This window comes from Pteronotus mesoamericanus, unplaced genomic scaffold (genome assembly GCF_021234165.1).
Source record: "Pteronotus mesoamericanus isolate MK-2021 breed Mesoamerican mustached bat unplaced genomic scaffold, CSHL_Meso_final contig_169, whole genome shotgun sequence".
Taxonomy (NCBI): domain Eukaryota; kingdom Metazoa; phylum Chordata; class Mammalia; order Chiroptera; family Mormoopidae; genus Pteronotus; species Pteronotus mesoamericanus.
In genome coordinates, this window is record NW_026555068.1 from 4,480,363 (window position 1) to 4,624,541 (window position 144,179).

General features: G+C 42.3%; 5 protein-coding genes across 10 annotated transcripts in view; 2 read left to right on the forward strand and 3 right to left on the reverse strand.

Annotated features, from left to right (window-relative positions):
* Window positions 1–1,542: 1,542 nt before the first annotated feature.
* Window positions 1,543–24,932, reverse strand: POLB (DNA polymerase beta). The gene is made up of 14 exons (XM_054565953.1): window positions 24,702–24,932; window positions 24,305–24,362; window positions 21,891–21,957; window positions 18,490–18,564; window positions 18,094–18,152; window positions 16,591–16,640; window positions 14,655–14,706; window positions 13,036–13,090; window positions 12,866–12,938; window positions 9,987–10,057; window positions 9,212–9,298; window positions 4,216–4,280; window positions 3,586–3,725; window positions 1,543–2,573 (listed from the first exon to the last, which is right to left on the reverse strand). The coding sequence occupies exons 1-14, from the start codon at window positions 24,760–24,762 to the stop codon at window positions 2,479–2,481; spliced, it is 1,008 nt and encodes a 335-aa protein (XP_054421928.1). The 5' UTR covers window positions 24,763–24,932; the 3' UTR covers window positions 1,543–2,478.
* Window positions 24,933–25,013: 81 nt separating this feature from the next.
* On the forward strand, window positions 25,014–27,024 carry LOC129064677 (STING ER exit protein-like). Of its 2 annotated transcripts, none has more exons than XM_054565786.1 (2): window positions 25,014–25,073; window positions 26,170–27,024. In XM_054565786.1, the coding sequence occupies exon 2, from the start codon at window positions 26,261–26,263 to the stop codon at window positions 26,927–26,929; it is 669 nt and encodes a 222-aa protein (XP_054421761.1). In that variant the 5' UTR covers window positions 25,014–25,073; window positions 26,170–26,260; the 3' UTR covers window positions 26,930–27,024. The 2 variants fall into 2 exon arrangements, with proteins under 2 accessions (XP_054421761.1, XP_054421762.1); XM_054565787.1 differs by lacking the exon at window positions 25,014–25,073 and adding an exon at window positions 25,093–25,144.
* Window positions 27,025–30,298: 3,274 nt separating this feature from the next.
* IKBKB (inhibitor of nuclear factor kappa B kinase subunit beta) lies at window positions 30,299–79,990 on the reverse strand. Of its 5 annotated transcripts, none has more exons than XM_054565959.1 (22): window positions 79,848–79,990; window positions 79,045–79,167; window positions 68,398–68,492; window positions 67,090–67,207; window positions 64,185–64,254; window positions 54,515–54,603; window positions 53,359–53,448; window positions 50,973–51,097; window positions 47,384–47,491; window positions 46,049–46,178; window positions 45,492–45,686; window positions 44,702–44,816; window positions 43,001–43,124; window positions 42,308–42,435; window positions 42,058–42,119; window positions 40,876–40,985; window positions 39,102–39,151; window positions 38,893–38,992; window positions 38,533–38,680; window positions 35,538–35,665; window positions 33,180–33,270; window positions 30,299–31,276 (listed from the first exon to the last, which is right to left on the reverse strand). In XM_054565959.1, the coding sequence occupies exons 2-22, from the start codon at window positions 79,147–79,149 to the stop codon at window positions 31,211–31,213; spliced, it is 2,247 nt and encodes a 748-aa protein (XP_054421934.1). In that variant the 5' UTR covers window positions 79,150–79,167; window positions 79,848–79,990; the 3' UTR covers window positions 30,299–31,210. The 5 variants fall into 5 exon arrangements, with proteins under 5 accessions (XP_054421934.1, XP_054421933.1, XP_054421932.1 ...); XM_054565958.1 differs by having other exon boundaries at window positions 40,876–40,997; XM_054565957.1 differs by having other exon boundaries at window positions 42,284–42,435.
* Window positions 79,991–115,759: 35,769 nt separating this feature from the next.
* PLAT (plasminogen activator, tissue type) lies at window positions 115,760–137,514 on the forward strand. The gene is given in 15 exon segments (XM_054565788.1): window positions 115,760–115,820; window positions 126,670–126,776; window positions 127,406–127,437; window positions 128,813–128,950; window positions 129,346–129,456; window positions 129,820–129,994; window positions 130,613–130,704; window positions 131,897–132,007; window positions 132,010–132,085; window positions 132,601–132,686; window positions 133,591–133,786; window positions 133,892–134,028; window positions 134,204–134,344; window positions 135,231–135,397; window positions 136,700–137,514. Coding segments are annotated over 14 exon segments (1,707 nt in total). The 5' UTR covers window positions 115,760–115,820; window positions 126,670–126,690; the 3' UTR covers window positions 136,859–137,514.
* Window positions 137,515–140,896: 3,382 nt separating this feature from the next.
* Window positions 140,897–144,179, reverse strand: part of AP3M2 (adaptor related protein complex 3 subunit mu 2) — a 22,111-nt gene continuing 18,828 nt past the window's right edge. Inside the window, exons 8-9 of the mRNA XM_054565960.1 lie at window positions 144,125–144,179; window positions 140,897–143,012 (exon numbers count right to left, since the gene is read on the reverse strand). The exon at window positions 144,125–144,179 is cut by the window's right edge and continues 90 nt beyond it. Coding sequence (XP_054421935.1) covers window positions 142,912–143,012; window positions 144,125–144,179 — 156 coding nt within the window. The 3' untranslated portion in view covers window positions 140,897–142,911. The remainder of the gene's footprint in view (window positions 143,013–144,124) is intronic.

A 144,179-nucleotide genomic window follows, 5' to 3' on the forward strand; every position in this document is an offset into this window, starting at 1 on the left:
CAGTGGGACATGCAAACTCGGTATGGGAGAGGCAGGCTGCTGACCCTGAAGACATAGCTACTACAAAAGGAGCAACGGAGCGTCCGCTTCAGAAAACAAATCCAAAAGGAAGCCAAATATTAAGAAATCACAAGATGGTAAGGGTAAGCGCAGCATCTCAAGTTCTTTAAAAAAAACCAAAAACCTTAAAGATTGGTCGAAACTGACTTTACTCCTCTCTACCCCAGAAACACACAGGGCGCATGTCCTGTTTCTCTTTTCATAAGCAGCTACGTAGATCAGGTAGTAAGTAGCTTAAGGTAGTTGGCCGGCCAAGAGGACAGAGGAATAGCCATAATTATGGACTGGTTAGAAAGAAAACATTTCATTGTTGAACTGAACTTTATATACACATCTTTTCACAGTCTGTAATTTAACAAATGGCAGTTTCCCTTTTTAGATCCTCAGAATACAAAATAGAGCTGAATGTAGGTGCATTAACTTCGCATTCCCAAACTTCGCTAAGTTGCTTTTTAACAAACTGTAGCATTGAATTCCAATTTTCGACATGAAACAGCTGGAAAGTTTGTGGGTGGTGAACTGGCTGTTCTTATTTGTGTCCTCAGGTGAACTGGCCCCTTTTTAAGTAATGGTCTCTCCTTGTGTTAGTATAAATCTCATTTAATGAAACACGAATGAGTGATCATACTTCATTTTTCATGGAAATATCCCACCTTTGACAAATGTTTTAACTCTATAAAAATTTATTTCCGTCAGGTAGAGCTGAAATTTCCATTATTGCTTTCAGCATAAGATCAAGCTCCAGGAGACCTGCACACTGTTTCTATTTTTACTTTGTGGCTTTTAGTTGTGCATCCTCAAGCCCTTATCCCAGTAGTAATTTTCAAGCCCATATTAATCTTGTAACAAGAAAAGAGGGAGAGAGCTGTCTTAGAATTTTTTACTGCAGACATGGACTTTGCTGTGCTTGCCATTTTTGGACTAAAATTTGTAAAGTGGCCCTACTGGGGGGACGGGTCTGCTCCAGGAGAGAGCACAAGGCCTCTGCTGGAGTCCAGAAATCTTCCAGTGTTGTGACTGCGGTTCTGGACTGTAGTGTCAGTCACGTGACTGACAATCAACAACATGCAAAGAGTGCGCCAAAAAATCTAAAAAGCTGTAAACATTTCAAATAAAGATGACTCATTGTATTGAAGCAGAAATTGCAGGTATTAATTTTTGAATCTTTTCCATACAAATGTATCTTAAGATCAAATCTTGTAGCAATGGAATTAGACCAGGCTACAGAATGGTGAGATGCTGCCCTGTGATGAATGGAAACTAGCTTTGGCTTTTGTCTATTTTTGCAGAAAGGTGATGTGATCCTGTAACAAAAAAAAAATTTAATTCTGATCCAGTGATTCAATTACTTCAAATAATCTTAAATAATTTCTGGTAAGGTTCTGGTAACTGACGGTAGTTGGGGGCGGGGGGGAAGCTATGGCATCTACAGTTCAATTAATTCTTCTATCTTACCAGGGGAAATTATCACAGCAAATACTATTTTTTTCCTTAAAAGCATTATTGTTTATTTTCTTTCATTTCTTGGAAGGGAAATGCCATTTCACTACAAAATAATTTAGTTAATAAAGAAATAAGATTGAAAAGGTAGTATCTTATGTTTGTACAGTCCTTTGCAAGTTACAAAGCATTTTTACAGTTTGTTTTCAATAGCTTTACTTATCATTTGATAACTTTTTGTATTTTATATTTACATAATTTTTATATTCAAAGCTATGGCTTTAAAGGAGTGTTTTTAGTTATATAGTTTACCATTTAAACTCAAAAATTACCTTGGAGGAAAACTAGGGCATAAAAGTGAATTTTTTGTTAGAAGTTTAAGAGGCCATATTTTGTATGTATGGGTGCATTTAGAAGTGGTTTTGCTTAGGGAGTTTCTTTCTGATGGATCACAACCAGGTTCTACAGGTTTCATTTTGGAGTTAAACCACACACCTGTTCATCTATTTAAGTATGTATTACAAAACTGAATATGGCCCAACCAAAGAAAATTAAATTTATGAAGGTCCTTAGTTTTTAAAAAATAGTGAATTATCCTTAAGAAGATAGCCTCTGGGTGTATCTTAACTAATTTGTAATCAACAGAAGGAAAGGAAGTGGGGATATGCTGATTTATAGTATAAGGGCAGAAAAAGAGAAAATAAAAATTCCCATTAAAGATGTGCTACCATCTCATATCTTAATTCTTTCTAGTAAACCCTTAGTAAAGTGTGACCAAAAATGTAAATTTCAACATATTTTCTAATAAAATTGGAACAAGATCATCTGATAATAGTACAAGAGGTTTTATTAACTACGGTGTGGGCTCAAGCACGAAGAAGAAACCATCATTTAAAAACACCAAAGACCCTTACATAGCAAAGGTTAAGAAATAAATTAAGACTCCTGTTGGGCTGTGCCTGGGAGGAAGGATAGGGCTCATTCACTTCGATCCTTGGGTTCCCGGTATTTCCACTGGATGTAGTCAAAGATATCTTTCTCACTGTCCACTGGCAGGGGTTCTCCAGCAACTCCTGCAAGTAAAAGACAAAGGAAACTTACTTACAAAGCAGTTTTAGGACTGACAGTTGTATGGGATATACCTTCAGGAAAAGAAAAACATAACCAAGCCACTAAAAAAAAAAGATACTGACTGTGCCATCCTCCCACATGAGTTTATGTTTGAGGCGTGTCATACACGCCAGTACTCCAAAAGGAACCTGTGCATTCCAACTATGGCCTTTGAGGTGACCCTAATTCATGGTTTTCCTCTCTGCTGGATCTCCACTGTAGCCACCATTACATAAAACACGCTAGAGACTTCCTTTGCAACTCCAAATGTGGTTGCTACACTAGCAGCACCAGTGCCAGCTGGAAGCTTACTAGAAATGCAGAGTCAGCGCTGCCCTCCGAGGCCCACTGAGTCAGAACCTGCACTTAATGGGGTCTGTGCGTGGCGTGCACACACACTGACGCGTGAGGAGTGCTGCCCTGGTCTCCCAAGGATGAAAACCAGCTTTTTCAATTTTAGGACAAAATAACAAACTCTCAATTTTCCTAGTAGACAATAGTAAACCACACAGTATATTGTTAAATGTTAAGATCCACAAAGCAGAGATTAAGCAATTCTTACTCTTTACACTTTGAAAGCATGGGCCAGAGCTACTAGGCCTGGCTTGGCATGAAAAGCAATAGTCCCTGGGCTCATCAGGAGCCTTAAAGGCACATTTGAAAAAACAAAGTACTTAGATTAATACTCTTTTCTTTTTCTTTTTTTTTTTTTTACGGACCATCATAGGTAGAAAGAATTGAATCCACTGTGATAGAGCCAGAAATAATTCTTGCCATTGAGGGCCTGGGAGCACATATGGATTAAAGCCCCTTTTTCTGCCTGAGGGACTAACAATACAAAAAAACTACAATTAACTGGCATAGTTACTTAAAGGCTTTTTAGAGAACCAAAGTTGCTAAACCAAATATTGTCTCTTTGAATATAACTTTCTTCCCAGATGACTGGGGTTTTCTCTAGGGGACACAAATGCTCACCAGTGACTCCTAAGGGGCGGATTGAGTATTCGTTGATTGTGAAGCCCTTCTCTAGGGCATGAGCTCTCATATTCTTATTGAAAATATCACTCCCCGTGAAATAGAGAACACCACAGTAATATTGATCCTTGGGTATCAACCTAAAAAAGGAAAAAAGCTGTATATAAATTTTCTACTACACATTTCAAATTAGCAAAAATAAGACTCTTAAAATCAGTAAGGTACATAGCACCTAAAATAAGTGTGTGGCCAGATAACCTGAAGAGGAGGCTCATTAGGTGACCATTCCAATGACCCCAAGCTTGCAGTTTAGGTTTTAGTATACTATGCTCTGCAAGAGGTGTGGAGAAATGAAAAGCATTATCACTTATTACAACTAACTTTCCCTGGGCAGGAAACTACTCTTGAGCTGTGGAAGGTATCATGATGAGATACATAGCTAGCGAAAATAAATTAGATTCTATAGACAGTTATTATTTATGTATTTTCAGGCTAAATATTGTCTATAGCTGGAATATATGGCACTTTAGAATAAAAGGGATTCTAGACATTTACATGAATTCCAAGACATACACAGGGAGGAGGGAAAGGGGAGAAAAGAAAAAGTTAATAGGCCAGCAACAAAAATACCTGATATCAATTCTTCTGTGTGGATATTCTTTTCCATCATTTTTACTGGGAAGCTGGCAAACACCCTAAAATGGATATTTAAAAGAATGCTTAAAAATGTTTTTGAGAACAAGGCTTCATTTTAGTTAAATATCATTAAGTGTGAGATTGTACTTGTTTTAAATGGAGGCAATTTGCAAATTCGGAGTTTTTTTGGTTGTCAAATGACTCTGATTGAAATATTTTCCTTTGTGAGTAGCCGGGCACCGCTGCCCCGCTGATGATGGCATCAGCGACATGAGGTGAGGGGGCGGCCATCAACACTGCAGCCCGCAGCCTGGGCAGCCCCCAGGAGCTCCTTAATGGTTCCTGAGAGTTCTCTCGCTAAAAGTCAGTGCCGCATCTGTCAGGCAATGTTGACAATCTCATCAAACGCGATATTTCCAGTGTGCTTAATGTTTTTTTTGCTGCTTTTCTGTTTCATGGCAGTTCTTTGAGAGCTTTGATGATCAGGGCAGAGGCAGGAGGCACTCCCTCAGTTTGGGCCTGTCTATTCTGAACAGTTTCACTGTAACCCTCTGTCTGACCCATTAAATCACCGGTTGCTTTGGCGATGTCATCACCAACCTTTTTTTGGAGAACTAGGCCCAGGGGGCTGATCTTGGGAGCTGATCTTGGGTCCAAGGCAGACATGGCATCAACTTTCCCACTGGTGCACCTCAGGTATATGAATTTGATCTCATAAAGTTTGGGCCCAAACTTCAGCGGCATGGTGGAGGCAGCTGATGTCAAATAAACCCAGATTCGGGCAACCAAAGAAAGTTGTACCTTAGCCTCCTCCGAGCCAAAAGCCAAAAAAGCTGAATTTGGAGCACTTTTAACTTAGTTTTACTAAACACTATATATTATCACTACCTCCCTATTATACTTCGTAAGTAAAGAGCTCCATGACACAGCAAGCAAGGTAGGAGGGTTTGGCCTTTCTGTGATTCTAAACAAGCCAATCAAGGAAAGCATCAAACATGAAAGGCAGAGACCAAAACAAACAAACAAACAAACAAACAAAAAGCAACTTGGAAGAAAATGATTTTTCAGGAAGAAGAAAACAAAAAAGCTATAAGTAATGTTTTCAGGTAACAGAAGATATTCCATCCATGAAATAAGGGCAGAAAACTACAGAAAAAGAACACTGAGAGAAAAGACTTAAAGTAAAAAACATGACAGCAAAAGTAGGAAAGTTGGAAATTGTGGAAACCTCCCAGAAATTAGAAGACAAAGAGTTGAAAAGTAATAAAAATTTAAAAGATAAGAAAATCAGGGGAGGCCCTGGCCAGGTGCTCAGTTGGTTAGAGAGTCACCTCGATACGCCAAGGCTGTGGGTTCAATCTCCGGTCAGGGCACATACAAGAATCAGCCAATGAGTGCATAAATAATAAGTGCAACAACAAACCAATGACTCTCCCCCCAACCCTAAAATCAATACATTTTTAAAAAATCAGGGGATCATTTTCTTCCTTTTCTGTAAGTGAGTTTTCATTATACTTCTAGTTTTCAAACAGGTATTTTCGAGGTCTGTTTTGCTATCTTTTCCTTTTCCAGAAAATGGGCAAAAATTCTGGACTACTTAGCAACCCATAAATATGTAAAAAGAACTACAAACATCAACAAATTCCAAAATAAAAGTTTCAAACACTACATTCTAAGAAAAATATGCAAGGGGCAGGCTTCTCATTCTACAAAGTAGTCGAGCTGTTCATTAAAAGCCATAAATTTGCACTCAGCAACATAGAAAAATTAAAATCTAAAATCCAAAATGGGTATTTTCTTTAGCTGTTGCTATAGCTGAAAGACAAATGAAATCTGTTCATCTTCAAAATATGAAACTTGCCTCCTTAGGCATTAACCAGTTCCAACTCAACCTTCAAGTGGATCAGAAATGACTTCCATCTGGCATTCCCATGAGGCATTACCTGGTGGATATGGATGTTTAGATGTCACAGGAAATTGTCACATCAGTAATAGGATTTTATCTAAAGGCTTTGTTCCTTTCCTCAAGTAGCTAAGTTTATTTCCTGCACTTTTTCTGAAGTGCTAATGTTAAAAAATTCCTCTGTATTACTGTAAACTCTTTACTAGATAGAGTAGATTGGTTTTGTTTGGCATTTCAAATTCGATAGCTTCGTGCAAGTGTCTGAAATAAAGCCCCTCTGACTTCCTCCGGGTGGTCAAGATACCTTCTGTTTGTCCCTTGAATCCTTACTGTAGCAGATATTTCACAGAAAACCATCCAAGGCCAAACTTGCACAAAATGCTAAAATCTGAATGGTACTCATCTTACGTACATTCAGCAAACAGGCATCTAAATGCAGAGAAAATGGTTTTTTTCTTCCAAATGTTATATTTGCAGGAAGAATAGCTTAATTACCTAAAGACCATGGTTTTACAAGAAGATTTGGAATAACCCTGGCTTTCCTAAGGTTTACTCACTATTAAAGGAATTGTTTGGAGGATAACTTGAAAAACACACAAATCGTCACATCTTTACAACTATTTAGTCAGTGGTTATAGTAACAAGGGGTTTGAAATCAAGCGGACTTGGAATGAGAAGGGTTTATTTAACTTTATAAATTGAATTCATTTTGCACGCAACTTCCTTTCAGAAACCTTGAGACCCTAACTCCGTTAGACGTCTCTTCTAAGGCCCATGCGCTTCCAGTCACTGCTCTGACTCTCTCCCCCAGGAACCGGCCTGGCTAAATCCCTTACCGCAAGTCTTTCCCCAAGACTCATTGTCTCTGCCTCTGACGATCCTACGTAATACTGTCTCCTGCACACCCATCTCCCCACACCTGCTCTCCCCCTTTCTTTTTTAAAAAATACTTATTATCCAATTTTACAATTTACCTATTTATTATGTTCATGGTTAACAAGCAGTTCCTTCCCACACTCCCCAAATACAAGTTCCACTTTAATTCACTGATATATGCCAAGCTCCTAGAACAGCGCCTGGAATGTCATAGATGTTTAATATGGTTGCTGGATTGACTGAATAGACCTTCTCATTCTGTTGACACTCATTCTCACCATTCTGTTCTCTCACATCATGAACAGTGAGGTCTGAAGCGGCCTCCTCTGTAGCAATCACTGGGTCTGGCTGCCCATACACTTCCAGGCAAAGGTCCTCTCTTTTCTGATTGGGCAGTTAACTAGAATAACCCATTTCCACCACTTTTAGCAAATCTTTGTGTTCACATACACTTGGCTACCCACCTTTCCTTTGCAGGCTACATCTAGCCCACTGGCTTGTATTCTTGCTAGCTGGATTACTACAGCCTCTGTGGGTTCTTCCTCTAGATCTCTATTTGAGCACAAGCAGAATACTGTTCAGACTGTAAAAAAAAATGCTTCCGCGACAGGACTGCATAACGCCTTCCACACTAACTCTGAAAGCAGGCAGTGCGCCGCCCCCATGGGGAGTGGCAGCGCCTTTCACAGAGACGGCTACGGGGGCCGGAGGGGCAGGCTGGAGAGATGCCCAGAACATGCCCAGGCACACAAGGGCACTCCTATGAAACAAACAAAATCCAACTCGTCTAGCTCATACTGGTTTTAGGATTTTATCTTATTGAATGTACTTTAAATGTAAGATTTATGCACATTCATTTTGAGTGAATTAAAATCAATATAAATTTTAAAAGGATGTTCAAGGAGCATAAAATAAACCCTATTTTAAATAGGATCTCCTGTGTGTATAGACTTTTGGACATAGAGTAAAATCTAAAAATCTGACAGATTCAGGAAAACAGATGATATACTTAATTCCCAAAGACTGACTAGAATTTCTTTGACCTTTCTCAAAGTTCTTTTGAAAACACTGATACAGTATAACCAACATAAGTAATACACTTTCATAGCTCATTAGAATCACCACGCTGAATTTAATAACATGGTATTTTTATATGATTAAATAAATGTAACATAAAATTTACCATTTTAGCCATTTCTAAGCATGCAGTTCTGTGGCACTAAGTACATTCACCCTGCGGTGCAACTATCACCACTATCCGCCACCACCAGGGCTTCCTCATCTTCCCCAACTGAAATTCTGTCCCCATTACACAGTAACTCCCCATGTCCTGGTAACCCCCACTCTACTTTCTGGGTGACACATTTCAGTCATCCATCTCAACCACCGTCTTCCACTGTTGGTTGAAACTACTGTTGAATTTATGCATGAGACTTGCTAATTCTAGCATGTCTGTTCTCCAAAAGCAGTCTCTTTCCTTTCAGTCATACAACTTGGGAAAAGTGAAACACAGAGAAAAGGGATACAAATGATGTAGACTGAAGTGATCAGTAGAATAAAAGTAAGCCTTTATTACCTTAGTCCTAGATTTCTATTTGCCTTCCTGTTGGTTTCTACACAGGGCCATTTATTAATCTGTTTTTAATCCATTTGCCATTTGTCTTGAATCTTTACATTTTAATTCCCTAGGAAGATGACAGGATTTTGACAATTCATCATAATGGGTTTCACTATTAAAAATCTCTGCAAGTGTGTTCCCCTCTACGAACTCCCCTATTGTTCCATGTAACGTGTTTCTTCCCCTGTGTTCTATCACGTATCTTGATTCCTTTTCTTTCTTTGGTATTGTAATATATTAAGATTCTTCAGACAATTTTATTGGAGAATTATTGGAGAATTCTGAGCCAGAGAATATGAAAACAATTTGCTATTTTAGGGATCACCTTATATATCAAGGTCATTATGGGTCTTTTGAAAACAGAAGATTATGCCTAATGATCTATTCTCATGGCACAGATATTTACAAGTGGGGTATTTAAAATAAAATTCTTTACTAAAATATTCTGAGATTAGCATTCTGCTAATTCTTCTTCTCTAAGGTCTCAAGGATATTTATTGACTGTAATATTAAGCTACAATGAAGTCACATAAAACCATTACCAAACAATCTTTACGGATTTTTTTCCCAATGTGTTAACTCAGAGGACTTACCATGAATTTTGTTTCACCTTTAGATAGAGTATCTGTAATAAAACAGACCTTTTGTAACTGCTCCACAACACGATGTAACAACTTGGGCTGTAGAATCACAATTAGGGAATAAGAAAAAGAACAATTACTCTGTTATGGTAAGAAAACATTTTTAACATGAGTTTTCTGATTAACTATGGAAAAATGAATGCCTATTCCTATGTTCTGAGTAAATACTTTTTTCTTCTAACAGATAATTTATCCTATAAAATAAAACTTATTTTAGATACCATCATCTTTCACCAGTATCATAATACTCCTAAACAAACATCATTTGTGTTTATCTGTTTCATTAAACCAAAAAATTAGCTGCTTCATCTTTAAAAAGCATATATTCCAAAATCAAAAATGTTTTGCCTTCTCGGGCTTTCTAATAAAGGTAAAGTTTTTTAATCCAATATTTGTTAATACAAAAAAAGTTCCTTTAATGAAAACCTAAATATCATCCTGGGTATTTGTAAAATATCTGATAGACAATAATTCATTTCAGAAATATTTTACTACATTTCATCTCTTTCAAACGTTGGATTGTCCTCCCAATTCCTTGTGGAAAACCATGTATCCCTTTCAACAACTTACCTGGCCTTTCACGTAATTCAATCAGTACAAAACACTTCAATTGACTTTTCAGAAAGATTAAAACAAAAACTTATCCTGAAAATATTCAGCTATCATTTAGAAAATGATATTCATTGCGATGTAAGATTGGTAACATTGATTATAAATTCTGAGGTACCTGCTTATTTGATTCAGAAGTAAAACTCGGATGGGTCAGAAGAACATCCATGTCTCCACTGGACTCTGCACCTATGATAACAAAGAAAATGTATGGAAGTCTTCATGTAAGTTTATCTGTTAGACAAACAGGACCAAGGTATTGACACATATAGAAGGACCTTACTTCTCATAGCTTAACTTTCTATTTCACTGTGCTTCATATTCAGAATTAGTTAAAAGATTTCAATTGTCCAACTATTCAGGTATATTGATGAAAACAGCAGAATCTGGTATAACAACAGTAACTGGCATTAGAGATTGCACATAATCAGTTAATTTAATGTATTAAAAATGAACTTAAGTATTGAATAAAGAGTAAAAATAACATTTAAAAATAGCTTTAAAACACATCAATGAAAACTATATATCTAAAAATTTCAAATTAAACAATGAGCTCCACCTCAATAAAGGTTAATCAGAAAACTCATTTCAATTCTTATGATTGAACTTATTTAATGAGTATTGATAAAAATTACAATTTTAGCATCATGGATAGGAACACAGCACATGGTAACAACTTAAGCTTTCACTTTGGTCCCTACTTTAAAACCAAGTAACTTCAGGCAGGTGACATACAGTTGTTTAAACCTTTCTTTTACTACGGAATTTTGCCTCCATTTAGATTAAATATGTTTCACTTTAAATTTTTTTTTTTCAGTATTACAAATGAAGACTGCATATTTCTCTAGACCTCACTTTCCTCATCTACAAACTACTAAAAACTACTTTATAGGCTGTTGTGCAACCAAATAAGAACATACGTAAAAGCATTTAGAATAGTGCCTGGCACACAGCTGGCATAAAAGAATCCTGTTTATTTCCTTTTTTTTTCATTTTTATAGGTATAATATATGTAAAAAATACTCCTGGTCCCTGAAGATCTACCAGTGTCTGTGGATCATCATCTTACCCATCAGCAATTTTTAACCAGATATTGAAACATAAAGAAGACTACATTGAGTATGTGCTGATCCCAGGACATTCACAGTAGCTATTTTAACAATAAAAAAAAAAATTATTGTCTTTTCTTCTCATTTTTTTCTCCTGAAAGCTGACTGTCTTCCACCATCCACCTACATTTTTAAAGTAGTAAAAATTTACTACTTTTTCCATTTAAAAAACAAAAACAAACTACTTAAGCAAATAAACAGGAAGCAACCCTAGGGTCCATTAACAGAGGACTAGATAAAATAAGGAATATCCACACACGACTGAATGTTATGCAGCTATAAAAAAGAATAAGGAGCTGTCTAGGTACCAATGTGGAAAATCTCCTGGATGTATTTTTAAGTGAAAAAAGTAAGGTACAGAACATTATATTACCTTTGTGAAAGAAAGAGAGAGAAAGAAACCAAAATTGTGTATTCACATTTAGTTATATTTACATGTAGAAACACTGAAAGAGTAAACACTGAAAGAGAAACACTGAAAGGAAGTCGATATTAATGGGTCATTGGTGGAAGGGAATGAAAACAGTAAACAGGGATAGAGTAGAAGTGAGACTTCTTAGTATATATCTTTTTTATATTGAAGTACGTAACCATATAACCTACTGAATAATAAATAAAATCAAAAATAAAATGAAAATATATAAATCCAGAACAGCTGTCTTAGTCAAATGAGCATGCATGAGACTTGCTGTGTAGCAAAGTCTAGGTCTTGAAAATATTGATTCCAAGGCCCCATCCAAGGAGATTCTTATTTAGTAGGTTTGTAACAGGGTACCGCAATGTTTATATTTTTAAAAACTAGGTGTTTCTGATGCGCAGACTTCAAGAACTTACTTTTTTTTTTTTTAATATTTGTTTTTCAGAGAGAGGGTAAGGGAGGAAGAAAGAGAGGAAAAAAATATTGATAGATTGCCCCTCACACACACCCAGCCAGTGACCTGGCCTACAACCTAGTCATGTATTCCGACCGGGAATTGAACCAGTAACCTTTCACTTTGCAGGCCAGCAAACAACCCACTAAGTCACACCTACCAGGGCACAACTTGTTAACTTTAATCCTCTCATTCTGCAAATACAGAAATCAGGATGTGGAGAGACAAACTTACTTAAAATCATATAGTGATAGATTTAGCCTGAGAATCCAGGCATTTTGGCGCCAAACCAATATTCTTTTTATTTATCAGCGATTATGGATTTAGTCTTTTCCTCTTCCCAAATCTACATTCTTACAGCAGCTACTCAGAATTTCTTATAGCCCATCACCTACTTCCAAGCAAAACCCCAGATGGCCAGAGATTCAATTAGATATCTATTCTAAAAGTTTTAAATAAAGTTTCTCTATTCTAATTGCTGAAGTTTATATTTTTAAATTTATGTTATCCCTCCCAATTTTTGAGGCAGTTAGAGACCACGATTATGTGGTTCTTGCTTTGCTGGTATTCACATAGTAAATGGAGATCCGCAGAACCTTGTTGTGAGAACTGGTTTTCAACTGGTACTTCTGAGACATTATTCTTAGACCCATGATAGATAACAGAAAATACAAAAAGTAAAACAAAAACTGGATTCACTAGCATTTAGCCAAACAACAACTATTAGGATTTTAACATACTCAAAATTGTTTTATAAATTTTAATTAAAATTTGTCACTAAAATATCACTCTATAATAAATCAGTATGAATTTCCTCTAATTTTTCATATACACATTTCCATCAATAAATAAATAAACTTAGCTAATACATCCAGATATTTAATTTGTTAAGAATTAGTTAAATTTGGTAAATTTGTTAAGTAACACACATTACATCTTTTTAATTCATGTTTTTCATATACATTAGACAATTTTAGCAAGGCATGAATATAACCTGGGATTAAGAAGTATATTACCTCTTCTGAAACTGCCACAGACTGTAGCAATGTATTCAGAATCCACTTTTTTAACTTCATTTAGTACAATATCCTAATAGAAGAAAAATTAAGTCAGTATTCTAAAAATGGTTTTTCACCAAGTGGTACTGTCAATTTTAATCAAAGAATACAACTCAGCACACTCTTACTTGCATTTGTAACATCTCTTCACGAGGAATTCTTTTCTCAAAGTCCTCAAAATATCTACAAAGACAAAAAAGATAATATTTTTGTGACATTTATATCTTCTTAAAAATTACATTTCCTACAATATCCTTACAATCAGACCATTTAAAAATCAAGATTAAAATTCATTAAGACAAGAGTAAAACTGGGGTTGGGGAAGGTTTATTCCTTAGCTTGGATCAAAATCCTTAAATGTCATCCTTTCTGATATTCCAGATACTCCATCTAAGCCTATTTATGAGTAAACTTCACATTCATACGCCAAGAGTAAATAAACACATATTAGTACATTTGCAAATTAGACTGCTCCCTATTGACAAATCAAGGTTATAGCTTATTACCCTTAAATCATGTACAATTATTGTATTTTAAAATATCCTAGTAGGATCTTGCAACATGAATGAACCCACACATTAATTGAAAGAAGCCACTCACGAAAGACCACATGTCGCATTATTTTATATATAAGAAATGTCCAGAATAGGTACATCTATAGAGACAGGAAGTAGATTAGTGGTTGCCAGGAGCTGGTGGGGGGTGGCAAGTGGGAAAGTGGTAGAGGGTTGGGGAGAAATGGAGAGTGGCTGCTGACAGGTATGGGCCCTTTCTGAGAGAGCAGAGGACCCTACATGTGATTATAGTGATGGCTGTGCAACTCTGTGAATACACTAAAATCACTGAATTGTCTATTTTAAATGGGTGAATTGTATGGTATGTGAATTATACTTCAATAAGATTGTTATAAAAACATTCTCTAAGTATAAAATAACATCTAAGAATAAAGCACCTGGTCAAAACCAATTCTCAAAACAAGGTTCTTAAGACGATCTCTGTTTACTATGTAAATGCAAGGAAAGTGGGAACTATACTATTATGGGTCTCTTACTTGCTCAAAGTTTTGGAAGGGCAGTGTAAGTTTAATATATTATAGTAAGTCATCAACAGAAAAGTTCAGGTTATTAGGACTGAATTGCCAACAAGACTACCTCTAGTAGTCTTAAGATACGTGCCTTTCCATGTACACAGCTTATGAACTATGTATTTTAAATAAATAGAAAGGGGGTTCCTGATTATGTCTCGCACCCAAAATAATAGCTAATGCTGATATATAACATGCCTATTAGTTATTCCATTCCTGTTATATAGGTGTTCGAGTTTTTCTTTTTTAATTTAGTGTTTGAGGAAGTATCTTCTGAGGAAGACTCTAGACTTTGCAAAACCTACACTGAGCCTGATTATATCCTTACCCCAGACCTAGTGAAGTGCTCTGTATAATTTAAGCACAAAATAAACACGCACTGACTGCTTGATGCACTCAGTTCTATGTATTTTCAGAGGAAACTCCCTGCTAAAGTCAAGAGAATGAGGGAAATATTTAAAACAAGCAAACAAACTAGAAAGCAATAACAAAACATGTGAATATAGGCATATTCTCTACTGGAGTCTGCAACAAATCTTAGCATTTGTAAATAGAAAAATGGTTGTTTAGCTAACTTTGAAGAATTACTATGATGTATGGAGGAATGCTATAAAAATTTTTACTTTTACATCTCTAGTGTCAAAGTAAAATTTGCCACCTTACTTCAGTCCAATTCGCTGATGATGGTTCAATTTATCTTCATTTTTTCTGAGATCTGTTTTAAAAAAATGCTAAATTCAGTGATCCTTTTTATAAAAAACTACTGTGCTAAAAATCCTGTTGAAAGGAGAGGTGTTATCTTTATTTTTTAATTTAAAAAATTGTCATATCATAACATCATATCTGAAATCTAAAAGTGACTTTGTTCCACTTGGATGTTCCTTAATTGGGCATGAGTACAAGAATAAGTCTTATTAAAGAGAGAGCAAGATAAGTGTGCTTCAACAGCAACTCCTATAATCACCCTCATAGTCAAACAAACTTTCTTTGGAAATATAAAATGGAGAAAAATAAGCATCTTTATGATATACGGAACACTTAATATTTTTCATAGAGGTATTTACACAGAAAATACTAAAGTATATGACTGAAATGAAACAGAAATATAGAGTTTGTTTTAAAATACAATATAATATCAAGAGTCACATTACATATCTTTGAATTGTGAAATAACATAAAAGCCATTACGGTAGATCCTTCACACACCCAAGGGATGCAACTGAATACCTTTGAGAAACAAATTCTTGACTACTGTACTCAATATTTCACTCAGATAAACCATATATGCCACAGGCAGAAAAGCACAAACCCTCTGAGATGCAGTTGTAGTAGAGTTCATTATCTAGCCACGTGACACAAATTCTTGGTAATATTACTAATTAATCATGCCTCTTAAGAGTTGGTTACTATTTTTAAGTACTTTAGTGGGTACCAAGCATTCTGCTAAGTGCTTGACATGTTGAATACCTTATTTCATTAAATCATGAGACAGAAATTAAATACCATTTTGTACTCAGAAACTAATGAAGTGGAGACTAGATTCAAAGCCAGGTCAGTCTTTAAAACCTGTCCACCCAACCATCTGCATGGCTTACAGTTGGCTGAACACACAAATACTAAATCCCAAATGCCACAGTAATGAACTAAAATGCATCTACATATATATAGTATATAGAAATGTATGAAGAAATAAATTATATTTAAAGGATTGCTATATTAGGTTTAAAAAAAGTGTTTCACAATTACTTAAGACCTATTTTAATTACTTCTTTGAAAGCATAAATTCATTAAACATTATAAGCCGTCTTAACAGAATTTTTCTCAATATACATGACAACTTTTAAGCTGAATGTGTAGGACTTTATTGTCTAAAATTTTTATGAAGATACAAAGGTAATTTAAATCATCTAAAAATCTGCAAATGAAATCATTGCCTTAAAACCAAAAAGCTGTCCTAGCCAGGGAGCTCAGTTGGTTAGAGCATAGTCCCAATACACAAGTTTATGGGCTCAATCTCCAGTCAGGGCACATACAAGAAGCAACCAATGAATGCAAAAATAAGTGGAAAAAGAAATCAATGTCTCTCTCTAAAAATCAATGAAAAAAAGCCACTTCTTGATCTTGATTTTCTTCTGAGTTACAAACTTAAACATGTTTAAGATGGAAATATAAACTACTCTTTTCTTGTAAAATCATTGATGTTGGATTTTTTTAAAAAAGATTTTATTTACTTATTTTTAGAGAGAGGGGAAGGAAGGCAGAGAGAGGGAGAGAGAAACATCGATATGTGAGAGAAACATCAATTGGTTGCCTCTTGCCTCAGCCCCAACTGGCGACCAGGCCTGCAACCCAAGCATGTACCCTGGCTGGGAATCAAACCAGCGACTTTTCACTTGGTGGGATGACACCCCACCAACTGAGCCACGCCAGTCAGAGCTAAACTACTCTCTCTATTTACTCTCTTCTGTAGAGTTAAAAAGAAAACATGTTTGTCTACTAATTAGTATCTACTAATTGAGAAACAGTTTTTCAAGTTTTAGTTTGTTAGAGCATTTAACAGTCTATCAGGACCACATTTAACCTGGAATTACAAACTCACCTTCTAATGTTTTAATTCCTTCATCTACAAACTTCCTTGCAGCAGATGGACTAGAAAGAAAGAAACGTGTTATCTCAATAGCCAGGAAAACTCTGGATTCTTGGAACAAATAACCAATTTTGTCTTCTCTTGTCAAACATGAAGGGTTATTATTAAGCTGAACAAGACTTGCTAAAAATTGCATGGTTAATTTGGTAATGATCAATTTCATCCAAAGAGAAGAATTCTTAAAGCCTCAGTCTACGAATACAACGCAAACTTGTACATGAGAAACATGTCTAAATAGTTAGGTGTCGTAATGCCCATGCACTTTATTCATAAAAGACATATGGGTACTTGAAAACTGTTCATTTGTTCATGAGATTGACAGACAGGCTATTATGTACCAGATACACTGCTAGGTGCTAAAAATAGAGTAATACACAAATAAGGGCCCTAGTCTTACCTACTCACATTCCAGTGGGAAGAGACAATAAATACATATATAAACAAATAAGAAAATATGCAATAGGTGAATTAAAATAGGATAATATGACAGTGGCTGGGTACTACTTTAGGTTGGGTGGCGAAGGAAGGCCTCTGAGATGATATTTAAACTGACACTAGAAAGACAAAGGGCCTTTTTATAGAAACTGTGTGATACAGAAACTGACATTCATGTAAAGAAGGCAAGGTGACAGAAAAAACAGAACTGAAAAGGGAGTCAGGAGACGTGGGTTCTAACTCTGATTCTGCCACAGTTATCTCATTTTCTGTATTCAGTTTTCTTGCCTGGAAAAAGGGGACAATATAACAGATGCCCTTAAAACAACTTTTAACCAACATTTTTATGGCCTTGGGTCAAGCTCATTTTCAGTAGACTAGGTTTAAAAGTTTAATCCATTTTAGAGTAACTTTCATAAAAGTGTTGCCACTTAAAGTACTGTCATATATCTAAAAAATGTCTCATTCCACGAAGATGAGAGTTAAGTATTACAGACTTAATATTTCAATGTTCACCTTTACTTTGGTGTCAAAGAAGCCTCCTTTCATGCTAGTTCAAATTTTAACATAAAGATTCCTTCATTAAAAATGCCTGAGGACTAGTTTCGAATTCATAAGGTACTCTGCTAGGTGCTATGGAAGAAAGGCATTTATTTAATGCTTAAGATAAATATCATGCTCAGAGACAAGTGAGCTTGAATCTGGGGGAAGTAGTAAGAAGGAAGTACACGGGGCAAGCGTTAGTGGAGTTTAGAGGAGGAAGAGATTATTACTGGCTGGGGAGTCAAACTGGTTTGATGAAGGAGGAAACATTGGCCTTGGATGGGGCTCCCACACTAGTGGCACCATGTAGAGAACAGCCTCAGCCACGTGGGCCATGGAAGAGTAAACTGTATGGGCAAAGGCACAGAGGCGGAAAGGCACAGGTTCTGAAGGGAAGCAACATGCACTTTAGTTTGGCTGACATAAAAAAATTACACCAACCCTGCTATTGTGTCTGCTCAGAAAAATAGTTCATACCCAATGCCAGTAACTCGAGTCAGGAAATTGATGGATGAACTCGTATCATCCTGCCGAATCTTTAAGGAAAAAAGAAAAAGCGTAACAATGATTTAGGAATGATTTGAGGACTCAAGTGATCTTACTGGAAATATACCAGTCTGCTAAGAGACCTGAAGAACCACTTACATGTGCCTGGATAACCCCTATATATGAAGTATTCGTATATAACCTCAGTGGTTACAAGTGATAACAGAGCAGCTGAAGATGTCTCAGCGCTAATGTATCCAATATTCTTAAAAGGCTTATTCATATAGACTTATGCACTAGAGGGAGTGACTCTGCCAAAGGTGCTGCGTGACGGCTGCCACAAAGACAGACGTTAAAATCAAACAAGCAAATAAGTTAAAATTTTACCTTTTCCAGTTTTCGCAATTTTCCAGTCGCTAAAAATTCATCAATCTTTTCAGCAATTTTTGTTCCCACTCCGGGCTACATAAAAAATTAAAAATTTAAAAGTCATACAAATAGAAAGCTTACCAAATCACTAAAAAATAAAGTACAAAATGAGAAATGAAAAACCAGTGAGCATCACATGACCAATTTTGAAACAAAGGATTAAGATAATTGAGTCCTAGTAAAAATATTAAATATATAACGGGCAAAAGAAAACCCTAGCAAAAACAATTCTAAATGACTTATTTTTAAAAAATTAAATTTTATTGTAGAAAAATGAGAAAATATAAAGTTGCCTAAAGAAAAATATTTAAATCACTTGTTTATTTCATCACTCTGATAATTTAAACTGTAACCTTTTAACTTAATATCTGTTATATATTTACTTTTGTTTATATATGTAGATTTACTATATATACACATATTGTTTTCTTACAAAAACACAATCATACTGCTTCATAAAGTGTTTTTTCAACTTAAAAATATATTGTGAACAAATTTCCCTATGAATAAATACAACTACAATATCTTTAATGGCTCCATAAACATATCACTGTATAAATGTATCATAATTTACTAAACAAATACCCTACAGGTGAACATTTAGATGGTTTCCAATTTTTGATATATAACAATGTTGTCATAAACTTCCTCTACAACAGAAGTTCTCAAGCTTTTGCATACATCAGCCTCACCTGGAAAATACGTTAAAAACACAGATTGCCCAGTCCCACCTTAGAATTCCTGATTCAATAGGTTGCATTTCCAACCAGTTCTCAGATGATACTGAAGCTGCTGGTCTAGGTACTGCACTTTAAGAACCACTACTCAAGAACTGCACAGTCCAACATGGCAGCCAGTAGCCACACATAACAATTTTAAGCTTACATTAATTCAAAGTAAAAAATGTAATTCCTTAGTCACACTAGCCACATTTCATGAACTCACTAGCCAAATGTGGCTCATGGTTACCATTTTGGACAGCAATGCTCCAGAATAGAAGTTCCAAGAGAGCAGAAATCCTGTCTTTTCACTGCTTTCTCCCTAGTATGTGGATGAATACCTGACATACAGGCACTCAAAAATTAAGAATTAATTAAACCTTGTATACGTGTATCTCTACTGATTTCCTTAGTTTAAATTCCTCAAAGTGGAATTGCTGGGACATTTTCCAACATTCTGCCACATTATACTTCAGAAAGGCTATAAACAACCAACATTTTGATCAACAGTAAAGGAGTATCTTTTTTCCCACATCTTTAGTCATATAGCATATTAACTTGATAATCTAATAGGCATTATATACCACCTTGTTTTAATTTGCAACTCTGATTATTCATGAAGTTGAACTTTATTCATGCTTATAATTAAATATTCAACATGCATTACAACACATGTGCCAGGTATTACCTACTGTCTCTTAGCCCCAAGTTCACTCTGCTATATCTTTTTTTTGGTTTGTCTGTTTTGTTTCTTTCTTTTTTATATTTTTATTCCTTTTTTTAAAAATAAAAGACTTTATTTTTTGGCAGAGGAGAAGGGAGGGAGGGAGGGAGAGAAATCAATATGTGGCTGCCTCTCACACTGTCCACCTGGCCTCCAACCCAGGCATGTGCCCTGACTGGGAATCAAACCAGTGACCCTTTGCTTCACAGGCCTGCGTTCAATCCACTGAGTCACACCAGCCAGGGCTCTTCTTTTTTTTTACCCATTTTTTATTCTTGATTTATTTAATATTTAATAAGTATAAAGCTACTGAATACATATTTAAGTTCGGAAAATAGCAAATACCAGATAGAAATGAAAAATACTTAGTAAGAGTAGATCTGAAAAGGGAAACTGCTCAGGTTTCTTGTTTTGTGTGTCCGAAGATACATACTGACCTAAACCAATTTAGGCCCCGGCTATTTTCTATACCTAACATTAAGTAATACAAGGCAAAATACTCATTCTGGGAAGTTCAGACTCCTAGAATTATTGAGAAGCAGTCAAATGTACCAGAAAGTAGGTCTGTTTAAAAATAATGGTGAAATGGAATAAAGATGAGATGTTCATATTAAGTCTAATCTTATACAAAAAAAAAAATTGTGGGCATTTCTGTGTTCTTTTCAGGGATATACTGTAAGCTCAGATTTGGGATGAAGCGAATCAGAGCTTGACAAAGCTTTGCCTCTTATAAATGATCAGGCTATTCACAATTAAAAAAGGAAATTTAGTGATGCTTAAAGGGGAACAGAGTGGGATCAGAAGTAACTCCTACGGTTAACACTGGGCCAGTTCACAATAGAGAAACTTAGAATTAAAATCTAACATATTTATTAGACTTTAAATACATGTCTAGTCCATGTATTTGTCTAGTCCATTTGGGGAGGATATATTGATGCTGAGAACTATTATGGCACAAAGGATTTAAAACCTAGACACCAGAGCATGAGTTGTATTAAATGATAAATTCAAGATGAAGATGTGTGGTACAAGAATAATGTGGATAAACTGTCACTTAGTCATAAGAAGTACAAGATTTATGGTAATGTTAAGAGTCTGAAGGACACAAATATAAGGACAGTTATAGTTTATACTCTGAAGGCTCCCATGAGAAAATTAAGGACAATCAAATATTAATACCTAGAGGACTTCCATGAAACACAAATTGATAAAGAACAGAAAAAGATGATAACTATCAGGACCTTGACTAATCAAAAGCCATGTCAGTTTGACATCTTTAAGAAAAAATGAATAAGAAAAAGTCTTTAATTTTAAAGAACTTAGAATCTTTTAATGAAATTTAGATGAGAGGGAATCTGATTAACAACAGGTAAATTTTCCCAGGATTCTTAACTATTACAAATTACCAAGAGATGTAACTCTCTAGAAACTTACACTAGCATTCAGGGCTTTACGGAAATTACAGAGGACAGGGCTAAATGCCATAATATACAAAGGGATTTAATCGGGTGCTTATTAGTAGGTAAAATCTCTTTGGGAGCACTAAGTCTTGTAAGTTCTTGTACCTGGGGATCAGAAAAAGGAGGCTGAGGACCAGACATGCTGGTACCACTCTGTCACCATACTCTTCTTCAGGGCTGCACAAACTGAAAATGAGTAAGTGCATGCACATATGGAGAAAGCACAGAAACAAAATTGTAATTACCTATTTTTAAACCCATCCCGCCTCCATCAATACACTTCAGGCTTGAAAAAGTATGCTTGAAACAGAATAAATATTATTCCAAGAAATCAGTAACAGTGAAATCTGCCTGTGTGGGTCAAGGCAGCTTCAAAGAGGCAAATTTCGTTTTTATGGGAACCCACCAAATTTGTACAGATATGAACTCTTCAGTCAACCTGCTCACTCAACTTACCAATTTCTTTGCTTCCGCTCCACTCTTTATTTTGTGTGGGTACTTTGCTATCACAGATGCTGCTTTTCTATAAGAAAAAAAAAAGAAATTAGAAATCTAGCAAGGTCTTAATTTTTCTTAAACTGGAATACACACACAAGCAAACATGCAGTTTAACCTTTCATCGAGATAATTCTCCACATCGGTGTAAAACTTATTAAAAACACAAATGAGCTGAGAGGCCACCCATCTCTCTAGCTTTTAGAAATTATCTTGAAAATCTTCATGTAAGATAATAATATGATTTTAACGCATATGTAAAACTAGGGAGATTCAAGAAACAGTAGCATTTCCTTTTGGGGATTAAGTGGAAAATACAATTGGAACATTTTTAATAGCTAGTTTTTAGAAATTATTCATAACTCCCTTTTATAAAAATGTGCCACTCAGTAGTATTCTGACTTCTAGATACCCAACTGACTAATGGATGGCTATTTTTAAATTCGTGGTTTTAAACTACATTCCCCTTAATACCAATTCTTTTTTTTTTAATTGCTCCCATTTCAGTTCCATGTAAGTCAAAATGACCTGTGATTCCTGCCCATCTCTACACATACCCAGCTCAGTAGTCCGGTGACGGGTTGGGTATACCCTGGGAGCACACTGATGGTATCCTGTCCATAATTTCAATGATAAATATGGTTTATGTGATGCTGATAAATAGCCATAATACATCTAAGTCTAAAGCACAAATACTGGATAGTCTTTGGAGTCTTGGTTTTCATTCTACCTACCACATACTAATGTTTAGACTGGGATTTCAACTTATATATTAGCATAATACTAATGATGAGTCTGGAAAGGCAGGTTGAGGGCAGTTTGTGGAGGAAATTGTTGCAGTAAAGGCAAGTGGTTCTAGATAAATGGCACTATGGGGAAAAGCCTGAAAAGGAAGAATAGATTGTGAAAGGCCTTTTGTATGCCACAATGCATTTAGACTATCAAGGCAAAGAAGATATATTTAATTACTTGATATCGATGAATGACAAGATAACATAATTATTTTCAAAAGAATATTTTGGCTACAATCAAGAGAAATATGTATCAGGAAAGGGAGGCACATGCAGGAGTGTTGCCTGCTTTTCCAGACCATAACCCTTTAGCAAAATTACTGACTCACTAGAAAATGCCACACCCGCTTCATGTCTCAAAGCTTTGGCACACTTTGTTTCCTATCTATAGATTGTTCTTCCCCTCACTTATCCCTTGAAGGGTTTATTCAAGACTAAATATTTTCTCTCGGAAACTTGACGTGACTGAAATTATAGGGTTGGATATCTCTTTGATTTCTAGATCAAATGCATGGATAAAAGAACAACTACTCTACAGAGGAAATCATAGGAGGTAACAGAGAAAATGTAATCATTTTTGAATTATGCTGTCTGGTTGGGCAGGGAAGGAGGGAGCTGAGTTTGGTTAATTTTGAAAAGGTAAAGATAAAGGGAATAGAGACATAAAAATCTGGAGAAAAGCCCAGTGAGATTTGGAGTCACTGACATAACCTGTATCCAAAGCCACCAAGAACAGGAAGATTGCCAGGCAAAGTATGAAAGTGAGAGAAGACAGTGCAGGGCAGACCTCTGGGAAGTACCAACATTAAAAGGTAAGATAGGAGAGGTGAGCAGGAGGTGCACCATCACAGAAGTCAGGGGTAAGATGTGAATGGAATGAGCTAGCAGTGAATGCCACTGAGGGTCCAATAAGATGAGATGCAGGCGAGAGCATTTTCAGAGGAATGGGAGAAGGGAAATTTTACTGCAATGAGATTAGAAATGACTAAGAATTAGGAAGTCCAGGCAAGGAACACAGATTATTCAAGAAGGTTAACTGTATAGTGAAGGAAAGGGGAAGTTAAGAAAATTGCTTTGTTTTTGCTTTTAAGAGCTAAGGGATTTGGACATGTTTATAAGCTAAACATCAAAAGCAGATCGATGTAGGAATAACGCCTAGTTTAAGGCCCCTGGTGAGATGAACGAGGATGAGATCCAAAAAGGTGACAGGATAAGACACAGATGAACCAGATGGAAAAATGTGATTACCCGAACCACACCTATTTCACAGCACAGACCTCATTCACCTTCTTTCATTATGGCTTAAAATCAAACTGTATTTTCAGTAATTCATGTTTGATGAGAGATAATCAGCCTATTTTCAGTCAGAATTGGGGACTGATCAGAATTGATCCTACAGTGCTCTGCCCATATTCTCCCAGAAAGATTGCAGTAAAGCACTACCACAGAGTCAATACCCTCGGTTCTTGCTTTTTTTTTTTTTCCTCCTCCTGCAGGTGGTCCAAATATCCACTGGCCCGTCAGCCCTTTTAATTGCCACACATCCCAGAATGCATGCTCCCAGAGACTGCCGCAGCGTCCCACCTGTAAGCATTGTATTTGTGGATCGCCTGGTTCACGTTCTTCTCAAAGTTTGCGAGTTCTGAAAAGGCAACAAGAGACTCGGGTGAACAAGACCACGAGTAAGCAAACGAGAACTGAGTTTCCCGTAAGGACACGGAACAGCCTTTTACAGGATGGTGACCCCCGACTCATAAACGGGCCAGGCCAAAGGCAGCCCAAGAGGTGACAGAGAGTCCCCAGCAGTGCTGACAATCAGCCGCTGGCCACGGGCGCGGAAAGAAGATCCACACGGAAGACTACTCGCTGCGAGGGGCCAATCCCACTCACTGGGCTATCGGGACCGGAGAGAGGGTAGGGAAAGCAATTTGGGGTGGGGGCTGGGGAGAAGAAAGCCAGAGGCCCCCGGTCCGGTGCTAACCTGTGAGCATGTCGGTGATTCCCCCGTTGAGAGTCTCCTGTGGCGCCTTCCGTTTACTCATGGTGGCCTTCACCCGAGAACCTCAGAGTGCACAGACCCAGGGACTGGCCCCCCTCTCCCACCTTTAAGGAGGGGCAGGGACTTGGAGAGGGGAAGTAGGACCAGCCCAGTCCCCGAACAGCCGGCGCCAGCCGCTGAACAATGGCTGCCTCTGACAGGGGGCGCGGCGCACGGCGCAAGGCGCGCCTGGTGACGTCACGACAGGAGGCGGTGCCGGAGCTGGGCTACGGCGGCGCGACTTCCGGGTGTGAGACAAGGGAACCGAACCGGGAGGGTGCAGGAGACCTGCAACTTGGAGTTGGCAGGAAGAAGGTAGACACTTCAGAACTACATCCCCTTGGGGTTTCTTAGGAACACCTGGATTTCTAAGTTAAGACATATCTGTACGTTTTTCCCAGTACGTTTCTCTGAAATCCTCTAGCTAGAAGGGGAAAAATTGGAGCCCGGATTTTCACGCTGAAGTCAGAACTTAAGATGGCAGGGTCTATAAGGCGGTGGGATGGGAGATGAATACTGAAGACTGCGCACAGTTTGTGTGCACAATAGTTATTGAATTCATGATGTATTTTATATGTGATTTGAGGCAACACCAGGGTCATACGTACTGTCAAAACTTTATGTAAGAATATACTGCAGTCCACAGTGCACTGGCGTACTCCTGTACTGCCGGCAGCAGGAGCCCGGAATGAAATATGCCGGTAATAGGAAAGCCTCCTATATAAAACGTTTTTTATTCCCCTGGCTTTTGCGGTAGGGACCAAAGTGAAAAAGCCGCTGGAAAGGGAGAAGTGCTTAACCTAAACTCTCATTACAACACGATGACCTATACCTGAGAAACTTAGTTCTGCTTGAGAAATGAAAATGTGACATCAGCAATACTTTACAAGTGTTAACTCCTGGGGTTCATATTAAACTGCCACATTTCAGGCAACTACTTTGTAAATAAAATTAAAAGCTTATTACAAAGTGATACATGATTGGCTGTAGAAAAATCAGAAAAAAGTATAAAAGGAGAAAATTAAAATCAATATCTCACCATCTACCTTAATTACTATTAATATTTTGGAACATATATTTCCATCTTCTAATCCAGTTCTTCTAAAATTCCCATTATATTTTAATAAGGGAATAATGCTTTAGATATAGTTTCTTTGATTAGGTTGTGCTTGGTTATGTTTTTCATGTTTACAATGTCAGTGTATATCAAGTTATACTTATTGGACATTTGTATTCTTTTGTGAATTTCCTATTTATATACTTTGTCCATTTTTCTAATGGGGTATGTATCTATTAATTTGCTAGATTTTTAATATATTACTCCTAACCCTTTCTGTACACTGTATTTGAATGGTTTTTGTAAATATTTGTATTTGTTTCTTATCCATTGCCTTTTTCCTTTATTCTGAAGCTTCTTCACACTTTGATCCCCACCTTCAATTAGAAGTGAGTCATCTGGACCCTTCATTTAGCATTGAGTTTGTGGGCCTACTCTGTGAACTATGCCTAAAGTTGTGTCCAGGTCAGTTGTCTGCTCCTACACCCGGGACCGGGAGGAATATGAGGACAGCGAGAAACCCCTCCACATCTACTACTGTTTGTGTGGCCAGATGGTTCTGGTACTGGACTGTCAGTTGGAGAAATTGCCCATGAGACCCCGGGATCGGTCCCGGGTGATTGATGCTGCCAAACACGCCCACAAGTTTTGTAACACAGAAGACCAGGAGACTATGTATGTTCGCAGGCCTGAAGGCATTGAACGACAGTACAGGAAGAAGTGTGCAAAGTGTGGACTGCCACTCTTCTACCAGTCCCAGCCGAAGAATGCTCCCGTGACCTTCATTGTAGAGGGAGCAGTAGTCAAGTTTGGCCAGGGTTTAGGGAAAATGAATATATATACTCAGAAGCAAGAGCCTCCTAAGAAGGTGATGGTGACCAAACGGACTAAAGATATGGGCAAGTTCAGCTCTGTCACTGTGTCTACTATTGATGAAGAGGAAGAGGAGATTGAGGCTAGGGAAGTTGCTGACTCATATGCGCAGAATGCCAAAGTGATTGAAAAACAGCTGGAACGCAAAGGCATGAGCAAAAAGCAGCTGCAAGAGCTGGCTGAACTGGAAGCTAAGAAGGTGAAAATGAAGGGGACATTGATTGACAATCAGTTCAAATGATCAGGACCTTTCTCTGAACCCAGGATAGAAGCAAGCATTTAGACCAAGAGGCAAAAAACTGTTCCTTGACTGGATGGACTGGCTCCTACCTTTATGCCCCAACAGAAGGTTTTATATTACTTCCTATATTCAGGAGGTCTTTGAGTCCATCTGACCTGCTTTCTACAAATGGATTTTTAAAATCTATCGGTCTTTTGTACTATTTTTTGTCCATTTGATGTTAACTTCTTTGTTGTGTAGAAGCTATGAATAGATAGTGCTTGAATGTCTTTAGTTTCTAAAGTAGCTGTTCTTTAATAAGATGTTCTTTAATAAGATGTTTAAAGATTTTTTGGAACAAAAAGTGGATCTTAGTTTTTTTCTGTTCATTTTTTCTGTTCATTTTCTATCCATCTCTATTCCAGGCTATATTCATATTATTTTGTTCTGAAGAATGATCATTCTTCATTATTTATTCACCTCTGAATAATGAATGTTAAACTCTGGGGAATTGTGGGATCATTTTTTATATGAGTATCACGTCAACTTTAAAAAATAAAAACAGTGCCAGAAAACCCAAGGGAGATGATCAATTTTCTACCCTTTTCTTTTTGGACCAACCATTAACATCTGATCCACTTAACCACTCTCTTCTTGAGATAATGTTTTCAATTGGCTTCTAAAATAGAACATTCTCTGTGTTTTCCTTCTTACTCTTCTATAGTAACCACTCCTCAAGTTTGTTGGATTTTGTGTGTGTGTTGGTTCCCAGCTCCTCCTCCACTCTCCAGCCTCCATGGCAAAGTGCCTCTGGCCTTGATCTTCTAACCAGCTTTTCCACTTTGTTCAGTTTCACCTTCTTAGATACCATGTCTAGGTGGAAGGTTCCTAAATCTGTATTTCTAGCTTTGATCTCTTGTGAGCTCTTAAGTACCATATATCAAACTGCCTACTGGCTATCTCTAATTGTCCATAATAGGCACCTCAAACATAAAATGTCCCATAGAACTCGATTCTTGCTCCACTAGTTTCTCCTTAACTTCTCCCTATCTTAGTTAATGGCACCGTTTTTAGTTTATTGGGGGTGACACTGGTTTCAAGTGTCCATTTCTATGACACATGATTTGTATATTGTGTTGTATGCCCACACCCAAAGTCAAATCATATTCCATCACCATATATTTGACCCTCTTTACTCTTAACTACTCTCTACCTCTTTCACTCTGGTAACCACCATACTGTTATGAGTTTCAGTTTTATATCCCACATATGAGAGAAATTATACGGTTCTTAGCTTTTTCTGACTTATTTAGCATAATATTCTCAATGTCCATCCATGTTGTCACAAATGGCAGTATTTCATCTTATGGCTGAGTAGTATTTCATAGTATATATGTACCACATTTTTATCCAGTCATCTATCAAAGATTAATTTGGTTGTTTCCATGCCTTGGCCACTGTGAATAGTGCTGCAATGAACATAGGGGTGCATATATTTTTGAAGTAAATGTTTTCAAGTTTTTCGAATAGACAGAAAAGGGATTGCTGGACCATATGGTAGCTCTATTCTTAATTTTTTGAGGAACTGCCATACTGTTTTCCATAGTAGCTGTACCAGTTTACATTACTACCAGCAGTGAGTGAGGGTTCCTTTTTTGTCCACAATCTCTCCAACCCTTTTTACTTGTTCTGTTGATAGTAGCCACTCTTAACAGTTGTGAGGTGGTATCTCATTGTAGTTTTGATTTACATTTCCCTAATAGCTAGTGAAGTTGAGCATCTTTTCATATATCTGTTGGCCATTTGTATGTTTTCTTGGGAGAAGTCACTGATCAGGTTCTCTGCCCATTTTTTTAAATTGGATTGTTTGCTTGGTGTTGAGTTGTATGAGTTCTTTATTTATTAACACCGTGTGGGAGCTGTTGTTTGCAGATATCTCCCATTTGGCTGGTTGCTTTTTAGTTAATGATACTTGAATGTACCCTGCCATCAGACAAAAACCCTAGGAGTCATTCTTAATTGCTCTTTTCACCCTGCACACCAATCTGTCAGCAAGTCTTGTCTGATCTGTCTCCAAAAATATATATTCTCAACTGGATTACCCCTCACCACCTCCACTGCCACCACCCTAGGGCCTGCTCCATGATCTTGCCCCCCAATTACTGCCATAGCCTCTTCGATGGGATTCCTGCTTCTCCTCTTGTTCTCTCCAAGCAGGATAAGAGTGTTTTCCTTTTTTTGAAAAACGTGTATCAGAATGTGTCATTCACTTGCTTAAATATCCTCTCATTGCAGTTAGAATAAAATCCACACTCCTTTCCATGGCCTACAAGGCCTAATGTGACTTATCTTCTATGATCTCTCCTACTTCCTATTTTTCCCTTTGTTTAGTAAACAGAATTTACTGCTCACAGGTACCTGCTTCAGGGGTCTTCCCTCAGTTCAGGCCTTTGCCTGGGCTGCCTTCTTCCCACCATTCAAATCTCAACCCAGTAGTCACATTGTTGTCACCTCCCTGAGCAACACTTAGGCGCACTCTATCCATTATTATGTTTTGTTTTCTGCGTAGCATTGAAACTATTTGAAACTTACACATGTTATTTGCCTATTATCTACTCCTTGCCCTACCCCTCTTCCCACCAATGTAAGCCCCATGAAAGTAAGGAGTTAATTTTTGTTGGTCAGATAGAGGTGCTCAACAAGTGCTTGTTAAATATGGACACATCATGATATAGAAGGCTGATTGTACCAGGTTGGCAGGGACTGAGAAGTTTCCTGGGCTACAGAGCTTTTTGGGCTAAAACCAGGAAAGTTCTGGCAAACCAAAATAAATTGATGAACCCTAAGATATGTCACCATTTCAACAAATTGTGATAGTAACAAAATATTGTTAATAGGTTCTGCAGCTTCAAGCAAAAAGATACATAATGAAACCAATTTTACCATAGGATAATTGATATAAGTAAGAGCTAAGTTCCTATAGTATCTCATCAACATTATAGCGAAATGACATTGAATGAAATGTTACTCAAAAACCTGCTTACTTTAATATACCAGTGTACAGTGTGGCTCTAAGAGGCAATTAAAGCATGAAGCATTACCAAAACTTACTTGACCATGAAACCCTTCTGTAGTATTTTCATGGAAGCCATTTTGTGAAACTTCTGTTACAACTTGATTTTTCAACCAAACTCGTTTTTGTCATCTGAACTCATTCTGCTTTCCTGCTTTTATATAAAGGCGAAGTTTTATAAAATGTCAAAGAGGCAGTACTAGTGCTATAGCACTGTTTAATAAAGGCACTATCCCATCTTACAAAATTTCTTTTTAAGTTGGATTATGAGTTCATAAATCCTAACCAAAGGTACTGTAAAATGGATTGTGAAACCCAGTATAAGTGCTTGAGTCATATTAGAAGATATAGAAACAGGTTTTTTAAATAAAACAATTTAATACTGCTAGATGACATGAGATGCAGAGACGGACTCCCTGTCCCACCACCACCACACACACAGATGTGTCAGCAAGGACAGGAGGTGTGAGCATTGTGGTCAGCAGGCCAGTGGTTGACAGGTAACCTTTTCTTCTTTCCTTCTTCTGCATGAAAACACACTCCCAAGTTATCTTTGGGACCCAAAAGAAGGGCATTGCTCCTCCATCCTCGTTCTAGTGAGTCACTCTGTGGCTTAAAGAACTACAGACATGGGGAGCTTGCATTTGCAACCCTGCCAAAGTGAGAATAACCACCAAAGTGTAGGTAAAAAGAAAATTTTAGCAGCAGTGAAATGAAAAGAGGAAGAGAAAGGATGGGACCAGGCCAAATGCATGATATAAAAGTCTGTTCAGGAGAAGCCAAATCCAACTGTGAGGACATCGGGGTCAGGGGCTCTGGAGATCAGGAGGGCTCAGGAGATGACAGGCTGGCACCAAGTGCTGTTCATACCTTGTCCTGAAAAATTCATGTTAGACATTTGTCCAGTGGTCTTTGTGGCAACTGTACTTGAGCACTTTTTTCCAGAGCAGAGGAAGGAGCTGGTGGTTTGGTCTAGTCTCCCTAATGCTTGTGCCTGGCATCCATGTTTGCTGGCCTCTGGGATGGAGGACTTCCAGTGTACGGACAAGTTGTTGGCAGTGCTCACGTAGGGCCACACCCTTGGTCCACGGTCAATGCCACAACTGTGGAAGAAGTGCGAAGGTCTCCACCCCGGTGCTGACGATGCTGGGACATCTATGTAGCAGGGGCCAGTGTGGAAGAACCTCCGGCCAGGCAGCCCCATCAGGTGGTCAAGGCCACCCACACGGTCACGAGGCCTGCTCCAAGCTATTCTGCTCTTCTTCCTCCGTCTGTAACCAGCTCCAGTCTAGAGACTGAAAGTCAATAGGCAGGTTAAAAATACAGCAGCCACCAATACACCTCAGGCTTTTTCTTCTCTAGGAGGCAACCAGCACAATTTAGAAGGAAATTTAAACCCTCTCATTAGTAAGTCTTATTATTACAGGGTACCCTTGGGCTGAAGAGACATATTCAAAACCATACAGGATCTTTTCTTTGGACTTGCTTAGAGAGTCCCTGAGATTTCTGGACTATGGAAACTACACAGACAATTTTAGTATTACTTGTACTCGTGGCACTTATTTATGCCCACTGTGGGTAGGTAGTGCCAAGAACATTCCAGGTGTAGCAAAAGCACGTGCAAAGGCCCTGTGGCTATAGGAGTATATCATAATCTAGGAGCAGAGCAAACTGATTTTCAACCTCACCAGATGAAGTACTCTAATTAAAGACTTCCTCTTCCTCTGGCAGAAATGCAAATTAGCAGTGAAAGGATTAAATATACAGTCCCAGGAGGAGGAGGAGCAGCAAGGACAGGTATAGAAAGCTCCCAAACCAGAGAACGACACGAATAAATACTGTATCATTACAATTAACGGTATCTCCTCTGATTCTTCTGAAAACTAAGAAATTATGGGGCAGGCTAGCAGGTGATTGTACTGGCAAGGAAAGGCCATTTAAAGATCTGAGAGACTGGGCCCTGGCTGGTGTGGCTCAGTGGACTGAGCACCAGCCTGTGAACCAGAGGGTCACAGGTTCAATTCCCAATCAGGGCACATGCCTGGGTTGCAGGCCAGGTCCCAGGGAGGGGGCGCATGAGAGGCAACCGCACATTAATGTTTCCCTCTCGTTCTCCCTTCCTCTTTGTCTTAAAATAAATAAATAAAATCTTTTAAAAAAAAAAAAGCTCTGAGTGAATAATTTAGGATCCTCACAGCAATGTTAGTTTTATCTTTTTTTAATCCTCATCCAAGGATTTGTTTTATTGATTTTAGAGAGGGAAGAAGGAGAGAGAAAGAGAAACATCGATGTGAGAAACACCTACTGGCTGCCTCATGTACATGCTCTGATCAGGGATGGAACCCGCAATCTTTTTGGTGCATGAGACAATGCTCCAACCAACTGAACCACCAGGCCTGGGCAGTTCTGTCTTAATGTACCTATATCTTGACTAGTTTTTCTTTAGGTTAGTTTCCCTATAACTAGTACTACCTACTGCTAAACTCTGAGCCCCTGAGAAGTGGGGCCATGACAGGTTCTTGCTTTATCCCTGAAGCCCAGCACAACACCCACAACACACAAGCGCTCAACACTGGAACGAAAGTTGCCAGCGGGTAGATGGGCGGGGGGAAGTCTTCTCAAAATAATATTACCTTCTCCATAGCATTACCTTCTTCATTATAAATGTTGTAAGGATTAAATGAGATAATGCACATAAAGTACTTGTGCCCATTCTATAATTGTTAGCATTATTTCGATGATGAATAATAATAAATATGTACAGTTGACCCTTGAACAACATAGTTTGAACCACACAGGTATACTTGTATGTGAATTTTTCCCAATAAATACAGTAACTGTATTTTCTCTTCCTTATGATTTTCTTAATAACATTGTCTTTTCTCTAGCTTACTTTATTGTAAAGAATACAGTATATAATACATATACAAAATATGTGTTAATTGACTGTTTATGTTATTAGGAAGGTCAACAGTAGGCTATTCATAGTTAAGTATTTAGCAAGTTGAAAGTTACACATGGATTTTTGACGTGCAGGGCGTTAGTACCCCTAACCCCTGCATTGTTTAAGGGTCAACTGTCCCGGAAAATTGTAAGTGTACAGTAAGATTGAGGAAACAATGGGTTGCCTTTCCATTTTCTTTTTCTCATCTGCTGTAGAAAGGACATGGGATAGCTGAAGCTCGCACAGGCCATTACCCGCAAACTCTGGTCCTGCTCTTTCATGGTGTCTTGCATTGCGCTTTCCAGCTGGGTGCAGAGAGTATGTGCTTCGGCCACCAGTGCTTCACTAAAGAAAAGGATTGAGTTATTAGAAAGTGGTCAGTATTATTTTTTTCAGAGATATACTACTGTTTTAAAATATGCTAAAGAGGTTTTGACAAGAGTTTTAAAACTGAGAGAATTATTATGGTGCTGAGTATCTTAAAACACCATCATTAGCTAGCAATCTCATTCATCTAGTTAAGCACTTTCTGGAAGCCCAGATCCAGCCATGAGCATTACCTGTCATGGTGTGGAAAGCAAACAGATCCCTGCCTACTAAAAAAGTTAAAAGTAAAAGAGCTCTTTTGGACTCAACTAGATAGCTGAATGTATTAATTCTTTCCAAACTGCCAAAATCTAAAGATAACTCCCAAATCACCTGTTTTCCAATGTTTGAAATGGAAAAAAAAAACAAACCCAAAAACAAATAAACCAAGCAATTTCACCAGATTTCCACAGTTCCTTGAGAGCTGACGAAAAACAAGGTCTGGGAACTGAAATCATTTCCTCTGTGCTCTCTCTTCTCTGTGATAACAATGCACGTGTCCTATCAAGAACGGGCAACCGTGGTGACGTAGGGGAGAGTATAATCAGCCATCTGCCTTTTTCTAACCTCAGCTCTAAGGTGTGGAGAAACTATAGGCAACCTGTGCTCCCAGGACAACTTTTCTAGATCGTTCAGTATACAACTGGAGGGAAGAGGACAAATTCAGGAAAGCAGTGTCCTCTCACCTTGCAAAGTATGACAGTCTGATAGAAGGAACACAGGGCACCTTTTTGCTTAGCCTCGTCCATGGGACTACTAACTAGGTTAAAGGCTCAGTGCCAGCTCCAGAGGACAACGCAGGAGGAACAGGACCCGGTTATTATCCTCAAGGAACTCACAGTGGGTTGGGGTGAGAATGGAGAAACTAAGATCACACGTGATTAAGTGCCAAACCAGTATAGGCTATGAACTCCCCAAATATTGGAACAGGACTTTTTAAAACAACTTTATTAAGATAAATTTACATACTACAAAGTTTCCCCAGTTAAAGTGTATACTTTGACAGTTTCAGTATATGTACAGAGTTGTGCAACCATCACAACAATGTAGTCTTGGACCATTTTCATCACCCAAAAAGCAATCTTGTACCCATTAGCAACCACTTCCCAATCTCCCTCCCCACCTACCCTATGCAATCATTAATCTATTTTCTATGTCTATAGATTTGCCTACAGGAACTGATTCAAACCATCTCCAATGCTTAGGGCCTGGCACATAGAACTGATGAGTTAATGGGTGTGAGGCTGAATTAAACACACAAGAAAAACCTCATAGAAGGTCCAAGAAGAGAGCGATCCCTGTGTGCTTGTGTGGTCAGGGCTTTAGAGGAGGTCAGAGGCAGATGTGCCCTCCAGATGGGGGGCTGTTTCAGGAAGGTCTCAAACTGGAGTATGTATCAGAACCAGCCTGGGCTTATTAATCTCGACTGCTTTGCCCCACCTCTGAACTTCTGATTCAGAATCTGCATTTCTAACAAGATGCTGCTAATGCTGCGGTCTGGACCAGACTTTAAGAACCACTGGGCTAGAGCAGGGGTTGTGCGGGAACAGTGCATCTGCCTGAGCTGCTCTGAGGTGGCCGTGAACGCCTGAAAAGATTCAGGATGGATCCTCTAGGGGGTGGGACAGCATGACTAGTTACTGACCAAGGAGTAACTTGATCAAAATGGTACTTTGTGAGGGCTAATTTGACCAGAGAGGGCTTGGAGGGAGAACTAGGCAGGACGCAGGGAGGCCGAAAGCCTTGCCAGAAGGGGCTGAAGTGTTCTGTTCACCGCCTCTGTGGCCACGGTCCAGGTGACAGGAGGAGAAGGACGGGATGGGTGGGAGGTGATGAGAGGCCACGGGAGGAAAACAGCAGCTTGGTAACTCAGAGTGGTGGTGGCAGCGTAAGAGGGAGGAGGCCAGCTGACTCAGGTGGGGAATCTGGTTTTGAAGACCAGACAGTGACTGATGGACTATAAAGCAGCCTGTGGCTGACTAGCACTTGCAATATTCTCACTGAGCAATCAGTAAGCCAACTCTCACATAAGAAAATTTTAGTTAACAAGATATTCTGACTCTCAAGGGACTAGGAGACATTCGTCTCTGCAGTGCTACCATATGTAACAAACACAAAGGAAAACATGCACAAAATCATTAGACAGATGACACAATCTATCAGTGAGTGATAAACATCCATTTCTACCCCATGACCTCCTGTTGTGCCCTTGACTATTACACTTGGCACAGATAACAATGACGTACCTTTTGTTGACTGACTCAGGTAAGCAGTCAGGCGCAGTGGGAGGCTGAGACATCAGCTGACCAGAGTGACTGAGGCGAGAAGCATTCATGCTATCTGGGCTTCCACTAACGGGACCACGGACCTTGCTCTAAAACACAGGACCGAAAAGAAAGTCAACAAAGTTTTGGAGCAAAGGGATAAGTCAACTCTTGCATTCACACTGTGGTATTTTCTCCTGAGACAAGTGGCCACAAGACACATGTTATTCCTAGAGGATATCAGTCAATACCTCTCTCCATGACAACAATTGGTAGATTGTCTTTCGGTTTAAAAACGTTTCTGTAAGAGGTGTACTTTTTAATAAAAGATTCTAAATATAGGGAGATTTCAGTGCCTGTATTTGTAAACTTTATTTCATTAAATTTGGTTGCTAAATGAACTCTTATACAGAAATGAAAAGCAAGGTGTTTTCACTCTTCCAAGTAGAAGACTAAGACACACAAAAAAGTTATCAGTGACTTTCTGTGAATTGCACCCTCTGTGGGACACTGAGAAGAAAACCAGGATATTCTGACTTCCGGGCTGGGGCAGCCATTGCACCTCAAAGCCAAGATGCTAAACCAATGGCTCCCGCTCCACCTACCTGCACTTCCTCAAACCTGAGGCCTGCCAAAGTCTCCAGTGTGTTCTCCGGCTGCCATCAGAGTGAGTTTTCTAAGACCCTGAGGTGATCCTCCCATTTTCATACCTAACTTCCTTCAATATGAAAGGAAAAAACCTGCAGCCCACAGACATGACCTACAGTCAACCTTCTCAGCACCTCAAGCCACCTCTTCCTCCCGAGTCCCCACCACACTCCCATCTGTTGGCCTCACCCACTGCTCATTAACCCCTCTCCTAGCCCTCACTGCAGCCTGCAGCTTGTAATCCCTCTCAGCCGCTCAAACTGTGGGTCCCGCCCTGGCTCCCTTCCAGCTGAACGTCCAGGTCCAACCTCAACCAACCATTCAAGTATCCCATCCTGCCCTGCTCTTTGCCTTTCTGCTGCATCTTCCCTGGTGATTATCACCCTTGGAGAGACCCAGCCGTCTACCTCCTTCACTTCCGCCTGGGTCCGCAGGGGAGGAGGGAGATCCCTATTGCGCTGTTTGGTTCCTTACCCTTCTACCATCCTGTCCAGTGCACACAGGAACCACTCAACTCCAGTCACCACCGAGCGGCCCCTCACGCTCAGTGGCCAGGCCTGCCAAAGTCTCCAATCTGTTCTCCCACTGCCATCAGAGTGAGTGTTCTAAAACCCTGATGCGATCCTCCCGTGTCCATACTTAACTTCCTTCAATATAAAAGGAAAAAACAAATACTGCAATGTTTTCGCTGTCTTCAAAATAAAACATGGCCTGAGCGAGCTACCTGCTGATGCCTCCTCGCTCCAGGCTTTGACAAAGCGACGTTTTTGTCCTGGAATATCCTCATCTCCACCTGGCCACCCGCCTACCTCCTACTCATACTTCAGGTGAAGCACTGCCTCCTCGTGAATGTCTTCTGTGGTCCCTTCACCTCTAAGACTGAAGCTGCCGTTCCTCCTCTGCATTCATGCTATCGCTAGTTGTTTATTACAGCTGCTCTGTGGCACTTCCTGCCCTAAGCTGTCCTCATTCATTTCCCTGTCTGTGCCCCTCACCAGACCGTGAGCTCGTTGGGCCAGGCACCATGCTTATTTTTCTTCCTGCAGCTCCAGTTTCCAGCACCCTCCTGGGCACGTCTAGTCAGCACTCAATAAATGCTGAATGCATGCAGATGGCAGATCAGGCCATCACTTGTGAACACCTCAACTTCCCTCTTAAATATTCTCTGCCTCGTCAAATCTCCCCAGTTCTTTCTTTTCCCCCTCACTGATCGGAGAAAATGTCTCTCATCCCTTCCCAAGGCCAAGCTCATGATGCTGACTTCTCCACCGTTCTCAAGACTGGAGACTAAACTGTCCCCTCTCACTTTGATACTGTGAATCCCAGGAACACTGTCTCCTTCTGCATGGCCTAAAATATGTTCATGTTTCCATGATCCTAAAAAACACCATCCTTGTATCCTGCTTCCACGTTAAGCAATTATATTCCCATTCTCCTCTTTGCTCTTAAAGGCTGTCAATGACTACATGGCCCTCTTCTTCAACTTCTTCAGCCTTTGTGCAGCCTTCACCGTGGGGGTCACAGCTCCCCCCATCAGCTCTGGTTTCCACTGCTTTTGTCTGGCTCTTTTCACGTCCCCGTCCTGAGTTTTCTGTTTTGGGTTATGTTTTCTCTCTAAGCAACATTCAGAGGAATCAGAGCTACATTAAGATAGATGGTGCGTGCAGAAAGCAAGAATTATAACAGAAGCAGCATACATAGGTGAGGATCCACCACATCATGACACCATGCACTATAGAGGGCTAAATGGAGGACGGCAAAAGATCTATCCATTCCTAATTCCAGAAACCTGGAAATGTGACCTTTTGGGAAAAGGGTCTTTGCAGATACAGTTAAGCATCCTGAAATGAGTTCATCCTGGACAATTTGGTGGGACTGAAATCCAGTGACAAGTGTTCTTATAAGCGACACCAGAAGAGAGACACAGAGAAGGCCACGTGAATACAGAGGCAGAGATTGCAGTGATGCAGCCACAAGCTATCGAACACCTGGACCCACCAGAAACCAGAAGAGACAAGGAAGCATCCTCCCCAGGGCCTGCAGAGGGAGGCTAGCCCTGCCAGCACTTTGACTCAGACTTCTGATGGCATACTTTGTGGTACGTTATTACAATAGCCACAGGAAATAAAGATGTGCATAAATAAAAACGGGCCTAGGCCCTAACTCTGTCCCCCACTGCTCGCTCTAAGTCACAAAGAAACAAAAATGGAGCGGCAGCAGCTGAGAGGTTTGTCAGTGGCTTTGCGATCTCCCTTGCAAGGCAGTAGCAGCACACAGAGGTGGGAAGGCCCAGAGAGGGCTGCGGGCCTGGCTACAGGCGCTCACTCACACAAGCGATCTTCAGGAGGTTCCAGAGCTCCTTCTGCCGCTTTTCCTGAAGCCGAACAACAGTTTTCTCATCCTCATTCATTAAACTCACCACCTCTTCCACCTTGGGCAACAATTCCAGGGCCTTCTGCTTGCAAACCACAGTTTTACTGCAAAGAATAAATGAGACAAAGTCCAGTGGCATTTGGGGTAGAGAAAGCAGGAGAACATAATCTCTAGCAGTTAGGAATCCATTCAGCAGGTGCAGAACAATTTTCTTCAGGTGGGCAAGTGCGTGAATCAGAGTGGAGTGAAGACACGGTCGCACTAGGCTTGCCGCTCCTCCACATCCCGCCTCGAGTAGGAAAGTGGGGCTCTATACCTGAGCTGTGTATAAATCACTCGCACTTTCTTCTCAAAGGCTTGGATTGCCTGAAGCAGCAGCCGCACCATCTCCTGGCTGTCACCCTCCGTTCGCTGGTCTGGATAGAGGAAAGGAGGTGCACAGTTCCCCAGGTGGCCGGCAGAGAGTACCACTGCCTCCTGCCGGAGGTAACTAGGGACTCACGGCAGACATAAAACCCCACTTACCTCTCGGTTTTTCCCTGAGCCTCCTGTACAGCTCCCTTGCTTGCTCTTCTCTGAAATATACAAAGAAGCTCCGTCTAGATTTGATGCCAAATTAGCACATTGGAAGCATTAATAAGCTAATTCCTGCCAGTAGAATTGTTAATTTCTGGAAGTAAGACTGGCGTTATGTCTTGACTAGAGAAAATGACTATTCCTGGTGATATTATAGGTGGTACCTATAATATGGGAATGTTCCCCCTGATTAGTAAAAATCAAAGATCCCCAAGGTTTTGTGAGAGAGAGAATCTGAATAAAAGGAGTCTCCACTCTGTCCCTTGGAATTCCTGTCCACGTGGCTTCTGCAATAGTGACTCCGGGTGCCATCCCTGGATCCAAGCCCAGAGGCACATGGCTCCCCATTGAAAGTGCAAGCCCAGGGTGTACACAAACTCCTATCCCTTTTCCCCTTAACACAGTGAGACTGGCTGACATTTTCAGAGGTGATTTTCATTCGAAAACTAGAGGAGAATAGATGTGTACATGATTCAAGAAAACAGAGAATACAATCGGATTTCGGCTATTCTGGCTCCAGGTCCTGAGACTCTTAGTAAGAGCATCAGAGGGCACTGCTGAACCCCAATGAGATAGCTCCTGGGCGGCTGATGAGCTTGCCTGCCTCCCTCCCTCCTGCACCCCGGGGGGCTGTGTGCAATTTCCTTCAGGCGGGACAGCGCTACCTGTGAGCCAAGGCAAAAGTCCTGATAAAAACTCAAATGAACAGTTCTCAGGTCCAAACTTCTAAGAGCTGACAGTCTTCTCTTTGTCTGCTCTACTTTCTACTCTTCGAGCTACATGTGGGTCAGGGCAAGCTGGAGGAACAGTGATGCCTGATACCATGATAAAGGCTCCTTGCAGTACAGCTTTTTATAATTTACAAACCACTGCCCTATGCATTATCTGCACTGATCCTCACAACTTTGGGAGGTCAAAAAATTTTCCTGGCCACTAAATATAAGGGGTGGCCACCCCTAAAACAGGAATTATCTTCTGGAGGGCAGGCCCCTAGTTGGTGAATGTTCTAGAAACCCATCTGTATCAGTGTACCAGCTGGGGTTGTTGTGAGAGGCTGCATGAGGCTTCAGTGAATTTTTTTTTTTTTTGAGGACTCTTCCAATGTGTTTGCTCATTTCATGATGGGTGATTTACAAGCGCATCTGCCCACACCACGCTGTGTGTTCAGCAGTTTTTGACCAAAAATGGCATGGCCACCATGCTGCACCCTCCCTAGTCACTTGATCTCACCTCAGGCAATTTTTTTGTTTCCCAGATGAAAAAAACTCCTCAAAGGGAAACGTTTTGCTGATGAGGAAGAAGTGAAACAAAAAACAGAAGCACTAAAAGGCATCAAAATCGATGAGTTCAAAAACTGTTTTGAACAGTGGAAAAAACACCTTGATAGGTGTACTGGAGAGTGCTTTGAAGGTGACTGAAGTTTAAACATGTAAGAATAAATATACACTTTTTCATAAATAAATTCCAGGTTTTTTGCCCCTCCCCCCCCCCCCCCCCCCCGGTCGACATGGAAACAAAGGCTCAGAGTAACGATGATCTGTCCTTGCTCATCTCTGGAACACGCTGAGATGATTCACTGGGGGTGGGAGTGTGGATGCTCTCAAGAATAGTCTCTTGAGCTTCATAATAACCTCATCGGATTTCAACACACATATGGGAACTCCAGCTCAGGCACGGGCACGGGCGGAGGACGGCACGCAGCCCCCGCGCAGGTGGTACTCACAGGTCGTCCAGCGTTCCGCCCTGCTTCCGACCCATTGGGCTTCTCTGCAGGTCCACAATGTCTGTCTGCAGTGCCATCATCCGCTCCACCAGATGTTTCACTTCATTCTCCTGGTGAAAAAGCTATGCTAATGTCAACTGACATAATAAGAGCATTCTGAGATGCAAGATTTTGGGGGAAAACCCTCCACACTCATTGCAGACTCTCAATTGACTGGCTAGAAGGAACATAAACTTTGGAGTCCAAATGAGCTAGGTTTGCATCTCAGGTCTACCACTTTCTGTGTGACCCTTGGGCAAGTTACCCTTGGTGTGCTGTTTTCTCCGCCATAAAACGGACTTCTAATTGGGCCGCTTTAGGGGTCAGATAAGTATGTAAAGTATCTGGAATGGTGCCTGGCATATAGAAGATGCCCAATGTACATTCCTTTCTCTTCTCTTAATGTGTCTATCCAATGCCATCCCATGTGGGGGCCTGGACTTATTTCCCAGGGTATGCATATGAGTGCCAAGATGGGTGGAGCACTCACCCATCTCTATGGTTAAATAGGGTGATGTCTATATATGTTCACCATTAAGCAAGCATTTACTACTGATTTGCAGAAACAAACACTAAAACACAGAGGCGAAGGTCCTTGCCCAAGTTCACAGAAAATGGTGGAAAATCCCAAGAAAAAGCCTCAGAGCCCAAGGTCTTCAATTTGTGTGAGATTCACTAAGTAACACTTCCCCTACCTTCCTAATTAACATTTTCCAGTGGCATTTGAGTTACACTGTCCTAAGATCTCTACCTAGACCTTTTCTCTCCTATGGATTTAGTATCCCAACAAAATTAGGCAAAAACCTTTGACTAGATGGAGTATTGATCATTGGTCCAAGGCCCTTTCTAATAGGAAGAGGTGTAGGCTTCCCCCAAGGACACTTCATGTTTTGTTCCTTAATGAAATCTGCACCAGCTCCGTCCATCTGGGTAGCTCCTGAATCCGCCACCATGTGGCCCCTTTCAGTGGCTACTCTCCCAGCCTCTTTCCAACCAGCTCTAGGTAAAGTCAAAGAAGGTGGCAAAGAAAACTTGAGTTCTCACAATCAACGTGGACCCAGTGTTTGAAGAAAAAGTGGAAAATGATAGAAAAAAAGCCTCATCCTCCTCAGTAAGGATAAAATCCTAAAACGAGTCTCCTACCCGCCCACAGAGCTCCACGGCCTGTTCCATTTCCCTCCAGGCCAGCAGCAGTTTATCTGATGCTGGAAAATAAAATGTAGGGGGGAAAAAATGAAAAACAAAACAAAGACACCACAAAACCAAAACAGAAATAAGCAACTCAGTTATGAAGGGATAAAAGAAACCTCAGAAGGAGAAAATAAGAATGAAATGGTCTCTCCAAACTCATTGAAAAGAGTACACTCACTGATCCCAAACTCAGTTTGCTCACTATACTTCTCCAGGTCTATCTGGATGCTAGTCTTAAAGAAATCCAACTTGGCCTTGAGCTGCTGAGACATGGCGGCCATGGAATTCTTCATCTTGGAGAGGCAGCTGTTACTCCGCAGGAGATTCATCCTGCAGGACCACAAGAAACAGAGCCTTGGGGCGTCTTTGGGATCTGAACACCATTTCCTATACAATAACAAAACTGCCTCGAATGCCAAGGCAGATCCCTACTACAATTATTATAAAAGCAGCCACTTAAAACCATAAAGACTATTTCCCCATCAACAATGCATGAGGTCCTGCACCAAAACTGGAATCAGGCAGGGTGCTACACAAAGGGCCAATAACCCAAACTAGTCAGAACTAGGGAAAAAGGCAGTCGGTCCCTGGCATGATCAGGGGCGCGTTGCTGACCCAGATTGCAACCAGCTCCTCCATGCCCCACATTCTGCCCCAGGGTCGGTCAGCCCAAGCCTCAGTTTACACTCGTGCTCCATGCGCTGATGTCACTCAGCCTGCCAGGTCTAAAAGGGCCTCCCCTCTCCAGCCCCGCTGACCGCTTCCTGCCCACCCACACCAGTGTCTCCCTCTTGTTTCTCCTAACACTTGCTTCTGGGCCATTGCCTCCCCCACCTCCCTGTGGCAAAAGCCACCAAGCAATTTTAAATAAGTCCAAAACCGCCTGGCACAATACATGGCAGCTCGCTGTCCCTGCTGCAGCCGGTTACAGTCCTCCCTCAGGGTTTGGATGCTGTGCCAAACCTGGCCCCATACTTTCCGCAGCTGGAAGAAAGACAGGTTCCTCTTGGGCTCTTGAACTGGAACAGAGACATATACAATTGTCAGAGAATAACGCCCTGCAATTAACCACATCCTGCCTTGCAACATTACTGGCTCTTACAGTTTTAAAAGTTACATAACTACTGTGCTATTATATAACTCTTTGGGGTGCTATGCCTCCTTACTGCTTCATACACTTTTTTGTATCCCATTACAGAACAAGCATGTACCAGTGAATAAACAGCTGTTGATCTGATCTGAAGAAACACTTTGTGAATCATGTGGAGAGAGTCATATATATACAGGCTCATGTACAGGGTCCAGCAGAAGCAAGGCCTGCCTGAGTGTGGTCGGTAGGGTTATAATATGGGTATAATAAATTATAGTTTTAATTTGACCATTTCACCTAAAATGTCATATGGTGTGCTTGGGTGTAATATTGTTATATTACAGAATTACATGCTTATGATTCTGTAATAAAGAAGGGGCATTATTTGTGCTGGACCCTGTATTTTTATTTTTTTTAATTTTTTAAAAGATTTTATTTATTTACTTTTAGAGAGAGGGCAAGGGAGGGAGAAAGAGAAGGAGAGAAACAGCAGTGTGCAAGAGGTACCTCAGATCAGTTACCCCTCTCTCACACCCCCTACTGGGGACCTGACCCACCACACAGGCACGTCCCCTGACCAGGAATCAAACTGGTGACTTTTCAGATCACAGGCCAATGCTCAATCCACTGAGCCACACCAGCCAGGGCAGCTCATATATTTTTAATAGAAACTCTATGCTCACAATATTTAAGGTCATATGGAGCTTTCTAAAAATGCAACTTGAATCATCAGTATTGGAAGATGACTAAATAAGCAATAAGCCTGGAGATCTCTAAGCCTTTGGACATTTGATCTCTTTATTCCATGTGTGGCCCTGAGTGTGTCTGAGAACAGGACTGCGAGATACATTAAAACATCCATCAAACAATCATACAATGTAATGCTACATAGGCAGTTAAAAAAATAGGCAGTTCTATATGCACCAAAAGGGGAAAAGAAATCTCCAAAATATATTGTTAAGTGAAAAAGGCAGATACGGAAGAGTACATATCGTATGCTACCATTTGTTCAGGGGAAAAAAGAATAATAAATATATATAATTTATAAATGCATAGGTAGAATATCCCTGAAAGTTATACCCAAGAATTTGACAGCAGCAGTTTCTCTGGAAGAGGCTGAGAAACTGGGGAGAGAGGATGGCTTATTTTTCACTGTATATCCTCTTGTACCTTGTGATTTTTTTGTAGCATGTGTATGTATTATTTATTAAAATATAAGTAAACTCAAAAATAAATCAAATGGCCACCTGATTCAAGTTCAGTGGCTTGCAGGCAGTAGTCTCTGTCCTCTAATGTTCTAGCTCGGAGGTCGGAAGCATCCAAAGACTTCCTTTCCTCCTTTTTGCCTGGGTGGCTCCTCGCACGCCCCTAGTAAAGGAGGCTGCCCAGGGGACAGGGAAAGCTGACCTCCTTGGGGTGGACCCATCCCCCAGGTCCATGTCTTTCCCTCCTACCATGTCCCAAGCATGATAAGTGATTATTTTAAAAAAGAAATGATGTTCTTACGGATACAGCTGACACTTTCAGGTTGTGGCCGTGGAGAGATCTGAGTCTCATAAGTGACTTTACTGTTGTCAAAGAGAAAAACAAGGTCCATGTCCAATGTGCGGCCCTCATTTAGCTGCAAAGGGACAAGAACAAAATGAGATCTTGTGGCTCTAACCCCTCCTTTTTCTAAGTAATAACAAAGAGTTTTCAGAGTGTTCCCCACTGTTTACCAACAGCATCATCTTCAGCCAGCAAGTATTAAGCTCCTGCCTTGCCTCTACTTCCTTTTCCTGTTCCTTTTACACTTACTTATCCCAATGTGCCCCTTATTTACAACTTAGCACATTCTATTTTATCCTATGATTGTCTTTTGAGTGCAGTTTAGACATTTGCTATCACCTCTCCTCTCCAACAGTGGTTTCTTACATGTTTACTTCATCAGCTTTTGGTGGGGCAGGGACCGTGTCCTTCACTGCTGTGGTTGTCAGTACAGTTCTGTACACAAGGGGTGCATCGTGAATAGTTTGGCTTGACTTGGAGGAACAAAGCATCACTCTGACAACAAAGGTGAAACAAGGGGACTCTATGGGGTCTGGAAGGAACAAGTCAAGTGTGGAGTGACTGCTTTCTCCTATTAGGCCCCACAGGGGCTGTTGCATTCCCACTTTAAAAAAAAAAAAAAAACAGGCAAGTACCTGTGTGATGAACAGAAATGATAAAGTAGAGCTAAAATCTGAACACATGATTATTTTCCTCACCAGCAAAGTCAGGGAAAAACAGGGTGCTTGGCAAGAAGCCAGGGGCTCACCTTGCCCTCTGAAATACACTGAGTGGCAGGCTTGTCGGGGATCAACGCCAGACCCGCTTCCTGCAGCAGCTCCTGGTCCTCCTCGGGGATTCCCGTGTCCTGCTGGATTCTGGCCTTTAAGCTCTGTAGACTCTCGTCCTCCGACACTGGGTAGGTGTGAATGGTGCCTGTGACCATGTTCAAGATATGAACCAGCTGCAACACAATCCAGATGTTATTGGAAAATCCCAACTTTACAGAGATGCCTATCTCTTTGCCTGGACCCTCTGCTACCCCCAACACTTCCCAGCTACACAAAGCAAGGGCTTAGCTTGAGGACGGGAGCCCAGGTGCCATGGTATATATACCCTAGTCTTTAATATTCGTATTTGTCCATAGCTACAAACTTACAACCTATGTCTGTCAGCACAGGCCTCTTACTTATGTAGAGATACTCACACAGTAGCCTAAATTCCCTCACTGGTCAGACAGCTCATGACTTGTTTTTTAATGAGCATTTCTTTCTTGTAAGACCTGCTGTGTCCCACGGGGACCTGACCTGTTGCCTCCACGCTCACCTTTAAGTTTAAGATGTCATCCAGGGCCTTGAAGCAGCCGTTGGGCCCATACACAGGATCAGTGCCCCTTTGTCGGGGGTGCCACATCAGCATCAGCTGCAGCCACTTCTCCAGTCGCTGTGCCAGGACGCTGAGAAGAAGAGCACAGTGTAGGAGGTGACACCTCTAGCATGAATTTCAGGTGCCCTTAATGTGCGAACTGAAAAGCACACACCTCACAGGCATTTCACCATTATCCACACAGATAGCAGCCCAAAAATGATCACTGAAAATCAATTAATCTGAGAAAAAGGGAATATTTTCAACCAAATTAATTATTCACGTGTTTATCACCTCCCCTGATCTGCTAAAACACCTCCTCAAATCAGGGATTTCTCAACAGATGGGTCAATAAGTTCATCTCCAAACACCTGTACGAGAATGATCCGTGAAGCTTTTCAAAGGCACTTTATAGGCAAACCTGACCTCCACACACAATCTAGATCCCTTGCTGTGGATTTACTAATTTGTTCTTGTTGATCAGCCCCCTCAAAGGCCTTCTGGTGGGTCCCCATGCCTTCCCTTGGCCCTGCAGGCCCCCACAGCCTGCCTCCTGTAAGGTCTCAGCTGGCCTCGCCCCGCCCCTCCACAAAAGCCTGACATGAGGCCAACGGGGCTACTAGCTGCTCCCCTGAACGTGCCTTTGCTCCCCGCAATCTTTCCCCTTTGAACTTCCTCTTTATTTCTCCACGTCCTGCACATCTTTCCAGATCCTTCTACAAAGTTCTAGCTCATCTGAAGTCATTCCACATTAGCCCTAATCTACACATTAAGTCTCCCCATCCACTAAATACTCGAGGTAATTATTATCCATGCTACTAATAGACAGGAAATATGACTGCCCTGTAGCTTTTTTTTGTACTATTATTGTTCATATTCTGGCGCTAATCAAGATTGCAATGCTGTTCAAATTACATAGGTTTATTTGTTGGCTATGACACAGTATTAGGCTACACGAGGAGTGTGAAGAAAACTAACATATAATTCCCTACTCTTAAAAAACTTCCCGTTGAATAGGAGAGCAACTCAATGCAAAACCAAATGTAACACAAGGTCAAAGCTATTAAGGGTAGTAAGAGGTACAGACAAATTGTTATGAGAATTTAGGAAAGATAATTTCTAGACGGGGCAAGGAGTGGCAATCCATTCTAAGTTTAAGACTGAGATGGATTATGCCTAGTTCTTAGTCATTGGATGATGTCCAGATAACCTACTGAAAAGCCATCAGATGTCACCTCAGACATCTATTTCAAAAAGGAAAAAAATCTGCTGAAGAAAAATACCACCGTACCTTACCTGTTAAGATTGTTGGGGTAGGGTAAAGAGCTTGAAAACTTCACTGCTCCATTCAAGTCTTCAAAAACAACGATGTCCACCTCACTCTTCTGCCGGACTTTGGAATGCCTGCAGACATGTGTTCTTGTTCATGACAGCCCTTAAGTCACTTTGAGATAAAGAGCCATTTTACATTTGTAACACGTCCCTTTACAACCGTGCAGGATACCCCCAGGTCACTATTTTATCTCTTCACATAACAGCCAGTGCCTTTGTATCCCTGCAGGGAGGCTCCTTCCAGAGTTTAAGAATGGCCAGTACTGCCCGAATGGCTAGAGTCATTAACCATCCTGTGCCCAGAGCTCTGCAGAGAGAACTGCTGACTCCTTACTTCATCCTTGGCTTGTCATGATCATTTTCTCTACCTTCCATTTTATCTAATTAAAAACTCTCATGTTTTGATGGAGGATAAAATTAAGACTTCCGAACCATGACTACTGCACATTTCACGTGTACAGGAAATATGCACAACACATGCACTTCCCTCTAATAGTATGGCTAAATATTATTTCTAGGGGTAAATGAACTTTTACATTTCCTAACTTAGAGAACTTATAGATGCATCTGAAACAGTATTTAAAGGAAAAAAATTTTAAATCCAACTGGTTTAAAATCTCCTTGGTGACAAGGATAATAGTTGGAATTATGCTTCACAAGTAATAAAGTACTTTGACACTGAACATGCACTTCCTTTACTATGATATCCCCATGTGGTAGACATTGCTTTTAAACCCCCATTATGGTAAGGAAATAAAGATCAGGTGATTTGCCCAAGGCCCCACAACTACAGAGTGGAAGAACTGGGGACTCAAATCCAAAGTCTGGTGTTCTTTCTACTCTATTTGAATGTCTGAATCTTTCCTTTCCAAAACACCTAGGAAATTCAAGTCAAAAGTATTCTCCTGAACACTTTTTGTTGGGAAGGGGTGGACTGGCCTATCTGGAGCACCTGGGGAACCTAGAAGAGCTGGCAGGTGGCAGAGGCCGGTGGGTTACAGCTCTGGCTGAAACGAACTGTTGTAAATCAGGCGCACCAAGACTTCGTCATTACACTGAAGTGGGATGATCCTCTAATAGAACACTTAATCTGTCAATGGAAAATTATAAAAATAAAAGGACAAAGTAAATAAAATGCTTATTGCTTAGGTCCCTAAAATGTACTGTAAATTACCTTTACAATCCTATTATAAAGCTGACATTGCATTTGTCTTAAAATTACTATCTACCCGCCATCTGAGATGAGAGAGTGAAATTTTAGGATAGTTATCGGAGGCATTACAAAGCGGATGAGTGGGCACTTCTCACACACTAGTCCACTATACAGCTCCTTACTGGGCGCCAGAGAAATCCATTTGAAAGTGGTCACCTGGCCTTGCAGCACCGATGTGGGGGGGGGGGGGGGGGTTCTAGAAAGCCAATTCTGCCAACAACAGACTTACTATGAAGATGCCGAGCCATTAGGCATATATTTTCAAAGAGAACTATTCTTCTGGTTCTAATGGATTTTAACTAATTTTGTTATAAATAATAAAGAGGGTCAACATTTGAACTAAAGAAATGCAGTCATTCCTTGATTATTTAAAAAACTTCAGCTGTATAAAGTTTTTTTAAAATAATGGTTACAGTATAAGGTGCAACTATAAATTAATCAGCTAATTCCTCAATATTCAAAACCTATGCAGATTAACAAGCACTGCTTGATTTAAAATAAGCCACCACAGGAGGGCATTCTTTGCCATTTCACCAGACCCCTGAGGAGCAGGGGCCTGGCCTCATACATCTTTGCATCTCCAACATCTGTGTGTAAAGGCTGACTGAACTGGGCTGCCACCACACAACGGTACTCTCTGGAACCCATTTCAGAGGCTACATCTTATTCTCATCAATAAATATTCTCATGATGTAAATACCTGCTTTTGAAAAAGTTCATTGTTTTTACTACTTCCAGAAAGGTAGAAAAATGACGGCCGCCAGTGCTGCAATGGCGTGGTGAAAGGGACAGCTTTGTACGTTCCCGGAGCTATTGACACAACCTTCTGTTGAGCATTTTGTTAATACACATCAAAACCCTTTGAAAATATGCATAATATTTGATCTTTTGTTTCCATTTCTAGGAATTTATCCAAGGGAAAAGTAATTGTGGCTATATAAGGGTTTCCCTACAGGGATGTTACTCTTGGTGTTATTTTAAGAAGTAAAAATTATAAACCACCCATGTTTCCAACTATGAGCGATATGTTAAATGAGAGCTATAGTGTAGCTCTCAGTAGAATACCAAACACACATTACAGATAATATAGAACAACATAAAGCTTCTTCAATAATAAGTTTGCAAAGCAGGTTCTATACAAGCATATAATTTATTTGTGTTTTTGAAAAAGTATAACACACACTGAAGAGCCCAGAGACACACAGAAATATTCAGGGCGGCTGTGTCTGAGGTGTGAAGGAAATGCTCACAATGCAAAACTGCTTTAGGAGCACATACAGGACAGAGTTCATATTATCCTACCATTGATGTAAAAAAGAGGGAGAAACACATTAACGAACAAATAAACAAATACATGCCCATTTGCTTGTGCATGTACCACGCATCCTTGGAAGCATACCAAAAACCAATGCTGGCGGGCGTCTGAGGGGGAGGACCCCAGGTAGCTGGAAAACCAGTGTGAGATGACTTGTCACTGTATACTCTTTTACACTTTCTGAAGTTTGAACCATGTGAATTTATTACTGCTCCAAAACACTAAAGACTGAAAATAAAAAAAATAAAAAAAATTGAGCCACAGTATCATCGTTTAAATTAGTGTGTGGCCTTTCAAGGAACAATTCTGAATGGAACCTAACTGATTTAGGAGAATGTTAATTTTTAAATTATGCATTTCAGTAATGATTAACTTTGATAAATATATAACAATCAACATTTTTATAATCAAAATGTTAAAGAATATAGAGTAATTTTTTAAAACTTAATTGTATCCTTTGGTTTTTTACTAGAAAATCCTTCTTTGTAACTTATGTGGTTCACATTTTAAATAACTTGTCAACAGTAAATTTTTGTGCAAATATTTCTCATTTGTCTTGTGCACATATCCTTTATTTGTTTATTAATACACAGAATTTTTGAGGTAACTGCACACATTTACACAATGGTCTGTAAATTTATCCAAGGGAAAAGTAATTGTGTCGATATAAGGGTTTCCCTATGGGGATGTTACTCTTGGTATTATTTTAAGAAGTAAAAATTATAAACCACCCATGTTTATACTTGTTGCTACTGAACATAGGGCAAATATCATTCATATTGTACTATATTTAAAAATGTTAATAGCAACTGCTCTATTTTTCTAGGTTTTTGGAGCTTGAACTGCCCACAGACTGGATCCCAAAAGGACTTTCTCTCTGGAAGACAGATCACAGATGTCTCAGGCCAACCCTGGGAGCACCCAGGGAGATGGAAACAGGTAAAGCAACGTGACAAAGACAGAGGGACACAGCCCTTCAGGAGACTCTCCCAGCCCCTGTCTCAGGGCCGTCGTCTCTCACTCACCACTGCACAGGCTGCCAGTTGGGAAGGAACGGCCGAAAGCCCGTGATGCACTCGAAAGCCAAGGTACCAAAGCTCCAGTAGTCGACGGTCACGGTGTACTTTTGCTGCTCCAGCAGTTCTGGGGCCTGCAATGATGCAGGCGGAAACACACCTGAGCCACTACAAGGCGGGGCAACCAGCCCTTCTCACCACACCCCGCGCGTTTCCTAGCTCCATCCAGGAGGTACTGGCATGTCCACTCAAGGGTGAGGATGTGACCATGTTTAAGTGGTGGTATCTAGATTTCTCTGTACCTCATTGATTCCTGATGCTGACTCAAGGACCCCTAAGGGTATTTTTAGGTAGATCAGAGTACATCATATACCCTTCTCTATGGTACTGTGTAGAGATGGAAAGATAGACTACATACAACAAAGGAAAATGATACTGAGCTATACACACCAAATGCATAATACAAGTATTAAATGCTAACCAAGTCTCCTAAACTGATGTGATTTATGACATGTGGTGTAAAATGAAATGGGATATTTACAATCAGGCAAGAAAAAAGCCAGATGCATGACTGCTGCCCAAGTAGAGAGAGCTGCGGTGACCACGGAAAGCTTCCAAGCACAGGGGGGACCGCACCCAGGCTTGGGAGAAGGCTCCCAGAACGTGAATGTCTGAGAGCAGACATTCCAGAAGGACCATCACAAGCAAAGGCATGGAGACAGGACCGTGCATGGTCTGGCTGGATGTGTGACACTATGGAAGGGCCAAGGAGTCCAAGCCAAGAGGGCAAATTGGGGGGTGGTCAGGTCAAACTCTTTGGTTACAGGAAGTTTTGTCTCCTGCAAGTGAATGATGTCACTGAGCATCCTGGTCAGAGCACCGGAAGCCCGCTCCACTGAACTGCTGCTGAGGTGATGAGGATTCCAGGGGACAATCAGCAGGACCTGCGTAACGGCAGACACAGGGGCCTGAATCTTAGTGCCCGCGAGCCGCCACTCCGAAACGTCTCTTCCATAGAGCAGGTGATAAGGAACCCACACCCTAGCTGGTGGGATAAGTGAGAAGTATAAAGGCACCCAGAAAGACTTCAAAGAGTTTTCTTTTTCTTTTTTTAATTTAATAACTAAATGGAATATTTAAGCTCATCAAATCCAGTGGCTTTCAACATTCTCTTTCATTTTTGTTTTTTAACAAAAATAACAAAGACTCCTTTGTTATTTTTGAAGGCTCCTCTCTTCAGTCAACACTTTAGTGGTTGTTATCCTCCATAAGCAATCTATTGTATTATCAAGCCTTGTATGTTCCTTGGTAAGTATCGCTTCAATTGTTTCTACGTCCTCACTGCTGCCATCAGCTCTGAACTGCTGATCCCGACGTTCCCCTTACGACTTGTCCATAATTTTACTCTTGTTCAGTGAAATTCATTCTCCCCACCCTCTCAAGAGTGATCTTTTTCAAAAGGTAAACATGATCCCTCTCTAACTTAAAAGATGTCTCTCCAGAGGTTTTAGGAGAAAGTCTAAAATCTTGGACTCAGCCAGAAAGGCCCTGAATCATCTGTTCTCTGTCTCCAGCTTCAACCCAAGATACTCTCTTCCTTCCTCTCTAGGCTCCAGCCACATTTTCTAGTCTCCCAATGTACTACCCCTTTGCCTGGGATTTCATCTTCCTCCTCCCACCTCCTGCCCCTTTTCACGTCCTCCTCCTTCAGGTCCCAGACTAGGCTCAGTCTTCTTAATTTATGTTCTCATCACACCCTGCACTTTTCCTTGGCGGCACTTACCACAACTATAGTTTCTTAGTTATTGGTGAATATTTTAGGGTAATGCCTACTTTCTTGCTAAACTCTAAGCTCCTAAGGGTCAGCGAAATGTCTTCTTTCCCAATGTATCACCACCTCTATAGCACAGTGCCTGGCACAGAGGCTACACTCAATCACTATTTTTTGAATGAATGAATGACTCAAGTAGAACCGCAGCATTCAGACCAAATACAGTGAAGAAGGGGTAGGAGCTCAGAACTCTCAGCTCCTCCTCAATGGAACACCTCCTGGAAACTGCAGCCTCTACAGACCAGTATGAATCTCATTCAAATTCTTTATTTTCAGACAACACACCGAAGCACAGAGGTTATTGGATCTGTGTGAGGACGCACCAGCAGAGCCCTTCTGACATCAGAGAAGCTGACCATATCCTTCCCGAGGCTCGGCCTCTGCTGGCAAAGTGCTGACCTGACCAGGTTATGCCTCTGATCTCCTACAACAATTCCTATGCATCTAGGAAACAACCAAAGAGCTGGCAAGACTTAGATGCTAAAAGCAAGGACAGAGAAGAGCCCCACAGACATGGCCACCGGACAGAAACTGATCAGCAAACATGTAAATCCCATTTCTTACCAGGTACTGCAGGGTCCCCACAAAGGAAGTACAGAGACTGCCCTGATCCAGTTCCTTGGCATATCCTAGGTCAATAATTTTGTGTATTAACTGAAAAAAAAAAGGGAGGAGGAGAAATCTGAGGGTTATGAATACACATTGTCCTCCTATAAGGATTCTGACTGTTGCCAGAGCAAGGGATGAAGTCTAAGGTGTTACTGGATCCTAACCTCCTAAAAACCTCCAAATGCACAGTAGAATACCTTCAACATAGTACATTTAGGGCAGAAGGAACAAACATATGCTGTAAAAATGCTGGAGAAAGGCATATGTTCTTCCTTACTCTGTGACCAATCACCAGAGGAAGGCCAACAGTAACAGACCACCAGCCCTCAGCATTGCTAAACCTGGACTTTAGGACGTGAAAGACCAGGCCAGTCCCCTCTCAGAAGTAACTATCTTTAGTTCTCAACTCTTAAGAGCCAATGGCAAGAATGCATGTGAACTGAAGCAAAGGTGAGCACCGTGACAGTCGTGGGTCAGCCTAGAGTGCTGATGGAAGCTCTATCAGAGAGATTAGGTGACCCCATGTGAGCTACTACATTCCTCTCAGCTGAGCCCCTGCTCATCACCCCCAGCCAAATAAGCAGGGCTGTGAAGAAGCACAGCACCAAGCCCCATGGCGGGGGTTACCACCACACCTACGCAGCAGGGCCACCGGAAAGGGTCACTAAGAGCTCTGGGGGCGCTGCAGGCAGGACCGGGCTCCACGGGCAGCTCCAAATGCCTCCTCTCAACCACATCCAGAACCAGCTTAGAGCTCGTTTCCAAATTAGCATCAAGAGTGGATGCTTTCAAAAAAATGAAAACAAAGTCTATTTCAAAGAAGTGTTAGTCCTGAAGGCTGGGGCTGGAGAGGGGAAAAAACACTATTTTCCTTATCAGATCCCTGCAACTTGGTCAATTAACAATGTGATCCATTCAAACTTGCCTCAATCTGAAAGCAAGAACTTTCTGCCAAATTTTGTTTCAAATCAGAATTCCCAGAGAATCAAAGCACATATAAACTCAAGGGAATGCAAATATAAACAAACATGCAAAGCTTGTTCCTCCTCCACCAGAGCAGCCCCCCTGAACCGGTCCCCAGGGCTCCTCAGGTCCCAGAAGGGTCACTCACCCTTTGCTCGCCTTGCTGCAGGACGATGTTTTCTGGCTTTAGATCCCGATGGATGATTCTGTTTTCATGAAGATATCTAAGCGCAGAGGCTGAGAGAGTGGAAAGGGGAATGAGTTTTCATTAAGCCTAAAAAACACTTCTTATTTCAAAATCACCTACGCTGTGAAAGATGAATATTGCGTGCGCCTGACTCCCAGTGCACAGACTCTTGGTGGAGGACGGCACCTGGACAGATGCCCCTCAGGTGATGGAAAGGAGGCCTGGCTACATGAGCAGAACTGGGATCACAAGAATCCGGCTTTTTAATGCAAAGGATTCATAGCCTCGCATCCATGAGATCACCAACTATAGTCTAGAGCAGTGGTTCTCCAACTGCATTGCCTGGACCAGCAGCATCCAAACACATCAGAAATGCAAAGTTCTCGGGTCCCCCACCCCCTGCCCTACTGAATCAGAAACTTTGGGGTTAATCCTGCAGTCCATGTTTTAACAGGTGCCCCAGGTGATACTGATGCTGATCAAGTTTGAGAAGGGGGAATTCTCTGGTGTAGAGGCTCAAAAATCTAAATTCTACAGGGAGAAGCGCCCTCTGGGCAAAGAACACTTTGGTCAACTGATCTAGGGTCCAATAAGGTCAGAGCCAGACTCCAGGAAGAAGTGGGGAGCATGGAAGAAGAGAACAGGAGCACATTCAACACATCTGACAGTTCAATATTTTTATTATGCGCCCAGCTGTCTGCTAGGCTCTGTGAGGGACATAAGAAAAGGACATGACCCCCAACTTTAAGAATCTAGCTGGGAAGGAAGGAGCCTGCACAATACTGGCTTTGAAGTTATTTGATACTCACAAGTTTTGCTGTGAAGAGGAAATATGATAATGATACATAAGAGGGTCAGGCACATAGCGGGGGTGGGGGGAGTCAGTGGGGGGGTATCCATCTACAGCTCAGACTCCAAGCAGGATGTGATTTTTACTCATAAGGCAGGTTTTAATAACTCAACAGAAGTCCTAGCTAATTATTAAAAAAGAAAAAATGGAATAAGTGTCTGAAGGAGATAAAATTATCTTTATTTGGAGATGATATGACTAGATGCCTAGAAAACTCAACAGGCTAAAAACCAGGAAGAATTCAGTAAGTTATTTGGAAACAAAACAAGTATATGCAAGTCAATAGCTTTTCTCTATGTCAGTTATATATTGTTGAAAAACAAAAAGTCATCTCTCTCACATTAGCAACAGAAACTCTAAAATGCAAAGGGATAAATTTAGCAAAAAAAAAAAAAAAGTAGTAGCAGATGAAGAAGAGTATGTGGCATAGAGAAAAGCAATACAAATGACATAGAAAAGGTTTTAAAGTATATGGCAAAAAATACTATTCACAAAGTCAAGACAAAAGGGCTGGGGAAAAAAATATCTGCAACACATATGCCAAAGAGTAAACATACCTAACAGACAAAAGCTCTCATAAATCCATAAAAAAGCAACCCAGTAGAAAAAGGCAATTTATAGAAGAAAAAGGACAAATGGCGAGCAATACACAAAGCTGCTCAAAGTTACAGATAGTCCAAAAGGTGCAAATTAAAACAGCAAAACGCCCTTTTTCACGTCTTCAACTCGCAAAAATTTCAGATGAGAAATAAAAGGCACTTCCTTACATTGTTGGAAGGAGTAAAAATTTCTGTGCCTTTCTGGAAAAAAAAAAAGTATGGCAATATCTATTATAAAATATACATGTTGTTTGACCCATTATTTCCACCTGTGGTAGTCTAGTTTATAAAATCAAAAGCATCATAACATACAAATAAGGATGTTTATTTTATACCTTGCAGTGAAATAGCCAGAAACAAACTGCAAGTCATCAGTCAGGGAATGGTTGACCGAATTATGGTAGATCCACATTATACCAGGCAACTGTTTTAAAGTCATTTAGGTTTACAGATGATAGAACTCAGAGACAGATAGCATGATTCAGGAATGTTAATGATACACTTTCAAGTTAATGGTATGATCTGTGTTTTTGCTTAAAAAAAAAGTCAAAAGCAAATGCAATAACAACACTAACAGAGGTGTAACAATGATAAACAAACTTATCAAGCCAAACTAAGAATGCAGGCAGGCCAGGGAAGTGGGCAGCCCTCTGGCCCCATACAGTAGTTCCTGCCTGCTCTGCAAAGCAGGCGGAGAAAGGCCTTCCATAGGAACTAGCAATCAGACACGCTACATAAAGACTTTCATGCTCAATATTTCCTTAAAACACTTGAAAGTCAAACTGGGACAGCTGAACAACTGACTAATATCTGATTTGGACAGTGCCATCTCAGAACAATGTGATGTTACAAAACCTCTAAACATCTGCCCTTTTAAACCCAGCCTTTGACCACATAGTTCCAGCATTTCATACTTGCTCCTGATTTTTCTTTTCTTTCATAACTGAATAGATTGGCTTAGATCCACTGACTTTCCAAATGAAGTGAAAAACTTGTTATTGTCAATGCCTAAAAAATTCTACTCCATCTTATTCTCTATTGTATTAACTTTTAAAGACCAATGCTTCTTAATGCACTAATTTTTTTATTAAAGAATCAAAGCAAAGTATAATAAAACACTGTAATAACTGCATAAACACAACCTTACACACAGGGATGATGTAACTGTTGAAACTGAACTAGTGGCTGGTAGGGAGCACTGACATTCAGTGACTCAAAATGTTTAGATACCACAAAAGGCCTGTTTGGGTATATGACAAGAGTGTCAGGATATAATAGGTAAAAGTGTGAGTTGATGTGTTCAAAAGCAGAAAGGGTGAAAGTTGAGACTCGCCGTATTTTGAGCAAGCACATAAACTCAGACTAAAATAAGGCCTCTGAAGGTAGATGTGAAAATCTCATTGCAAATAACATGAGGCACGAGCAGGTGAGACGCGCCAAGCAGCCCCCCAGTGATGGAGAGGAACTTTCAGATCAGACTGAAAGCATCGTTCTCTACGCCATGCTGATTGAGCTGTCACCAAATCTTTAGTGAGGAGGGATGGCAAGGTAGTCACTGAATCTGCTGATTACTATTAATAGCTGTCCTTTTTTATGCTTAAGCAACAGTACATAACTAACTTTAATCCTTATTTTTGGGCAGTCATTTATTCTCAAACAGTTTTGTCAACTTAAAATTGGAAATTAAAGAATTCTACAGATGTTGTTATATGTAGTTTCTTGGATTGAATAAAACAGTCAAACTTTGATAGGCAAGACCTTTTAAATAGTTCCGTGTACCGAATCAGTCCTTAAAAAACTTAGTTTGGCCTGACTGCACTGCATTTCACAAAACTGTGCCTGAAGAGCATCATGAAATGAATCGAAACTGTCTCAAGCCAAGAAAACCTGATTTAAATTGGATGAAAAATAAGAATTTGGGGTTAAGAAAAATACTTTTGCATTTGAAAGTTTATTTAAACATCTAAACTTCTGGCAATAGTGATAATACACATGTATAAATATTAAAACCCACAGCTTTAAAGGCTAAAAATTCGTTTCTCATGCTTTAATTATAGAAAAGAATTCCTAGGACAGATACTACACACAGAGAGTCCAAGTTAAGGACCTGCCACAGGACAACCACCGCCACCTCCTATTACCCTTGTCGGGACTGGCATCCAGATAACATATCCCAGCTTTCCCTTAGCTCATGAGGTGGGCAAACATCTACATGAAGAACACGACGCTCTCGGTGCTCCTATTGATGCAGAGCTCCTGTATATTTTTTCAGATTACAGACCACAAATTGGGGAAGAGATTTCTTTGTAGAATACCAGTTTTAGAAGGGTTTTGTCCACGATTCCCTACTTACTACACTCCAAATTCAAAAGGATTACTAAGTTCCCTTAACATTTTTGTTTGGGATACGTTCCATAGAGAAGAAATGCAAAGATAAATGGACCAAAAGGCTGACAGAGATTAAGAGAGAGAAAATACAGTCACCAATTGATAATTTAAGTCACCAATGAGTAAGAAGGGCAACAGGATATTCGTTCACGCAGTAAAAATTGACCATGTGCCTACTATGTGCCAGCCACTTTGGTGACACTGAATTTTCCAAACAAAACAGATTGGAAGGCCAAGTGCAGACATGTGAAGAAAGATTTAGTCCAGCTAAAGGTTTCTCAGCTAAAACAGTCCCTATGACTAAGCAGCAAGGCAGCAAGGTAGTCACACCAAGTGCTAGGAGAAAAGTGAAAAATCATTCTCTCATCCTTTTGATTAGGGACTTATAAAGTGTCTTCTGTTTGCTAGGTGTTGTGGAAAATGTGCCAGTAGATCAAATGAAGGCTCACTGCACAAAGTCTGGACAATGGGCCCCAAGTGCAGAAGTCAGTCTTTATTGTCAACCATAGGCAGGGATCACATAACAACAACAGAGATGCCAAGTACTAAGTGAGCAGAGTAGGTAAAAAAGGGAAAAGCCATGAGAGCCATGACTGGTGTAGCTCAGCTGGTTGGATGACATCCCACAAAACGAAAGGGTGCTGGTTCGATTCCCCATCAGGGCACACGCCTGGGTTGCTGATTCAGTCCCTAGCCAGGAGTGTATGAGAGGCAGCTGATGGATATTTCTCTCTTACATCGATGTTTCTCTCCTCCTCTTTCTCTCTCCCTTCCCCTCTCTCTAAAAGTGAATAAATAAAATCTTTTGAAAGAAAGGAAAGAAGGGAGGGAGGGAAACATGAGAGAGAGATCCACTGTGAGTGAGTGAAGGGGTTAGGGCAGTTCCCATGGAAGGGACAAGTCTAACGCTGTAGCTGGAAGATAGATAGATAGACAGACAGACGTAGGATTGTTGGGGATGTGCAGGAGTAGCATTTTCAAAGGAGGAGCAGGCGCAAAGGCAAGCAGGAGGGCTGAGGAGTGGGTTTTCGAGCCATTTACATGTGAAGTTGGCTAGAATGGATCAAAAGAAATGCAGGTTAAGAGGTTTGGCCTTGATCTAATGATGGATCATGACAAAAGGGTCCTTTCAAATGAAAGGCAAATTAATAAAATGGAGGTGAGGAGGTGAGGTAAGAGGTCATTACAGTAATTTCCTATGACCAATTAGTGAAGGCAGCAGGAAAAGAAAGGGAAAATGAGAGATATACAACACAATGGAAGGTTGAAAGTATTTGGAGACTATTTATTTTTACTTTGTTTTTTTTATTTTAAATTGTTTTTAATTTATTGAAGAGAAACAGTAATTTCTTGTTCCACTTATTTATGCACTCATTGGTTGATTCTTGCACGTGCCCTGCCTGGGATTGAACCTGTAACATTGGTGTATGGGAATGATACTCTAACCAAATGAGCAACCCAGCCAGGGCATTCCTGGAGACTTTTTAAATAGAAGGGCATAGAGCAGGAAGAGGGGCAGATTCTAAGACATGAGATTCAAAATTGGCAGAAAAATGAAACAAGTGACACAAGAAAGAGATCAGAGTTGAACATACAACTTTTGGAGATGTGGTTGATACAGATGTTATGAGAATGGCCTGGCAGTGAGCAGTCTGGCCAGGGAAGAATAGGGAGGAGCAGAAATAAAAGAATGCATCCAGAAAGGCTCTGGGCAGGAGACGATGCATTGAGAGGAAGGGGAGAGAAAACTGTGAGAAGCAGTCAGGATGGGGAAATGAAGTGAACATCAAGACATTCTGGGGCAAACATTTTGAAAATCAGCTACTTGAATAATGAAAATGGAATATTTAGAGTTAGCAAGGACCTTCTCTAAAGTCACCTCGCTCAAATTCCTCATTTTAAAGTTGAGGACATGTAGGCCCAGAAAGTCCCCAGTGTTCTATAAAAAAGAAATGGAAAGATAAATAGACCAAAAAGGTCCTTGCACAAGAAGAAAGAGCAGGGAAAGGAGAGAAGCTGGAACTGAAAGATAGTTGTCTTCTCTTATTGCTATATTCATTAATCTGGTTATTTACGCTTTCCAAATGATCTAAATTTCTGAGGTCAGGTAATCCTTTTCGTTATAAATCCACAATTAGAGAAACACTAAAGAAAGAGCCCAATTTTCTGATTTTTAGAATGGAGCTCTTCCCAAAAGCCCTGCGTTCTCTTTGAAAGCCTCTCTGCTCTTTCGTGTTTAAGTGCTGGATCCTGCCAGGGGCAGCTCCCATAAGGACAGAGATGGCGACCCAAAGAAGGAAGCACAGATAAAAATAGGGAGCGGGGCTCCTGATGGCTCAGAGGACAGGATGGTCAGTCACAATAGTAAACCAACCACCTGAAGAATCAAGGAAAGCTGAGTCAGATCTCAGATCAGATAAGGCCCTGGCAAATGCACAGCCGGCCCACCCAGACAGCCCGGAGGTGGGGGCAGGTCCCCACCCCTCAGGGAGAGGAGACAAGGGATTTCAGACTGTGGCAACCTGTGCCTTATTCTTGAGTGCCCATGAGTCTGTTCCTCTCCTGGAAGAAGGAAACACGTGCCAATGTTTTCCAGAAGATAATGAGCAAGACTGTTTTAATAGAATCCACTTAAATACAACGTTCTTGAGCTATTTTAAGATCACATTAGGTGGAAGACAACTAATGTCCAGCCGCCACTGCCCCTGTCTCCAAATCTCTTCCCAGCATAAAAGCAATGGTCTGACAGAGGAAACAGGCTCATCCGTGTGCTTGCCAGGCATCTGTTCATTTTCCCACATGTGCATTGCAGTATCTCCTTAGGCAATTTAAGGTTCACTGGCAAACTCCTACCTGTGTTTATTATCTTGGCGCTGCTCTGAGTGGGCACCTCTGGGAGGTTAGTGGCACAGAAGATATGGGGGGTAAACAGGCTTAACCCAGAAGAGAAGGCAATGAATCCGGACGTAGCAGTCAAGGGTGTGGCTCTGCCACTTATCTGAAGTCAACCTGGCAGAAGACAGAAGTGGCAACTCCAACAAACGGAACGTGGCGCCAGCACTTGAAACAAACCGGAACAAAACATGCTCAGGAAATGTTTCAGAATACAAAAGGGTTATGTGAGATGCGCTCAAAAAAAAAAAGCTTTTGAGCTTTGGCTCAGTGACAAAACCCTTGCAAAAGAAATAAATTTGATGAATCATGTATACAAATCAGAAATGGCAATAGAAACAAAACACAAGTTTATCAGCCACCTCCAGCACAACCACAAAGTCTGGGGATGAAAGGGCATCCAAAAGGTGGCTGAGACAGGAATGGGTCTAAGGAAGGGAAGTCTCATAAGACAACCACCTGCTTGGCTCACTGGATCCCAAGCTCAAGTCAATACCCAAATTAACATTATGGAGGTTTTTCAAAAGGGGTGCTATAAATCCAAAGCCAGAAGGGGAAGGATGAAAGAGAGGAACTAAAACTTGCTGACTGCCCATTCTGCCAGGAGCAGAGCACTGCAAGGAACTCTATATACATCATCTCATTTTATCCTTGTAACAATTCTAATGAGATAAGTAATGGTCCCATTTTATAGCTAGCAAAACCAATGTCCTTAAAAACTAAGTAACATGCCTAAGACCACACTGCCAATAAGTGGAAGAGCTGGTATTTGCCCTGGGAGTGTTACATATATGTGGATATGTTCTTTTTAAATAGGCCTTTACTTATTTTAATTTCCCTTGGGATTGATTTCATTTGTTTGACAAGTATTTATAGAGAAGCTGCTATGTATGGTACTACTGTTCTACTTGCTGGAGATACAGCAATGACTAAAGCCTCTGCTTTCAAGAATTGAATTTTAGTGTCCTAATACTTCAAGACTCATTATTTCTAATTTGGGGTCACAAAGAGGAAAGACAGGAAATCACTGACCTAAAGAATTTTAATATTCATCCACCTATAAGAGAACTGAACAACGTAAGCCCTCGGGAGTTTGCCTGTCGGTTTTTCTGATTTATGTGTAACTTAAACACACACACACAACTTGAACAGGTAATAACTAACATGAAAGCTACCCTGCAAGTCAATGGTAACTGGATACACAATGTGCCCAGACCCAAGAATACACAGTGAGAAGGTCTATTAATGTCACTAGAGAATCATTTGAGAAAGTATAAAAGTTATATGGGCACATAAGCCAATAATTTAAGACTTTCTTAATAACTATCTACTGAAAGCACAGCTGAGTAAAAGAAAAAGATTTCAAAGAACAACATTTTAAACAATAACTTGAAGCTCTAACCAGAGAAAAACAAAATAAAAGTTGCCCATGAAGAGCAAAAGAATATTTCCCAACCTGTTAACCTGCTTTCAACCCAAATTAACAGAGAATAAATTAATGATCTGGCCACCGGGAAAAATACAATCAACTAAATGTCTGAGCAAAGTGTACATGGGCAAGCCATGCAGCAAGGTGCTGAGAAAACCGGTGAGATTCTTGACCTATGGATTAGACCCTGTAGGTAGATAGACAGGACCCTTCTGGTAGACCCACATGGGCCAATGCATGAATCGGTCTGGCCAGTGGTGGATGTCCAGCCAAATCAGATAAAATTGGTGCAATGTCAAATCGCCTTCACTGTGGACTCCATTCAAAAAACAAAGATATGGCATAGAGAGGGAGACAGAATTTTCTATGTCGGATTGTTTGGATCCAAACCTTAACTATGTCATTGCTTGACTTTGCCCCACTTCATTTTCTCCTTTCCCACCTCCCAACCAAAGTGAAAAAGAGTGAGGAAGAAGCTGACCCACAGCAGCAAGGCGAAGTGTCTTAGAGACTGGAGGCCCACCTATCCTTCCAGGCCAAGACTTAGAGAACAGCTTGTGGCAAAATGGTAACAACCGGTGAATCCAGGTGACAGGTACGTGCGTTTCACTACACTACACTTTTAACTTTTCTATATGTTTGAAGTTTTTCTAAAAATTTAAGTGTCAGCAAACAAAATGCAGCTTCAAAAGGTTACAATGAGAAAGGTATAAAAATGGATTGCATATCATTCCCCACATCTCAGGGCAAGACTCAGTGATAAACTCTGGATAACTCTAAACTTTAGATCTCAAGCAGTCAACTTTCACCAATAACCTTGGAGCTTAAAAAGAATTTTTCTTTCCAGAAGCCTGGGAAGCCCCTCTGTCACTTCTGAGGTCTATTTCGCCAGGCTGGCATCATGTGTGACTGACCTGCGGAGTTCCCCCTCCAAGTTCCCTCCTAGAGCAGGAGCCAGGCTTGAGGAAGTCACTTCTGACCTCTGCAGTCTCCCCAAAGCCAGCCTGGTCTTCCCAGAAGTGCCACAAATACCCTCATCTGAGGACACGGGCAGCACCAAAGGATTAAACAAGGGTAAGTTTTCCCAACGCCTGTGGTTGGCAAAAGAGCTGCCAATGTGGAAGTGGAAAAGTTTGTTGCCAAGGATGAAATTCATTCAAATGACAACCTACTCCATCACTGCTCATTCCAGGAAAGTGGGGCGTGGAAGTTTGTAATGGGAAAGGAAATCTGTTACTCTATATACATCATAATTCACTTCATGACTTAGTCCGGAAGGAAGGGAACTCTATTTGAGTTCAGTGCCTGCCTGACTAGCCCCTTGATGACCTCCCCACTCTGTCACTCCTCAACCAAACCCTCTGTACAGACCAGAGGACCAAAAGATCGCCCCTCTGTGCTCCACAAGGACTCACAGGGGCACCACACACTCTCTCTGGAGGGCTCGGCCCGACTTCCAGGGCTGGGATTTACCAATGTCACTCAGCAAAGTGAGGATGGCTCCTTCCCGTAGGCCACAGCAGTTCTCAAACTGGTTCAGGTACTGTCAAGAAGACGAAAAGAAGCGTCAGACTGAGTGGCAACCAACCACCAATAAGCCCCCAAGTGGCTTTTGCCAGCTGAAGTCATCTGAGTGCGGTCCGGCCCTGAGCTTTGGGGACATAAGCTGACAGCCAGCCCCGGGGAAGTAGGACTGGCAGAAACTGGTCCAAGGTGAAGGAGGAAGCTGGACTGAGAACTCCCGGAAGTGCTCACTTCCGCAACCTGAGGGTTTGACTCATTCTATAACGAGGGATTTTCAGGCTTACCTGTGCTGCCGTTCTGAGGGAGACAGGACAGAGTCTAAGCTCAGCCACAATCAGCCCACTGCTCCTGAGCATCCCGCAAAAGGCAGGGTGGAAGGCAGTCACTAAAACAACCCTCTGACATTTCCGGACATCACCTTGCCAGTGGCGTGATGATGATAGGAGGAGCACTTAAGGAGCACTTACTACGTGCCTGGCACCAGGCTAACCTCTGCACGAATCAGCTAGGTAAAGCTTTACCTGCAATGTCTCCCTCCTCCTCCTCCTCCTCACTGCCACTGAGGTAAGAACTGTAGGAATGTCCACTGCATAGGTGAGGAACCTGAGACTGGAGGGGTCAGCGGTCTGTCTGCTCACACAGCCATTCCAGGGCACAGCTGGAATATGAAGCCATGTGTTTCTGAGGCTCGAGCCCAAACACTTGGCCCATTTGCCCTCCTGGCCCTCTCAGCTTATGGAAGGGCTTGATATGCTGCTGGAAATTGGCCTCCAATGAAGGCAATGGATAAAAAACTTCCCAGCTGAGGTTTATAGTCACTAACTAACATTTATTACCATGAATGTCCAAGGGCCTGTTTCCTGAGCCAGGCATACAGACTTCACTCTTTCAGTCTGTTCTGGCTTTTACATTTGCTTATGTGCTGGCCAAGCTTGTCTCTATGACCAGGGTGTAGATTTCAAACTTTTCGGAGAAGGCAAAGACAGGCTGCCTAATCTGGAGAACAAAGAGAGCCCCTTCACTCTGGGCAGCAGCGCCCTCCTCCAATCCCCCCCCACCCCGCCGCCCCGATCCCACCCCATGGGTAACAACACGAACAGGGGCCTCCTAGGACGCAAACATTTCCTGCTTCCCCTGGTCGCCCTGCACCCACGCCAGGCCCGGCATGCCGAAATGCGTATCTTCTTCTCTGAGTAACTGGCTCTTTGTCGCCTACGAGGTCAAGTCTGAAGTCCTCTGCCCAGTTTCAGGCCCCTCCATAATCTGGTCACATCCCTCCTACTCCCTGCTCTGCCCTCTAAGAACCATTTGTTCAACTATGACCTGGCTTTCTCTCCTTAAATAACTGCAGTTAGTGATCAGATGATTGCCAAAGGTTAGGAAAATAAAGAGGAAACTTGAAGCTTTGTCACATTCCCCATTTCTCATCTGTTATCAGCGCCCTGCCTGTGGCCATGCCAGCGACTGTGTTCACATCCGGCTGTGACACACCCAGGATGAGCCCACCTCCCACAGCGGGAGAAAGCTACTGTGGCGGACCAACCCTTGTGGAGAGTTTCCTTGTCAAAAAGAAGGTGGAAGGGGCCAGAAGAGTAATGAGAATAGCATGTGATTCTGGGTCCAGGAAACTGCCACATGAAGGCAGAAGTGCCTACGTATGGCTCTTCTCAATATCATGAGCCTTCTTCTAGAGTGAACAGCTTAAGGAGATGTGCACTAACAGAGAAACCTCTTTTTCAATACAAAAACAACTCTTTTTTTTCCCTCAATCTTCATCCGAAAATATGTTTATTGATTTTAGAGGAGGAAGGGCGAGAGAGAGAGACATCAATGTGAGAGAGAAACACTGACTGCTGCCCTCGGTATGCACCCTGGCCAGGGATCCCACCCGCAGTCCGGGTGTGTGCCCTGACCGGGGATCGACCCTGCAATCTTTTGGGGTATGGAATAATGCCGCAACCAACTAAGCCACCCAGCCAGGGTGCAAAAACAGCTCTTTTGTCCAGAGCTTTTAATCTTCCTCACGCTCTGTGGCATTACTCAGTTCCACAGACAGAGAGGCGGCCTGCAGTGGGGTCCGTGCTGCCTGTGGCCTGAGCTCTGCCACTGCAGCCGTGTGAGGGCTGGCAAACACCTACCCTCTCTGGGCCATGATATTCACGCTTTACATGAGAATCACATCTGTTTTACCAACATCACAGGGTTGTTGAAAATCAGATGAGGCAACGGTTACGTGATACTGTTTTAAAGGACATCAGGGAGGTAGACGCACACCACTGTCCCTGAGCCAGGGGAGGACTGCCATCACCCACTACGGAGTGGATATTCTAGTAAAGAGAAGCCAATGTGATGAGAAGGAAGAAAGCAGAGCCCAGAAGGTGAGTCAACAGTGGCTATGGAACTGTACCTGGGTTCTCTGATTACTAAGCCACCCTGCTTCCTGCTGTCCCGTGACCCTGAAGGTACCACATCTGTGGGAGACAGTCCTTCCTAATAAGGACAGGAGTAACACTGACATGAAAGACTGAAGTGGCCCTGACATGCTGAGAGAGGAAAAGTTTGTTTTGGAATGTATCCAGTCTTTCCCCACACTCGAGACCTGGTGATTGTTTCCTTGTCATTTTAGTTAATCACTGTGCAGAACGTACAGCGCGCCCTTCCCTGACCTTCTCGTAAGGGCTTCTGATTCAGGCTCTCGATTCACACCCCATACTGGGCATGGACGGGAGATTTAGCAAGGACAAGCAACCCTGCTGAAGTCACCGTGGCTCCCTGGGCTTCCTGGTGATGAATGCGGTGAAAGGTCTCCCCACTGCCCCCACCCAGACAGGCTGCGCCACCCTGGGAGCCTCACCTTTCGGAGATCTCCTCCTTGGCAGTACTCCATGGCCAGCAGGGGCAGGTCATTGGGGGCCAAGTTCTGCATCCCCTCGGGGACATCCCGGGCGGCCACCACATTGGGATGGTTGAGCCTAAGAAGGAGGAGAAACCAATGAAGGAAGAACCCAAACTTTGGCTCAAATCCACTCCTCACTCTCCCCATGTCTCAGCGAAGCTCGCCTTACAACAAAGGCCTGGAAAAGCCAACGGCCCTCAGGAGTCAGTAGGAAGACAGAGGTCGGAAACCAGAGACTCTCTGTAGTGCCAGGTCATTTAGCTTCCCCCCAGCTCTACTTTCTGCACCGTGAACTCAAGGACTCTGCAAGAGCATCAAGTATAACTTAATTTTATTTTGAGTGCCCCATATCAAGTTCTTATTGTACTTGGAAACTGCTTCTAAAAGCAGAGAAAGTAGAAGGACTTCCGGTCTCATCATTCGAGTGGAGATGGTGTGTGTGTGCATGTGTAGACATGTGAGTGTGTGTATGCAGGCAAAGTGATGCCTCCCCTTTTTAAGAGGTTCGTGCAGGTAGCAATTATTTGAGGTCTTCCAAGCTGACACTGTTTTTGGGAGGACAGCATCCATCTAAGGATTAACAGGCTCTGTCTCCACATGGGAGGAACAAATACCAGCAAAAGTTAACAGCAGTAGATAGTCACATGTCACCCTGAAATTAGAAATATAGGGGGAAAATGATTTCTGTTAACCAGGGAAAATTGACTGGGGTGGCTATTTAAAATTCCTTAATATAGCCCTGACTGGTGTGGCTCAGTGGATTGAGCACTGTCCCACAAACAAGAGCGTCTCTAGTTCGATTCCCAGTCAGGGCACATGCCTGGCTTGCAAGCCAGGTCCCTGGTTGGAGGCATGCGAAAGGCAACCAATCAACATTTCTCTTGCACATCAATGTTTCTCTCCACTCTTCCTCCCACCCTTCCCCTCTCTCTAAAAGTAAATAAAATAAAAATTTTAAAAAGAAAATAAAATAAATAAAAATAAAATCCCTTAATACAACACAAGAAACTGACCAAAAGACCTTGACAAGGCCCAGTATTGGACACTAACCACCACTGCTCAGATGTCACCTACCTGGACAGTCTGGCTGGTATCCTGACTAAGGGACTGAGATCAGCAGCAGGAGGGAGCAGGTGAGACTTCCTCCAGGTTCCATTTCAATGTCCCGTGGCCCCTCGGCTACAGCAGCACCCTTGTCCCCTCCAAACCTCCCCCAGGGGTGGCTCTATCAAAGTGGCTCAGGGTCCCGGTGTGCCGAGGCCTCACCTTCTCATGATCTGGATCTCCAGACACCACCGCTCTCGATTCCGGGGACTGAGCTCCTGCCGGCACTGTTTGATAGCAATCTGCTCACCTGTTTCCTGCAGTGGGAGCACATGGGAAGCATTAGCACAACCAGCGACCAAACGCAGAGAAACCTATTGGCCAAATCTGAAACTGTCTCCCTAGGATCATGGGTCAAGGCTCCTGAGGCCAGCATATGCACCCACTGACAGACATCCCCACGTCACCTGCAGCCCATCAGACTAGTCTTCACCCTCCCCACCTCTCACCCTGCCTTTCTCTCTCCTTAGTTCTATCCATCCAGGATCTAGATCAAGGCCTTGCAGTTTCTACCTCTCCCTCGAGATCTCTGCTGAGCATTCCTGCTCACCAGATTTCTCATTCCTCTGAACCCCAACTGCTGTCATACCAGGTTGAACCATATGACATCAAGGATCTTGACCCTTCTGACCTACAAAACTGGCACTTCCATATGGTTCAACCTAATAGTTAATGCCACATTCTCTTCATGTTTCATGTTTCTCTTCTTCATCATGTTTCTCTCTTTCGAGGGAGTTTTATCTCTCCAGAGAGAATGAAAGTGGAAGACAGACCAATTCAAATTCCAGCTCAGCCATTTACTAGCTCTGTGACCTTGGGCAGACCACTTGGTCTGACTCAGTTTCTTCATCTCTAAAATGGGAGTACGGACGCCCAACTTTCAGGGCCGTCATGAAGCTGAGCCCCTGGTAGTGTCCAGCCCTGAGCAGGTGCCCACTAACACTCCTGGCACTGAAAGTCCGCCGAAGCTGGCTCCGACCTGCCTTCCCAGCCATTTGCCCATGATTCCCCCCAGGCATCTGACCCTGCAGCTAGGTTTCACCCGCTCCCTGCTTTTCTAGTCTACGCTCTCACGGGCACCGTCTTCCTACTGCATGGGGCTCCTGCCCTCCTTTCTAAACAGCTGACTCCTCCACGGTACATACCTACCAAAGACTTATTTTCCATAGGGTCATAGAGCTATCTTTTCTTTTCTTTGTTAAATTATAATCTTGTCTATCCTCACACACTTTAACCTCTACTCGAGTAACTAGCATAACGCCCTTAACTGAGGGTTGTTTATTTTTGTGAATGGAAGTGAAGGCAATAAATAAAACTTGTGTGAATAATGAACTAACTGCCTGAGTCCTGAGCATTACCTCTTCCCTCTTCATTAGTGCTCCAGGCGGCGCCAAGGAGCCACAGAGGACAGAGTAAAAGCAGAGGGCCCCGAAGCTGCAGCACGGGCAGCAGCAGGGACAGCAGGTCTAGCCTTGGCCACTTCAGCCACCACAAGGTGGGGGTCACCACTACACTGCTTCTACCTCCATGGCGGCCTCCAGGATTGGTGAGGGACAGCAGCTGCCCCTGGCTGTGGCTTTTGTGGCCACCAGCCTCGGAGCTGGTCCTGCTGTCAGTGAGCAAGCTACCCCAATACCCTGTGCGTTCTGTGCACCTACAGCAAGAACCTCCCCAACAGCCCCAGGCGCAACATGCACCGAGGAAAGAGCCACAACCTGCAGGATGGGACAGTAATCCATCAGCAAGAAGAGATTTCAAAACCATACCAAAATCTTACTGTTGCCCAGTTGAAGCATATCCCAGAGGTCCTATCCCACCATTTTCTCATTTTATAGAGTACACACTGAAAACAGTCACAAGCCTTATAAATGTAGCACTGAATGGAACTGAATGAGACTTGAACACATTGAGGATTGTGGCAAGACCTCCCAGTGTGCATGTGGCTGCCCTGCTGGCAGCAGAGCAGCATCAAAGCCACACATTCACTAAACTAGCCATGACCCCTACAGGAACAAGGGCCTGCCCAGGAAGAAAAGGAAAAATGGGTGTCTTCAAACACGAGCAGAAGTTGTCTAACAAGACCACTAAATCACTGCTCAATAAACCAATCCCTAAAACTGACAGTCAAAAACTGTAAGCTTCAGACATAAGACAGAAGCATCTCTTACCCTTACAGCTCCAATGCCAGAAAACAGATACTTACAACACCTCTAAGATACTCTCCGAAGTTGCTTTTACCAAATCCCAACACTGCTGTGGTTAAGCTCACCATCGCACAGTTACCTCACACATCTACCTTTTTTTTTTAGCAGCTCTACTGAGATATAATGCATACATCCTATAATTCATCTATTTAAAGTATACAATTGAATAGTTTGGGGTATATTCAGAGCAGTGCAACCAAAACCACAATAGATTTTAGAACATGTTCATCATCCCCCAAAGAAACCCCACGCCCATCAGCAGTTACTCCTCTTTTTACTGCCAACGCCTCCAGCCCTAGGCAACTACCAATCTCCTTTCTGTCTCTATAGCTTTGCCTGTTCTGGACATTTCGTATAAATGGAATCATATAATGTGTGGTCTTCTGTGATGGCATCTTTCACTTAGCATGCTGCTAAGGCTCGCCCATGCTGTAGCCACGTGCCTACTTTTGTGACAGCAGAGTCCCTGGTGCAGCCCACAGCAGCAGGCGTTGATAACCAGGTTCTGCCGTTAGTATCATTTGCATACTTTGCTAATAGATTCTTGATCTTTGCCTAGATTTCCAAAGCTCTCTCTGAAGATGTTCAAAAATTGCACATTGTTTCCATTGAACCAATTAGTACGGTTGTCCACGTAAACTTGGGTAGAAGTCCTCCTAGGAAACGTGTCAAAAGAATACCATTTCTTCAATCAATGTACAGACTTAATTACATTTCACAAAATGTTATACCCTCTACACCATGTACTTCCAAATTCCTGTCTGTTCTTAAACTGATTTGAATTTGGTTTCAAGCCCTGGCTGGTGTGGCTCAGTGGATTGAGAACTGTCCTGCAAACCAAATGGGAAGGTCACAGGTTTGATTCCCAGTCAGGGCACATACCTGGGTTGCAGGCCAAGTCCCCAGTTGAGGACATGTGAGAGGCAACCAATCGATGTTTCTCTGCACACCTATGCTCCCCTCCCTTTCCCTCTCCCTCCCCCTCAGTAAAAATAAATAAATAAAACCTGCTAAAAAATAATAATTTGGTTTCAAGGTTCATTTCCTATTCATGTTCAGACTCACAATTTTGCCCAGTTCTCTAGCAACTTCATCAAGCGCAGCTCTCATGTGCCGTTATCGATACCTGCTTCCAGGCAGAGGGGGTCCCCACAGAAGCTCAGGCTGCGGAATGCAGAGCTCTCCAAGTGAGAGAAGACCGACGGGCCAAGCTGCAGAGCGAGGCAACACTGCTGACAGTGTCCACTCAGCACATGATGTTTTTATGGGCAGACTTATAAGCAAGAGTTTCCCAGAAGACCCTCATGGTTTGTTACTTCAGAATGACTCTGAGAGTTTAAACCAAGGCATTTTAAAATGTACGCCTATTTTAACTTCAATTCACTGACGAGTGTGTTTCTTTTCTATGGCTGCTATAACAAACTGCCACAAACTCGGTGGCTTAACACAACTTTATTTCCCTAAAGTTCTGGAGATCAGAAGTTTAGCACAGGTCTTAATGGACTAAAATCGCAATGTCAGCAGGGCCACGTGCCTTTCTGGGGGCTCTAGGGAAGAACGCGTTTCCTTGCCTTTTCCAGCTTCGAGACAGAAGATGCCTGCGTTCCTTGGCTCCAGGGCCCTCCCTCCATCCTCAAAGCCAACAATGACCAGTTAAGTCTGTCACATTGCATCACTTAGAGATTCTCTTACCCCCCTCATCCAATCCAGGATAATCTTTCCATCTAAAGTCAACTGATTAGTGGCTTTAATTTCATCTATAATCTTAATCCCTCTTTGCCATGTAACTTCATATATCCACAGGTTCAGGAAATCAGAATGCAGACATCTTTGGTAGGGGCCATTATTCTACCTACCACAAATAGTATGCTTCCTTCTTAAAAATGACTGATAAATCAAACCCAAAAGGTAGATTTACTAAGTGACTTAGAAAATACTTTAGGTACTCTTTCTACCTATATATTGGATAGTTGTAGATAATTGTAGTCTTCTGCTCAACACAAACATTGGACTAACAGTAACACACTTGTCATCTGCCCCAACCCAGAATCCAGGGAGAGACTTGTATATTGAAGATTAATATTAAAGATCAAAGATTTGATATTGGCCTCAATATCCAAACTCAAACTAAAGAGTGAATTTAGTAATATGAACACTGGAATAACTGGGCATAAAGAGCAAAACTGACTTTCCATTTGTGAACAGTTCAGCTTAATCCTAAAGTTATAGGGGAAACCCTAACTCCCTAGACCTGGGGATGCCCCATACAGATATAGACACACAAACTATTCTTACACAGTGGACCTTAGGAAATAGTCTAAAACATTCTGGTTTGTCTGTAAGTAATGCTTCATTTGAAACATAAACCCAAACACTGACTTCTTATAGCTTAAAACACCCCTCCTCTAGAAAGCAAAATTCAATGAAACAGTATAGAAACAGACTATGAATACTGTTTATGAAACCCTGGGGAGCATGTTCTTTACCATTAATGAAACTCAGATGGCAGTGGATGACTTTCTTTATTTGGCCTGGTGCTACCTAGTCTTGGCTCAGTTCTGTGGCATCCTAGACTTGGCCCGTGCCATCTCACTATCCAGCTTCCAGTAACTGGACTTCTTATGTGGGACAAAATTTAAAATCAATTTGTATTTTGAGAAATGGAGATGGGTCCAAGAATGTAATCTATGTTGGATGTAGTTCATTACGAAGGTCATTAAGAGTCTCTACAATTCTTCATTTTTTGTACATGAAAATATAAAACTTGTGCATAAATGTGAGTGTATTATAAAGTGTAGGAAGTGGGAGGCGGGGAGACACATCCTCAGACTTCTGAGAGCTGTCGACAGTTGCCACGGTACAAGTGATCTGGAAGGTTGGTTTACATAGGACCTGGCCAGCTTCCCAGAGTTAGCCCTCTTTTAATGATCAGGGGAAACTCACAGGAAGTCAGAAAAGTACACTCAAATGCTTGGCACAGAAAGCCCAGTCTCTTGTTACTACGGCAATCATCCAACAGGCCACTGTGGTATAAGGGGGCATTTAGTAATAACCTCCTTTTTCCTCCTCAGGCCCTGCCCTCCAGAAATGAATAATTAAGAAAGAAGGTGCAAAGCTGGGCCCAGAGAGATCCTAGGGACAGAGCCCAGGTCTGAGAGGCAAAAGGTCCAGGGTCTGGCTGCAGCTTCAACCCTGACTCAACAGCATTGGCCAGTCTACACTGAGAGGGCTCTGACTTCAACCCACTTTGTTCAGTATAAACACCCAATGGACACAGTGGCCTCCAAAGTCATCACGGGGCTGGAAGGTGAAGTAGGTCAGGGTGTAAGTCCCTCATCCTTCACCTGGTAAATGTGACAATGAGCCCATTACTTAAGCCTCTGGGCCTTTATCCACAAGATGGAGATGACTCTACCCCTTCCGGTGTTGTCAGTTAACATGAGATGTAGTGTCTGATACACAGTGAGCCTTGAGTAAATTACAGTGGTATCGCTTCCTTTCTGTCGTCCTGTGTAGATGTGACTCTACCCATTTGAAATGCTTTCTCTTCTCCTGCCAGACTATCTACAGTCTACTTCCTTTCAAGATCCTGCTTAAGTTCCATTTCCTCAAGAAGCTTCACTCTTTTCCAAGGAGTCAAGGATAGATATGGATATAGATAGATAAGGATAGAGCACCTAGACCTGCAGGCACACAACACTCTGGACAAATAGTAGCCATTATTATTTCCACGCAATTTGGTGCTTCCATGCAGACATACTTGAGATATTCCTAAGTATTCATTTTCTCTCCTTGATGAGAGCAGAAGCACATTAAGGACAAGGTCATGCCTTTTTTCCCCATGAAGGAGCCGTGACGGCGCTTAGGTCAGTGCTCAATAAATTCTTAGTGAACTGACTAAAATCATTAAGACTTCAAAACACACAGATAAGCTGAAGTGAGCTTAGTCTTCTTCAGTGAGGGAGCAAGTGAAAGCCAGCACTACTTCATAGAGGAATGGTTAATACCTTACTTTTCATATCTTTATAATAGCCCAGTGCATACATTACCTCATTTAATCCTCAGACAAGCATCCTTTGGGACCCAAGACGGTGCTTCCCAGACCCTTTCGCGTCAAAGTACACAGAGAATATATTTACAAGGCATCCTAGAACTTTTCCAGATGCTTCCAGAGAGCAGCTGCCCATGTCTGGCCCAGAACTGGGGTGATCAATATCTTAGCATCCTGAAAACCCACAGAGGAGGTTGTGGCCCAAAACCACAACGCTGGCAATAGGAGAGCCAGGATTTGAACCCAGCGTTGTGTGGCTGCGAGTCAAGTATTTTTTTTCCCTCTTTTTCCCACAAGGTGCTGCAGGCTGAGGTCACTCAGGTTATCTCTTTTTCTTCTTCCTTTCTATTTAACAAAGATGTTACTGAAATTATCAGCCTAGCTAGGCAGTGCCGACCCTTGGGCTGAAGGTTTAAGGGAGTGCCAAAACAGCACGGACTGCCAAGGCCCATGCTTGGTAAGACTATAAAAACCTCAGGCAAACAGCGGTGGGATCACTGATACACTGCCCTCCCTCAATGGGAAATACCATTTTAGAGTTCTCCGTTAAGAAAGGAAGACATATATTCTGTCCTCTAAAGGAGGATTTTCTCCTAACTACTTCAAAATGGTTTAGACTGAGAGTGGAGAACTGATAATGTCCTAGGGGTGTCCCCCACCTTGGACTCCCTCATGGCAGAGAAGCTGCAGTGGAGAAAGCATGAGGATGAGGTTCGAACGGATCTAGGTTCAGATTCCAACTCCTTCACTTATTAGCTTAGCCTCAGAGTAGGCGACTTAACCTTTCGGCTATAAAATGGGATTAAAGACCACAGCAGAGTACTTCTTTCTAGTGTTACTGTGTAGATTGGAAATAAAGCATGTAAAACACCTAGCCCAATGCTGGCTTGTAGTAGGTTCTCAATAAACAGTGGGTCTACTGTTAGGCATCACTTATCTGACTAAGGATACCAATGCTTAGGCTCTTTTATGCAATTTCTCTTGTGATAAAAAACAGTCTCTTTTGCAGACAAGATAAAGTACATGGAGGATTAGGAAAAGTGCATGATTAGGGTCAGTATAATCATTATACCTCATGGAGTTAAGTAAAATGACACCACCCTATCCTAGCTGCTCTCTTCAGGAGGCTCTGAACAAAGGGGTAACCACCAGACAACACAATGCTCCTGTTCTGATCCCAAACACTGATTAAAGAACCTCCCCTAAGCACTTAAAGCAGTTCTACAGGTTTCTCCAACTGAGGAAGAACCCAGGAGGATAGTGGAGGACTTCCGGGCTGAGCCAGACTCACCGCAAGCGTTCACTAGGTATTTGTGAACACTCGACTCCTCCCACTCCCTCGTGCCCTCCGCTTTCTCTGACCGGTCAAGTTCACCCCTAAAATAGCTCTTTAATCTGCCGACTTCTCTCCATCTCCGCCACCATCAGCCCTGCCCACTCTCTCACCTGGACTACTCCCAAAGCCACACGACTGGTGTCCCCACATGGCAGGGCAGTGCCAGTGGAGTCCTGCTACCAGCTCCTCAGACCTGACTGTTAAATATTTAGGAATTCAGTGAAAAGTGTCTGTTAAACTCTCAGTGTCTTCAAATAAGCCCTGGTGGGAGTAGTTACTCTGTGGAAATTGGAAACGACTACCAATCAGGGCATATGTTTTTTCTTTTCTTTTTTAAAGTTGATTTCCCACTGCACCACTGCTTGGGCCCCTTCCAGTCTGATTCTGCCCTCAGAGCAGACCCCCTTCAACAGCTTCCTGTCGCTCCCCGGAACACAGCAAACCTCCTCAGCAGCGCCCGACTCTCACCGTCCCCGCTTCAGCCTCCCTGGCACCCGCTCCCTGTCACCCTTCCTTCCAGTCACACTGGCTTTTTAGTCCCACCAAGCTGCCTTGACCAGCCCCTTCACAGGGGCTCTGAACAGGCTGCTCCCCTCAGCCTGGAACTCTCTTCCCACATTTCCTGCCCAAACAATTTCCGTCAAGCCCTCAGGTCTCTGCTGAAGCGCCACGTCCTGAGGAAAGCCTCCCCCGACCCGTTATAAGGTCTCCTTGCACTGGGCCCCTCTCCCGTGCCATACTTACCATACTTGGGAGTTTACATTTATAATTATTGACTAATGGCTCTTTCTCTTTTCCAAAAGGTCTTTATCAAAAAACAAAAGGGTTTTAATCACCATTGTGTCCCTAATAGACAGTATTTATGGACTGACTAAATGAATGATTTTGTGCATGGATAACATAAAGACAGTTGGTATGGGGCAACTGAGAGAAACCCAAAGCCAGACAGAGCCCTGGCTGACCAGGAACTTACAGCCTGGACAAGACACACTCCTACAGACAGACAGCAAGGCATTTTACAAAGCATGTCAAATGAGAGAGCAGACGGCATTCAATGGAAGAACTCATTCCCACAGAACTAAGGGTCCATGGTGAGTTTACAGAGGAGACGGTTGAGAGTTGATGCTGGGAGAATGGGTAGACCTTAGATCAAGCTGTCCAGGGGAGAGAGACTTGTCCCAGGGCAGGCCCAGCTGACAAACCTGTTGGGAGCCAAGAAAGGGCAGTAGTTCTAGAAAGACAGGGGGAGGCCAGGCTGCAGAGCAGGATGAAGGAGAGTTTGGCTTTTGGCTTTCTAAAGATAAAAACAAGTTAAGGTTTTTGAGCAAGGGAAGGAACTTGAAAATAATAATTCTAGAAGAGTACTACACACACACACACACACACACACACTCTCCTAGGCCCACATATATGAAGCCAGAAACAAAATTCAGCGTGAAAATAGCTTTCTAAACCCAGAGAGCAGATAGAGGGCATTTTGAGCTAGAGATGATGAACAAGGCACATTTGGACAAAAAGACTCTTTTGAAGGAAACCAAGATGTCTCTAGTTCAGCTACAACAAGATGTTTGCCATAGTCAAGACTCTAAAAGCCCTGGCCTGTTTAGATGCAGCCCAGCCCAGGTATATGTGGGGCTATAGAATAATCTGGCTCTTTTGTTGCAATGTGAGGCCCCTGTTTATGCTCTGACCAGGATTTGAGCCATCACTACGTCCCCCTTAGCCAGGTATGGAGTTTGCTGAAACCACAGTTTACCAGCCGAGTGTGAGAGTGTCACTACAGTGCAGAATACAGTGCCGGCTAGCCCATAGCCTCAATGGCTTTCCCTGCTCGCTGCAGCCAGGCTCTAGGAAGGGGTGCACAATTTGCCATCCTTCAACCCAAAAAGGTGCTCTGCAGCCCTTGGCTAAAAAGCAGGCGCTTTCCTTCAAGGACTTCACTGGGTCTGAATTCTGGATTAGGAAGCAAATGGTAAGTGAGGATTCCCTAGAGCAGTGGTCTCCAAAGTGGGTATATGCAAACCAGGGGTTACACAGACTAGAATCCAAGAAAATAAAAAAAGAAATTAAACTTTTCTGATATTAACTATATGGTACTCTCGCCAAACCATGTGTCAAAAGGTCACTTGCCACTTCTGGTACTTGAGGTACCTTGAAGAAAAAAGGCATTTCATAGGCAAGGGTGGACATGACCTATGGGAACAAGCTGCAGGTTACATGTGCTCCACTTAGTTAGAATTATAGGTTGCATTCTATAATTATTTTTAAAGATTTTATTTTTTTTATTTTTAGAGAGAGGGGAAGTGCAGGAGAAAGAGAGGGAGAGAAACATCAATGTGTGAGAGATACATCTATTGATTGCTTCGCGAATGCCCCCAACTGCAGACCAGGCCCACAACCCAGGCATGTGCCCTGACTGGGAATCGAACCAGCGACCTTTCGGTTTGCAGGCCAGCATTCAACCCACTGAACACCAGCTGGGGTGCATTCTATAGTTTTTAGTTACTCTCATGAAATGGTTGAGTGGCTTAAAAAGAATTTCAGTACATGTAACACCTGCACAAATAGAAAGATGTAAGAACTAACACTTCTAGTGTGAAAAACTCATGTCAAATACATAAGTAATAAAAAATAATGAGGAGCTAATCAGATCTAAAAAGAAATCAGTCCAAATAATTCAAAATTATAAAAATTATTTCAAATAGGGATTTTCATCCAAGGTCCTTAACGATAATTCTCTTTCACATGCATCTGTGTATGTTGTGCTGTGAACTATTGTAAACATTGGGAAGACATTTTAAAATATTTCATTATTCCCATCATTTAAATGCTTCTACTTGTATGTTTTATAACATGTGATATAGTTAGTACACAATATATTTAGTAGATCATAGCCTAATGTTAGCATAGGTTCGCAATGTAATTTAAAATATATATAACTGAGGCTGAAAGCTCAAAACTTTTTACTACTTATTTAGGTGGCATAATCAGTAAAGTTTGGAGACCACTCACCTAGAGTCAGCTTAGCAGCCCTGAAGCCCCCCTTCTCAGTCCCCCTTTCCCACTCTCTTCTGAGAAGCCCAAGGCAAAGGTGAGCCCCACTCATCCATCCGGCACATGGTGCGATAGAGGCAGTGACAGGGTGGCCTTCTTCCCCAGCCCCCCCACCCCACCCCCTCCGTGGGCCACCGCTCCTCCCAGCTGCACAGAGCCCCTACCTGATTGTGCCATCGGATGACGTTGCCAAATCCCCCTGTCCCAAGTCGTTCTTTCATTTCCCAGGCCCCACATGTCTGAGTTGGCAGGGAAGGTGACCAGCTCATGCTGATGCTGTGCTAACTCTGTAAGCAATTTGGGGTGGGGTACAAAGGGTAAGGGTAAGAAAAAATGTAACTCAAGGAAATGGAGAAGGTAACAGATACCATAGCCCTTCAGTGTAAGAGAAGAAAAAACTGAGCTGGTTTTCATTTTATATGAAAGTTTGGTTTGTATTTTGGTTTTGGTAACAAATTTTGTCTTAATCACTTTTCCCCACCCCCACCCTAGGCACTGTGCCCGCAGGCAGGGAGGAAAGTCACTCAGAGGAGATGACGCCCCACACCCCGGGACCTCGAAAAGGGACCCCGAAAAGGGACCCCCAGCCTGAACTTCAGCAAGGGGAGCCCTGCCCTGCCATTCTGCCCACGGTGGCAGGAGCAGAATCTCTTTGACTTTCCCCATGGTCACGCGTGTCTTCACACAGTCCAAATGAATCACAGCTCTCTCCCAAAAGCCACCCACCTGGAAGCAGCCACCTGGAACCGCCCCGACTGGGGCTGTTCTCCTGGGCCTCCCCATTCCAAATGCAAAAGAGAAGCGCTTCCACGCCCAGAATCCCCCGACTTTTAAACTCCACAGAACTTTCTTCAGGAGCCTCAAGTGAGGCGGGAGGTGCATACACGCCTGGGCAAGGGACACAGGGGGTCGGCAGGTGGCACTGGGGCCCCGGTGCCCGGCGGCCCACGCCCGCCTGAGGACTCACCTGTCGGCGGGGACACGGGACGGGGGGTGCGGGGGCTAGGGCGGCAAAACTGGGGGCTCTGGTACCACCCCGAATACATTAAAATGCGGGAATCTTAAACCTGCCAGCCGAGCGCAGCTTCCTCAAACACTTCCTGCTTTGGCGTCACTGATCACGTGAGCCCCCGACCCTCCCTTAAAGGGGCCGCAGGGGGTGCTGGCCCAGGCCACTTTTGCTGCCTGCCGACAGCGTTCGCACAACCACGGGCGATGCGCTGGGGACCCGGCGCCCAGCTGACTGACATGGGATGGATCATCTAGACAATGTCATTCGAAATTGTACAGGTTGTGCTCTCAGAGATAGAGAACAGCCCTAAAACAAGTCCTGATATGCCAGAGTTCTCTTTACTAAATTCCACCTGAAGCAGGTTTCCAGGACAGACGTGATGGGGTTTTCCACACCCCAGCCCTCCTGGGGTGAACTTGACCCTGCTTCCTAGACTTCTAACTAGCTGGAGTTTCCCACGCCCGCGATAGGATTGATTTAGGGACTCTTTACAAGAACGGCCATTGGCCTCCTGTGCTCGTACTACTCCCCGGGTCTGCAGGTCCATGGCTCGTTATCAAGGATGATAAATCACAACTGTACCCCTTAGAAGTGACAGCCTTGTCTCCCCACTTAAAACAAATAAAGAAAAGGGAAAAAATCTAGTAGTGTAGCACTGATGTGCAGCTTCAGGCCCAGCGACGTTGAGAAATTGAGAGAAGCTCTCGACCCTAAGATTTATCCTCCATCTCCTACCTACTTGGCATTAGAATAAGGTCTTTTACAATAGTTTCTGTGGTCTGCGGCATATATTAGCAGACAAAGGAGATGTGTGTGTTGGTATATTTACTAAAGCAGGGAAAAATATTAAAGGAAATCAGAAATAATAACAGCTGCATTTATAGAGTGCTTACGAAGTGCCAAGCACTTTCTAAACTCTGTATCTGAATTTCTTCAGTCAATCTTCAAGGCAACCCTACAAACTGAACAATACTGCATTATTATTACCATCTCCATTTTACAGATGATAAAACTGAAGCACAAAGAGGAAAAGCCTATTTTATTTTTATTATTTTATTTATTGATATTTAGAGAGAGAAGAAAGGAGAGAGAAAGAAATATTGATTTGTTTTTCCACTTACTTACACATTCATTGGTTGATTCTTGTACATGCCCCCACCTGGGATTGAACCTGCAATCTTAGTGTATCAGGATGATGCTCTAACCAACTGAGCTACCCTGCCAGTTATTATTTTTTTTATTTTATAAGAGGTTTTTGGTTTTTTTTTAACCAAACTGATGACATATGCTGGGGAAGATCTAGAATGCTCTGAAAAAGTCATTATCCCAAAGTCACAGGCTAGTAAGTTGATGATCTGGTATTCAGACTCAAGCAGCTGGTTCTTGGGTCCATGCTGTTAATATTTGGTTATTAGTGGCATACTAAGAAGTTCAGAGAGTCCAACTGGATTTTGAAGCAGCTACTGCTATTGACTGACAACCTCAGAGAAGCTAGGACCAATTACTTAACCAGTAGAAGTATCCATTTCTGTTCCTTAAAATGTAGATAGTATGAGATGGAATTCCATGAAATTGTCATTTTTATCATTCAAAAGCAGATGAAATATCAGCAACAAGATCAGCAGTTTCATCTGCTTCAGCCTAAGAGCAACAGGAAGATAGGAGGGCACACAAGTCAGAGAAAAGAGGTGCCAGCAGAGTAGTGATGAAGGACAGATGAGGTCATGGTAGAGCTGTGCCTGACACAGAGGACACACCTGCCTGAACAGAGCCCAGAGGCTGACGTTAGTTAACTCTTGGAAACTATCTCACCCCAAACAGATGGGTCAGCAGCACCCGGGGCCACCCTACGCACCCTGGGCAGCTCAGTGTTTCTTGATTTACTCTGTAGTCTCTGCTAAATAGAACACTCAGCCTCAAAGCAGGAAGAGAAAGGAACACGAGTAAATAGTTGTAAAGCAATATGTGTTTGTTTAATAATAATTTTTTTAAATAAAACATTTATTGAGTTCCTATTGTGCTAGGCCATTTGTAGAGTCCATTTCCTGTATGACATCATAAGAGGTTTCCCTTCACTCTTGTCACCTCTGAAAATCACTGTCCCTGAGGAACTTAGGGAGACATCCACCAATAACTGATAGGCTGAAGGTTTACTCTGTACCATTATAATTTAGGAGTTCTCATTGTCCACTAAAAACAACTTGGTTTTCAACTGAACATAAATCTCTCTGATGAGTCATGTATTACTAAATTCTCTTTAAAAAATTAATGATGGCCCAGGAAGGTGCTTCTGGGTTTCGTTATATTCCAAAATATTTATCAGTTTACTCCCTATTTTCCTCCATATAAGACGTGTCCAATGTCTACATTTGGTCTCTATCCTGCTCTAGAGATGAAAGCAGACTGTCTACAAAAATATAATTTCAAATGGAGCAGAAAAATATTTCTCTTTCCCCCTGTTTTGAGGGTGAGCGTGCTATTCAGCAGTGACTATGGGATACTGGAGAAATACTGAGCAACCAGAGTGCCTCTCTCAGCCCTGGGCACTGCTGACCCAGCAGATCAAGCGATCTAACTCTTCATCAGAGACACCTAGAATCTTACTGGGGGCATAAGGCTCATGGAGAGCCATCAAAGATTGTGAGAAAAGCACCAGGTGATAAAAAAAACAAAAACAAAGCAAAAAACCTGGTGCTAGTTAGTTCTGCAATAGAGGCAGTAAGGTATTTGTGATAAGGATAAAGTTTCAAACTGTTCATTTTACAATAAAATCTTCTTCCCAGAATAAATCAAAGATATCTGTCCTCTTAATCTTTTTGAGCCATCATTTGAGAAAACTCTGCTCTCTCACTTAATAGCATACAGGCAACTCAACACTGAGCTCTTCTGAGTGAGGAAAGGATTGTTTTCTGAAGAATCTGCACCATGAATCATAGTAAGAGAAGCCAGCTTGAAAGACAGAAAGACAATAAAACAGGCCACTCAAGATAGGGAGGACTTCTCCAGTCCTCCAGCTCCCAGAGTCAGCTCTGATTCAGTGATTTCAGTAATTCTTTCATTATTCTTCCAAGTTTATTTGACCCCAGCCCTGCAAAGAGAAGACTTTACAGGTCACACTGCTCCTTCAAAACACAGTTTCTTCTGCCAGAAAAGTGAGAAAGCTCGTTTAGTTGGAAGACACCAAATAATCTACCTTTCTTCTAGGGAAGCTGGTGGGAAGACAGGGGTGGACTGGTGGAGGCTGATGGCAGGAATAAACTTTGGTCAGACTCCAGGGCTCAGCATAGCACTGACCTCAGAGGAGGAGGGGAAGAAAATATGGCTAATGTTTGTCTCTGTGAATGAGACCTGGACCAATGGTGAAACTTGACGGGAACCAGGAGACTTTAGAGGACTAGCTGGGTCATCATGCTTCAAACCTCGAGTGAAACACTGAAAGCTGAGGGTTTGGGGCGCTGAGTAACCCTCCCTGGAGGAATGATAGATTGGGGGGAGAAAGATAGTTTTCATTCTCCCTTCTTTTTTTATACACGTGTTTTTATTTCAGTAAATTCAAATTAAAGAGGGAGAGGTTACTGAAGGGCAGCTGCCCACCCCTTAGCAGTGGTGGTAGGGAGACCATGCCTATGCACTAGGTTTATGTGGTTATGCCCCCTGGCAGGTATGTTTCTCAGCTTACCTTAGTTCTGAGCTGCTATTTTTGATCCATGGGAACAGAGATCTTGTTCACTGCTGCATTCTTAGTGCCTGGTACATCATAGGTGCTCAATAAAAATTTCCTAAACGAGTGTGAATTGGCCAACACAAAGATTGGTGATAACTGCACTCTTTAGCTTTTGGTTATACATGGTCTCTGGAGTCTGAGAGATATGGGTTCTAATCCTGGGTCTGCATTTTCTTGGCTTTGTAAACTGAGTTTACTGAAGCTCACTGAGTGTCAGTTTTCTCATCTGTAAAATGGAATCTAATAAAACCTATTCCTTATGGTCGTATGTTTTAAGTGAGATTATACATATAAAGTGCCTAGTACAGAGACTGGTGCTTATTAAGTCCCCTTTGAGTAGTAGTTAATGCTGTTATTTTTTAAATTTTTTATTGTTGTTCAATTACAGTTGTCCCCATTTTCCCCCTATTGCTCTCCCCTGCCCAGCTCACCCCATCTCTCCCATATTCAATCCTCCCCCACATTGTCCTTGTCCGTGGGTCCTTTATACATGTTCTTTGACTTGATCCTTCCCCTTCTTTCTTCTGTTATGCCCCTATCTCCTCCCCCTCTGGTCACTCTCAGTTTGTTCTTTATTTCCATGTCTCTGGTTCTATTTTGCACACTTGTTTGTTTTGTTGATTAGGTTCCACTTATAGAGGAGATCATATGGTATTTTTCTTTTACCGCATGGCTTATTTTACTTAGCTAAATGCTCTCCAGTTCCAACCATGCTGTTGCAAAGAGTAGGAGTTCTTTCTTTCTGCTGCGTAGTATTCCATTGTGTAAATGTACCACAGTTTTTTGATCCACTCATTTACTGATGGGCACTTAGGCCGTTTTTTTTTAATTACAATGACCCAGAAGTCAGCTGAGTTCCTTATGATTCCGGTGGAATGGGCTCCAACACTACCCCCTTACAGTGAAAGGCTCCAAGTCCTTTCACATCTTTCCAGGTATTTGATGTAAGAGGTAGTGGTGTTTCTTGGTTTCTTAACTGCCCTTTCTAAATAGGTCCTCCTCTCCACCCAACTGGCTATTTTTGTCACCATACTTTAGTCTTTCAAAGCATTTATCACTCATGTTTTTAAAGAGTTCAGCTTTTTATTGTACATGTTCCAAAAGAGATTTAGTCAAAAAGACCTAAGCCTGCATCATCATAAGACCCCTCAGATTCTTCTTTCTTTGCTTTCACTCTCTTCTCTCCCCTACCCCCCATCCCCTCCTCCCCAGGGACCCCTGTGCTGGTGCTGGAGGGGGCAGGATCTCTTGCTGGGCAGGGCCACCAGCCCTTGCCCTTAAGTTGTAGATGAGGCTCCTCCCAATGTTGACATCAGTCAGGGCATTTGCACCAGCTGCTGTAAAGAGGGCATTGATCTTACCTCCTGTGACTATCACCTCATTGTCTGCAATATGAGGAGCAGGAGTACAGGCTACTTCAGAGATGGATGGCCAGGTGCAGGCAAATGCCAGGCTGGTAGCTGCCAGCCCTGGTGCTCGTCGCCGGATACAGAGGAGGCCTCGCCCAGAGCAGCCATAATTTCCTTGGAAGGACCCAAAACATTAACAGCAGCTGTGGAAAGGGGGCGATCACTGACTTTAATACGATAAGTTTATTGTTTATTGGTTGCCTCTCCCACTACTATTAGCTTCCTGTCTGCCTATTCTGTCTCCTACTGCCTTTGTATCACTTAACTTGTGTGCAGGCCTCATCATCATCATCATCATCATCATCATCATCATCCCAACAACAACAACAAACACTTATGGCCACGCAGTAAGAGGTATCTAATAATTTGAGGACTTTGATCAGTTTATGGGTCATTTTGCCATCCTGGGCTTGTGGAGCTGGTTCTTCATCCAGCAGTGGAAGCCATCCCTTTCCCTCAAATTCATCCAAATGATCGTTCACAGAAGGACTTGGTATTTCACAGAATTCACCAAAGCTCTGGAGAGATGGAGAGACTCACATCACAGTGCCACAGGCAATTCAAAATTAAACATCAGATAACTTCTCTTCAGAAGTCTCCGTATCTACCACCTGGACCCAAGCGCCTCCCCCCAGCCCTCCCCCCAGCCCTCCCCCCGCCCCCGTGCTGCACAGTTCTTGGGGCTTCTGCTCTTGAGCAAAGAACTAGATCCCTCCCAATTTCTCATGCAGAAAAGCCAGCTCTCCTTGTCCACAAGCCCCAAATTCTGGTCCCAGGAGGACCCTGCAGCCAGGGGCTCTGAGCTGGCACGGCAGTCTCTCTTCCACCCTGATTCCTAGTGCCCTAGACTGAGACCCAGGACCCACCCAGTTTTCCTTCTGACAGCCCCACCCATTGTTCGCGAGCTACAGCCTCTCAGGCAGAAAGGGCCTCCCCCAGACTCCATGTGACCCTGTGAGGGCCACCCCTTTGCGTAAGCAAGCTCTGAGCTAAGTGGGCCATCTACGCTATGTCTCATTTCTTTTTCTGTCCCTGCCCAGCCACCAACCTCTGTAAGAAGGAGGGACTTGCAGTGATTTCATATAAATTATGCTTCCCTTTAGAAAGTAGAAAAACAGACCATTTTTTTTCCTAAATAACATTGCTGTTCTCTGCTGCTTCTATTTATACTACTAACTGCCTATATGAGCCAGTTTACACTGGTTCAGTGGGTGGTCTGCTAAGTGGGCAAAAAATGGCAAAATGGACAGGATTCTTAGGGGGGAAAAGACTGTAGACCCCTACTCATTTTATTACCAGAGGATGCCAGATGATTTTCAGACATAGATAATGTCTCTACTTCATTTTGGTCATTTAAAAACAATCAGGTTTATATATGTGTAACTTTCACAAAATAAAATTTACCAATTCTAAATGTACAATTCAATGAGTTATGTTACAATTTTATATAGTTTCTATCACTCCAAAAGGCTCCTTCATCTCCCCTTGCCACCAGCCCCCTCCCCCACCTCCTGACCATCCTCAGCTCCTGGAAGCCACTGATCCACAGTCACTGTCATTTGGTAATTTGGCTCATTTTAAGGTAACTTCTTAGCCATCATTTCTAGAAAACTGCTAAGGTGTGGCCAGCCTGCTGAGCTGGTCTGGGTTTTTCATGCTGAGGAGTCAGAGGTTGGAAATGACCAAACAATTGACAGGACTTGGACCGCAGGGATCAGCAGCTTTAGAATAACGCGGGCTGAGCTAGCCAAGACGGGAAGGACTGCTAATCGTGAGACTTCAGAGGCCTTGCCAAGAATGAGGAACAGAGAGGAAAGGGAAAAACCAGTGCGGAGGCAAGAGGGAGGAGGGGTGGAAAAGACCACGTAGCCAGTGGAGTTGGGAACTCGACGGAAAGGCCCTGAACTGTGCTGCCACTCAACGGTCAGACCCAAGTCCATCCTGAGCCCAGGCTGCTTGCTCTCAGCGCTTCCCCTGGCCGGGGGCATCTCTCCCACCCACCTGCCAGCCCCCACGTCTCCTTTCTGCAGGAGGATGTGGGTGATTCTCAGGGCTGCCAGATCACCCAAACTGGGTCTTGGTGTCTGGACCACCTCTCTTCTCATATCAGGGGGTGGGGGCTGTATCTGGGAGCATCACAATCAGCTCCTTTTCCCCCTGGGCCTCTGTCTCGAAGTTCATGCCTCTGTCTATAAGTGGAGCCCCTTATGGGGCATTTAAATTCTAACAGGAATAAGGAAAAGAAGAAAGTAAATTAACATCTATTGAACATCTTCTACCAGAGGGGAGGAAAAAAATCACCTAGTTAAGAATGACACAAAATGAAAAGCAGTGTCTCTTCCTGTCTTGATTCCTAGTCTGTCCCCCAAGAGCCAGCACTGTCAAACGTTTTCTGTATGTCCTTTGAAGAGGCAAACAAGGGATAATGCTTTAAAGCAACATAATATACATATGGCTTCTCACCTTCTCTTTATCACAGCATATTCCATTTTGGAGCCTTTTCAACGCCAGCATATTTATTAATTTTGATATAATTTCAAACCTACAGAAAAGTCACAAGAACGATAGAGGGGACTCTTGTACAGCCTTGACCCAGATTCACCAATTTACATTTCACCCCTTTTGTTTTATTGTTTTCTCTGTTTCTACCTATCCATCTACATACTATTTTTTCTGAACCATTTTAGAGCACATCACAGATTTGGCACCCCTGACCCCTAATTACCACAGTGTTCATTTGTTAAGAATAGGACTATCTTTTATGTAGTATGAAAATCAGGAGATTTAACATTGATCCAAAACTATTACTGACTTGGTCCACACTTAATTTTCATCAGTTGTTCCAGTAATATCTTTTATAGCTAATTTTCTTCGGTCCAGGATCCAATCCAGGATCACTTAAAGTATTGCATTTAATTGTCTTATCTCTTTAGTCTCCCTTAATCTGGAAAAATCTCTCCGCCTTTCTTTGTCTTCTTTGACCTTAACATTTTCAAAGAGCACACACCAGTTATTGGACAGGATGCTGTGTCTGGCTCAGTGCATCATTTCAAGAAGCACATGTACATTTTCTCTTAGCCCTTACCAGTGCCATAAACTTTGTTCACTTGGTTAAGGTGATACCTACCAGATTTCTCCACTTGTAAAATTACTATGTTTCCTCTGTAATAATGGTGAATTGTGTAAATACTCAATTCCTCATCAAATTTTTATCCACATTTTCTGCATTCATTGATGATTTTCCAACTCTATCATTTCTCATAGTTGGTATTCTACTATAAAGAATTGATTCTTTTTAAGCTCGTATCCTGCTGTAAAGAATGGCTTTCCCTTATCTGTTATTTAGTTATATGTTTGTTTGTTATATTAGTATAAACTCTTAGATTCTTATTTTATTCAATGAATTATCACCAATGTTGGGTTGGGTTTTTTTTTTTTATATATTTTCATGCTCAATTTAATTCAGAGGGCTAGTGAAAGTCACCTCAAGCTGGCGCCTGTGTCCTTTTGACATGTCCTCGTGATTCAATGAGTACTTCCTTACAGTCTGGTACCACAAGATGTTCCAGGACCATCTTACACTTTCTATGTTACAGCCGTGGAATTGACCTTTTCTAGAAAAAGTCCTAGACCTTTTAATCGAGAATGGTATTTGGACCCAAGCAAACACATTTTCACCTAACTGATTTATTGGCTGAGTATTATTCTATTATATATATGTAATATGATTTATATAACCATCAATTAATGGACATTTGGAATATTGTGAGTTCTTTGCTATTACAAAAATGTGCTGCTGTGAATATTCTTGCACATATACCTCAGCTTACATTGGAACTATATCTGTAGATCAAATTTCTAGCAGTGAAATGCTGGATCAGGTTTGTGCATTTAAAAATGTGATAGATGTTTCCAATTATCCCGTGGAAATATTACAAAATTGTCCTGATACACGTATTATTCCCATTAGGCATGTATGAAAGTATATTTTAACCCAAATCTTGCTAACTCTAAATACTACCAGAATTTTCCATTTTTGTCAACTTAATTGTTTTTAAATGCATTTCTTGTGTTACAGGTTATGGTAGATCTCTTCCACTGGTTTATGGCCATTTGTATTTCATACTGCCGGTTAAATCTTTTTCTCATAAATATACGCTCTCTTATTCTTATTTCTATATACCTCCCTTATTAATTAAGAAAATTAGCCTTTATGACAAAAAAGATTCCTAATTTATTTTCTGATATTGCTTAGTGTGAAGTTTATTTTTTATTTTTTGCCATGAAAAAGTTTTAAACATATATTTGATATTTTGTGGCTTCTAGGCTTTATATCTTGGTTAGACAAGGCTTCCCTATACAAGATTATATAAATTTCAATCAAATTTCCTCTTGTAATTTTATATATATTTTTTTAGGTTTAATAATCTATTTAGTATTGGTTTTGTATGAGTAATGAGATAGGAATTCAGCACTGTCCCGCAGGCCCTACCCAGGGGCCAGTTTATTGTTAAAGTCATTTATTTAAAAATTCATCTGATTTCTCACTGCATTGATATGCCATGCTTATCAGAAAATTCATTCTTGGAAAACTGGAATCAAAATGGCAGAGGAGTGAGTGGAAGTCACACTGACCTCCTTCCAGGACCAACCTGGAATTACAACTAAATTGTGGAGAAATCACCTGGAACAAACAACCAAACAATAGCAAGAGAGGAACCTTATAACCTTGGACAGAAAGAAGAATCAGCTTTAGCACAACCTAACTGGTAAGGAGTGTGGTAGAGACTCAAGAAGGCAGGTGGGGCACCCACGGGCAGCAGCACCAGAAGGATATTGAAACAGCCAAGTGGATCCCCCTGAGAAGAGCAGTGTCTAAACTATAAGAGGGGATCCCCAGCCTACAGCACCAGAGCCCAAAAAGTACACAGAAAACAGCCAGCTGCAAAAAGTAGCAGGATTACTCTCTGCCAGAGATGGGCACCTGGAGACGCAAAGAGACATTTAATGGGCCAACGCACAAATTTTTGTTTGCAGCCACTTACCCTGGGCTCCAGAAAAGGTGGGGACACAGTGGGCTGGAGATGCCTGAAGAGAGGCTGAGGAAGGAGGCTTTGGGGAGAGAACTGAGAGAGTGGCCAAGGGGATCCCGATGCTGACTCATTCTCCAGATAGCAGCAGCCATATTGCTCAGGCAGACCACTCCCCTAAGCCACAACAGTGTGAAAGGACCCAATAACCCCACCCCCAGGAGGGACTCAGCCCTGCCCTGGGGTGTCTAAGCCTGACTCTGACTGCTGAGTGCAGAGTAACTAGATTAACAACTGAAGGAGACAGCCACAGACTGCAGATCCCTGGAAATCTCAAACAGACTGCCTAAGGTCAGATGGGGTCAACATCTGACATGATCAGAGGCAGATCCAGAAAGACAAAACAGCTGTCTCCTACCATAGAAGTTCACACCACAAAGTCAGGAAATCAAGATCATCAATTTAAGAAGCAGAAGCAAAAAAGAAGAGTCTCACAAATAATGGGAAGACAAAGAAACAACCCCCAGTCAAAGGGAAAGGAGGAATCCCCAGAAAGAGAATTAAATGAAATAGAGGCAAGTAAACTATCAGATATTGTGTTCAAAACAACAGTTCTAAGGAAGCTCAATGAGCTCAGTGAGCTCAGAGAGAATTACAAAAAACTACAGGGAAACTACGAGGAACTTACTGCAAACTATATCAGCATGAAAAAAGACAGAGAAACTATCAGTAAGAGACAAGAGGAAATGAAGACTACAATTTCTGAATTGAAGAGCACAGTAGAAGATATCAAAATCAGGCTAGATGAAGCCTAGGATCGAATCAGCGACCTGAAGGATAAGGTAGAAAAAAGCTCCCAGAAAGAGCAAGAAAATGAAAAAAGACTCAAAAAGAATGAAGAGGCATTTAGCGAAATGCAGGACAATCTGAAACGTAATATCCATATAATAGGGATACCAGAAGGAGAAGAAGAGGAGCAAGGGATAGAGAACCTGTTTGAAAAACTAATGATGGAAAACTTCCCTAATTGGAGGAGAGAAAAAGTCACATAAGTCCAGGAAGCACAGAGGGTCCCATTCAAGAGGAACCCAATGAGGCCCACCCCAAGATACATCATCATTAAAATGGCAAATATCAAAGGCAAACAGAGAATTCTAAAGGAAGCAAGGGAAAAAGAGGTAGTAACATATAAGGGAGCCCCAGTATGGCTAGCAGCTGACTTCTCAACAGAAACACTACAAGCCAGAAGGGAATGGCAAGAAATATTTCAAGGAATGAAAAGCAAAGGCCTGCAACCAAGTCTGCTCTACTCAGCAAGGCTCTCAATTACAATGGAAGGCAAAATAAGGAGCTCCTCAGACAAAAGAAGGCTAAAAGACTACACCTCCACCAAACCAGAATTGCAAAATATGCTAAAGGGACTGCTTTAAGCAGATGAAGAAAAAGAGTCTATGAATACGCAGTTCCTTTCACGGTCACCAATACTTGATATTACCAATATTTTTAATACTTATTAATCTGATTGTGACAATGATGTGCTATTTTAATTGTTTATATTTTGTTGAAACTAAACTTGTTCTTGTATATCGCCTGCCTATTTCTATTTTTTTTTTTTTAAACTTTAAATGACTTTTTGGTATTCTTTATCCTTTTTTTAATTAAATATTTGTAGAATTTTTTCCTTAAAAACAAAACAAAACAAAACAAAATTATTAACCCTTTTATAGATGTGTTGCAAATACTTTCCTATTCCATTACTTGTCCTTTAACTTTTTTTACATAAATATTATTGTATAGTCTTAAATGTTTAATATAGTAATATTGTCAATATTTTACTTTATAGCTTCTGGGTTTGATTACGTTACTTCAGGGTAAGAAAAACATTATTTTTTTATTTTCTCCTAAAACTCCTTAGATTTTACATATTGATTTTTAACTCACCTGAATATTTTTTATATAATGTGTGAAACAGGGCTCTATATTTGTTTTATTTCAAGTAATAGTTATCCATGCTCCTTATATGTTGAATAAGCTTTATTTTCCCCATTGATAAGCCTTATTTTCCCCATCAATTTAATCATATATTACTTTGTTAGAAAGATATATATGTTTGTTTTTAGAATGCTCATTTTATTTCATTGATCTACTTGATTATTTCTGTGCAGGTGTCATGATTGCTGAGACTTTATAATGAATTTAGATTTTTTAATATTTTAGAATGGACCTTGACATTTAAAATAAATAAATAAAGTCAATCTGCATTTGAAAGAAATAAAGAAACAAACAAACAAACAAACTCCTACCTTTTGCGACAACATCGATGGAACTGGAGAGCATTATGCTAAGTGAAGTAAGCCAGTCAGTGAAAGACAAATATCATATGATCTTACCTGTAAGTGGAATCTATTCAACAAAATAAACTAATGAACAAAATAAACCACAGGGAAGGAAACATGGAGCAGACTGAAAGTAACCAGAGGGGATGGGGAAGGAGGACAATGATGGAAAGAAGGAGAAGGAAATAAACTAAGAACATGTATGAATGACCCATAGACATGGACAACAGAGTGGGAATTGACTGTGGGAGTGGGGGTCAGGGGTGAGATGGGTGGAGGAGGGCAAAGGGGGAAAAATTGAGACAACTGTAATAGAATAAACGTGATTTAAAAATTAAAAAAAAAAAAAGAAAATTCATTCTCATTTGTTTCGAATTTATGGCTGCATTCTATTTTGTTAAATTCAGCTTTCTTTTGTTCTCCATGAAAAAATTATTTTAATTATTGCAGTTTCATAATATGTTTTTAAGATCTGGAAAATGATAAATGATCTCATTTGAACGTCAAAATACTTCAGGGAGAAAAATATTTCTCCACCACTGATAATAAGGAAATGGAAAAAAAGGTGAAGCAACTCATACCAGGCTACAGAGAAGTTAGTAGAACACTGAGACTAGCACCGACCTCTCCTTTGCTCTCCAGATCCTGTTTTGAAGGCACGGTCTAACAGCAGGGCTTAGTAAGTTTTCATGTCTTACCAGGACTCGGAAGAGTCATCACATTCTTCCTGTGACTATTGAAGGTCTTGCTGTTTAGTAGTCTTGTTAATCTTAGATAGTCCCAGTTAATAGAAATATTTCCTGCTCTGTGATAAATGTTTCTGAAAAGTTGAACATATCTGGCTTTATTATCAATTTTACAATTTTTGTAAAGTGAATCTTTTCTCAAATGAACCAGAGAGTCTCTGTTGAAGGGATCTAATAAAGCAGAATCCTTTTGCAATTGTAAAATACACTATTTCCCTTACCTATCTCGTGATTCATTTTTGGAGAAGAGATCAGAGTTTCTTAAAAAGGGGCATACCCCACCCCTACTAGGGCCCTATCACATGGCAAGTGGACATGAAGACCCGAGATATCTGTGAAAGGGCCAGTAAGGTTGGACTCTAGGTAAGATTGGTGCTTCCTGGAAAACATCCTTCATCTTACTTCACCAGCATCTGATATTCACTGAACAGTTGTCTGGCAAAAAGGACCAGCAAGACAAATGATGGTATCAACAGTTCATCTTCCTTAAACAGGAAACTTGAAATTACTATGTAGGGACAGTCAGAGGGCGGAAAAGCTGCTGAAGAAACTTTTCCACTGGCCCTCCTCACTGAGGTGCTGTGGTTTTCTGCAAGAAGCTCAAGAAGGTATCTATGGCACCTAGATGTTTACTGTATTGCAGAACTAAAATTTAGTGAGCGTCACTCCATGCCTGATCTGTGCTAGGGGCTTTGTAAATCTCATTGCATCCTCATATATATATTGTTATTATGTATACATCTCTCATTTAAATACATTTTAAATGCAAAATAATGTATCTCAGAGAGAAAAAAACAGAGCAATACAGAAATTCATAATATGGAAAGTGAAAACTTCCACAAGGCTACTGACAGAGCTAAACTCTTCTGTAATTTTTCCACTTAATACTGTGTTTTGAAAATATATCTGTGTCAGTTCTTATTCTTTTTCATAGTGGCTTTGTATCCAGTTGAATGAATTCATCACTTCTTAACCATTTCTCCATTGATGATTGTTCCAAATTTTGGCTATTATAGCAGTGTTGCAACAAACAACATTGTATGTGTCTCTTGCACATATGTCAAGAATTTCCTAGAAATTTCTAGAAGTGGAATTGCAAGTTCAAAAAGTATGCAGATATAAATATTGTAATAGTTGTTGCAAAACGGCTCCCCAGAATGTTTATGTTTTATAGGCATTTTCCAGATGAGGGCTTTTGTATCTGAGAACATAAGGGCTGCCTTTCCTCTCTGAGCCTGAGAGTCCTCGATTTTATGATTACAATAAAATGAAACTACAGGTTCCTAGAGATAGGGCCTCACTCTCTCTTTATTTTGCTGTCAAATGCATGCCAAGTCGTGTCTGGATAAAGCCCACACTACTCTCTGCCTGCCTGTGTGATTCTCAGTCACCCAAAGGCCTGTGCCCCCAGAGCAGGGTGTCTCCCTGGGCGCTGCTGACAGATGGTCAGTGATTTGTCCCTGAGCTTTTGTGAACATCATCAGTCAGCAGTACTGCAGCGTCTTAAACTCTTTTGTTGCTTTCCGCAGATCAGAAGTTGTAGACCTGATGTGTCATCCAATCACAATTCTCTCACTTCCTTGGGGGTACTGAAGGGAAAGTGGACAGGTATTCCTGACATGCATAGAATCATAAAAAGTGTGATTCCTAAACAAAGGGCCTAAAAATCCCCTTTAGGTCAGGACTTTCCAGATGTCTGCTGATTGAGTACTACCTTTCAATTCCTGGGCCAACAACAGGGAGCAGCCCAATATAACTGGCTAATTCAGCAATAGCTGACAATTTAGCATATAAAATTAAGTATAAATCATTTTTTTAATATTTTATTTATTTTTAGAGAGGGGAAGGGAGGGAGAAAGAGATGGGGAGAAACATCAATGTATGGTTGTCTCTTGTGCGCCCCTACAGGGGGCCTGGCCCACAACCCAGGCCATGTGCCCTAGACTGGGAATTGAATCAGCGACCCTTTGGTTCTCAGGCCAGCACTCAATCCACTGAGCCACGCCAGCCAGGGCATAAATCATTTTTGTAATCATTGTTAATCCAACACAGAAATACAATAGAGAAGATGAAAAGTAGGAGGAACTTGGCACACTTTAATCAGGCTTGTCTGCTCAAAACATAATCTGTAGCGTTGTGTGTGTTACGGGCACCACCTGTTCAGTCCCAAGTCCAACATCTGCAGCACTGGGACTGCCAAGAACACAGTCTCTTTATCTTCTAAACAGGAAACAGAATGGACTCTGTCTTATTATTTTCTTCTCCTAATCAGAACAATTCACCAGCTTGTGCTGAGTAGGATCGGATTAGAAGAATTTGAAGCTTTAAGCAATTAATACATTCAAATAAAATTACCCCACTGATGTGAAAAACGCATAGGCCTAGATTGCCACATTTTGGTTGGATGACCTCAAAGCATGATAAAACTCCCAAATAAAATAATAAAGACATTTTATGAAAAGTGTCCCTATATCATCAATGCAATCAAAACCTGATTACAAGAAATAGCCCCAAAATAGCAGGAAATTTGTTTGGGAATTTATATGGACAAAAGGGTGTACAGCCTTGAAGTCAGATTAAAACACCCTTGTGGGGTAGACTGCTAATAAAACCAGATACGCTCAATGATTAAAATGCATCATCTGAGTTCAGCCCAGCTTCTCTCAATATCCTACTTTTTCCAGTATGACCAAAATCCTGTAGCACATGCAGTTCTGAAAACTCAAATATTATGTGTCCAAATACAGATGGTCTTAAAATTATTAATCAAGGAACCAGGACTATTTATTCTTTTTTTAAATTTTTATTATTAATTTTTAGGGGGGGAAAGACATTGACTTGTTCTACTTAATTATGCATTCATTGGCTGATTCTTGTACATGCTCTGGTTGGGGATCAAACCCACAGCATAGAATATATTGGGACAATGCTCTAACCAGCTGAGCTACTTGGCCAGGGATGTTTATTCTTATTTTAATATTCTGAACAGTGTATCACCATAATCACTTGGTGTTATAATCCAGTAGTGTGGCTGAGTGGTATAAGGCCATTGGTTAAAATGCAAATTGTTCAGCCCTGGCTGGTAGGGCTCAGTGGATTGGGCGCCGGTCCGTGAACCAAAGGGTCACTGGTTCGATTCCCAGTTGGGGCACAGGCCTCGGTTGCAGGCCAAGCTCCCCAGTGGGGGCGCTGGAGAAGCAACCACACAAAGATCCAAATAAGTTTCACATATTGCATCTGGGTGATAGGTCTCTTAAGTCTTTTTAAAATTTATATTTTTCTATTTCCATCTTTTTCCCCAGGCCGTGTGTTTATTGAATAAAACTTGTCATTTGAATATATTTTCCTATTTTATGGACTTGACTGATTCCTTGGGTCATTTAGCATGTTCCTCTGTCCCCTGCAGTCTTTTAAATTGAGATGTAATTGGCACATAACACTGTGTTAGTTTAAGGCCTACAATATGTATATGTTTATGTATTCGATATATATATATATATATATATATATTAAGAAATAATCACTGCACTAAGTGTACTTAACACCTCATGCCAGTCAGGGGCTGGGGGAGATGGTGGTGGTAACTGTTCCCCTGGGCCTTTGCCAGTAGGGGTAGGTGTGGGGCCACCGTTTTTCTATGATATTTGTCTAGAAGTTTTCTCTCTTGTTAGGCTGTCACTTCCCTGGCCCTTTGCCTAGAAAGAGCAGACTTCTCTTGAGGGTGTTTAACTTTTTTCTTTTTTCTTTTTTGTCTGCATCTATTAACCTTTTCCAGGTGGCTCACATCTTCAAGTCTGGAATATGTGAGACCAAAAGAAAACCCAGAGAACTCACCACCATGGAGTCTGCTGGGTCTCAGTTTCCATAGCCAGTCTGTCTTTTTAGGTTTGTTTAATATGTAATGTCCAGGATTTCTAGGTGTACTTAGTGCAGGAGGAATAGGAAAAAGCAAATCTGCTCCATCTTCCCAGAAGCAAAGAATGTATCTGTTTTTACTACTGCCTGTAAAGGATATTTTTATAACAAGACTTAGAAAAAAATTACAAATGGTTTCTTTATCAGCAATAGCTGAAACAGCACTAATCAAGCATAGGAAGATTTTTAGGGACAAAAGCTGTTCTAACCTCTCATGTTTCACTTTTATATTATTTATTTGGTAATTCAAATTATAAGGAAATTCATGGTAGTACTACCCATTTGTTTGAGGATTATGAACATTACTACTAGCTAACTTAACAAACTTAGCTTTTTTCCTCTTGTTAGTCTAATTAGAACCAACTTATAACTAATGCTTCTTTCCTTTAATCAAGGATTACTGTTTTACTGGTAGGTCCAAATTTAATAATTACATATTTTTCTAATTATACAGAGTTATTATAATAGAATGTAGCATATGTATATACTGGTTTAATTGCACTAATCCATCTTTTATGTATAAAACTATTCACATAAATTTACATGTAATCTCTCTCCAACTTCTTAGCTTAACCCTAAAATTATTCTTGGTTTCAAGTACTGTAAATATAACTTAAATTAAATTTAGATGAAATTGGACTATGACCCTGTTAAGAGAAACTCATTGCTTCTTATTTACTAAGAAAGATTTTAAGAATTTCTAATTCCTATTACTTTGTGTAATGTTCTTTTTTAGATTTTTTTATGATGGTATTTATTTTGTTTTTAGAAGCCAAAAACTTGGTGATGTTACAAATTAAAGAGTATCAATGTATCGAATACTTTGAGAGTAAAAAGTCTGATCACTTTTCCTACATTATCCACATACTCACACAAGTCACATCAATGTTGAAATGATCTTAAAATAGTTATTCCACATGCCTGTATAACCAGTCTTGTCTATACCTTTAAATTTACTAATGCTGAACAGATGACTAGCATTTCAAACCTGCAAAGAGCAATAATCAATGTAATAATAATAGTAATAATAAATATTTAGGCTAACAAAAAATGTTAAATTTGATTATTTTTAAGTAATCTTTATTTCTATTGCCCATTCCTTAACATGGTTAGTTCTGAAAATTTCAAAAATGAGCACATATTTACTCAAATATTAATCAATTAGTTCAAAAATTTGCCCTCATTGATGATTGCTTTATCAAATTATTCCTAACAATATTTTCAAACTCTTTATTGGGTAATAAAATGGAAGTCATGTCATGTTATTAACTGATTAACGATATGATGAAACAGGTGCAAACACTGCATCGCCCAAGAACTCTATCTATAATTGGGTTGAAAAAGTCAGCTTTGAATCGGGTTTTGAAAAATTTAGAATTAACTCTATTTCATAATCTTTTAACTAATTTTTATAATCAAATCTACGTGGCTACTCATTTTAGGATTACTAGGCCCACTTGACCTCTGGTCATGACAGCCTTGTGCAGTAGAAATCTTCCATCATTAATAGCCTTACCTTGTTCCAGGACAAGAATAAGAACAGCGTTAGTTTATGTTAATCTGAATCTAATGTCTCCTAGGAAACAGAACAGAACACTTGAAGCCTAAACCTCTCTTAATGATTCCAGACAACGCTATTTATAGCAATCTAAACAAGAAACAATTGTATTTTAAAAATAGTTGCTCTTTCAACTTTTGACCTACTAAGAGTAATCATAGTACTAATTAGAATTAATCAAAGCTGCTTAAAAAGAAGATACAGAAATGCAACTAAGCACATAAGAAGGTGCTCCACATCATGTCATTAAGGAATTGCAAATTAAAACAACAGTGAGATGTCACTATAAACCTCCTAGAATGGCTCAGATCCAAAATACTGACAACACCAGTGATGGCAAAGATTTGGAGCAACAAGAAATCCCTCATTTGTTGCTGCTGGGAATGCAAAATGGAACAGTCACTTTAGAAGACAGTTTGGCAGTTTCTAACAAAATGAAGCATACTCTTACCATATGACTCGGCAATTGTGCTCCTTGGTATTTACCCAAATGAGCTGAAATCTTAGGTACACATGATAACCTGCATCTGGGTGTTTATAGCAGCTTTATTCATAATTGCCAAAACTTAGAAGCAACCAAGATGTCCTTCAGTAGGCAAATGTATAAACTGTGATATACCCAAATAATGGAAATTTATTCAGCACTAAAAAGAAATGAGCTATTAGGGCATGAAAAGACTTGGAAGAAACTTAAAGGCATATTACCAAATGAAAGAAGTTAATCTGAAAAGACTACATACTGTATGGTTCAACTACATGACGTTCTGGAAAAGGTAAAAAGGTCATTGGTTGCCAAGGGGTAGGGGTAGGGAGGGATGAATGGGAGCACAGAAGATCTTTAGAGGAGCAAACCTATCCTGAATCCTGAATGATAACACAAATCCACCACTAATTTTAAAACAGATGTTAACATCCTGCCATAGCTCTTTCATTAACACTTTTTAAAGACCAAGTATGTTATGCTTTTGATGGGACACATCACATACAACTTGTAAGCCTTATCACCATGCATATCGTCTCTACTTTTTTTCTTGATCAGCAAACATGTGAAAAACCAGCAGCGCCATTGGAAAATATCCTTCTTCCTGGCCCTGGCCCATTGCTCAAAGCAGTTTCTAAGCTGAAATACAGACATCTGCTATCCAGGTCTTTCTTCAAGATTATGTAATCTAAAGTTATTACTTGTAAATAACACATCACAACAGTGAATTTGTGACTAATTGGTCCATGATCATACATATGTCAGCTGGATATATTTTGTTTTATTTTTTTAAATATTTTATTTATTTATTTTCAAAGAGAGGGGAAGGGAGGGAGAAAGAGGGAGAGAAACATCGATGTGCAAGAGATACATCGATCCATTGCCTCTTGCACTCCTCTCAACTGGGGACCTGAACTGCAACTCAGGCATGTGGGTTCCCAGACTGGGAATCGAATCAGTGACCTTTGGTTCAGAGACTGGCACTCAGTCCACTGAGCCACACCAGCCACGACTGTTTTATTTTATTTTTTAATGTCACATTAACACACACAGAAAAGCACGCAAACTATAAGGGTAAAGTTTGACGGCACCCAAATCACATGGTATTTCATTAAATGAAGGAGAGGCTATAATCCAGATATGGCAATAAAACTTAAAAATAGTCTCAGAACTTACAGAATGTAATCCATAAATGTTATTTACTTAATGTTTGTGAGGTATAAAATAAAATAAATTTTTATTTTATCAAAAGTAACATATAATAAAGGTATGCACATGGGCACAAATGCTCATGAGTTAGCTAAGTGTAAACTAGAAATAAATATCAACTTAATTAGTTTATGGCAAACCTTCCTGCCTTTCTGAATTGCCTAGCTCTATTACTTTTAATATCAAAGTAAGATTAGTATGTACAACAGCAATAGCTATCATCATGTATTAAAAGACAAAATTTTAGGTATAAATATAGTTAAAATTACGAACGTAACCTATAGAATTTTTACCTTGGCTTTATTTACTCTTATGTAAGTTAACTAATGTTATGTTACAGACATAGCACGCAAAAGCTTCCTGGGTTAATGTAGCCTGTCTTAAAGCTGGGCAGCGGAAATGCCCAGATGGGCTTTTACAAGACCATGAACACAAAGGCCGCGCCTGGCTTTAGTGGTAGTTGCCAGCAGAATTGCACATGCAAGCATCAGCACAACAAGAAGGGCCCCTGGTTCACTGAAAACTGGAAGCCTCTAGCACCGATATCATAAGGCAGCTCATCACATTTTGTTTCACCATATCCCAACAGAATCATCAGTAATTTTTTAAAAATCAAGGAATAAATGAAGCTTTGACTAAGCTAGCCTTAGAAGGTAAGCCTCATTAGTAATTGAGTTCATATAATTGACTTTAACCAATACTTTCCAGTGTAAAGCATGTCTAAGGTTTAAATGTAAAGATAAAATTTAACTAAATCAACTTTCAGTTGAAATTACAAGGGACATACTTTATTTTTTTGGAGGTGGTGTCTTTCAAACAGACAAAAAGCTGAAAGAACGGTACAAAGAAAACCCATATACCTTCCACCCAGATTAAACAATTGCTAACATGTTACCATATTTATACACTCTCAATTTCTCTCTCTCTAAGTAGGTAGGTAGATAGATAGATAGATATAGATATAAATAGATAGATGTACAGATACATGGTTTATGTTTTAGCTATGTCATTTGAAAGTAAGTTGTAGACATTATGACAGATTAACAGGCCATCCCTAAATATTCTAGCAGGACTCTTTTATGAGTATGGACAATCTCCTACAGAACAACAGTACTATTATCACACCTAAAAACTAACAATCATTCAGTAATAGTATCTACACACAATCCATACTCAAATTTCTTAAATTGTCCCAAGAATATTTTTTATAACCTTGTAATCACTTGTTATGTTCTTCAGTCTTTTTCGATCTGCAAGTACTCCTACCCATTTTTTCCCCTCAATTATCTTGACTTTTGTTAAGTCCAGAATAATTGTCCTGTGGAATGTTTCATAATCTGAATTTGTCTAAATTTGTCTAATTCATCTCTTGATGTCATTTAACTCTTCTCCCTCCCTTATACTTCCTGAGAACTGGAAGTTAAGTATACAGCCTTGATTAGACACAGATTAAACATTTTGAACAAAAAATACTTAATAGGTGATACTGTGTGCTTTTGCATCTTATCAGGAGACATGTATGGTCAGGTCGTTGTACCATTTGTGAGGCTAACTTAATCGCTCAAAGTGGTAACCTACAGATCATTCCTTCATAAAGGTGCATTTCCTCTTTGCAATTCAAAATTAGTTTATGGATGGTACTACGTTGCCATGAATATAGTCTTCACTAACAAGCTTTCACCTAATGATTTTAGCATCCACTGATGATCCTTGATTAACCAAATGATTACATTTGGAGTTGCACATTGATGATTTTTTAAAAATTGCTATAATGTAATAGAGAATACATAAGTCAAGACCCTGACAAGAATTAGATACTTTATTACACTTTATTGTAAACTAACAGAGACAAAGCACATAAGCATGTTTTTGTATATTTGTTTGTTCTACCAGAACGCTGCTAGTAATAGCTTAAAATGCAAATAAGGGTAGTTCTTACATCTCTCTGAGAGTCTATTATAATTAGTAATTTCCTATAAACCTCAGGTTACTTACCCTCTACATGAGCAAAGGCTTAGTTGCGTAGAAGAATAAGTACAAGTACAGTCATAAAATCATTAAGATAAGGTGCAGCATTTGGGTTAACAATCAATGAGCTATATTCTCTAGTTTACAGTACAGTATTTATGACAGCCTCCATGTTTAAATAGTCCAAAGGAAAATTTAATAATTAATAAAAACGATTCATAAGGCACTTATACACCACCTCTCTCTCTCCTCAATGGAAAATCTGTAACTCATAATATAATGGAATATTTTTAAACTTACAAAGAAGATGAGTCAGAACACAGTAAGCAGACGGAAAGGTACAATGGATGACTCCCATTGTAAATCCAGCCAAGAATCCAATTTACTTGGGGAGGGTTTGGGGAATACCTTAATTATTCTGAACTCACCCTAATCCTTTCTTAAATCTAGTCAAATTGTGCTTAACATTTCCTAAAGCATTTATATTTATGTTCACTCACAGAAGTGAAGAACACTGAGGATTTTTAAAATGTGCTAAAATAAAATGACCATCAAAGTAATTGTAAAAGTTAGTAAATTATAAAAGTCACATTTTTGGCATAGATAATAACCAGAACTATATACCCCAAATCTTATCACTTTAAAATCCAGTAACTAAATGAACTCATGAACAATGAACAGAGTGAAGTCATCTATGTTGCAAAATAGTGAGGGAATTTATTAGTATGGGGGAGAGGCCACCTCTGCCTAGAGATGGTTGTAGAAAATGAAATTAAAGTTAAACATTAAACATACATTTTAGCAACAATAACCACAAGCTTCTTTTAACAGAAAAAAAAAGTAAGGTACAGGTCCTTTGAAACAGAAAATGCTCTTTGTTTAAAAATAAAAATACCAAAACTTCTACTAGGAAAGACACCGATTAAGTAGCTTAATTCCAATAATCAACCAGTATACTTAACAAACAATTGGACATATTTGTAGAAGAATAATACTTGTATAAGTTAGAAATAAGAAAATCAGATTTCTTAGCACATCTTCACTTAAAGGAGAAGTAGGATAGGAAGGTAGAAAAGTGGGGACCAGACAGGGCCAGGGGAGGGGCACATTCCTCCCATATGCAGCAGGGAGCCAAGGAACGTTCTTGAGCATGCTGGCAATGTGAAGAAGGCATTGCTGGGAGATGATTAGGAAGAACCCTGAGAAAGGATAAAGGCTAACTGGGGGGTATCCAATATGTGCTGGGCTTTGTGCAGGCTCAGTGGATGGCCTTTCTCTAAGCCTCACAGCCACTTGCAAAGGGAACATTGTCCCTGTTTTACAAATGAGGAACAGGTTCTGAGAGCATGCATTTCGCCCAGGGCCACACTGCTGGCAAATTATGGAAGTAAGATTCAAAACAAGTGTGTTGACTCTGAGGCTGCCATTCTTTTCTCTATTCCAGGCAGTGGCTGTGGAGAAGGCAAATGCCACAGCAAGCAATTGTAGAGGCCCTGCCTTCTGTGCAAAGGGGAGTGCTGGCGGAGCTGAGGACCAGGGACCACAGGGCTGCTGACTTTCTAGGGCCAGTGGTGCAACTAGGGGGTCCTCTACCCCTTGTCCCATCCCTTGCCACTTCACTAGCTGCATGACCTCAGAAACGTCACCTTACCTTCATTCTAAACCTCCAAAGTCTTGGCAAAAGAACAAAGAAATAGGCACAGGATATGCCTATGTAAGATGGGATTTTCAGGGTGAGATATTTGGCTCTGATCGTCAAATGCGTCATTTAAAAAATTTTCTACTCTCATTTCCTTCTTGCCTAGCCAACTACCATCATCACCATTGGAAGCCTATTAGCCAACTACCATTGTCACTAGAAGCAGGGCAGCAGATACACAAAAGGAAAAGAATTGGGAAGGGGCACAGATTGGTAGGGGATTAATAATATCTTCTGGGTTCAGGATATATAAAGAATATCATTTTAGAGGTTATTTCAGGAATAGAATTAGGGTTAGTGACCATTTTCAGGTATAGTTGCAAAATCATGTCTCTGGCATTTCTCAAACTCAAGCTGTGTGTATGAATCAACTGGGGATCTTATTTTTTAAAGATTCTAATTTCTTAGGTCTGCGAGAAGGGCCTGAGATTCTCCTAGGTGGGGCTGATGCTGCTAGTCCAAGTCCATATTTAGAGTAGCAACAAGCCAGACTTCTATAAAGAACAAAACTCTGTAAATGGCTTCGGCAGGTGTTGGTGTGGAGCATAATGTGAAGAACTAAATAAAAGGCATTTGGATAAATGATATACTCTGATATTAATTAGTTAAACAAACATTTTTTGAACACCTACCAAATGCCTACCATACATGATAAAAGAGGAAAAAGAGACTTGGTCTTGAGAATTAGCTTAACTTTCAGAGGGTGGAATTAAAGAACCAAAATGTTCAGCTACTAAACAACAAAGTAAACTAGGCACAGGGAGGAGGACGGCCAGGAGTGAGTCCTCATCTGGAATCTCTGGAATTCCTTTCACTCCATGACCTCAGGCGTAAAGATTATCGCAGCTGCTGCCCTTGCCAGCGCTCCAGGTGGACCTTAGCCAGAATGACTGGAACAGAGCAGACAAACCCTCTGCCACAAAGGCACTCCCTTGTCCCCCGCCCCCAGCAAACCAGGCTCTCCCTGGCTCCCAGCCAGCCACGTGGGAACACTACCGTGCCCAGAAGGGTCTGCTGCTTTCCCTGCCTGCCTAACGGGGTGATTAGCCAAACAACCCTTCACCTTGAGATCCCCTCCTCAGACCACCCAGGGTTTATCCTTCTTGCCCATAACTACTGAAGTCTCCATCCAACTCTGAGAAATCATGGCAGCCTCTAAACTTTCCTGATGGCGGGGGAGGCCACTGGCGGTGGGGCAAAGGAGGAAAGGTTCCTCCAAGCTTGGGCCCTACAAGGGGCAGCAGTGTGGACAGAGCCAAGGGCGGGGCACCAAACACATGTGGGTTTGAATCCTGACAAGTGCTCCCATTACAAAATGAGGTTAATAACACCTACCACCCCACCATATTTTGTGAGAAGAATGAGATGGTTTATGTGAACTATCTGGAATCGGGCATGTTTGCTCTTCTTCCCCCCCGCCCTGAAAAAGACCAAAGTCTTCATCCCAAATTACCTCTCTGAGCGGCCCTGCCTCCTTCTCCAGCCCTGTCTGTGGCACCTCCCTTGCCCCTAGTGACACTAACTGCCTAAATTCTGTGCAGGGCTTGTATCACAGGGCCTCTGCTCCATGATGTGCCTCTGTGTCCAGCAAAGCTGCCCCTTACCCCAGCCTACGTGACAAATTCATAGTTCTCTTGTTCGGCTCAGCCCAGCAATGCCTTCTTCGCAAAGCCTGTTCCATCCTAGTGCGTCCTTACTAAAAGTGGCAACTCTCTCCTTCGAGTCTTGCTGTACGAGGCTCTCACGTCTACCCCGTCTACCCACATTCTTGGGCAGGGATCAGTAAACTGCAGCCCCCAGGGCCAAATCCAACTGACTGCCTGATTTTGTAAATAAAGTTTTCTCAGATCACAGCCAGACTCATTTGCTATTATATTGTCTTGGCTGTTTTCATGCTACGATGACAGAGTTGTATAGTTATGACAGCGAACACGTGGTTCATAAAGCCCAAAAATATTTACCAGATGACCCTCTACCAATAAAATTTGCCAGTCACTTTCTCTAGTCCATACTTGTCTCTCCTCACTAGACTGTTACCTGCCTCTTTGTTCCTAGCACGTAGCACACTGGAACAAAGCAAGAATCCAGTAAATGTTTGAGAAGTGAAAGACCTTATATGTAAACAAATGAATGCATGTCTCTTCTGTCTTCTTTATCGCTAAGTGGAGTGAGGACCCTCTGCAAGGCTTGAATTGAGAGACACAGGATTTGTTTGATTGAGATGAGGTTTCCTTGGGGTATTGAGGTATACCCCAATAAGTGTATCAGAATGAAACGGTGAAATAAAGTAGCTTATTTAGATCATGAAAAGCTCATTCACATACAAGAGATTCTCTGTCTCTACACGGGGCTTCTGAGGATGGCTCCTAGAACACCCCAGAACTATGAAACAGATGCTATGGGCAGGGGAGCTGGGAAACCAAGCAGAAGTCCTGTGTATCTGCTTTTGTCTGAGGAAGAGCTCTGCAGTCAGGTAAAGAGGGAAAACAAGTGCTCAGATGAGTCCCTCATGAAGTGAGAAAGGCTTCATTCATTAAATTGGCTGGGACTTTTTAATATCTATTTTTGTGGAGGGTCATAACTGAGCCTTCTTCTAATAGACAGCATTTCTTACCCTCTCGCCACCTAACGTCACTTGATGTCATTTCTTTGGAGCCGTAAGGTTTATTTCATGGTGCTCTAGAGAGAGCCCTGGGCTGGCCCAAAGTCCCTGGATTCCCAGTTCTACCACCAACTGATTGAGTACCAACGGGTCCAGAGGAATAGAAGTGTAGACTAAACCAAGTGATATCTAAGGCTTCCACTAATTCATAATTCTGCAAATCTGATTTATTCTACTTTCACCTTTGCAAGTAGATTTCCTTCTCATTTGTGGAATGAAGGTTCAAGGATCTCAGTGCAAAGAGAGACTGGTGTGTTGTGTCTACTGTTTTTGTCTTTCCTGCACCCCTTTCTGCTTCTGGTAACAGACCCTGATCCCCAAGCCATAGAGACAGACACGTGACCCAGGCATGGCAGGTCTGAGGGATCTCTCTGTGGTTAGACTTTAAGAATTCGAGCCTGCAGCCATAATGTCTGTGAGCCCCAGAAACTTGGAGCGCCAGTGTGAGAGGCGCTGTCATGCCGATAGAAGGAGAGAGATAGCAAGCAAAGGCCCAGGGTCTGCTGCTCTCAGGCTACTTCAAGTGCTTACCTCAGCCGATAAACCCCACTCTCTGGTCAAGACAGCTCTCGGGGGCTACCCCAGCAGCATGGGGAAGTGTCCTGGCCTTTTCAAGCAATTCTAGCAATTGTCTACTGCTTGGGCCCAAAATCCTACCCTTCCCGATGCTATCCTGTTTGTTCTCTCTAGGAGAGTCTTGTCTGGGAGTTCACGTCTTTCCTCGGCCGCATTGCATTGTGGTTAAACAGGCCAACTCTGGATCAGGTTGGAGTAAATTCTGTTTCTGTCACTTACTGGTTGTATAACACTGAACAAATGACTCCAGCTCTCAGTGCCTCTGTTTTCTCATCTGCAAAATGGGGACAATCACAACACCTACTTCATAGGATTGAACATTGTGAAATGCCTGCCCATGGAATGTGCTATGTAAGTTGTGGATGTTAAAAAACTGTAAGAATAGTTTTTTAAAATTATGGGAGCCAGAGGCGGCAAAAACGTTTGAAACCTTGACAACAGGAATGTCAGTAGTCACTCTGTTGGTTCTAGCAAGCAGCAGGGCCCCTGAGGCAGGCATTCCGCACCGTATTATCATGTGCGGTCACAAAAGATCTCTACAGAATCCTCGAACTGTGAGTTCACAAACGACAGAACCACTTTGGGGCCTAAATCTACTGAGAAGTAAAAATGCAGCTTCTGAGGTTCCTGAAATGTTCTTTCCAGTGGGGTGCCCTGATGTGTGCTGACGGGGGGTCATGACCCTTTGACCTCTCTGCTCCAATTGAGGAAGGTTAGGCCACTGATTGAAACATGTTCTCCTTTTGTGACAGGAGAGCATGAGTCTATTAATAGTAAACAATCGTGTTTAACTTTTTGTCCCAATTCCCAGCCGGATAGAACCACTTCAGATACGTTTTTGTTTATGGCTTTTCCTTGAGTCATGTATAGGAATTGAGCACACAGGCACCATTTCCTGTTTAGGCCAGGCAGACCTGCTTAGGGGAAGTGGTGCGGGTTAGTCTTTCGAGCCCCTGCTGCCTGCCCTGTCGACCCCCAGGACTGTCAACTAGTCCTGGATGATCCCAAAATGACCTGAACAAATCCCTTGAAGCTGGGTTACCAGGTAGAGTGTGCAGAGGTAGCTGTACCTCCTTCCCCGCTTTCCGTGCCCCCACCCGCCTTTCCGGTCTGTACTTTTATGAAGTTACTTCATACAGAATAATTTAACTTACGTTTCCACAGGAATGTCTCACCAATTGTCATTGGATCCTCCCAACCCCCTCTGCAAACAGGTAGTGCCAGGTTTCATTTCCATTTTACAAATGAGGAAATTGGCTCTGAGAAGTTAGGAGGCATGCCCTCTGGACCGCGTCTGTGCTAACACAGGCTGTCAGAGTCCTTGGGCAGATGTATTCCAGATGTGAGCCTGTTGACCCCCTGCCTTCTGGCACCTGTCCCCGCTGGAAATCAGCTTCCCCAGCCTGGCTGGTGGGGGGGCCCAGCATCCTTTGGCCCCCACATCCTAGCTGCTCTCTGAGCAGAGGCCAGAAGGACCTTGTCACCACAGTGGGGCTTGTAGCACAGTGGGAGGCCACATCTACAGGGACGACTTTGATAACTCTGGCAAGGGCACGCCTTTGGCATCTCTGGGGATGGAAAAAAAGTGATCTGTCTCAAGCCCAACTGGGTGGAGGGAGCTTGGGGGGCTGCAACGCTCTGCTGTAGCTGCAGCGTCTTGGCAGGGATGACCTCCCCCTGACCAGAAAGCTGTGGCCATTTCAGACCAACGGTTTCTGGGGGGTCCTCACTGGGGCGTAGGGGCTGAGAAGCCCAGGAGGAGATGTGGGGGCAGTCATAAGACTTAGGGAAGGGTCTTCTAGTTCCATGAGTGAGGAAGACAAGCAAGAGGAAATACGATATGTAGTCTCAGGAACATTCTGTGGCGACAAGAGCCCAGCTAGACAGCTCTGCCTTGAGGACATGAAGAACACAAGGGTGGCGTATGCTACAGGAAGCCACTTGGCATATGAACCTACCACAACAGAATCCCTTCTGGCCAGCACGCCATAAGAGTCTGTTTTGGATGTGCTGTGGGTTCTGCTGGTAGCAGGTCAGACAAAAACATCAACAAACATAATCCTCACTTGAACTGCCCCCTATGAGAGCTCATGTTGGGCTGTCTAATTGCCCGTGACAGGTGGTCAAAAGGAGGAGAACATTTCTAATGGGTAGTGTCCTAGAGCCCAGATTTTATTTCCATTGACCTTGTTGGGCTCCCTCATCTGCTGTTACTAGCAAGCAGCTCTGTGGCCACAGGCAGGTCTTCTCTGGGCCTCAGTTTCCTGCTCTGTAAACTGGATATAACACCTTCTCCATCCCTCTCACAGGATATCACATTTATGGAGAACAGATATGATCATGTATGAGAAAGAACTTTATAAAAGGCCAAACACTATATAAAATTAATTGCTAGCCACAACCTCATGGTATCTACAAGGCAGGCTCACACTGGAAGCATTTGGCTTTCCCTGGTTTGAAGTCTGCTTCCTCTATCTTCTGTCCGAATAGTCACCATCCTCTAGGTATCAGCTGTGGTATGATGATGTGGAGGGCCACACCATCAGCACCATTCTTCAGGAATAATTTCTACCTTCCTTGATGAGTTGGATTTCCTTTCACTTCCCCAATAAGCCGCCTTCCTTCCCAGCGTCACACTGCCTCCTTATCCTTCTCAGTTGCCCTCCTCCTGACCCTTGGATCTCCTTCACCCTTCAGCGTCCTCCCTCGCTGTCCCTGACCCCTTTGCCCTCTGCCAGTCTGGACGCAACAACCCATTACCACGGTGCCTACTAATGGGCTAGAAACTCCCCCGCCCTTATTCTAAAGCCAACGTTCAAACCCTGGCCCTCTCAACACTCTCTACTGAGGGGTTCATCTACTCCCTTGGTTTCAAATATTATTATTTCAGAGCAATTGTTTTTCAAATATTCAGCTATAACCTATTCTCTGCTGTTAACTTTTTGGAGAGTATGTGTGTTTTTTAAGAGTTGGCTTCATAGTGTTTTGTAACCTGATAAATTCCTTCACATTCCAAAGTAATTTCCATATTAGCCCAAACACAGAAAACAGTAATTTGAGAATGAGTGCGTCTGTGACCTTGACCTGTTGTTACAGGTGTGATGGTCAATGGCAGGTAGGTAAGTCAGTGCTCACAAAGGTCTTTCTTTTTTAATTGGATAGGTCAGATCATTCAGAACAACAAGAGCTTGTTCAGTGCTCCGCATTCCAGCAGCTTCATTAGTTTCTGATAAAAGCTGTGAACTGAGCCACTCCTGAACCAACACAGTGAGATAGGACAAGTGACATTTAGAATGTGATTAAAGTCATCAATCTAAAATCAAACAGGAAACCCTGTGCCCCACAGATAAAGGAAGGCTGAGAGAGAGAGGAAAAAAAAAATGATTTCAGGTTCATTTGAATTGGTGCAAACCCCACACAGGGGAAAACATGTACAATTCAGTCAGGATGAGGTAAAAGAGTGTCTCCTAACATAGGCATCACTTTCCTGAGTTGGAGGAGAGGGGTCTGTGGAAAGCTACCTGAAAATTGTATTCACTGGACAAGAATGCTTGACTCAGGAAGAAGGCCTCTGGAGCAGGGAGTCCAGTGACACTAAAGTGGGAAAGTAGGTCCAACGTAAACAATATGTTCCTACCACCCCGAATATGGGCAGTTCCCCAGCTGACAACCAGAACTGACGCGAGAGCCTCTTTTTCGTACGTAAGTTGTCTCGCACTTAGAATCCGCCTCCCCTATCAGGATGATCTCATTGTCGAGATGAGGGGGGCTTTAGTGGCTCTCTCCATGGAGCCTGCTCTGGACACAGTGAGGACCTAGCGCTTTGGGGTCAGCGTGAGGGCATAACTCAATGGGTGGTTTGGGTCCGCTGGGTTTTGGTTATTGCTGCTGTCATTATTTTAAAAGAAAAAAGGAAAGACCAGAAAGGCTGAAAGGAATCAATCAAGCATTTCACCTGAGGCTACCAGGTGTGAAAGCCCTAGGTACAGCAGACAAGCGCTTACAGAAGCAGAGGACACCAGGGTGGTGTCCTAGCAGCACCTACACTGTGACTTGGAGCAGTCACTTCTTAGTGTCCTCAAGTTTAAACTTAAGGGACTAGAAGAACTCAGTTTTCCTAAACTTAATTGACCACCGACACCCTTGAAATCATAAGGTGCTGATAGAATACCTGTAGATATTGATGAGAACAGATGCACCTGAATATCAGTTGATGAGAATGGATGGTTTCGCAGACCAGCTGATCTCTGAACCAAGCTCCATAAAAGTTAGATGCCAATGTGCAATATGTGTGCATAAATAGATTATAATATTTTATATCAGAAATGGCCGTATTTTGCATTTTCAAATAAATATTGTTTAACCGATAGACATTTTTTTAGAGAAGTTTTAGGTTTACAGAAAACTGAGCAGAAAGTACAGCTTCCCATAAACCCACCCTTCCCTTCTCCTGCCGCAGTTGCCCCCATGGTCACTTTGCATTTAGTGTGGTAATGTTTTTAAAAGCAAAAATATTATTAGCATTGATTTCCTCCCTCTCCCCGCCACATGTGTGACACTGATACTGCTTGGAAGAGAGCTTGAAAAAAATCTGGGATAGATGCTCCTTCAGGTCACTTTGGGCAGCTCTAAAAAAAGAGTGAGAGCTTTTCCCCCTCCAAGGGCTTTCCATTTAAGAATAGATAGAGGAAAGGGAGAAAGCTAAAAACAAACAAACAAACACCTTCTGACACAGCTATTAAATGACCAATAATATGTCATTTATCTCAAAGCACTTTCTTTCCCTTTTGACCCAAATAATAATCCTCTGAAACACAAGGAAGCTAAAGCACAAGGCGAACTGGCCCATGGTCCTGCAACTAATTTCGGAGAAAAAAGGGCAGACTTCCTGATTTACAGCCACAGTCGCTCTCCACCAACTGCACAGCTCGCCTGGGAGTGAGCGCAGGTGAACTGAGCTTATTTACTCCTGGGAGATTGAAACCAGGCGTCCTGCCTCAAAGCTCAAGGGAGCAGTTTTAGGCCCAAAGGCAGGAAGTTCTGCTTAAGAGAACTGGGGGGAGCACTCTGATAAACTCAGTTCCCTCCATGAAAGAACTGAAATGAGATGTATTCAAGAAGAATTTGAATAAATTCAGGGAAACCTGTGGAAGGTTAAGGAAAATGCCCAACCTTCTGACATGCTGTCAGGGACAAGCCTGTCTTTTCAGAGCCTGTGCCAAAGAGAAACTGCTGGAGAAACTTAGACTCGCCCAGATCCAGCCTGGAGTCCGTAAATCTCTCTTTATTAACGCAATTTAAAAGTGTCAGGAAAGGGACCGGAAAAATGCACCCAAAATTACAGCACTCCAACACCTGCTTTTCTCTTTCAATTATATGTATATTGTATATATAATATCACATAGTTTATATGACAGTACATATACAAATTTGTTTTCTACTTCTTTGGGTAAAGGAATTTATGATCGATTTTGATATTTTATATAATTATATTATCAATCATCAGAATAGCTACACAATATTGCATTGTATAGTACTAACCCCTACTTTGGGATATATGTTATTTTCAGTCTTTAGATAGTCAAAATAATGTTTTATAAATATCCTTTCCTTGTATGGGAATTTAAAATTTTTATTTCCTTGGGCTTAATACTCAGAAGTAAGATTACTATCCCAAGAGAATAACCCAGTTTTTACCTTTTATTGTGAAATCATTTCAAGTTTACAGAAGAGTCGCAAGAGTAGTACAAAGAGCTCCCGTACAGTCTGGCAAATGATCCTTAATAAGAACAACCATATTTAAGGGTACTTCCCAGGCACTTGGCCTAAAAAACATAAGAAATGAAGTTTCTCGGTGTTTGTGTAGAATTCAGGTCACCGGTGCAGCTGACCAACCTGGTCACCTCCAGGCCTAAAGAAGGCAGGTCACAATAACAGAGTTTCAAGTGCACTGTGCTCTTTACCCCAGTCTCTGAAGAACCAGATGGCTGTCAAAATTAAGCCTTCTGAGTCTGTACACAAAATGTCTGTCTTCTGCTCCCAAATTGCTTTGTCATAAACCTCTCATCTGTCTCTCTTTGCTTGAGTTTCCACAAACATCACATCATTTCTTACTCAGCTGATAGGGTCTCAGTGTCGTCCTTGTTCCCCCTGCCCCATCCCTGTGCCCACTGGGTGATAACGTGCCCCCGCTGATGACTCACGCAACCCTGCCCACCCTGTGGGGGAGAGACCCCACCTCAGGAACAGTGGCAGACTGGGACAGCTCTGTGAGAACGCTTTCTTCCAGTTTCCCTGTGCCCACTTTGTCTCTGTGTTATCTGGGCCTGGGTTTTATTTCTCTTCCTTGAAAGCAAAAGGCTTTGATACAATTTTCCCAGGATGTGATTTCACCAAGATTTATTTTCATTTTCATGCCCACAGCAATCCCTTGACTAAAATCAAGGCCCCCATTGTTACTGTCAACCTCCCTACACGTACCTCCTCCTTCTCAGGCTTCCCGAGAATCCTGAGTCCATGAAAGGAAAACAATTTCACATTTATTAGGAAGGAACACAGAGGTTCCAGTGCGTAGGACCAGGGCATGAACCAACATGAGTCATTTGGAAGTATTTCAGCAAAGCTCAGGGGCACCTGCTGACGACCTGCAAGCTCTCTCCTCTCAGTCTCCTCCTCTAGGTCCACCCTTCTCTTTCTCTAAGACCCCAGGCCTCCCTGCACCAAACACAGACCTTGGGGCAACAAATAGCCCCTCTCACCAGAGACTACTTTGAAGGTTAACTGATCAAATTTGCATTTTAACTAGGGGCTAAAAATCTAAGGGAATGAGTTCCTAAAGGGGGAATTGTAGGTGGCCAGCCAGGTGGGGAGGGGGAAGGATTCTCCTCGTCTGGAAGCACCCCCCACCTCACACCCACCGCCGCCAGGCTTTAGGGCCAATACCCAGACTGCAGTCTCTGAGGGATCGGAGGCTTTAAAGGCGATCACTCAGGAGCAAATCATCCTCTCCAGGAGTTCAAGTTAAAATTTCGTTACCACCACCCCTTCTCTCCTGCTGAACCAGCACGCCAGAAAAAGGCCTTGCCCTTCATCATGGCAAACCGTGCCACCGGAAAACAGACACGTCTCCGTGAGACAGGGCCACCCTCTGCTGCACCTTATCTAATGTCCTTTCTCCAGAGCTCTGGAGCTCACTGGTCCTTTACTTCTTTTTTTTCTAATAATGGTTATTGGCAGAATTATGTCTTGATAAAAATATGAAAAAAACAGTTTGACTTTGGCTACAACTGCCTTATTTTCCAACCTCAAAATCAGCTCCTGTTGTTGTGCAAATATAAGTATATTTAGGATCAGAATATATGAAATCTGGCCTCCCTAGGATAGCTCATTATCCCACAATTTCCTCTGCTCTCCATCTGTGCCTTCTCCTGGTATTCTCTCTCTCCTCTCCCACTCTCACCAAGCCTTGTCTCAGCCAGACATCAACCAATAATAACGCATACCACTTACTGAGCCCTGTAATGAGCCAGGGATCTTATACACATCGTTCTAATTTGCATGTACCCTGCAGGTGCAAAGTTTCAGTATAACTGAAAAGGTGTACTGAAGGCCAATAAAAGCTAAGGTCATACTTCTCTCATTCCTGGTAGAGCTGATTCAAGCCTAAACCTTCCCCCTACACAGTGCTGTTTTCATTAGTCATCTGTAAGGTGTTAAGTCAAACAGGTTGTCTGTTTCCAGGAGCATTTACATTTAAGAGCAAACCCTTGCACGCTGAAAAGCTTCCATTGATTTTCGGGAGGGATAGTAATGACAGAATTTCAGGCTCAGCACCCGCACCCCCTTTATTCTACAGTCCCATTCAGGAAATGCTGGGGCTGAAAGGACCTCAGTGAGCCCTGGTTCACTTTACAGAGAGGTGAAATGATTTTCTCCGTGATTGCAAAACTGGGGAGTGGCAGCACAGGTGCCCAATGAGGCAGATTTCAGGCAGGGACACTTTCCAACTGCAGGTGCGCCCAGCCTGCCCCTAAATGTCCCAGCGTCCCCACAAATGCTCCAGCCCTGACGTTTCCCCTTCCTGGAGGGCAGCTGGTCCATCTGTCCAGTCCTTTCAACGGCTGTGTCCAGAGGTTCCAGAAAATCCCGTCAGCCTCCTTAGTGTGTATTTCTTTGGAATTGTAAGGACCTTTTTTTCCTTGCAGAAGTTTACAGCCAGCTAATCTAGAGGGATCCTTTTACATCATTAAGATTAGGATTTTAAAGACAGATGACTCTTAAGGTCCAGCCCAACTCCCAATTCTTGTGATTCGATGACATCAGGACTGGGAATAATCAGGATGGCCCAAAGCCAAGATGGGCTGTGCAGCTTCTATTCCTGAACTTCCTCCCCCTCTTTACAAAAAACAGGCCCGCCCGGGTTTGGCTCCCGCATAGCCCCGTCCACTGGGCATCCTCCTGCGGCAGAGAAACCCGCCCACTCGGGGCCACTGACCCCACCCCCTGCCTTCAAATAAAAAGGAGGCCGGAGGTGTGCAGAGATATTGGCGCCGAAGTCCTACAAGAACAGCTGACGAAAAATCCTCTTCAGGCGGGAAGGAAGGCGAGGAGTGGCGGTAGGTTGAATTCTGTGCCTCCCTGTCCAGCGCCGCCTCCTCTCCTCTCTCTTAAAGATCTTGCTGGCTAGTGAAGGAATGCCTCAATGAGAGACAGACTTTGTACTCCAGGCAAAAGGGGATTAGCTCGAGTTGCACCCAAAGGGAGATTTCTTTTTGTATCTGTGTTTAATTGGAAGAGTGTCTTGGGCAGGCAAGTTGGGCAGGGGAAGAGAGAGAATAGAGGGGCTATTTCTTGGGTAAGAAATCTCTGCTTGCAGAGTAGAGGGGAAAGCGAAAAAATTATACAGAAATGCTCTGAATAGACAATAAGTGGACCTCATGACTAACGGGCAAGAAATGTACAATCAGCTGCCGGCAGGACACTTGTGGGGGTGGGGGGTAGTGTCAGTGTCTGGCTAGGCAGCCTTCCTCAGTGAGCCCACGAAGAAACTGAGGCTGGGGATTGGGGGGGGGGGTGGAATGTGCGGGAGGATGGGGAATGTGCGGGGAGGGTCGCTTATTTCCAGAACATTACTAGGTTGGAAGTGCTGGGAAAGAGAAAGGGGGGACTTTCAGAGAAAAGCCTCTGATTGCCCCCTTCCTCCCACCAGCTCCACTGGACAGCTTTGTCTTCTGGCTTTTTGCCCGGTGTGCAAATGTGAGGTCCTCTTTAAAGAGTTTTCAATTACAGAGAAAAAAAAAAAAAGTAACATCAATGTCTTTTATTCCTAAAGCACTCTGCAGGAAGCACATCAAGTCTCTCTAGATTTTCACTGTTATTATCTTTATTTTCTTAACCTCACAGGGTGGGAGAGCGGGGGTGGGGCGGGGGGGTGGGCGAGGAAAACATGCTGAGCTCCCAGGTAACTAATGACAATCTCAAGGGCAAAGAAGTGTGTGGTAAGGATGATTTATTTGGTGGCCAAGTTGGAATAATAATGGGTGGTCTCCTGCAGCTACTTGATGACAGAAAAAAAATTAGGCTTGTGTGTACATTTACAATCCCGTGAAGAAATTCTGTAAATACAGCCGTTCAGTGGAGTTCCCGCAGGAAGCCTTCCTAGCAATTTTTGCCTGTAAGCAGGAAGACTCATGCCGGGATATGGACACCGACTTGTCCAGAATCAATATATGACGATCGGAGTGAGCGGCGGGGTGCGCGCTTCCTGTGAGCGCAGAGTCAGACTCGGGGCACCAGCAGGGATGCAGTGAGTACTGAAAGAAAGAGTTCCGTCCTATCCAGCACTTTATTCTCCCTAAAATGTTCTGAGACACCAGCCTCAAACCTCTAGATCTTGTCAGGAGTAAATGATAGCTAACCTCTGTCCAAATGGCTCTGTCTCTGTCCAGACTTTCTAAGACCCTCTTCGTTGATTTTGTGAAGCCTTGTATCAGATTCTCCCGGTGTCTGTGCTCTTCTCAGTTGCTTTATCGCAGGCTGGGAAAGTTCATGCAGCCAGGGAGTAGCTGAAGAACGGCAGTGATGCTGTGACTTCTTTGTGCTCATTGAGGCAGAACAGTAGGACTTTGCTTTCCTCTGGGCCTAACACACTGAGGAGCAGAGCTGATGTTTAGTACTTTTCAAACTATTGTAACAAGCAGCGCAACCACAGCTTTAGTGGTGTGACTTGAAGCGACCATAACCAAAAGTGGAGGCTTTTGTAAATGAGTGGTGGGGACCATAGAGGAATTGGAGAAACTTACTGTCCAGGTGAGCCCTGTTACTAATCTGCAAGAGGAGTTTTTCTGGTCATGGGATTTTGTAGCAGCTAAGGGGCCCTTTGACTAGCATCATCATTTGGAAGGAGCAGTGCTGGCTCCAGGACTTGCGAAGCTTCCAGGGTGTGTGTAGATTATTTTCAACCAGATGGCTGCAGTGCCAGTGATAGTGGATTTAGCTCCAGTCACAGTTCCAAACCCATATACTTCTCTGAGATACTGAGTATGTGGTTGCGAGGAAAAAATTGGGTATTGAGTTGAAATGTTTCGCTTGGTTATTTGGCATTGTGCATCTGCAATCTCAGAATAAAATCTCTGTTTTCTGTGATTTTCAGCTCCGTCTGACAAGACGGCTGGTATGAATAACAAGTGAGCAGAGAATACTCTGTTTATTCCTTCTTGGGGCCCTTTGCTTTGTATGGAGAAAAATTCTGTTTATAGTTTCAGGTTAAATCTCACCCTAGTCAACCAGCTCAGGAAACCAAGTGGTGGGCCTTAAATCAAATGAAATTTAAAACAAAGACAAAAAAAAACTGAAGATGATTCAGACTCAGAGAAAGTTAGAGCTTGAAATAATCTTGGAGATCGTCCACCCCCAAGTCCAACCCCGTGGCCTCCTGACTCTGGCTTAGATGTCTGCCTACATTTAAGGACAGCATGTTGTCCTAGTGATATGTTGTACGTTTTAAGTTCTACTCTCCTGCCTGGGAAATAGACTTCTGTAGAAGAGGGTAGCAAAACAGATAAACCTCTTGATCACCTGGAAATTAAGACCTATGACAGAAGGCGAAATGAACCGGGCGCTGGATGCACAGCAGGTATTTTGTAAATATTTTTTGAAGGGATAACTCAGGCAAGTCCTGGTACTGATCCCGATTCCCCAGGAAATGCTAACCACCATCCTTTCTATAAAACTAGTACAATTCAGTCTCCGAGCAGCTGACCAGCACCATCCATGCTAATACCCACGATCCAGAAAGTAACTCTTGGCCAACGGGCCCAGCTGAGGGGCACAGGATGGCTATGTGATGCTCCTGAATTGTACACCAGTGGCTTGGAGAGGTCTGTTTGGGCTCATTCAAGGGCAGGTTGAACAGAGATAGTGGGAGACCTTTGCATGAAAAGCCTTTTCTATTTATTATATAGTCACAAGTATTCCATTAACTTACAGTTAGGCATTAGAGAATGCAAACTGAGCCCTTTCCCCAAGGCCCCAACATCCTTAAACCTCTTGGGCTTTCCAAACCACGTTTCTTCCTAGGGACACCCTGGAAGGGAGACCCTGGTGTATGCGAATTATACTCTCTTGCCCAAAGAAAGGTGTTAGCACTGAAGAGTAAGAGGCTCTGGTTGCTATCCCCCTGAGCCCCAAGCTGCAGGCCCACCTTGGGGATATGCTCTGTCAGGAACACTTTACCTCATCTCCTGGCTCACTGCTACTTCTGTTCAATAAACAGCTTCTGTAGCATCCATTCTGGAAAGCCTACCTCGACCAGCCTGCCCTCTGCCACAACAAAAGTGAGCTAGATCCCCCTCCTCCACATTCTAGTAGGATCTCTTCTTCTTCATTCCCACCTTCTAGCGTCACCCCCACCCCACATGTCACAGCGCTGACCACAATCTACTATGATTGCCTAGTTACTTGCCTGTCCCCTTCCTAAACTATGAGTTTTTGAGGATGGAGCATGTGTGTCTTTATATCACGAGCCTGTGCCTAGTCCTTGGTTGGTGCTCAATAAACGTTTGATAGTGAATACAGAGAGTGAGTAAATCACCTGTGGATTCAAAAAAGGAGAAAATTAGACTGAACTTGCCCAAGGTGGATGGGATAGGAACCTGGTAGACACTGGGAGGAGGGCACCCAAGGAGGTTCTCAAGCCCCTTTGTTAGAGACCTTTGCCTGTCAGTTGAGTTCTTTGAAGGGAGTGGAAAGAGTGCTGCTAGTTAGGGAAGCTTCCCAGTAACCTACTATGAATAATCTAAAAGCGAAAAGACTACCAGTCATCTTCTCTGCTGGCTATTCACATCTGTCATGCTCTCAAGAAAAGGAAAACTTGTTTTATTTTGCCTCGTGGTAGCAAAAGCCAGTCTCTACCACCTGGGCTACAGAGATAAAGGGGAGGCTTTCTTGTATTTTGTTTTTCTGGGAAGCTCCAGTTTCCTTAGTTTTCTCACATAATATCTCTGGTTGTCAAACATTTGTGTGTTCTGTATCAGATGGGCCTTATCAGTAGCAAGAGCCTAACCTTGCATCTGTCTTAGCCAATAATTCCGGCTTCTTTGAGTCCCTGGCAGCCCAGGCGTGTGTGACAAAAGCAGGTCTGGGAAAGACAAATAAAAACATAGATTAAAGACAGGATAAAAGACTCCACCCTCTATTCAGGAAATAATGGCTCCTGCTAATACTGATAGAGATCACATAGATAAAGGGCATGAGCCTCTCAATGGTGAAGAATCTGGTTACAGGTCAGGACAAGTCTTCCAAATGATTGAGGAAAAGGTATTTTGTATTAACACTTGAACACAATGAGGACCCCATAGAGCTTGGTGTCCCTTCTGCTTTGGCAGCTTCTAGTTTCTGTTCCAAGGGGAAGCTATAAACTTTGGTGCTCCTATTTCTGAAGGACGCCCATGGCTGTAAGTACAGTTAACCCTACTGGGCACCAGCCATTAAGTATGGGCTTTACCTGCTTCTTCTCTAGTGCTGTAACAATTGAGCAGGGTGGAAATGACTAGCCCTTCGGAAAAACCCAGGCGACCGACCGCACTTGGTCTGTAAGCAGTAACCAGGGTTTGCGGTTAAGACTCCAGAGGCTGTGCTCCTCATATTGGGACATCCTGCTCCTCAAATATCAACTTTGAACACATTAAAAATGTTACATTACAGTATCAAGACACAGTAAGGAGTAGTGGAAAGAGTGGCAGCTTTTGGGTATTAGAACTGAGATTCTGGTATTGGAGTCTCAACACCACCTCTACCAAAGTGTGTCACCATAGAGCTAAGTCCCTTATACTATTTTGAAGTTCGATTCTCTCCTCCATAGAAACAAGATAATATTGCCTTCAATGATTCAGTGGACGTAAAAAGGTTTTGTAAACTCTGTGTCTCACAAGTAGTATTTACTCAAGTATGTGATGAGCAAGTGGTGTTAATTCACTCATTTCTCAAAAATATACTCTAATGTCACTTCCATGTGAGGCCAGTAAAATGCTGACAAATTTCTATAATGATGCATTGAAAGCTTGTGATCATTTTGCTTGATTCGAGTGTGTTGAAATCTGGAGGTTACCTGAAGAATTATCAAATTATTACGTGTTTAATTACCATGCAGTGATGTTTGCTTTAGGGAGTGGAATGAACCAGCAGAACTACCCACGTTGCTTAACAAGAGGCATTTTTGGATGAATGTTACATTGCAGAGTTTATTCAGATTCAGACTTTGGGGTTAACATTTTATTGCACTGACTAATTGAGCTAGCTTTTCCCAGCCAAACCTTGTTTTTTCTTTACAAGGACCTACGTTTATTAAAAAAGAGTTTGTTTTTGTTTTTATCTCAGAGGAGGCAGAATGGGCTCCTATTTTCCTAGACCCACAAATACCACCCCTTTGGTTCCCCCAAATAACTAGGATCACCTGGCAGAGGGTGGAATGTTGAGGAGGGGACAATACTCAGTTCTCAGTACAGATTTTTCTGAGTGGCCAGGTTAATGTCATCTAACTTAGACACAGGTCACTCGCCTATATTTTGAAAATGCTTTGGAGGGAGCTCTGTCCTGAGTGACTGAGTGGAGATGGGCAGGGGGCAGGCGAGAATTCTGTTCTGTCCTCCTTATTGGAATTCATCAAATAAGCCAATAAACAGACTCTTCCTCTTCTGTCCCCTAGTTATAAAGAATGTTGTTCACGAAGAGAGAAAGTAAGCTTTGGTACATAGACAATAACCTTTTTTAAAGGTTAAGAATTGCTTTCCTGGTGGGTGTGGCTCAATGGATTGACTGCTGGCCTGCGAACCAAAGGGTCTCTGGTTCGATTCCCAGCTAGGGCACATTCCTGGGTTGCGGCCAGGTCCCCAGTAGGGGGTGTGTGAGAGGCAACCACACATTGATGTTTCTCCCCTTCTCTTTCTCCCTCCCTTCCCCCCTCTTTAAAAATAAATAAATAAAATCTTGAAAAGAAAAAAGGTTAAGAATTGCTTATATGATGGCCGTTTTTGACATTGATTTTTATTCCAAGATCATGGCCTCTATGAAAAGCAGGACCTGTATAAATAGAACCAGAGCTACCAGGCTTCTGGCTCCTGTCCCAGTTTCTGACTCTGCTTCAGACAAAAGTGATCTTTCGTGGGAGCTCCCCACCTTCTCTGAGGCCTGGTTCCTCCACCCATCTCACCTTGTCTCTTGTCCTTATTCTAGTGGCATGCCTTTGCTGTTCCAAGGAGTTCTGACCATTTCTTTTCTCATTTGTTGGCACCCATTCTGGGCCATGGTGGTTGGAGGGTGGAGGGAGGCTGTTGTTGGTTTTAAAGCCATGAGTCATTTTAGGGTATTTGGTCGTCTTACAGACTGACTTTCTTATACTCAGATTCCCAGAGAAAAACACAATAATAACCCAAGAATCTCCTTTACCAAAGGTTCAGATTGCAAACTTTGCACACGTTGTTAAATTTGATCATAGGATCAATTTACTTTTGTCTTTTCCCTGCAATTTCCAGCCTCTTCTACCTTACTCATCCATTTGCCTCTTCTAGGCAAAAATAGAAACTAAAATCCTCTGGTTCTATAACATCTGGAGCAACTGCATTGTTTTTTACCTAGAATCATATTACTTGACTGATCGATTGACTATATTTGTACAGTCTTTTTATCGCAAATCACTTCATAGCAGGTGGTTGAGTGTTTAAATAAAAATACTTATACCCATTTATAAGTATTTTACAGTTTCCACAGCATGTGTACACTCATTATATCATTTGTTCTCACAACAGAAACCACAGAATGTTAGCCCTGGAGGAAAACTTGAAAGTCGAACCCACTTGGTTTTGCATCTCTGGGAATAGATTTTTATGTCTCACAACACAGATGCTTTTGGAAGGGCAGCGCGTTCATTTTTATTCAGTCACTTTAACCCAATGTGAATGAGTGTGCCAGTCCCTTTCCTGAGAGCACAATTCTCTGAGGGAAAATGGAGAAGGTAGGAGGACAATGAAGGGAAGAGGTAAAGCAAAGGGAATGTAAAGGCACTGAGGACAACACTTCCTCTGCTGTTCCCCAGGCCCTTCCTCAAGCTGTCCTGCTTCCACTTCATTGACCTCACCCAGCCCATCCCCACGCTGCCGCTGCAGGGATGAACACTGAGTTTCTCGCTGGCATGCTCATTGATTTCTCAGCCAGAATGGCTCGCATCCTGGGCTCAAGGACAGTAACCCTCTGGTTACCAGACCACTGTTCCCGTTGTTCCCTAGAGCAGTCATCATTCACGCTTGTTTCGAGGGACCAAGCAACAGAGCTGCTCAGTTGCTGCAGTCAGCAGGACCCTGCAGGGCTTCCAGACAGGAAGGTCAGAGATGCTGTGGAAGCAGGCGAAGTGAGCTCACTGGGCGGAGCCGTGCAGGAGGCTGCCTGCCCTTGCATCCTTGGAATCCAGGCCATGCTTAATTTGCCAAGTCATGTGCCCTATTTTTTTCTAATTTGCATGAAGTCTTTGTCAGCCTGCCAAGCCCTGTAGTGTACTGAACTCCATCCACCAGAGAGAGTGCCTTTTGCACATCTGCAAAAATGAACTTTGTGAGCCAGGGCGTGCCTGCCAGGGCTGGAGCCTTGGAACCTTGGAAGCGTGGGGTGGCAGGCTTTATGGCCATCCCATCGCCCCGCTCCTGCCGCGACTCTTCCAGTGATTCAGAGTCCAGTCGAACAAAAGCAAGACTCCTCAGAGATTTTCTTTTTCTTTTCCTCCTTTTTTTTCCTTTTCCTCTTTTTTTTCCTTTTCTCTTCTCTCTTCCTCTCTCTTCCTTCCCTTTCCTCTTCCTTCCTTCTTTCGTCCCTTCCTTTCTTCCCTCCTTTCCTTCCCCTGCTTCTTTCCTTCTTTGATTCTGGGAAACCACTGAATATAACGAAAGGAAGAAAACGCATATTTTTTAAATTACAAGTCTTTTTATTTATAAGAGCCTCAGAAGTCCTTCCTACACTTCTTCCTCCTGTCTCACCCCCCACCCCAGCCTCACCGTCAGCACCTGGCACTTCTCCCTTTGGTGGGAGCCTGTGTCCTCTGTGTGGCAGTCCCCTGGCGTGGGTCCCACAGGTCCCGAGTGTGAGTCCACACTTCTGGTATTTACTTTCTCCTTGTCGGGGCACGGCCCACACCGCCAACCCACCTCTGCAACAAAGGAAAATGAGGACACATCCTCCCTTTTCCCTTTCTCCCATGTCTTGGGGCTGCGCTGCTTGTTTGCTGGAGGGGTGACTAATGCCTTTGCCATTCTCTTATCCCTCAGCCCGTTCAGCTGCTCCCATTGCCTCTATGCAGTGAGGATGGAGCTATCACATTGTTTTTCTGTGTGAGATGCATTTGCACTGGGTCAGCTCAAAACCCAGCAAGGCAAAGAGGCAGAGGAAGATAAGGACTGATGGGAAGAGAGAAAGTCTCTAATTCTCCCAGGAGCAGAAGACATAAATATACTCCTTTCCCCCTTGTGCTGATTTTTTAGTTGCAAAGGGGTTTAACATGAGTCAGCTGTTGGAGTCTTTGCACCCAGCTCTAAGTTGGGCTCCTCCTTGGCATTTGGTCCCCCTCCCTCCACTTGTCCAGGGAAATACAAATATGTAACACTTCACTTTTCACTTGGCAATTTCCAACGTCTAGAACTGTGTTCCGTTTAGGAGGATGGTGAGTTCTTGAAATAAAACTTAAAGATAAAACCTTAAAATAACACTTGAAATAAAACCTTAAATAGTTCTTGAAGTAACTTGGCAGGTATCCAGAGAAAAGATTACACTAATCCCCCGGACTTGGGTGAATGAGAATATTAAAAAGACTGGATGCAAGTTAGTTTCCTTGTTTGGCTGGTGGTTCATTTACTCATTCATTCATTCATTCCTTGCTTCGTTCAGAATTTCTGCATAAAGTCCCCGACTTGAGAGGTCTACCTATCCCCAAGGCCCAACTAAGATAATAAAGGATGGGACCATCTATAAATATGTGAAAATGATTATAGTCAGAAAGAAAGAGGGGAACGCATTTAAGAAGATCTGTTTTTAAAGGTTGTAAGTAATGAGATAAAATTAAGAAAGAAAATATAGGAGGAATTTGGGGAAATTTAAGGACAGTTGAGAATGAAAATCCAGAGCAATTCCCTGTGTTCAGAAGACTTTGTCATGGACTCCTATTTTGGATGGCCCGCTGCTTTCTTCTGAAACTGCCTGAAACCAGTGAACAGTAGCTAGCTTCCTCCTCTAGGAAAAAGGCCCCCAAAGAGTATAGCTCATCTTGCCCGGGGAAGGGGGCCTTGGGTGTGCCAAATACAAACAAAGGCCCAGACCCCAACCTTCTTTCTGCTCCCTTCACAGCAGGTAAGGGGAGGTGGGGGAGGGGTGAGCTAGTTGGCAAGGCTCTCTGAGCCTGCAGCCTGGGTTTCCTTGAGTTGGATTCATTGTTGACCAGGCCCTGCTGCACACCCCCCCAGGTCCTCCAGCCCCGGTTTCCCTCCTCTGACTGCCACTCACATCCCAGAAAGAATGGCTGGAGCTTAAGCAGTCTCCCGTCGCCCCTCCCACCCTTTATTTTTTATGCGTGCTCTGAAGGGAGCCTGGGACCATGGGAGGGGAATGGCCCTTCCACCAGGGTAGTTCTTTGCAAATAAAGAAGAAACCAGAGCCAGATCCAGGCCAGGACGAAAGTCCTAGAAGCCTCTAAAGGGACAGGATGCTTAGGATCCTTTGGATAAAGGGGGAGGGGTGGGACCAAAAGTTGTTGTGACTGAAGGGAAATGAGTCAAGGGAAGAAATGCCCTAATCTGATTCTTATGGATGAAGGAGTGGGTGGGCCTGCCAGACCACAGAATAACAAACACCCCCACCAACTAACCTACTCGAAGCTGCTGAGAGCAAGATCACTGGGAAAAGGCACATGAAAGCTGGGAATTTGGGGTCCAGGAATATCTGAGTTTAATGACTAATACCAGACACCTCTGCTCCTTTCTGCATGTCTGCACTTTGTCAGGCTTGTTTATAAAGACACAGACAGGCCAATGGAGCCGTGGGGAGATGGGAGGGCTGGCCTGCAGGGGCCTTATCTTTGTTAGACAAAGAAGCACGGAGGTCATGAAGCAATCTGAGGTGGGCTGGGTTTGTGATGTGTCAGCAATAAAATCCCTACGGTTTCTTCTAAAAGGTCAGAGAGGGGACATTACTATGGCTCTGCCTAGTCAACACCAGGGCAGGAATTTACTTCAAGGGAAACCAAACCAGCTCACCATGGTCCTTGGGCTGCCAAGAAGTGCCAGAGATGGTCTCACCCTTGAGCCCATAGGAATCTCTGGACAAAATCATCTTCCAGCAACCTGCGGCCACCCATGGGTGAATGGATAAACAAAATGTTGTCTATGTAGACAAACATTACTCAGCGTACAAACAAAGGCATTTCTGACACACGCTACAACATGGACGAACCTTGAGCTTGTTACGCTAAGTGAAATATGCCAGATGGAAAAGGACAAATATTGTGATTCCACTTATATCAAGTACCTAGAGTAGTCAAAGTCATAGAAACAGAAAGTGGAATGCTGGTTGCCAGGGGAATGGGGAGCTGTTGTTTAAAGAGTACAGTTTCAGTTTGGGAAGATGAAAGTTTAGAAACAGCAGTGATGGCTGCGCAACCACGCATGTGTGTAATGCCACTAAACTGTACACTTAAAGATGGTGAAGATGCTAAATTTTATGTTATGTGTATTCCACCACAGTAAAAAATATATATACTATTATTTACACACACACACACACACACACACACACAGAGTCTTCTAGACACTTGTCATTGCATTTCCTGCTGAGGGAGCAGGTTCTGGAGGGCCTGGCCATGATAAAGTTGCAGGTTCTTGAACTTTGTTGTAAATTTCATATCACACGATTAAGCCTTTTCCCCTCTTCTTCCAGAATTTAAGGGACACTGCGGAAATGATGACTAAAGTGAAGAGGGAACTGTTGTGCGTACTGCTGCTTTGTGAAGCGGCCTTCACTTTGCCCAGGCCGGTGAGTGTGCAGTTCATGTCTGTGTGCCTTGCCCCTCGAGGCTGTGGTCTTTCCAGGTGCTCCTCAGGGTACTCAGGAGCCCCAAGGTGGGGATGGTGTCAGAGTGGAGAGACAAAGGGACAGAGGGCCAGCGGAGCTGCCAAACACACGGGCATAGTCCCCTCTGCATGGTATGCTTGGGATTCACATTTCCGGAGCCACTAACTACTTATGGCTATTTAAATTTAAAATTAATTAAAATGAAATAAAATATAAGATTCAATTCACTCACATGAGCCATCTTTCAAGTGCTCAGCTGCCACATGGACTAGTAGCTACATATTGGACAGCGCAGGTATTACACGTGTCCATCATTCAGAAAGTTCTTTTGGACAGCGTCGGTCTAAAAGTGGAGAAAGTATTAGGCAAGAGGGCAAAGAATGGACATTCCACATGGGGCCAGTTAACCTGAGGGGGACTCTCTGGGCAGATGGCATCTGATTGGCAGCTTGATGGGCAGGATTAGCTACCTTTCTTCTTAAGACACCCAGCATGTACTGATCCTTTCTCCACTCCTGGTTTCTTTACAGGGATTCTACAGGCAATTCACAAGGGAAAACAGAGGTAAGATGAAGAGGTGGCGAAGGGTTGATGGAGGTAGGAGGCTGGGTTAGGGTTCCAGGGGCTCAGGGTGCTTTAGGCTCTGACAGGGGATTTATCTCTATCCACCGCCTGGTAACTTAAGCTATGTGAAGGTGACACTGTACAGGGCAATTCTGCCAAGATGCCCGTGTTATCCCCCACACGCTCTCTCACCATGCACCCAGGGAGCCAAAGCGAGTGAGCCAGGATCTGAGAAGACGGGCCGGTGCGCCCTCAAGGAGGCAGGCTGTCAGGGAGCCATAAAGCTGGTGGGAACCTGCAAGCTCTGTGGCGCCAAGTCCTGTTACACAGATGAGAAAATGGCCCGGAGATTCAGTGACTTGCCCAAGCCCACGCTGCTGCCAGGTGGCGCTGTCCTGGTCCCCCAGGATCTCCTCCAGGCCATGACCCCCACCTGGCGTCTGTGTTAACTAACGTCCCTGTACCTCCCATTCTCTCAGTATTAAAACGAGGATAGCTAGCCTGGCTCACCTCACAGAAGCGCTGTGGAAAGACTTCCTGTCCTTAAGACCAAGCCTAGAGCCGATTCTAGAAACCTGAGGAACATCTCTGTTAGAATCCCAAGCATAAAAAATGCTAATGGCCGAATGGATAGTCTTAACTCTGATTCGAAGATCTCTAGGCCCAGCTTCAAGTCCAACACTGCCAGCCTGGGGCCCTCCCCTCCGCTCCTTCATGAGCTAGTTCCTTTGGCTCTGGAAGACTTTGCAACACCCCTTTTAAAGCGGAAGTTTCCCCAGAGTGAGTCACACTCTAAACCCAATGCCTTCGCTGCTGGATAGCACAGCCTTTCTGACAAGGGTATCCTAGTCCCGATGGACAATCAAAAGAAACAATAGCATAGCACTATTTACCATGAACATATGTTACTTTTTAATTAATTAAAAGTGAAGATTTTTTAACGTGGCCTTCTACTTGCAAACAGAAAGGGAGAAAGGCTATTAATGGGAGTACTTAAACTATTTTCATTATACTTTCATTATATTTTCAAAAATACTAATGGAAGTAGCACGTCTTCCTCACAGACCAAAATGCCAATTGACTTAGTCTGGGGCCAGGAATGCATCATGTCACTGTGGTAATACTCATGTGGCTCAAAAACTCTGGTAGGTAATTATATACACGTGTATAGTTTTGATGAATTAAAATGCAAAAATAGAGTATTACTTAATAAATGTACTTTGACAGATGAATTCTCTTGAAATAAGGGCCTATCAGAGAAAAAACAATAAAAGGGATCTTTGGAGGCAAAATATTAGGTATTTATCATCTTCCAGTGGGCAGCAAGAAAGGAATAAAGGAGAGATTATACAGAAAGCGAGATGGGTATTTTCTCAGCAAGACTGGAGAAAATACAGTTTTTGGTGAGTCGTGCCCTAAGAAAACAACCTGTTTTTCTCTATAGTGACCTGCATAGATGAAAAAACCCTGATGATATACCAGCAACGTGAGTCGTGGCTGCGCCCCATGCTCAGAAGCAACCGGGTAGAATACTGCTGGTGCAACAGCGGCTGGGCCCAGTGCCACTCCGTGCCCATCGGAAGTATGTATGGACTTCAGACAGAGGCTTCAAGCTTCCGGGTCCAGTCTCTTGGCCTAAACCTTGTCTTTATTGCTCCCCAAGCATGTTCAAATCTTCAAACAGAGATTCCAGGCATGTTCTGCCTTAGGCAAATGTGAAGGTGCTGAGCAAAAGAGGAGCAAAGTTGTGTGACCTTGGGCAAATGCCTTCACTTGCCAAGCCTCAGTTTCCTTTTCTGTAAAATGGGAGAACAGTAGTACATACTTCGTGGTTTGCTGTGAGAATTAAATGAATTAATTTTGTAAAGGGCTTAGAATAGTGCCTCACATGCAGAGAGCACTGTTAATATTTTAACTCCTATTATTTTTGGAGCTACTTTGAAAGTAATGAGGGGTTTCCTTGTTTCTACTTAACAGCTTGCAACGAACAGAGGTGCTTCAATGGGGGGACATGCTGGCAAGCTCTGCATTTCTCAGCTTTTGTCTGTCAGTGCCCTGAAGGATTTACAGGGAAACTCTGTGAAATAGGTGAGTGGTCGGTGGGTGGGTGTGAGAGAGGGACTGAAATCCCAACTGCCAAATCTACCCAGAAAGAAAATCTACCCCGGTGACGCGGGTATGGGTGGGGCTTGGGGGACAGGGAGGGTCATCCAAGGGTTGGTTAGGAAACCAAAGCGCTGGGCCTAATGGGTGTAGAACTGGAGTCTGGCTCTGCCACCAGTCAGCTGGGTGACCCTAGCCCCCCACTTAACTCCTGTGCTCCAGTAGCTTCAGCAGCCAGCCTGCCTCGTGGGTTTGGGGTAATGACAACAGCAGATGTGAGACGCTTCTGAGGACCTCAATGAAAGGGGAGTTCACATGTGAGATGTTGTGTTTCCTGCTTTCAATCAGATGCCAGTGCCACCTGCTACAAGGACCAGGGTGTCACCTACAGGGGCACATGGAGCACAGCGGAAAGTGGGGCTGAATGTGTCAACTGGAACAGCAGTGCTCTGACCTGGAAGACCTACAATGGGCGGAAGCCAGATGCCATCAAGCTGGGCCTTGGGAATCACAACTACTGCAGGTGAGAGGACTGACTCGCTCTACTGAGTAGTTTTTCCTCTGGTGAGAAGCTTTATGTATATGCAAAGTGGTTTATTTTAAGGAATGGGCACATGCAATTGTGGGGCTGATGAGTCTGAAATCTGTAGGCCAGCCAGCAAGCTGGAAACTTGGACAGGAGTTGCTACTGTAGACTCGAGACAGAATTTCTTTTCAGCTTTTGCTTTAAGGCCTTCAACTGATTGGATGAGGCTCACACACATTATTGAAGATAAGCTTCTTTACTTAAAGTCAACTGATTGTAGAAGTTAACCATATCTACAGACTCCCTTCACAACAACACCTAGACTAGTATTTGATTAAAGAACTATGCATAAGAGCCCGGCCAAGTAAACACACAAAACCAATCATCACAGTCTACCCCTTGTCAACTTGGCAGGCATATATATCTCCTTAAACCACACTTAATCTCCAAATGAAGACAATAACCTAGTTGTACTTCTACCTAACATGATAGAACCACCCTGTGCACAACCAAAAGTACACTAACACTTTCCCCAGAAGAGCTTGTGAAGTCTTTGGGCCCGAGAGGGAAGTCCCACTTTTAATGGCCCTTGGCTTTCCCTGCCTGATTTTTCAGAAACCCAAATAGAGACTCAAAACCTTGGTGCTATGTCTTCAAAGCAGGGAAGTACAGCCCGGAGTTCTGCAGCACGCCCGTCTGCTCCAACGGTAAGTGCAGCCTCCCCACCTTCCCCTGCGGTGTCAAGGGGAGAAAAGTCTAGAAGGACAGGCTGATGATCCTTCTACAACTCGGGGGACAGAGGAGTAGGATTCTAGTTAATCATTTGGGCTGCAGAGGGAAGGAAGTCATGAGACTTCTGTCCTCACCCAGGCTTGGCCTTTAGCTGTTTGACCTTGAGCTGATCCCTTCATGCCTTTGACCCTCAGTTTCCTCATCTACAGAGGGGAAGGTGCAGCTGCATCTGTGGTTTCCAGCCCTTTTGAGAATGAATGGGGATTCTCCCTTTTTTGATTGACGGGCTTATTTCTCTCTCTCTCTCTCAACTTTTAGTGTGAGAAAATTTCCCATATTTGAAAATACTAAGTTACAAAAGATACTATGAATTCAGCAGTGCTTTCACAAATAATTATGTGACTTATTACAATAGCATGAAAAACATGCTTTAAATTCTAAATATACATATATAAAATAACGTGCATTCAGTCTACAAGTAATGCTGGCATACCTGTGACTTTGAGGACCTTTTACAGTAATGCTAAAGTGTCCTCCCCATCTCCCAGGAGCTGCTCTAAATTGGGACTCATTGGTCTACATGATCTTAAAGATCCCTTCTAATTATACTATTTATTATACTGGTATATTTTGCCAGTTTCAAATGGGGAGAAAAGAGGGACAAATAGGTGAAAATTAGGCAGCACTGTCTCTTTCTTCCAAGCCCAATGAATCCTTCAGAGCACTGGCAGGCAAGATCTAGGAAGTAAGGGTCTGCTCACATGTCCCTCCATTAAAGTACCTTGGTCCATTGTCAAATACGAACAAGGAAACCTATAATTACTTTCAAAGCAGCTGCAAGAATCATCACCGCTAATTGAACACAGCAACCTTTCCTGCTGAACTGATATACCCTCAGAATCTCTTTCAACACAGTAATCTAGGAAGCCATATCCAGTCGATGGAAGTTGACATGCCAAAAGAAAGCCATTTGCCATCCCTATGTCAAAGGGCTTCAAGAAAAAGGAAAAGGGGAGATGGGATGGTGTCACCCCCTTCTCACTGGGAGGCTGCCGGCCTTCAACTCCCCAGGTCAGCCGCTCCATTGCAGGCCCTGTTGCAAACTCCAACGTGCCCGCTTTAGCATTTTATTGGTTTTGTTTCAGTTTGATCTTTCTTCTGTTCCAGGAAAAAATGGGGACTGCTACTTAGGAAAAGGGTTAGACTACCGTGGCACCTACAGCCTCACCACGTCTGGCACCTCCTGCCTCCCATGGAATTCCATGGCCCTGAGAGGCAAGATTTATACGGCGCAGAAAAGCAACGCCAGGGCCCTGGGCCTGGGCAAACACAATTACTGCCGGTATGTAGCATAGCGTTCAAGGGGCTCAGGCCTGGGCAAAGGACAAGATTGGGGCATGCGGTGGGAGAAGAGTTAATGCCTAAAGTTATACGGAAGGCTCAGTGAGTGGCAAGAAACCATGGCTATTATATAGTCCGGCCTGCTCATTTGCTAGAATAGCACCTATTATGAAAAGCAAAGTCCACAGTTTTCCATCCCAAATCCCAAGTCAGAGGTCCTGTCCCATAGCCATTTTTTCCTCATCTGTTCCGCTCCCACATGGCACTGTTATTCCGACAGACTGCCAGGATTTCCCCACAGCACAGCTCCCAGTTCCTCCCACCAGCCCTGCGAGATGTAAATGTCATGTTGCTAAAGTGAAAGCTGTTTTGCTATGGCGGGGTCTGCGACAGAGCCAAGCCAGAACCCAGGATCCTCACTCCCAGCTCAATGTTTTTGCCATCGGTTCACTGAGCCCCCTTCCTTTCTTATTGGCTTCAGATGTGAATGAGAATGTGATTTAAAGCCTTGTGTTCTCTTTATCGTCTAGGAATCCAGATGGGGATGTGAAGCCTTGGTGCCATGTGTGGAAGGACCGCAAGCTGCAGTGGGAATACTGTGACATCCCCCAGTGCTGTAAGGGCCGGCCCCGGGCCACCCCGCTTTGCCCAGCCTCTCTGCCCTATTCCTCCTGACCATTTCTCTGCCTTCACAGCGGTCTGGTTCAGACTGTGTAGCTGCCGGCTTTTCAGGAAGGTCAGGCCTTGTTGGAAAGGGCGCTTCCATGACTGAAGCAAGGGTTGGGTGGCAACACTCTTGGGCAGATGTTCACTTCCCATGCATGGGACATTATCTGAGAATAGATCATTATTACTCAGAGCCTGTGAACACACAGATTAGCCAGAATGTTCCTCAAGAAACGTACAGTCTAACTGGGCAGGTAAGACACAAACTATCAGTTAACACACAACCAAGGTTTGTGTAGTGAGTCCTCAGTGAGTGGCATCAGTAAGCTTGCTCAGAACCTAGTTGGCTGGGAGTGTTAAGAGAAGCTTCATGAGGGGGTAGGATTTCACCTGCACCTTAAAGGATGGGTGAGGCTGAGTAGATGGAAAAGAAATGGGATAGATATTCCCCAGGAAAACATTGCAGTGCTTCATTATTTCTTAAACCAGGAAGTAGTGGCAGGAAAAAACTAGAGGTCATGAAGCATAGCAGAAAGATACCTAGTTTTAGATTTTAACAGATCTAGGTTCTTATGCTGATGCCATTGTGACCTTGGGCAAAAATGTTTTGGCCTCTCCGAAGTTCAGTGTTGTGAGGGTTAAAGACAGTGTATATACAGTGCTCTGGGCTCAACAAATGAAAGCTGTGGCTTTTATCACTGTGGAGACTGTTACACCACTCTGTGCCAACCTGCAGAGATGCAGTAAACCTGTGGAAACTTGGGGTTCCAAGTGAAGAAATCACGATGGGTGCTCAGGGACTGTACCCTAGGACCACAGATCTGATCTCCCTTCTCTGCCCTTTCCTCACCCAGCCACCTGTGGCCAGAGAAAGTACAAGCAGCCTCAGTTCCGCATTAAAGGAGGACTCTTCTCGGACATCACCTCTCATCCATGGCAGGCTGCTCTCTTTGTCAAGAACAGGAGGCAGACGGGAGAAAGGTTCTTTTGTGGGGGAATATTGATCAGTTCCTGCTGGGTCCTATCTGCTGCCCACTGCTTACAGGAAAGGTAGGGACTTAGAACACCCAGAAGATTTTCCTACTCTATAAGGCCTTGAAACCAGGCTGGTTAGAGGCATCCTCACAGCAAGAACATCTAATGTTTCTTCATCAGGTTTCCAGTCCACCACCTTAAGGTGGTTTTGGGCAGAACCTACCGGGAGGAACCTGGAAGAGAAGAACAGACATTTGAAGTAGAAAAATATATCATCCACAAGGATTTTGATGACAACACTTACGACAATGATATTGGTGAGATGTCATTTTTCTCCCCGCTTCAGTTCAAACTCTGGATCACACAACATACACCCACACGTGCACTCGTACCCCTCTTTCCAAACCCTCGCCCTCTCCTTTACCTCTCTCCCCTAAACTCAGAAGCAGCTCTTCACACGGGCCCTTTACCCTTCCCCGCTCTCCCTCCCAGCACTGCTGCAGCTGAAATCGGATTCGCTACAATGTGCCCAAGAGAGTGACAGCGTTCGCACCGTCTGTCTTCCGGAAGCTGCCCTCCAGTTGCCCGACTGGACGGAATGTGAGCTGTCTGGCTACGGCAAGCATGAGGAATGTAAGTGGAAGGAAGTCACAGCCCATCCTGTCTGTCTGCGGGACAGCGAGAGATACAGCTGCTGACCAGGCAGAGGAAAGAGGGTCATGCGAGTGGGTCTTGCCCTGGGTCAGGCACTGACGCGGTGTCAATGTGTTGTGAGAACCCACCATCACTTTCCCTACCTCACAGGCTCCCTGTGCAGGTCCTGAAAGTTCTGAATAGCACCAGTGCTTTGACGAGTTTAAGATTTTCAAGAAGGTTCTAGTAAGAGTGAAGATGGTAATTAAGGGTGTGATACTTGGACTACAATCCCATAGACCTGAAGTCAAATCCTTGCTCTGCTCCTTGCTAGCAGTGTGACCCTGGCTTGGATTTTTATTTTATACTGCTCCAAGCCTCAGTTTTCCCATCAGTGAGATGGGGACAGAACTAGCTACCTCCTTAGGTTATGAGGATTAAATGAGATACTAGGTTAAACCAGTGGTTCTCACCTGAGGGTGACTTTGTGTCCCAGGAGACATCTGGCAATGTCTGGGGGCATTTTTGGTGGTTACAACTCAGGATGGAGGTTTATCCTGGCATTTAGTAAGGAGAAGCCAGGGATGCTGCTGAACATCCAACATGCACAGGGCAGCCCCTTACAAAAATTATCTGGTTTAAAAAAAAAAAAAAAAACTGATCTAAAATATCAGTAATGCTGCTGTGGAGAAACCCTAGTTCAACTCTATAAAATTGTTATTTTTATAGGGCAAAACAATAAAATATTGGCAATTTCATAGGATTCAATGTACTATGTATAAAAGCTTGATACTTGTTATCTACTATTAGAAAATTTGGCTTTCTCCTTCCAAAAGGTTGACAACTTTCTCTAAAACCATAAGATGCTTTCTCTCCTCTCTTTCAGTTTCTCCCTTCTATTCTGAGCGGCTGAAGGAAGCACATGTCAGGCTGTACCCTGCCAACCGCTGCACGTCCCAGTATGTGTCAAACAAAACCATCACGAACAACATGCTGTGTGCTGGAGACACACGGAGCGGAGGGAACCAACCGAACCTGCACGACGCTTGCAAGGTAAACATGAGATCTCTCCAAGGGTAAAAACGTCCCGTGGCCAACAGACTCTTAACCAAGGGAAAAAACCTGCAGCCAGAATGGAGTGATTTCATCTTGGTGAGGCACTGGGGATTTTACATGCAGGCCTCAGAAAGTGAAGCAACTGGAGAACGATCAAAGTTGCTCAAACTTAAGAAATCTGAACTGCAGGAAATTTCCCCAGTGTCTGCACAGGAAACCCCACCTGGTACAGGATTTCCTGTAAGCCCAAGCAATTAATTGACTCTTGAAGTGGTGGATAACGCAACACGAATTAAGAAATTCTTGACTCCTATAGGTGCTGGAGGATGGCAGTCTGCCTTGTAGCAGGGGAAGGAGGAATGGCGGCTTACTGGGAAGTAGGATAGAGATGATTTGTGAGGAATGAGGTTTAAAAACGTATTCTAAGCCCTAATTACCTGGAAAAGCAAATCATCCCAGGTTCTCTGTATTAGCATCCTGACTGGAGTTCGTAATGTACTTCTATTTCATGGTAACAAGACACTGGTCTATGGGACACAGACCGACCTGTGATAGGGGGACCGAAATGTAGCCAAGGATGTGTTACTGGTGAGACACGTTCATGCCTGCAGAGTGCAGGCTGTTCACTGAGGGGCTGGGGTCAGAGGGGTACAAAAAGGAAAGCTAGCCAGGCTCTTGCGCTGAAGAATTTGTGGACTTTGTTCTTATAAAGTAATCATAGCAACCCCCGCCCCTCGGTTCCTGGACAGCCTTTGGTCTCTTTTTGAAGAATTTCTTCAGAAACCTCCATTGTCAACAGCCATGTAAATGTTGTATGCAAAGTGAAACCATGATTATTTGCAAGCTTCAAGTTAAAAACAAAAATCATTTTGATTCAGTAATTTAATAAGTTAAACAAGTATCAAGAGTTTTACCAAATGTCTTGCATATATTATTCTTGGAGCTTTTCAAGCGTCCTCCCAATTAATTCCCATAACAACCTCATCAAGTGGGTAGTATTGTCTGTCTTTTACAGATAAGGACACTGAAGCACAGATAGCCCAAGCCCACCCAGCCTGTAAGTGGCAGAGTTAAAACCAGGGCTGAGGCCTGAAATGTCTGAGCAATTACCTCAGTTCTACTTTACAATGTAGATGCAGCCTAATTCTCTTAGAGGATCAAGATCACCGAGAGGAGAACGTCCCTCTGTGAACTAAGTACTACGAAGTATACAATAGTAACACTACAAATATTAACACTAACTTCTACCCAGAGAGTCTTCGATTTTTACAAACAACTAACCTGTTCTCTCCTTTGCAGGGTGACTCAGGAGGCCCCTTGGTGTGTATGAAGGACGACCGCATGACTTTGGTTGGCATCATCAGTTGGGGTATTGGCTGTGGGCAGAAAGACGTTCCAGGTGTATACACCAAGGTTACTAATTACCTAGACTGGATTCGAGACAATACGCGCCCATGAGCAAGAACATCCGAGTTCCTGAAATCATGGCAGACCTTGCCTTCCTCGACATGAGAAGACACACCGAGGCAGAATGCTTCTTTACACAGCTTTCTCCACGAGCCATCACACCGGACTAGTGGGGGGATAACCAACGGGAGAGGGGAAAGGATGTATTTTCACAGGTACTTCCCACTTTGGAAGTGTTCGGGGATTAAGGTCTGATTTCGAATGTATTTCTGTCAGATAAGAAGACAGATAAATGCCAACCCCTCCCAGAACACTACCATCGAGGAAAGATAGGTAGGACAAAAGCGCAACCTCCTAATCTGTCACTGTGAGCAGCTTTGGAAATGGGACCACAAGGATAAAAGCACGTCTCTAGTAAAAAAATAACTAGATCCTCGAGGAAAGAAGTATTGCAATAGGGATAGAATGACTGAGTATTGCCACAAGGAAGCCCAACAGGGACCCGGGCCCCCTAATAGGGAATGAGCTGGCTGGCCAGGTCGTGTTCCTCAAACCATCCTTTAAGTTAAGTATTTGTCCCCTTTCTCTGGCCTACAGCTCTTGGAAGGAATTCCTTTTATGTACAGTGTAAATCTTTTTTCATTATAAACTTTATACTAGAATTGTATCATTTTAATAACAGATAAACGAGGCTTTAGCATTTTTGTATCAACCCATTGTAGTATTTACTTTGTGTTGCCACAATTCTGTATTATACTATGCTGAAATAATAAATTCAGGTATATTTTTCACATATTTTCTCAGAGTGGAATAGTTGTTATGTACACAGTATCCCACAGCTGATTTCTACACGTTCACATTTTAAAATCACTTGCAATATTTCCTTTCAACAAATAAAGAATACTTGCTGCAAAAAGGCAATGCACTGGGTGCTTTGGACAGTAAAAAAGGAACAGATAAAGTATTCAGAGAAATAATAAGGTAGAACAGAGATGAACCACAAAGTGGCAGAGAGAAACTTTTACTAAAATTCAGTTGCAGGAGGGACTAGGGAATCTTAAGGAAAAAACAGAGTTAGATAGGGCTCTCCAAAACTGGATAAGATTTGGACTGCCAGGCAGGTATGGGAAAGGCATTCCTGAGGCAAGGAGTACCACTGCATGGAACTATAAAGATCTAGCAAAAAAGACGTGGGAGTATGGGGAGGAAATGAGTAGTACAGCTTGAAGTGAAGTTCATGAAGAATGTAGGTTGGAATTTACTTTTTTACTATTTTTAAAATATGTTTATTGATTTTAGATTGACAGGGAGAGAGAGAGAGAGAAACATGAATTGGTTGCTGTCCAACTGGGTATGGAACCTGCAACCTACATATGTGCCCTGACTGGGAATCGAACCCACAGCCTTTTGGTGTATGAGATGATGCTCCAACCAACTGAGCCACCCAGCCGGGCTGTAGGTTGGAATTTAGATTATGGGGACTCTAAATGCCAGGGAGCCACTGAGGTTTTTGCTCCAGGTAAGAGATGAACTGAGCATGCCTTAGGAATACTAAGCAAGCGGTGGCTGGGGAGAGAGCAGCCTAGGGAGCTGGGGAAGCTCCCTGCATGGCAACCACAGTGCTTCAAAGGAGGAATGAAGGAAGGAGAAGAACCTAAGCATGGCCTCCGGACACAGCAACATTCCAACTGTTGTTTCAGACTAGAAGCCAGTATTTGGGTCATTTTCCCCCATTCCATTTTGCTTTCCTGTTCCTCATAAAGAATTAACTCCCAGACCAGTCCATGCAAGTTATGTTACTTAAGGAACGCTGCTTTCTGCTTCTCTTAGACGACTCTCTCAGCCACTGTGGAGATACAACCCATGCACCTGGCTGCTGCCCAACAGTCCTCGTTGGCAGCCCAGACCCAAGAATAAATCTGCTGATGCGATGCTTGCTGTTGCATACATGCTGACAGTTTCTTGGAGATGAAAAATGTGGTTGTAGGTGTCTCTCCCCCCATGCCAGACTAGTAAGACTGCTCCGTTAAAGAGGTTCTTAGAAGAAAAGTAGTTTCAACACTTGAAAGAAGGACATTAAGACCCTAGAGCTGGATTCATTGGGGGGCGGCGGGGGGGGGGGGGGGAAACACATCATCCCTGAAATGCTGAAGACCCAGGACCAGTTAAATAAATGCAGGTCACAGAAACTAAGTCACAGATTTCTTAAGACTGCTTACAAGCTTCCCTGTATAAGGGGCAGATATTATTTTAGATAGATGTGTCTTTCACTCAGCCATTTCAGGAAAACACAGCTAGAGGACACCAATAAACAAGACTCCCAGCTCCTGAATCTCTGGCAGGAATTCAGCTGGTTTCATCCCCTCCCCCTTGCGTGACAAGCTTTTCTTCAGAGAGTAGGGTAAATGAAATGAAATGAACTGAGGCAGTCAGGCCTCCTGGGATAGAAATGCAAAGTTAAAAGTCCCCAGCATTCCTCTGCGTGAAGTCCTGGAAACAAACCGCAGCCTAGATGAAGACAATTGCTCAGAAGAGGCCACTGACTGAGCTACAGGGCAGAGTTCCCGCCTTACGAGACAGATTCGTTTAAATCCTACTAAGATACACTCGAAGAGCAGCACATCAGTAGCCAGTGTGAGTTAGGAAATTCAGGGTAAAATGACCGGAACTTGTCAGGGGAAGGAAATTGGGCATAAGAGAAAATCAAATAGGATTATAATATAATATTCCCCTCACTATCCCCAGCCAGTTAATAAAAGAGAGCTGCTAATAGACTGGAAGAACAAGAAAGACTCTCAGGTAATTGTGCAATTAGTCTTAACGGGCAAAGACTAGAGGAACTCAGACGGTTGAAACTACTGTTCTCCTAGGGCTTCAATGTTAAGTCTGATTATCAAAAAGTGTCGGAAACTTTTGGTTCCATGTTTACTTAGAAAGCCAAAGACTCACACAATCCCCAGAATTTGGGATCCTGTAAAAGAAAATCCTTGGGAAAATTTTAGAGTTTCATACTCAATTACGCTCTTAAAATTCTAACAAAAAATTAATCCATTGCCGGCACTGAGTCACCACCTGCTGGTCAGAAAGCAAAGTACAAGTGTAATAAACTGGTCACACTCCAATGCCAGGAAAAGAGCCAGGCCAAGGGAAGAGATATGAATGACTAAGATAGCTAGAACGGAAATTACACACTGCGGTAAGTCAATAGAAAGAAGGATTAAAATCTCTTTATGGCCATGAGGGATTTACAGAGGGAAATTAGTACAGCTATGGGATAACCACCAGTGTCTACACGTGACCAAAACTCCCAATGTCTTATCTTCCAAATCTCTGCTACAATTACGATGTTTAGGACCTTGAAGCCCTGTTTCTTGTCAAAATTAATCAACAAAGATCAAGAGAATAGGGAAAGCACTAGAACAGATATCAGCAGCTTTAATGGTTTTGTCTTCTACACACTGGGAAAAAATGATTGATCTGGACCTTTGTTCTCACAACCTTAAAAATGACATTAATACAGACAGCCCTGTCTGGGTGGCTCAGTTGGTTGAGGCATTGTCCCATGCACCAAAATGTTGCAGGTTCAATCTCTGGTCAGGGCATATATGGGAAGCGGCCGATCAATGTTTCTCTCTCACATCAACTTTTTTCTCTCTCTCTTCCTTCCCCTTTCTAAAAAAAATCAATAAACATATGCTTGGTTGAGGAATTAAAAAAAAAAAATGACACTAATACCAACATCCCCCATCTTCCAGAGGGGACTAGAGAAGCAAACTATACATACGGCTTTAGGTCAGTTGGCTGAAAAGTACGGCAGTGAAGTACTCCTGAATTATTCCTCACTGCTTCTACTGAGGCACACACGGCATAGCATCATTGTTAGTCCTAATAACAAAACACTTAGGACACGGAGGACTGGCAAAACTCAACTTTATTAAGAATTAAACAGAGAAGATACTTTTGCACATGTTAAACACATGGAACTGAACAGCTTGATCAAGACACCCTGCACTTCTCACACTAACACACTGCTGGGTGGCAGCAATGAGACTCCGCTGCGCCCCAAAGGCCAGCTACACACGTGCCGCGATAGTCACTTCTATGCTAAGGTCTGCAGGTCCCATAACCCTAGATACTTTATTTCTCCTTAACTTCCTTCTTCGCTTGAGATTAGGATGAGCTGCCCTGGAGGAAATAAAACAGCTGGACTCAAACAACTAAAAATATTCAGGGATTAAGTTGGTTATTTTATGTGAAACTTTAAAATCCTCCAGAGCCCTCGGGAGAAGTGATTCTAAGTATTCTGCAATCCACAGTAGAGATGTCTCCCTGACCACGGTAGGTGTGTATATGGGACATAGGAAAGCAAGAGTGATGGAATCTGAAACACATTGCATAGTCACAATGTATCCCAGAGAAAAACCACACAGCAACATGACTCTACAGCAAAAACAAGTCCAGCAAGTAGGAAGTTAAAACTAGGAAAACAAACAAACAAACAAACAGAACACTTAAGTATTCTGGATATAAGGCTTTGGAGAAAAATCGTAGGGTTTGGAGATGACAGGTCTTCATTTTCCTCCATGCACGAAGTAGAGCGCACTATCACTACTTAAGCTACAATTTTTAAAAACCTATCTTTTACATAAATATTTAAATGGATAATAGACCCACTAAACTAGAATAAAAATTACCCATTGGGAAAGCCTGAGGTAATCCTTCAGTTGCCATGTTTCTGAAATTGAGTTACACATGATCAACATGGCCGATCTTCCGTTAGTTTTATTCAAAAAATTCGGGGCGTTTGGTGGGGGCAGGGGGTAGCCTTAAAAGAAAAATGAACTGTTAGATATCTATTGTTCATAAATACATGAGAGAGAACAAAAGACTGAGGAAATACCTTGACTGAGCAGCTTCAAGGATGAAACACACCCTCAATGGTAAGCATTCTATTTACTTTGGGTTACAGAAGGAAAAGTCTCAGGCAGGACGGCTGAGGCTCTAGGAGCAGCAGTCCAGCACTGACAAATGAAAATGAGGAATCACTGGGTTATAGTTGGGCTACACCTTCATGAAGAATGAGCTGGCTGTCTACACTCCAATACTATAACATACAAAATACAGTTGCCCTGGATTGCCTTTTCTGAAACTCTCCTTAGGTAACAGGAAAAAGCTGATAGATTCTGTAAAGTGAGTAGAATTGTTGTGGGTTAGGCAGAGAGGCATTTCTGGCAGCCACCACTGGGGAAAGGGCAAGTCACCTTCTCACTGAAGATGACAGACCAAGTGCTAAAGGCAAAGCAGCAGCTAGTGTCTGAAACTGGTCACATAAAGTCATGGTCTTCAAGGGAAAACCTGATTTTACCGGGGTTTTCCATATCAATAGTGGACTTATATTTAGAAATTTCCAGTTCATTTCTAGAAGTGCAAAAGAAATTTTTTAAATATATGAAAGTAAAGGGGTCAAAAAGAAACTACCTCTACCCTCTCTAACCCTCCCCCACATGGGACTTATTTTTCTTGCGACTTTCACTTTGTGTCCTCATACTTGTTCAAAACTGTTTCCACTTTCTTCCCCCTCATAGATCAGATCCTTAACTGGCCTTTGCTTGACTAATATTCATTTTCTTCCAAAGTTTCCTTTCTTTCCTTCTTTCTTTCCTTCCTTCCTTCCTTCCTTCCTTCCTTCCTTCCTTCCTTCCTTCCTTCCTTCCTTCCCTCCCACCTTAAAAAATAATAACAAAGAAGGCTTTCATTGACTTTAGATAATAAAGCCAAGCAAGTAACAAATGCTAGTGTTTTCCTAGGGTAACCATGTTAAAAACAGCTAAATACGGTATCAGGTCCCTCTGGCCTCCATCATACAGCTCCTCTTTGAGAACTGGGTTGGTGCTGTGTTTCAGTTCTGTCCCATCCTCCCTGGCGACCCTTTTCTCCTTTGATTAGTTCCAGGCACTGAAGGCGAAGGAAAAAAGGGAGCAGGTGGGTCCAGAAGGGGACTGACTTAGGAGACAGGCTGATTTTTTTTTTTTTTTTTTTTTTACTCTTAGACAAGTAAGAAAGGAAAAAGTGTTCGTGACTGTTCCCTTTGCAAAACTCTCCCTTCAGGTTCGAACTTGGAACTTTCCAGCTTTGGTCATGTATTTTATGCCCTTAAAGGGTTTGTACTTCTCTCCATACATATCCAGGCGGTTCACCTTGAGTCCTGGAAGGAAGGAAGAATATGACATAAGTATAATTCATAGAAGCAGGTAGCATAACTATTTAAATTCATTTCCATTCAAAGAGATCAGTAGGATAGAAATAGTAGTAGCAATGAACCAGAAAAAGTTTCATTACACATGAAACTGATAGATTCTTCACTCTTGGTACATACACGGATGATAAAAAATTTCTGCAACCAAAAGTTATCCTATTAGAAGACCTGTTCCTAAGTGAAAAGGGCAGAAAGTTGTATGCAGACTGAAATGAGGGTAAAGTAAAAGTAAGACCACTGTATGTATTTCTCTAGTTATTGGACCAAATACATGAATTAATAATAATAAAATCAAGAAATTAATAATGAAATAAATTATAATCAAATGCATAAATAATGGAAAATAATAAACAAATGAATGCTTTCTAAGTATTCTTAATATACTAAGCTAAAAAATTTATACCATATAAAATTTTAAAGCTTATTAAATATTTTAAGATGAAAGACTTTATAATTTAAGTGGATTCTGATCATCTAAATGAGACAAGGCCTGTTGGTAAAGGAAAATAGGAATTTCACATAGTCTCCTTTCTATCTTACAGAATTGTTCAAAGGATTAAATAATAGATGAAAAGAGCTTAAAACAGTGCCTGGCACCCAGTAAATGCCCAGTAAGTGGTTGCTGTTATTATTACTATCATCCTAAGGTAGGTCTAAACTATGATGAACCAACTTGGATAGGCCCAAGGGTTCTAAATGATAATAAAAGCAAATGTGAAAGTCTCCTGAAATTGGGGGAAAGGAGGGGAAATTATCCTTTTCAGTCATCAGCGGAGCATGCAGAAGCATTCCCACACTGAAGACCTAGGAAACCTCAAAGCGAGAAGCCCAGGAGCCTCAACGACTGTCTGGGAACACCCCTGCCTACCATCTCCTCTGTGTCCTAGACACTTTTATTCAGGTCTCTTGAGCCAACTTCAAAGCAAGGATTATAAACTTTCCCCAGAAATGTGCTAGAAAAGATTTTACTACAGATTACATATCAGGTCATGAAACCAAGCTTGATAAACAGGGAGTCATTTCTGTTTTCTTCAAAGCCACCTATGCTGTGGGGCACTTACCAGAAATGGCCAGCTGCTGGATCTTAAACTGCAAGTTAATCGTGGGATTCTCATC

Bases quoted from the DNA above. Each gene is read 5' to 3' on its own strand.
- POLB (XM_054565953.1), bottom strand. From the start codon at position 24,762: ATGAGTAAACGGAAGGCGCCACAGGAGACTCTCAACGGGGGAATCACC. The intron at 16,641-18,093 runs GTATGAACTATT...CTTTCTTTCTAG, and splicing joins ACTCGAGTTACTGGCATTGG to TCCATCTGCTGCAAGGAAGT. The intron at 2,574-3,585 runs GTGAGCATTTGT...TTTTACTTGCAG, and splicing joins CCGCCCCTTAGGAGTCACTG to GAGTTGCTGGAGAACCCCTG.
- LOC129064677 (XM_054565786.1), top strand. From the start codon at position 26,261: ATGCCTAAAGTTGTGTCCAGGTCAGTTGTCTGCTCCTACACCCGGGAC.
- IKBKB (XM_054565954.1), bottom strand. From the start codon at position 79,149: ATGAGCTGGTCACCTTCCCTGCCAACTCAGACATGTGGGGCCTGGGAA. The intron at 68,493-79,044 runs GTAGGGGCTCTG...CTCCCACTGCAG, and splicing joins TCATCCGATGGCACAATCAG to GAAACAGGTGAGCAGATTGC. The intron at 44,817-45,491 runs GTGAGCCCCTGG...GTCCCTTTGCAG, and splicing joins AGTGTATTTCAGAGGGCAAG to CTAAATGAGGGCCGCACATT.